Here is a 119,250-nt window from a genome sequence, read left to right on the forward strand (position 1 = left end):
GGGCTGAACCCTGCTCTCTAGGAAGAGTCGTGTCCACTGGATCGAGGGGGCAGGGTGACCCAACAAGGGGATCTGGGGAGAGGAGACTCCCCCCCTCCCAACTGAGCCCAGCTCCCCAGGGCACTGAAGGGAGTTAGGTGCAAATGGGGCTTTTGGCAAATGTCACCTGCTCTCTGGGCTCGGATCTCGGAAGCAGCCCCTCGCCTACAGGTGGACAGGAGACCCTCGAGCCCTGGGACCAGATCTGCTCTCGCCCATCGTCCCCTGGTGAGTAATGCAGAGCCCTTGGCCCCAGGGGGACGCCCGCCCAGCTGGGCAGAGACAGACAGACGGGCTAGGGCCGAGTCTGGACTACGGCGTTTAATGGAAACCTATTTGCCAAGGCAGCACGAGCACACACGGCACGACGGCTCCGCGCACACACGCCAGGGGGAAGGGGGTCCACCTGGCTCAGGGGGCCAGGGAGGTAGTGGTGGGGGGGAGCTGGCTCAGGCGAGATGACACCAGGGGTAGACACCGAAGGGCAGTTACATGAACCTACCCTCTCTACATGTTATTGTGCTCAGAGCATGTCCCTCCCAGGGCAGGACTGTCCAGGACGGGACATGTTACAAACCTCCCTCCCACAGTGGCAGCATCCCGGAGTAGGGGAGACCAAGGTGGGGGCGGAGGGGAAAGGCAATCTCCCGGACAAACAGCTCCGAAGCAGAAGCTCCCAGATGTGGCTAGAAGGGATGACTCCAGGCTAACCCCTTCGCTGTGTGGGACCTTCCAGGACAAAGGCCACCCCCCCAGAGCAAGACGCAGGGGTTGGAGGGCATTGGACGCAGCATTGCAGCCAGAGCGACTTGCCATTGCTGCTTCGAAGCAGGAGTCCCCTGTGCTGAAACGGCCGGGCATTCACCCCTAGGGGCTGGACTGGGGCCGGCCCAGCCCTTCCTCGTGGTCAGCAAGCACCCAGTGCCCCCCCCCCGCGTCAGAGGGTCTGCACGGCGACGGGGTATAGCAGCGAGAGTTGCTCGGCGCCTTTGACGGGCAGCTCCTGAGCCGTGTAGTAGTGGATGACCTCGGGGATGCTCTCGAAGGGGGCGCTGTTCTGGCCCAGCACATACTTGCTCTCCCTGGTCCTGGTGAACTTCATGTGCATGAAACCCTGACTGCTCCTGGAGATGGAAGCACAGGGCAAAGCGCATTAGCAGCGGGCATCCCCTCACATAGGAGCCAGAGGAGGAACCCCATTGGCCCTGAGCTCTTGTCTTTGCTGCGGCCAGCCACTAGAGGGAGATATGGACATGCTAAGCAGAGCTGCTCAGCTGTGTGTCATAGGGCCTATACTGTTAGCTGTTGCTGGGGATTCTCCCTTATCTGAAGCAGCAACAAGTAGTGGTTTTTGCAGCAGGAGGCTCTGAGTTCTAGTAGCCACGGTACTCAGCACGGCGACAGCCGTGCAGTCACTGGTGGCCATGTGCTCTGCCACGCTAGCCTCCTCCTCATTGCTCAGTGGTGGAATCTGAGGCCCCAGAGAAGGGGAAACCACTTGCTCCCCATCCCAGCAAACCAGCCCCAGCAAAGAACCCGGGAATGACGACCGGCCACTCTGTCTGGGCATCGGAGCAGGGCACTGCAATGTCACCAGGCCAGCAGATCCCAGCGCAGGAATGTTGCTGGCTGTGGAATCCCTGAGCACCCCGGCAGGTTGCGTGATCCAAGCCAGCCAGGAGAGCGGCTGCTCTGCTATCTGGAGCCAGGCTGGGGACAGAGACAGAGCCCACCCCATCCCCATCCCTGTGCAGGGATAAATATTTCAAAGCGCGCGGTGGGGGGAGCGGGGCCCTGGGCTCCTGCCGGGGATCAGAGCATGCTGCTGCGATTAACCTGATGAAATATTCATGCCGGCCGCTCCCCAGGCCGCACGGCTCACTCTGTGCACAGACAGCCAACAATGCGCCTGCCAGCCTGGCCCTTTGATGTGCATGTCGGCCGCTAATAAGAAGCAGATGTTCCGGGCAGAGAGTTCACGGGGAGCTACTTGTCGGGGGGATTGCGCCCATGTGCCGGGGAAGGACCTGGGGAGAGGAGACCGGGCCTCTTGCCCCTCTCCCATCCAAGGCTCTCCAAGCCCTTTACCAGCAGGAATGACTTAAAAACTTACCTGCCTCAGGAGGGAAGCTTAAGGATCTAAGCTTACAAGATGCTGATCCCCAGTCCCTTGCTCTGACCACTGGACCCCGCTGCCCTCCTGGAGCTGAGAACAGGAGCCTTTTCCCAGGACAAGTGGGGACTCTGGAGTCCAGCCCTCCCCTATGCTAACCCAGCAGACCACCCAGAGCTGGGAACAAGAGTCTGGACTCTGGTCCTCCTGCACAAACCCACTCGCCCATCCTTAAGCAGTCCTGGGGTAAGAGGGAAGCTCCTCTCCTGGAGCAGTAACTGGTTTAAAGGCAGGAAACAAAGGGTCAGTTTTCAGAATGGAAAGCGATAAATTGTGGTGTCCCCCAAGGGTGTGTACTGGGCCCAGCACTGTTCAACTTATCCATTAGTGACCTGGAAAAAGGGATGAACAGTGACGTGGCAAAATTTGCAGATGATACAGAATTACTCAAGGTAGTTAAGGCCAAAGCAGACTGCAAAGAGCTACAAAGGGATCTCACAAAACTGGGTGACTGAGCATCATAATCCTGCAGTATAAACTAATGGTACAGCCACTCGAATACTGCGTGCAGACATGGTCGCTCCATCTCAAAAAGGCGATACTGGAATTGGAAAAGGTACAGAGGTGGGCAACAGGAACGATGAGCGGGATGGAACAGCTCCTGTATGAGGAGCGATGAAGGAGACTGGTGGTGCTCAGCCGGGAAGGAGACGACGAAGAGGGGATATGATAGAGCAGCGGTTCTCAATTGAGGTCCACGAGCCCTTTCCGCGGCTGAAATCTGGTGCCCCAAGCCCCAGCACTGAAGCCAGGAGCAGCATGGGGCTGAAGGTGGCGCCCGCCCTCAAGCCCTGGAAGCCAGGATCAGCATGGGGCTGAGGTCGGCAACTCCCTCCTGCAAGCCAGGAGCAGTAGGGGGCTGAAGCCGGGAGACCCAGTGCCCCCCCTGCTGAAGTTGGAAGCTGCACTGGGAGCCCCCTCTCCCGTACTCAGCCCCTAGCTACTCCCTGCCTGCACCCTGAGCTCCCCCACTACCTGCACACAGCCCCCAGCTACCCCCTGCCTGCATCCTGAGCTACCCCTGTCCACTCACAGCCCCTAGCTACCCCCTGCCTGCACCCTGAGCTCCCCCACTACCTGCACACAGCCCCCAGCTACCCCCTGCCTGCACCCTGAGCTACCCCTGTCCACTCACAGCCCCTAGATACACCTCTCCCTGCATCCTGAACTACTCCTCTGCCCACACACAGCCCCTAGCTACCCGCTGCCCACACCCTGAGCTACCCCCTTCCCACATACAGCCCCTAGCTACTCCCTGCCTGAACCCTGAGCTACGCCCTGGCCACACACCGCCCCTAGCTACCCCCTGCTTGAACCCTGAGCTACCCCCTGGCCACACACTGCCCCTAGCTACCCCCTGCCTACACCCAGCCCCTAGCTACTCCCTGCCTGCACCCTGAGCTACCCCCTGCCAACACACAGCCTCTAGCTACCCGTCCACACACAGCCCATAGCTACACCTCTCCCTGCACCCTGAACTACTACTCTGCCCCCACACAGCCCCTAGCTACCCACTGCCCACACCCTAAGCTACCCCCTTCCCACATACAGCCCCTAGCTACCCCCTGCCTGAACCCTGAGCTACCCCCTGCCAACACACAGCCCCTAGCTACCCCTGTCCACACACAGCCCCTAGCTACACCTTTCCCTGCACCCTGAACTACTCCTCTGCCCATACACAGCCCCTAGCTATCTGCTGCCCACACCTTGAGCTACCCCCTGCCCGCACACAGCCCCTAGCTACCCTCTGTCCAGTCAGGGGGTGGAGGTGATGCTCCCTCCCTGGGCCCCGCTGTGCGGAGCTGACTCAAGCCCTGCCAGCCGTTGCCCCCCCAAACAGAAGTAAAACTCTGCCCATGCCCAAGGGTCCCCCCTGGCCCAGAGCCCCGAGTTCGCCCCTCTGCCCGCTGGGCCCTGGCATTTTTGGAGCATGTTGAGGGGGGCCGCAGCAAGGAAAAGGTTGAGACCCCCAGTGATACAGGTCTGTAAGATCAGGAATGGTGTGGAGAAAATGATGAATAGGTGTGAATAAGTGTGAATATTTGCTGCTTCACATAACACAAGAACCCAGGGTCACCCAACGAAATCAAGAGGCAGCAAGTTTAAAGCAAACAGAAGCCTCCAGGAGAAGGTAGCGTCCATAGGGCACCACTAGGGCTGGCTCTATAGGGCCGGAGAGCAGAAATGTGCCACTCCTAGGTGGGCTCTGGCCCTCGGGGCAGTGACCGACGACACCATGTTTTCACCCCTCAATGCTCCCGTCCTTCACCCACATCAACCTCTTGGCTCCAGAAGTCGAGATGCCCCATGTGTCCCAGTGCCAGGGAATGGGGCAGGAATGTAGCGATCACAGCGCCCGCCCACCCACCCCCCACCAGCCCCCCGCGGCCTGCAATGCATCCAGCGCCTGGAGGAAGTGAAGTGCTCTCCTCTGAGGTCAGTTTCTGCAGCCCCCACCTCCATCTCCTCCAAGGCCTGCAGGGTAAGAGGCAACCAGCTTCTCCCCTCCCTACTCTCCACACTCCCCTCCCCACCACAACCCCAACAGGTCGCAGGCCATGGCACACCCGCTTCCTGCACTACACAGGGATTCGGTGAGAGGCTTTCTCTCCCACGCTCGTATCGTGGGCATAAGCTCTCTCTCCAACCTCCAGAGAGAGGTGTCATGGGAGCTCTGGGAACTGAGAGGGAGAGAAAGGGGGAGTCTAGTGGTTACAGCAGGGGCGTGGGAATCAGGACTCCTGGGTTCTATGCTTGGACCTTGTAGTGTGGTCTGGTTTATGGGAGTTAGCTACCGACTTGCACCTAACCCTCATGGGAGTCAGACCTCCTGGGTTCTCTACCCAACTCTGCCAATATCTCACCACTGGCGACCAGACCTTCCCCGCTCTGTGCCTCGGTTTCCCCATCTGTGCAACAGGGCTAACAGCTCCCTCTGGTGGGGGTGCCAGTTTAATTCATGACCGCCCACTTGGGAAGCTCCAGGTGGCTGGGTCATAGAGCTGCAGTGCGTCAGTACCCCTGCTGCGGACAATCCCCTGGCACAGCAGCTCTCCGTAGAGGCTGGGAGGTAGAGAGAGCGCGGGCGTCTCACCTGAGCGACAGGGAGTAGTCATGGTGGCTGGTTTCACTGTTCCGCACCAGGTAGCTGCCTTCTTTGCACAGAGTCAGCAGGGTCTCGGCGTCCGCTCTGCTGATGGAGCCGTGGTACCACCTGGGGTGGGGGGAAAGGGAGAGGGTCACACAGCAACAGACACAGAGCTGCCAACGCTCACCATCAGCCTCACGATACCTGCTGTTTTTAGGAACATAGAACACAGGGCTAGACAGGAGCTCCTGGGTCTTTGGGCCAGTCCCCTGTTATCCCAGACAACCCCATCATATCATCCCAGCCACAAACCTAGCAAGCTCCATCTTCAAACTAGCTAGGTTGGCTTCCCCTGCTCCTCCTATTGGGAGGCTGCTCCAGAACCTCCCTCCTCACAAACCTTGTTTTAATTGCCTGCCTTTTCTCAAATCCCCAGCTTCTGGAGTCATGTGAATACAGGAGACTCTCAGCTTTCCTTTAAAAAGTTAAGTGGGCTTCTAGCTCTCCTACTTGCAGAGAAAAGCCTGAAAACGCAACCCAAGAGCACCCTGAAAGCTCAGAACCAAGAAGGTAAATTGGAAGAACCTCCTCTCCGCAATGTTTTTAATCCCAGGATTGTTTAAGGCCATCTCATGGTTTTTGGGGGCCTGAATCAGGAACTTTGAATGCCTGGGGTTGGCCACACTGCAGGCAAGGTCCATGTTATCATGGCAAGCACACAACTCCCTGTCCCCCATCCCACCCATAAAGTTACTTCTCTATCCCCCTGGACCTCAAGATGTCTTTTACACCAGTGGAGAGTGGGAGCAACAAGCTACCACAACCTTTGCCCTGGTGTGACTGACCACCCAAGACATAGGGTGACTGACAGTGGAGCCTGTTGCTGTAACCAGCTGGGCTGCAGAACACGCAAGCCAGGCCTGTCCGCACGGGGCACTCTGGAATGACTTAAATACCTGCCCCCTGTGGGCCCTGACCCTGGCCCTGTGTTCAGGTGTGGTAGCAGCAGTGCTTTCTGGGCACGTATCCCAGAATGCCCAGCGGTGCTCCGATCTGCGGTGCATTGTAGGGTGATTGCAAACCATCCCCTGGGAGGAGAGAGGTCAAACTCCCAGAATTCCTCCGGGAATTCCTTCCTCCTGTGACAGTTTCCATGGCATGTGACGGTGCCAGCACTGTGTTCTGACTAATGACCCGTACACATGCCTTGCCCCAGTGCACCCTGGGACAAATGCATTAGGGGCTCAGTGCTTTGGCCACAGTTGCACCCAACATGGCTGGCTTGGGGGGTGGTACACCCTCAGCTCCCGCCCTGTGGGGCCTGCCATCAGGGCACCGGAGCAGGCAGGGAACTGTGGATCTAAAGGACGCTGGTGCCCATCCAGCTGCCCGGCTTGCCCGCCCCAGGGACTTACACCTGCTTCTCCAGTGGCAGCGAGGGGTCCACGCGCTCGGCCATGGGGGGGCTGCGCTCTGGGCTCTGCAATCGGCCGTGCTTGGGGCCTGCCGTCAGGTGCTTCGGCGGCCAATGGTGCTCTTTGCTCAGGGAGGAGGGGCGCTCCCAGTCGGGGTTCTCGAACTGCACTACTTGGGTGGGGGGAAAAATGCGTTACACAGGGAGGGAGAGATAGCAGGCTGCTCCTGGTCGGGCCGCGGTCTCCCGCCCAAGCTCAGCTGAGCTCTGAGTCCCCCTTGCTGGCTCCACCCTCCGCTCCCAGTGAGCCCAAGTCTCTTGGACCCCACTGACGTCAGTAGCTGGGCCCCACATCTGGTACCTGGAGGACACTGCTCCCATCTCTAGCCAGTACCATTGGTCCAGGGACAAAGGAGGGTGAACTCCTGCCCTACAAATGCCACCCCTGCCCCGTACCCAGCCTGGTAGGCAGAGCCTCACTCAGTCTGATTCCTCTTAGCTTCAGCCTGCGTCCCCCAGTGGCCGTCTGCCCACGCACCCATTGAGCTGGGGGACGCTGAGTGCCCAGAACCCTGCTCATTCAGAACCCAAGCAAACAATGTCAGAGCCAGAGCTTGGGATCCAAACTCTGCTCTCAGCCCCACTCTCTGTGCCTGATCCCAGCACCCCTCAGCCTCGTGGGAACCCTGCACCCCATCGCCCCGCTACATTACTTTGCTCCTTCGGCTCATTAGGCCGGACACAGAGACCACTGAAGCCAATGGGAAGACAGCAGAGGCCGCAGGCTCAGGCCTGTGGCTTCTTTGCAGCAGGGGTCTGTAACCCCATGGAGCCTGTCTGGGACTGGAATGGAGCCCCTGGCCTGATGGGCCCTTAAGGTGCCATTAGTAATGCCACATCCTTTCCCTTTGATGCCAACTCCTGCTGCTGTGCCGGGCAGGGCAGGAGGTCGGGGCACCTGGCCGGGATCAGGGGGTTGTAGAGAGTCCCCTTGGCACTCCCTCCCTTTTCTGGCACCATCATGCCTGGTCCTTGTTAAAAATGACATCCCAATGGCCTCTTTCACCCTAGAGGATCCCAAAGCACCATGGGCCTGCAACCCCAGTGACACGCAATCCACCCAGGGCATCAGCTGGACACACAGCCCCCTGGGGCTGATGGGGATTGTAGCCCTGATCCTACTGGAAAGTGCTCTGGGGTGTTTAACGCTCAGGGAGAGCAGGGAGGATTTCAGGGGTCGGGATCTTGCCGGAAAGGGCTCCCCACCGGAAAGGCCTGGAGCTGAAGCCACCTGCCTGGACAGAATGAACTTCCTGGGAATTTCACACCTGAGACTTAGGGCTTGTCTACATCAGAAAGTTGCAGCGCTGGTGAGGGAGTTACAGCGCTGCAACTTAGGAGGTGTACACATCTGCAGGGCACCACCAGCGCTGCAACTCCCTGTTTGCAGCGCTGGCCGTACTCCCGTTTTGTCTCGGGTGTAGAGGATCCAGCGCTGGTGATCCAGCGCTGGTAATCAAATATAGAGACTTACCAGCGCTTTTCTTGACCTCCGTGGAATAAGCAGGTATCCCAGCATACCTGAGGAAGCCTCTGGTAATCAAGCTGGTCTCCTTTCCCGGTTTGCTCTCTCGTTCCCCGAACCCCGAGCAAGCAGGTCTCCTTCCCTGAGGTTTGCTGGGTGGTTCCGGGAACGCGAGAGCAAACCGCGGCGAAGCTGGTCTCCTTTCCCGGTTTGCTCTCTCGTTCCCCGAACCCCCGAGCAAGCAGGTCTCCTTCCCTGAGGTTTGCAGGGTGGTTCGGGGAACGCGAGAGCAAACCGCGGCGAAGCTGGTCTCCTTTCCCGGTTTGCTCTCGCGTTCCCCGAACCCCGAGCAAGCAGGTCTCCTTCCCTGCGGTTTGCAGGGTGGTTCGGGGAACGCGAGAGCAAACCGCGGCGAAGCTGGTCTCCTTCCCCGGTTTGCTCTCTCGTTCCCCGAACCCTGAGCAAGCAGGTCTCCTTCCCTGAGGTTTGCTGGGTGGTTCCGGGAACGCGAGAGCAAACCGCGGCGAAGCTGGTCTCCTTTCCCGGTTTGCTCTCGCGTTCCCCGAACCCCCGAGCAAGCAGGTCTCCTTCCCTGAGGTTTGCAGGGTGGTTCGGGGAACGCGAGAGCAAACCGCGGCGAAGCTGGTCTCCTTTCCCGGTTTGCTCTCGCGTTCCCCGAACCCCGAGCAAGCAGGTCTCCTTCCCTGCGGTTTGCAGGGTGGTTCGGGGAACGCGAGAGCAAACCGCGGCGAAGCTGGTCTCCTTCCCCGGTTTGCTCTCTTGTTCCCCGAACCCCGAGCAAGCAGGTCTCCTTCCCTGAGGTTTGCTGGGTGGTTCCGGGAACGGGAGAGCAAACCGCGGCGAAGCTGGTCTCCTTTCCCGGTTTGCTCTCGCGTTCCCCGAACCCCCGAGCAAGCAGGTCTCCTTCCCTGCGGTTTGCAGGGTGGTTCGGGGAACGCAAGAGCAAACCGCGGCGAAGCAGGTCTCCTTTCCCGGTTTGCTCTCGCGTTCCCCGAACCCCCCTTGAAGCCGCCCAACAGCGCTGCAGTGTGGCCACATCTAACACCACTTGCAGCGCTGGTTGCTGTAAGTGTGGCCACTCTGTAGCGCTGGCCCTATACAGCTGTACTAATACAGCTGTAACAACCAGCGCTGCAAAATTTTAGATGTAGACATGGCCTTAGCCCCAGAGCCACCTCCCTCCCCGGACTCCAGCAGAGCCCCGTGTCCCTGCACTGCCCCTGCATTCCTCCCCAAAGAGACTGGCCCTTCCCTGGGGCATTGCCCGCTCAGCAGAATGGGGCAGGACCCACCTGCAAAGGCCCGGGAGATGTGGTCTTTCTTCCACTCCCAGGGCTGATCGTACTCGTCTGCCGGCCGCTCGTCATCTTGGGGCAGGCGGCTCTCGCGGGCTGGGCTGGCCGAGCCACCCTCTGGGTCTTGTTCCTGCTCCTCATAGGGGGTGTCGTAAAGCTGCAGCCCCTGCTGGCACTTCTGCCCCCTCCGGCCCTCCCAGTCGCCTTTGCCCTGGAGATCTGGGAGTCCAGCAAAAGGGGATTAGTTGGGCAGGGCCAAGGAGTCCATGTATAGACGTGTGCCAGGGCATCGGGGCAGACAGCAGGAGGCCACATGCAGACGAGGACGTGGGGAGCGGGGCAGTAGATGCTCATATACATGGTGGGATTGGGTGCCAGGCAGCAGGTGCACAGATGCATGGCAGGGTCCACTGGGTACCAGGTGCCCATGGACATGAGGGGAGATTGGATGCCAGGGGCCCATGTGCCTGGGGGGAGATTGGGCACCAGGTATCCATGGGAATGAGGGGATATTGGGTGCCAGGGGCCCATGTGCCTGGGGGGTACACTGGGTGCCCCCCACTCACCCAAGGGACTAGCTAGCCAGGCAGGGGAGTTGATAACAGCCTTGGGCACAGGTCCCTCAGTGAGAGAGAGAGGCAGCATCACCGAGCATTGCCCCAGCCTCCGGGTGCAGTCGCAGCTGGGAGCCACTCCGTGCCCAGCACCAAGCAGCATGGAGTCCCCCTGGAGACTGCTCCTGCCCTGGTGTCTCTCACCTGCCACCACCCGCTGGGCGTCGTTGGGCTCCATGTAGCCGTTGTTCTCTGGCACTGTCTCCTCGACGTCCCGGCTGGCATCGAAGGGGTCGCAGTACTCGCTGTCGCCATCGCCCTGCGGGCAGGAGGGCTACATTCAGCGCAGAAAGGGCGGGGCTGGGCTCAGCGGCACCCAAAAGGCCCAGCTGCAGGAGCGTCCCGGGGAACCAGCCCGGGGCACTGATCAGCACGAGTCCCTCTCCCCCAGCACATGGATCAGAGACAAAGGGACTTCACTGTGTCCACATGGATGAGGAAAGGTTAAAACGGAGCAAAGACGCCTGAGGGGGGATGCGAAGGGTTGTTATAAAGACTATGGTGACCAACTGTTCTCCATGTCCACTGAAGGCAGGACAAGAAGCAATGGGTTTAATCTGCAGCCAGGGAGAGTTAGGGTGGATATTAGAGAACTTTCTAACGGTCAGGGGAGTGAAGCTCTGGATCAGGCTGCCAAGGGAGGCTGTGGAATCCCCATCATTTGGGGTTTTAAAGAACAGGGTTATTTGGTCCTGCCTCAGTGCAGGGGGCTGGACTTGGTGACCTCATGATTTCTCTGTGGACATGGGAGTTAAACTAGGAATCTAGTGAGAGCTAGGTTGGAGCCCGAACCCAAGGCCACCAGCAAGCTCATCTCATCAGAGGCCAGGTGAAAAGTGTAGAGAGAAGGATAGGAGCTGTGAGCCTGGAATGCTCTGAGTCCGACTTCCTGCTTTGACACCAACTCTCTGCATGATCTCAGGCAAGCCCCTGCCTCAGTTTCCCCATCGGTGACACAGGGCTAGTGACACCTGCCTGCCTTTCACCTGCTTCCCGTGGGTTTGTTGGGGGATCTTTGCAGAGTGTGATGGAGAAGGAAGGTACTAAGACTCAGGGCCGCCCACTGGGAGTTAGGCTCCTAAATATCACTGAGGATCTGGCCTAAGCTTTGTCACAGCCGATCCCATATCTCTGAAGGCAGAGAGGCAGCAAGTGGGCTCGAGTGTGAGACGGGAAGGGCTACGCCCTGGTTGGAGAGGTGATGGAAAGCAAAGAAATCAGCGGGACTGCGTGGCCGTGCGGCTTTGGAGCTTTTCACCTCTGGGGTTCTGGTCTGCATCCAGGCTGGGGCAGGGAGGCTTGGGAGAAGCTGCCTTCTGGTGGCTGCTCAGTGCAGGGGGTTATTTGGGCTCAGGGAGATCACAGAACTGGCAGAATGCATTTAGCGCTGCCGTCGTTGCCAGCCTCAGCAGGAGGGAGCCCGTTGTCCTCGCTCCGTCAGGTCAGGGGGTATAGGCAGGCAGGCTGGACAGAGAGAGAGTGAGAGAGTGTGGGGGTGTGTGTGCGTATGTATGTGAGTGAGTGTGTGTGTGAGTGTGTGTGTGTGGGGGGGGGTGCGCATGTGTGAGTGTGCATGTGTGTGCGTGCGTGCATGTGAATGAGTGTGTGTGTGCGCGCATGCATGTGTGTGAGGGTGGGTGTGAGGGGGTGTGTGTGTTGTGTGGGTGTGGGTAGGTGTGCATGTGTGTGAATGTGTGTGAGACTGTGTGTCTGTGTGAGTCTGTGTGTGCGTGTGTGTGGGGAGGTGAGTGTGTGAGTGAATGTGTGTGTGTGGTGTGTGTGTGGTGAGTGTGTGTGTGTGAGAGAATGTGTGTGTGTGTGGTGTATGCGTGTGAGTATGTGTGTGTCTGTGTACCCCGGTGCGTGTCTTGTCCCATGCCAGCCCAGAACGCACCCGTTCTGTCGATAAAGAAAACATCAGCCCGCAGCGCTATCAATCCTCCTCCTTCCCCAGCGCTCAATTCACAGACACAAAAGGGGAGAATAGGGTCATTGCTTCGAGAGGCAATTTCCACGCGCCTGTCTCATTTGCCTGCAGCTCTCAAAACATTTCCTCCGCGGGCTGTTTGAGCATGTCTAACGCACTGTCGGGGGCAGCGAGCAGGGGGACACGGCCTGGCAGCCGGGAATCAGAGATGGGGGAGCTGCCCGATTGGCACGGGGACACCTGCCCCTTCGCAGAGTGCAGGCAGAAGCTGATACCGCTGCTCATCAGGGAGGACAGAGTAAATGCCAGCTGGGCTGGGAATTTGGGATGCAGGAGAGCTGGCACCTGCAGCTACTGTGGGAAAGCCCAAAGGATCACCGCACCTCCCGCTGATCTCCTCACACCAGCAGCACTGGGAGGGATCTGGGTGGGAAAACAGGTAGGGGGACCAGGAGAGGTGCAGGCACTTCCTACTGAGTCCATGGGGCACCGAGGAGGTGTGTTTCCGACAAGTTATCAAACCCAGTGTGCTGAGCACCCGCGCTCATTACAAACCCAGGGGCAAGGCATTAGCCCTTGTGTCCTGGTCAAATTCCAGATGGGGAAATGACTGGTTTCTTTTTCACCTCCTGTCCTGAACTATTGTGCAGTGTTGCTGTGTGCTCTTAGAGTTGCCATGTTCCAGCCCAGAGATGGCTGCATTTCAGTGCTGGGTGAGTCAGCCCTACACAGAGGCACTGTTAAACTGCTGTCGCTGTTCACCCTAGAGGCGGCTGCATTTCAGCAGTGGATGAGTGATCCCTGTGCAGTGTTGTCATGCGCTGCTAAAACAGCTGCCGTGTTCCACCCCAGAGGTGGCTGCATTTCAGTGCTGGGTGAGCGTTGCCTGGATCTGTAACGTGCTTTGGGATGAAAGGTGCTGCCTGAATGTCAAGTGTGTGTATGCAACCACGTCACTGATAGAGTTAAAGAAAAACAACTCCCCCGGTGAGAAGTATGGCCAGCAAAGGCCAGTATCCAGCAGGGACTGTCTCTGAACTCAAGGTGATCGGTAGCAGAGAGGCGTAAATCAGCTGTAATCAGAGTCACTCCTGGTGTAAAGGAGAGGAGGACATGGTCTAGTGATCAAAGCACAGGGAGTTATGACTCCTGGCTCCTCTTTCTAGCTCTGTTTGTAGGTCCACACTGCAAGCAGGGAGTGTGATCACAGCGGGCCTGGATGTGCCAGAGCTAGCTTGGCTCTAGCCAGGTCAGACACCAACAGCAAAGGAACCGTGGCAGCGCGAGCTTCAGTGCGGGCTGTACGTGCCCCCTAGCCAGGACTTGGGTACGGACCAGGGGGATGAGCCTGTGATGAAGTCCAGGCTGCTGCAGCTTCACCGCTATTAGTACCTGAACTAGCTAGATCAAAGCTAGCTCGGGTATGTCTACACATGGTGCAATCACACCTCCCCAGCTGCAGCACAGGCAGCGCCAGCATCTCCATCAGCAAAGTGGGGGGGCCATTACATGCCCGCTTTAAGGGATGTCAGGCTTACCGAGCCACGATCGTGTAAACATCATGTTATTCCAGTAGTGCCTTAGCGATCCCAACCGAAATCAGGGCCCCCTTGCCCTGGGCACTGCATGTTCATAAAGTGAGAGACGCCCCCTGCCCAGAAAAGCTTCTGATCTAAAGAGATAGGATGGCCGGGGCACCAGAGGGGAAGGGATTTGCCCGACGTCGTGTAACAGGGCAGTGGCAGAAGCAGGAATAAACCCCCCAGGTGCCCCAGCTCACTGCTCTCACCACTAGACCACGCTGCTGCTGAGCTTGGCAGTTCTAGTCTTACCTCTCTAAAACAAACGGGGGCTTTCTTCCTCCGTGGAACCCACTAAAGGAACAGTCCTAAGCCTCCCCTCCCCCTGCCAGCCTTCGCCTGCTTGTTACCCAGGATGGTTAGAATCTCAGGCAGTCAAGGTCAGATCTAGGTTATTTCTGCCTGTAAAGTTGCTCACCTTCCTAACAGCTCGTGCCATAACCTGCAGCTGCCCTCAAGCCCACGCCCTCTTGCGGAACAACCACGTTACAGAGTCACAGGGACGATTCGGCTGTGGGTTAGGTGAGCTGGCAATCTGCTGTTGACGGCCTGGAACCATAAGCCGGGTACAGGGTCCTCCCAGCTCCCCGCTCCACCTGATCTCACTCAGAAATCCTCTGGCACGGGGTGGCTGGAGTTTGGCACCCAAAGCACAATCGCTCCTGGTATTAAATGTCGCCCACTTATCGTGTCCTGTGAATTAACCATCAAAGGCAGAGGCTGAAGATGGGAATTTATGGCTGAGGCTTTAATTATGGCGAGTGGGCAGAGAGGAGGAGTGGGGAGACAGGGGTTCTAATCCCAGCTCTGCCGCTGTCACATTCCCTCTCCCTGGGCCTCACGTCCCCCTGGGGAGAGCAGCACTGACCTCTCCCACAGCGGGTTGCATTAGCCATCGCTGGGCATGCTGGGATGGGGTTAGGGAGTGGGAATGCAGAGGGTGCATGCGGAGAGAGGTGTGAAAAATCCCTCTGAGCCAGCCGCACCTCTGCCTGCCTCACATCGCTGCTAACAAGGCTGAGAGCAGGGGTGCTAAGGAGGGTGGGGGAACCTGCGAACCCAGCAGCAGTCGCATGCATCTGAGCCTGCCAACAGCCTTGCACTTTGGGCTGGATTTCACACGCTCCCCCATAAGCTCACTGATGTGCTGACGATCCTCTAGCCTGCTGCACTGGCCCTGTGTTACAGCCAGCTGGCCGAGGGCACTGCAGACCCATCTCCGCCGTCTGTGACCCGGACAGAGGGGTCAGCGCTGATCTCTCCTTTCGCAGCACTCCCAGCCTGTTGAGAACCCAGAGTCCTGCCTCCTCACTCCCCTGTGCCACCCGCTGGACTCCTCGCTCTGTACCGTATGTCTACCCAGCAATCACGAGACATATGCAAGCTGGTTTTGTCCACACTCACTCACTAAATATAGAATCCTGGGCAGAAGCTCACCCAGGTCCTTAGGAATCTGCTTGACCAGCTAACCTGGGCCTCTGCCAGTGCTGCCGCGGCTTCACTGCTCTGCTTGCTGGGGTACACTACACGTCCTGCCGTCGCACCTCCTGACTGTAGGGTAGACGTACCCACAGCGTCCCCCATCTCCTTCATGGAACATTAGAGCCCATAGTTCAATGGCTAGTGGAAAGGATGCGTCCAGAGTCTAGTGGATGGGGCAGAGGTGTCCCCGCATCAGTGCCCATGGGCACGACCTGCATGGGCAGGCACTGGCACAGCTACCCCTGCGCAGTGGCAGAATAATACGTCCATGGATCCACTGCTCCAAAGAGGACCACTGAATGCAGCAGGCTGCAACCCTGTTGATCCAGGCCCGTTACAGACTTAGCCCATCGCTGTTCCTGCCCCACTGACATACCCAGAATGGGCCACAGATGAGTGATTGCTGGACAACCCCAGGCATACCCTGAGCAACGCTCCAAAGCTTCCCCCCTCTCCCCCAGTGCAGCTCAGCATGCTGTCTGCATGGGCAGCTCTGGAGGACTAGTAGGGACGGAGCCGGGCTGGAGAGGTGAGGCTCAGCGACTGTCAGAGGAACGATACAGAAAATGCCACTCGGAAAGTGTTACACAGCATTAATAATGACCGGTATTCCAGGAGGACCGAGACGCCCCAGATAAGACCAGGCCTCACAGCACTAGGCATTGTACCTACACGCAGCGAGCCCTGAAAAGCTTACAGTCTAACCAGATGAGACAGACCCAGGGTGTGGCAAAGGAAGGCGTTTCGTTTTAGCCCCATGTTACAGATGGAAAACCGTGACCTGAAAGAGGGGAAGGGACTTGCACAAGGTCCCACTGGGCGTTGGTGGCAGAGCTCCAGGTCTCCTGGGCACCAGTCCAGGTCCCAGTCCTCCTCTCCAGAGCTATGAAACCAGCAAGTCGGCTCTTTCCCTGATGCTGTCAGGAAGGATCATTTATTGCACATTTCTTGCCAGAAGATGAAACAAACCAAAAAGCGTGGCCGCCGCTTGAAATCTTTCACTGCCCATGGAGCCCCATGATAGACACTCCCAGTCCTCTCCTCCCCTCCCTCCTTCCTTTCTCCAATTCATGGGTGTATCCCACAATGCTCAGCAAACTCTCCCCTTGGGAGTAATTTCACACACCGCCAAAATGCAGCCACCTCTGGGGCACAACCAGCAGCTGCTTCGTCATAATAGCTCCCTGCAAAGCGCTGTAGGACGGGAAGTGAACAGTGCTGAATCTAACTGCAACATCAGGGTCAATTCAGGGAAGCCAAGGGTCCTCACCAGAGTGGGCCTCTGGCCAGGCTGCTGGGCCGAACGTGCCAGCTCTTACAGAAAGCGTTCAGGATCAGCTGGACACCATCCGCTGCACAGTGCGCCCGACCGTGGCCAGAACAGCATTGACTCAGAGCAAAGAGCACCAGTGATTGAATCCCCCAACCCACTGCATGCAGCACCTCGGAAATCCCCATCCAAGCAGAAACCTGACCCATCCCTGCTTAACATGAGAGATCTGATGTGACCCCAGGCTGAGAGGGCCAGGCCTGAGTGTGATCAGACCCCTGGAGGACACCTGCTCAATAAATCCCCAGCACCTACCTGCTCTTGCCCGCTTTTGAGTTCCTCAGCAGCCGTCGCCAGCAGAGCTTTGCTTCTGTTCAGGTCTGTGGACTCCACTTTGATAAGCCTGTGTTTTGGGGAGGTGTATTTCCCTTCTGCACAGCCACTGGCAGCTGCTGTATTTGGGGAACCCGATCCCACAGGATCCGGCTCCAGTTTATTGTCGCTGTCTTCATAGGGATCCTCAAAATCCAGGCTCTTCTGTGCTCTGTAAGCCTTTAAAATCTCACTCTCCGTGTAGTCGGGCTTGGGGGGCTGTGGAGGAGACCTCCTGCTCCCAAAACTCAAGTAATCTTTCAGCCACTTGGCCATTTGTTCCAGCCTGACAACAAAACCCTGACCTCTCTGGGCAGAACAAGTGGGTCGGGAAGAATACTCAAGATGACATCAGATAAGCCTTAGTGGGTCCCCATGATTTATAATCCAAACTGGGCGTCGTTCATCTTCCTTTCAGGAGACCCTGGGCATCAAGGGGTCTCCAATGTTTATGTCTCAGACTGATGTCTTATCCCAGAGCGAGCTTCTCCAGGAGCTGGGAATGAAATGTCCTCTCTCCCTTTAAAAGAAGAGGGTTTCAAAGATGTTTAATGCAAAACGAAAAGCAACACACTCCTGTCTGGAGACCCTATAGACCCTATGAAATAAAATACTTACATCAAACCAGATCTCTGTGTGGGGGTTGGATCATGGAAGGGTTCCACAATCTATTACCAGTTCAAATGCAATGGAAAATTGAGGGGAGAAAAAGTCTTTTTTTTTTAAAATGTCATCAACCCTGCACTATGCTTCAAAAAATAGACACCTGCAGCCAAAAACCTGTCTCCAAAGAAAGCCCCAGAGTGTCTTTCTAAGAGATCGGTTTTAATCCCTAAAACGGATTTGCGATACTAAGCATTTACAAAGCATTAGTGCTTTTAAAGGGGAAAGAAAGAGAGAGAAAAGAAATGTACCAGTTCATTATGGAACGATCAGATCTAAGCAACAACAGAGCATCCCGCAAAGACAATTTCCTATGGTCTGGAAAGAAACGTATAAAAAAAAACAACCCCAAAACAACCCTAGACAATAAACATCTCACCCGTTCAAACACCAGCCAGGCACATTAATGTCCACTTAAAAACTGCCTTGACAAAGTTCCTCTTAAATACATAAATATATAACCAGTGGTTCTTTTAAGTCTTTGTTAGACTCCTCTAAGAGATCCAGGGAATGGAATCGCATTCTGGCTACATTTGCTTGTCAGATACGAAGCTGTGTATATATTTATTTCCCATCACCACCAGAAACTTCCTTGGTTTACAGTTAAGGTTGCTGAAGTGTCAAACCCTCATACACGCAATTCCTGGAAAAACAAGACAATCTCCAGTACACGCTGGCACACATCCATCATTCGGGTTTTATTTCTGGTGCGGGGGGGAAAGACAGTGATTTATTCCAAAGCCCAAACAGGGATCTTACAAAACAAAAATAATCATCAAACCTCCTCCCTCTTAAGAGACATTCACAAAAGCAGGACTGGAAAACTTTAGCAAAAGTCTAGCTTGGAAGAGTCCAGTTACAGCTTTCTTCTCCTTTGTTAGATTTGGAGAGGGCTGTTATGATGCTTTCCTCGAGAGCTCATCTCCTTTCCAGGATCCAGGAAAGCAGCTGCAAACACAACACAGCCCAAACAACCGCACCAGTGATCTCCAACCACCACCAGTAGCTTTTTGCAAGGCCACTGCACAAAGAAAAGGAGGCGGGAGTGGGAAGAGACTTTTCAGCCTTTTGCATCCATCAGTTCTTTCCTGTTTTCGGGGACCTGCGGGCTACTTTTGGGAGGAAGGAGGGAAGGAGCTGCAGCTTAAGGAAGCCGGTCATAGCTTTGATGCGGTTGTTGGGGATGATTTGGGGAAAGGCGGGGGATAAAGAAAAAAAAATCGGTAGCTGGAAGGTCTGGAAGCCTCTTTGCAATCGTTGCTCCTGATACGTCAAAGGGTTTTTCGCCTCCTCCTCCCGGCCCTAAGGTTTTTGCATGCACAGCTCCCTCTAGTTTGAAAAGGTTACAGAGACCTTCAGCAAGAAGCAAGGCAGCAGCTGGAGGGGCAGATACCTAGCACTCCCCAGGCCTGGCTCCCAGAGAAGTGTCATCCCCTGCAACAGGAAAAGGGAGGCAGGAGGGAAAATGCCCCTTCTCCAGATCCCTGCTTATGGAGCGTGGCCTGGGGAAGCATCAATAGATTCAATTCCCGCCAGAGGCCAGAGCCTAGTGAAACTGACCAGGGAAAAGGGAGGGATAAGCTGAAATTGAGCAGGCAAAAGAAAGTTGGGGGTATGCAGAGAGGGGAGGTTTAAATCTCTTCCTTTTTCAGCCTTCTCCATCCCATCTCCCCCAGCTGTCCCCAGCTAGGCACGCTGGCTGCTCCATGGCGCCCAGCCCAACCTGAGGTGTGAAATTGCAAACTGGCTCTGCTCACTAGAGAGAAGGTGGCCGTAAATAAAGAAGAGAGAGATCGGGGAGAGAGGGAAAGTGGAGGGAGGGGGGAATTAAAGGCGAGGGCAGCTGGAGGTGGAGAGAGAGAAATTGAGCCGATAGGAATTAAAGAAAAACAAACAACAGTGAGGCTGGCTAGATGGATGAGAACTGAGATGCGCTGGAGTCTGTTAAAGTGGCAGCTGGTTGCTCCCTGGTGGGTGGGGAGGGGATGAGCATCTGCAGCTCTGACTGGCCAGGACTATTTTGGGTGGGCAGATGAAATACTGTGCAAGCCAAATTTCACCTGGGGGGCCACCTGAAATGTTCTCACTAGATGAGTTTCAGCCCTAGTCACAGCAGCAGGGGGAAATCGAGGCTGGATGGCTGGAGCACTGGCCCCGCTGGGGAGCTAGGCATGCTGGGTTCTAATCCTGCCACTGACCTACTGTGTGCTCTTAGGCAAGTCATTTCCCCTTCTGCTACTTAGACTGTGAGGTCTCTTGGGCAGGGACTGTCTCTCACTACGTCTCTGTACAGCTCCAAGCACAATGAGGCCATGATCTCAGAGCAGGCCTACACTGCAATGGAAGGTGTGTCACACAGGCATACCCAAATTAGCTTTAATCTAGTTAACAAGGCTACGAATAGCAGTGAAGACACGGTAGGCCGGGCTATTTTCAGCCACATCAGCTAGATGAAAGCTAATGTGGGTTTGCCTACCCAAACTCAATCCTGTCCCCCAGTTGCAGTTCAGTTGGAGTGTAGAGATACCCTCAGCTGGGACTTCTAGGTGCTACTGTAATAAAAATACATTCATAAGAACTTACAGAGCTTTAAAAATATCCTTGGCGCTACATGGGTGTGTGTGTGTCTGTATGCTGCAAGCCCTGGGAAACCGGGCTCACAGGTGTAGTGTATGGAAAACTATTAACATGGGAGAGCTATCAATTTAAATGCTCAGGGGTTTTCTGGTTCTGCAGGCAGGAGCCTCTGTAGGGAAGCATGAACACAGCAGTCAGTTTGCATCCAGGAAGCCTAGAGTAACAAGGTGGGGTGAGCTGTACTTCTGGGAGCAGCCTGCTTTGTCTCTCTCTGCTTTTATCACCCTGAATTCTACAAAATAAAGCAGTGCTACGTTGCAACCTTCCAGTGAGACTATTTTATGTTTTCATCTCACTTCTCTGTTTGTATGTTATGAAACATAACAACAGGCTCTTACTTCAAGCTGGTTGGAAAACGTTGAAGAAAGCTAGATGAGTGGACATTTGAAACACCACCCCATTTCTCAATTAGCTCTGCTCCTAATTAAGGCTCAGGCCTGCCAGTTCTTCCATGCCAGACTGATACCAGTGGGTTTTGACGGACATAGATCTACTTGCAGGATTGTGGGGGGCTTACCTGGTGTCCTTTGGGATTAAGAGGGCAAGTGCACAAGTGCCCTCAAGAGTTAGCATTCAATGTACTGCGTGTCAGGTAGGCACGGTTCCTGCAGCCATGGTCCTGAAGTACCTTCCCAATGCAAAGCAGCTCTGTATGGAAATAAGGGTCCATCTACCCAGAGCAGGAGCAGGGCCCTACTGCTAGGTCCTCAAAATTATTTAGGTGCCTATCTATCAGTGGTCATTAGTGCTCTGTGGTTGCTTTGTTTCTTTATGATGTATAAAGACCTAACATTATACATTCAAATCTTGTCTACTGTTTTTCCTGGAAGACTTTATGGACAACTGGAAAACTGGGAGGATTACACCACCACATAGCAACCAAGGAAGTGAAACTTCAGCCATTGAGGGTTTTTTTAAGTCAGACTGTTCAAAGATCTGGGTTCATTTGGTTTTGTTCACATAGACCTTTGAGTTAAATCAGACAAACACTCAGGAGAAAAGCTGTCTTTAAAGATTCTTCCCCACTTCAGTTCTCTTGCCTTTCAAAGAGACATCCAGCAAAAAAACAGGGAAGACCAGATTTAATCTTTCTGCTTTTTCTAAGGTTAAAACCCCCCTCATTTTTTCTTTTTTTTGGAGAAGGAAACGAAATCTTTCAACTCTTCCTCATTCATCATCAAGCGGCCCAAAAGGGCACAGTCTCATTGTTTTTCCTTTAAAGCAGAGATGACGTCCTTTCAACCTGAGCCCTGAACTCTGCCGCCGCTTCCCTCTGAGTGTTCTGCCTTTGGTACATTGTAGTCCTGACTTCAATGTAGCTTTTTGTACTTAGTATTCATAAAAACGGTATCGTTCTTTGCCACCTCCTGGGACACTCATCTATTCCTCTGTTTCAGAACAAAGAATTCTCCCCCCCCCTTTCCCCCCCCTCCCCAATCAGCGATGGAGAAGTAGCCTAAATGTGTTTCTAGGGGGAATATGCGTAAGAGCCAGCTAATTGTTCTGTTTAATGTGCTCCGCTGAAAAACATTCTGTCTAGCAGAACAGTTGTTGACAGATCTCATCAAATATAAATACCAGAGCCCTATATAAATATCCAGCATCTGAAGTATTCATGTTTGAAGAGGCTGCTAATTATAATTCACGTGCCAGGAATGTTCATTGTTCTAGTGACAGAAGAATCAAGAGGAAAATCTGATTTAGCCTTTTGTCTTTTGTTTCCTTTAAATGCAGGGGGGTTAACATTTCTTCTGTCTCACTCCCCCAAGCGAGCGCACACGCCCAAAATAATCTGGGTGTGTTAAATCCATGCTGAAATAGGTCCCTGTTTGCTGTTTTTAAATGAGGGTTAATTAGTGAAATCCTGCTCATTAATTAGGGCTGGGAATACAGGGCCTGATCCCACCTCTGGGCAAGTCAGTAGACAGACAGACATTGAGTTCAGGGAACTTCAGATCAGGCCCATAGCCCAGCCAACCACTGCAAAACCCCCTACAGTGCAGGCAGGCAATGCTGCTATTGGTAGAGCCGGGGCTCACCCCTGCTTGGCACCAGGCTAGGCCAGAAGCTTCAGCACAGGCAAGCCCTGTAACGACTCAGGGTACCAGGGGAGCTGAAGTGCGTGCTGTCATGGCTTCACGGCTCCAGTACGTGAGCTAGCTTGGTATGTCCACACAAGTGGCAAACATACCCCATGACTGCAGTGCAGATGTCCTCGAAAGCAGCTGGGCTTTGAAACTTGGAATATGGCAAGAATAGGCTGAAAATCTAGGACCAGCAGCTGGAAATCCAGCTAGACACGCCACCTACGCTGGACCTTTTAAGCAGGGCCCAAGTGGTGAAAAATCAAGTGGTGTTTCACCCCACCTCTGCCTTGGTATCCTTCGCGAAGCAAAGTGAACTCCCTGAGGGATGAACTTATTGAGTCTGGCACATGCTGCCCCTCGGCCGGGGTACCGAGCAGGATCTGGAAAGAGGCTGGCCTAGAACTGACCTCACCACAATGGTGAATTCTCCCCCAGCCCTCATTATGTGAAACACCTCAATAGAACCCCATCACCGCCGTGCAGGTGGGTGAGGAAAATGTAGACGGCAGAATGGTCTCTCCAAGGATACAGTGGATGTCGCATCGACTGAGTCATTCTAAACTGGAAAAAGTGCTGGAGATAGCGCTTAAGGGAAGAACCCAGCTGCAGCGAGGGGACCAGACACAGCCCAAAAGGGATCTTTCATCTCTCTCCGATGGCTAAAATGCTGTGAAAATGCTCCCCCAAAGAGGAAGAATGGGAGAGTTCCCCAGTCCACCCCCCAAACAGACTCAACTGTCCCCCTGCAAACTGCCCCCCAAAGCATCATCGGTACTCGCAATTCCCATTTTCTTTCCCCAGGGCCGCTGGAGGACAGCAACAGCAGAGATCAATCACTGCTCTGGGTAATGAAAGGAGATGAAGAAGCAAACAGCTCTGACACCTCCAATTTATTACCCCAGGCTGAGCCATTTTTAACAGGGAGTAATGCAATTGTGCTGGCAAAATCAAAAGCCTCCGTATGGGTTTATTACACGGCGTGCTAAGCCAGCGGGAGCTGCTAACCTGGAGGCTGAGCAGGGCTGAGAAGGTAATAGGATGGAGCAAGGTTCCCCCAGGCACAGCAGTAATGAAGAGTGCCTCGGGGTAGGGGGTAAAGAGGGATGCCACCACGCTGTACACAGGATCAGCTCAGCCACAGACACTTCGTGAGCAGTGGAAATGCTGGTCCTGCTGCACGCCCGCCTCCCATGGCAATGAAGAGCAGCTCTGCAGGAGAAGCAGGCTGGGGGGGGGGGAGGGGGGAAGTTGTGACCTTGCTTTGCAGATCCAGGCAGTAATAACACTCTGCGTTGCTCACTTGCATGTCGTGCACGTGGACAGTAACCACTGGGGCCTGGTTTGTACCTGTCTAAAGTGATCCCTAGGCTGGGCAAATGCCACATTTCACTGCATAGATTTGAAGGCGAGAAGAGACCATCATGAGCATGTAGGGTGAGTCCCTGCCTAATATGCAGGCACCAACAGCTGTGGGCCAATGACCTTCAGGAACCCGGTTAAAGGGCAATCCTCCACATTACCAGCCAGAACCCTGAGACTACAGGAGCTGCACCGGCCCTGCACTGGCCAAGGGCTGAACGAAATCCTTTAAGCGCTCCTCGCCCTGCCGTTGTGTAAATCCAGTCTGCTCAGCACCGCCCTCCAATGACTGCGTGACGGGGAGGCACCGGGTGACCGACATAACTATTCGGCAGGATCAAGCAACTTTAAGGGCTAGTCCGTGCAGTGCCGCACAGCAGACTACGGGGGTGTGAACTGAGGGGCGCTCGAATGTATTGCAGAGGCTCTAAGAGCCCTGCGTAGACCCTGCTGGCACGAACTAAAAGGTACCTCGCTCGCATGGATGCCGTCCTGTTTCAAACAGCGCCATGTTAACGGGCAGTAGGTACCTATTAGTTCGCGCCAGCAGGGGCAGTTCGAGCACTCTACAGTTCATACCCCTGTAGCCTGCACTGCGGCACGGTGCAGAAAAGCCCCAAGGTCCAGATCCTCAAAGATATTTAAGGCTCCTACCTTCCATTGGTTTCAGTCCATTTGAGGATGGCCATAAATAACTTGCACTGGGTCTCCCATTCGTTACAATGAACACTTGTTACGGTCACCTAATGCTGTTTCTTAATAACACTAAGTAACTCTTTTAATAACACTTTGACTTTCCCTAGCACCTTCCATCCAATGTTCTCAACTCGCTCTACGAACGCACATTAGCCAAGTGTCACAAACACTCTGCCTGGCAGGTCAGAGGGGCCTTTAGCAGACAGGGAAACTGAGGCACAAGGAGGGCAAGCGGCTTGCCTATGGCCAGTGGCAGAGCCAGGGATAAAAACTCCCTGCTCCCAGGCCCATACCTTACAACAAGCCATACTCCCTGCCATCTTTGCCACTGTCTCCCTCTTGTCAGACGCCTGGGAGACTCTCCCAACAGTGCTACGCAGCTGGGAGACCCAGGGAAACGCAAGCCTGACGGAAGCCAGCTCCGATAAGGTTTGACAAGCGCTGCCTGAAGAGGATGATAACGATCGAGGAGGACGGAGGGTGAAGAATGGAACAATTGGGGAGGCAATGAGGCAGAGATGGATCGTACCCCGCACCTTGGGTGACCAGACCGCAAATGTGAAAAATCAGGAAACAGGTAGGGGGTAATAGGAGCCTACATAAGAAAAAGACCCCAAAATCAGGACTGTCCCTATAAAATCAGGACATCTGTTCACCCTACCCGCACCAGGCAGTGGAATGGAAAGCCCCTAGGATCATGTGATCAGATGGGGACGGGGGTGTAAGTGGCCATGGCAGAACGGATAATCCCGCGGATCAAGGAGCAGTGAAGGCATGTGGGAAAGATTCGCTGGTAGCAGGCAGGCAGGCTCATTGGAGGGGAGGGCTCCGAGGTGGCCCATTGAAAACGGGGCTGGCAGGCTCTTCTGTTTACCTGGAATGAACTGAAGTCTCTCAACTCCAGGCAGGCACATGGAGCACCCAGGTTACACTAGAAGCTGAGGAAATAAGGACCTGTCTCTAGTGCATGGCAGCAAGATGGATGGGCTTGCGGAGCAGGCATCACTACGGGACTTTGGAGTACTGGCTTCAAGCCCCACTTTTGCAGCACACTGCCTGGGTGACCTCGGGAAGAAAGCTGAGAGAGCCCTGGGCTACCCACCCCCCTGCTGTGAATGAGGCCACAGCAGCCTTCTCCCCCACTCTTTGGGGCAGGGACAGCCCTGCTGTAGGGGTACATACAGCACCAGGCACAATGGGACCCTGATCTTGCTTGGGACCTCTGGGCGCTGTTGTGATACAAATCAAGGTGAGTCACGGGGGCTAGCAGTGGGATGTGGGGCAGAAGGGGGAGGAACCTGGTACATGGGAAACAATCTTTTCCAAGTGTCACCCAGCAGCTGTTGCCACATGCGCACAATGCGACAGCCCGGTTCTAACTGGCTGCCGAGAGGGAGTCTGATCACAGAAACGCTGGTAACATTCTGACGAAAGCAAGTCGTCCCTGCCACGGTGCTCCTCCAGCAGCGGCAATGCGGTACGTGTCTCCTGCCAGGGAGAGCACGGAGTCCTCCCCGTTGTCATCACAAAGGAAAAGCGACCGAGGCCCAAGAGAAATGGGATTCCATGAGACAGAGTAATTCCATTGATCGCTGTGGGTAAACCAGAGCTGCAGGGCTGCTACGCTCATGGAGCCAGCAGGTCTGGCGGAGGCAGACTGGCACTGCTTTGCCAGCAAGGCTGGCTGCACCTTCCTCAGCTCCCCCAGGGGCATTCGCTCACCCTTTTTAGATTAATCTAATTACGAGAGTTCGGAAGCCCATTAATGTCTCTCAGCAGAGTGAGCATCTCCTGGCTGCCGGCTCCTTTCCAGGGCCTGGCTGGGTGCACCCTCGAACGCACCATGCAGTTCACACACAGGCTCCACAGCAGGAGCAGCCCGGCCCTTGCCTTTCCAAAGGAGCGCTGTTTTTAAGGAGGCCAGCGCCCTTCCCCTGCCAGCCCCCACTCCCAAAAAGGAGGCAGGGGAGAGTGAGACCAAGCAGCAGCACTGGATGACAGCACAGTGCTTGATGCGTCTCCCTGCGGCTATTGGTTTAACCTTTGTAAGCCTGGCAGGAATTCAGAGCACTGCTCCAGTGCACAGTTCGCCCCTCCTTACGCCTGACAGTGATCAGACAAGGCCCTGCTGTGACTGCCCCCCTGAGCAGGGCTTCCAGCCTTCGCAAGGGCAGTCTCTGGCTCGGCACACCCCTAAATCAAAGCCTCTGGCAGACGCATCCTCCTGGTGCTCTTCGCAGGAGTCGTGGATTTCAGTAAAGCTACAGCTGGGCAGCTTCACCCTCCCTCCACAGTGACAGAGGGGGACACTCAAGGCTGCATTTGCCCCTTGTGGTCACTCTCCGCTGCCTGCTCCTGAGCGTTCGGGTAACGAGCTGCTGGAGCTGGGACTGCCTTTATGGGGGTGGGGGCCCAGGCCATAGTTAGGAATGACTTGAGACAAAGAGGTTATTGCATGAATCTCGGCCAGCTTTTGACCTTGTCTTGTCTGACTCACCCAGTTAGAAGGCCACAGGAAGACAGAATGGGGCAGGGAGAGAGGCCTAGAAACCCCCCATTAACTCTCAAAGCAAGAAGCACAGCATGTCATGGGAAACTGGAGAACCCAGGGAAAGTACATTACACAGAGCTAGGAAAGGACTTTGGGGGAACAGACTGCAGGGTGGTTTGGGTTTTTTTTCCTGACTCTGCTTGGAGACCTTAAGGGGCTTCAGGACTCTGGGAAGGTTTCACCTTTCTCTGCAGCATCGGGCATGGGTCACTTGCATGTTTAAACTACTATAAATGGCGGATTTTCTGTAACTTGAAGTCTTTACATTGTGATTTGAGGACTGCAGTAACTCAGCCAGGAGCAGGAAGGGGTGAGGTTCTGTGGCCAGCGATGGGCAGGAGACCAGACTAGATGACCAGGATGGTCCCTTACGATCTGAAAGTCTATGAGCTAAGGACACAATAGCATGAAGCAAGCACGCGGTTGCTGAACTCGTCTGAATCCTCTGCATATTCTGTGGGCACAGACTTGATCCAGGACTTTAAATCTTTTCCATTCCCACTCCAGCGAGTCAATTAATTAATCCACCCTCAACATATTCCTGTAGACCTCTCAGGCAGGTGATTTAGTGACTCCCTGTGTCTCAACTAAAAAGGTCACACACACAGCCAGCAAGAGAACCCAGGAGTCCTGTTTCCCAATCTCCTACCCTAACCACTAGGCAACACCATCTGAAGACCCCTTTACAAAGAATGACAGGGGAAGGGAGAAATGCTCTTCAGAACTCTTTATTACATCTGAAGTTAAACATCTGTGTTTAAAAATTGCATGATCCTCATGGGAAATGAGAGGCGCTAGCGCTGCCTCTAACTTTAGCACAGGCTAAATGTAGCAACGTTGAGGAGGACAGAAAAGAAGATAGCAGCCCCATGCCAAGAATTCAGACATGGGAAGAGTTAACAGAGGGGTCTGGAGACAGACTGGGTTTTACAGGAATTCCAGGAGACTGCTGCGTGGTGAGGGAGATGATGGTATATAGAACCACACACTTCATTACCCTCCACTTAGCTGCTTCTGACAAGGCTTTCGATAAACACAGCATGATGGATTCCAGCCACAGCGAGTGACCTGCTGCTCTCAGCCCCTTCCGACATGCTTTGGGGCTCTGCTCCCGCTATCAGGCCAGGCAGCCACTTTCTACTCCCCGATCTCCCCAAACACGTGGTGAGGAACCTTTCTCTGAAGATGCTGGAAACATGCCTGAAAAGAGGAAGCTTGTCTCATCTAATAGAGATTCTTCCCCTGGGCAGCTCTGGTTTGCTGGTGCCACCATCACTCACGACAGACTGACAGGAGCCCAGATTGATGGATGTTTAATGGGAAGAGATGGCTGGAGGCAATCTGCTTGCATTGGAAGCAGTCCCCCTGTATCCCAATTTGAAGGAATGCTGCAACATGACGATATATTAGGGGTTTCCAGGAAGGGAGGGCAGCTCTGATTACACACGACTGGCCATGTGTGCAGACGGCCTGGGAATCCCACGGGGAGCGTCTATGCATAAGGACGCCAGCTCTCTGGCAGGATTCGGTTGTTAGGACAGCAGCTGCCTGGTGGTGGGGTGGAGAGAGGAAACTCTGCCCTCACTGCATCCCATTGCCAACTCCTGGCTTCGCTCTACTCCAGCAGGGTAAGGAAGCGGAGCGAGAGCTCTCAGCAGAGACCCACAGACTCAGTCACTGGTACTGTCTTCGCTGTCGGAATACGCCCCCAGCAGGCTGAGGGAAGAGCCCTGGGCTGCTGATGGGGGCTGGGTCACAGAAGGTAGCGAGGAGCTCCAACTTCCAGCATCTAGAAGCCAAACAGAGCAGGTTCAATCATTCACACCCCACACCCACGGCTGGAGAACAGAGAGCTGCACCTTATGGACGCCCGAGGAAATCACTCCTGCTCTTGCCTGGATGGGCACTGCCATGTTTTGAGCACCCGCTGCAACACCAGGCATTAGGACCTGGCGTAAAACAGTTTCCTTGGCACCTTGTCTGAATCTCAATGAGGATTAAAAGGTTTGACGTTGAGATGGTCGCATTTCTATGGAGGCTCCCCTCCTGCCTCCTGATGGTGACATAAGAGAATGGAAACGTCTGAGATACTTAAGCATAGAAGGCTTCCACCTAACTAGAAGAGGGTGAGGTGAGTCAAACCTCAGTCTAACACAGATGCTGTCTGTGAGATGGCCTCCAGTGTGTGAAACTGTCTTTTGTGTACAAGCTCTCGAGCTGGAAAGGGGGGCGGAGGGACTGCTGTGTGGATCACATAGGGAAAACATCATTCAACTGGGCCATTCATGAAACACCAGGTTTGGATCAGCAGCCAATGTAATCTTACATAGCACCTGTCATTCAAAAAGATTAACAAACTACCCAGAGGGCTGGGATCATTTCTCCAGCGATCAAAATGCAGCCACCTCTACGATGGACCACAGCCGCTGTTCAACAGAACAAGGCAACCCCACGCAATGGTTTAGGACAGGAAGGAACGAATGCTGTGTGCAACTGGAAGTGATGGGAGTTTGGGGAAGGCAGAATCGCATTATCCGAATATCACAGCATACAACATAACCTCCCTCTACAGTAAAAGGAGATTTAACCAACTTAAAAGGAAGATGAAAGATGGCTTCTGATCAGCTGCGGGCTGTTCATGTTACTGTAGCAGACAGCTGTGCCAACTGCCCCAACTGCACTGTGGAAAGTACGTTTTGGAACGGCACAGTAAATTCAAACCCTGTGGCTGGTCTCGCATTACCGTCTGTATTACTGTAGCACCTAGGAGCCTGAGTTATGGGCCAGGACTCCTTTGGGTTAAGTGTTGTACAGACACAGAACAACCAGAGGAGCTGTTTTATGAGCAACAATATCAATATACACCTCTACCTCGATATAACGCTGTCCTCGGGAGCCAAAAAATCTTACTGCGTTATAGGTGAAACCGTGTTATATCGAACTTGCTTTGATCCACCAGAGTGTGCAGCCCTGCCCCCCCGAAGCGCTGCTTTACCGCGTTATATCCGAATTCGCGTTATATCGGGGTAGAGGTGTATTTATCATAGTACTTCTACAGACCGGCACCATCATTGTATCTGAGCACCAAAATGTTAATATACAAGTTGAGACACTGGCAATCAGCCCTCATGCATCAGAGCACAAGCTCTTTGCCAGAGCGGTCAGGAAGGAATTTTACTTCCCCATAACAATGCGCTATACAGGAGGCAGGAGAGAGGAGACGGCTTCCTCTCTGAAACACTGGGCATTAGCCCTACTGGAAATCCCAACACCAGACTTGATGCCATTCTGGCAAAGTTCTATTGGGTCATGAATTACTAAACTGTAACATATAACTGAAGACAATACAGACACATGAGATTAAACTGCTTGATGTCACCATGCTGTTAGACCCCACCTTGGTGGCCTGGAGTTAAGTTGCTAATCAGATCCCACATCGCCATGCAGGTGAGACTGAACCAAAGTTACCTGAGCTCTGCAGTGTAGCCTGCTTTCCCACTTTGTTAGCCGTGGTGGAGCCCGGGGTCTGTTTCTTCACAGTGACTAGGCCTGCCAGCTGGGACTTGCTGTTCAGTTTGCCCACACTCCTCTCCCAGCTTTCAATTTTTAGCTTCTTACTCTGGGGCTCGGTATCCTACAGAAGGTAGCACAGATATTAACATTCTCTGTCCTTGGAGCCGCTATAGGGGAAGAGACACTATGCAAAATGTTACATCATCGTCAAAATCAAGGGTGGTTCGGAGCTGCATACACAGAGGTAACATGTCGCAGAGCAGCAAGGAGAAAGCCCCTCTCTGGATAGCTAAAGGGTGTCAAGAAAGGGTTTGGCTAGGATGGGATAGTGCACTGTTAAGTGCAGAGGAACGAAATCAGCCCAGGAAGATTCAGGCTGAATACCAGGGAAAGCTTGCTGTCACAGAGATCAAGAAGGCTGTGGAAGAGCCTACCCAGGGCTGATGCCCCGTTGCTTGGGGTATCCACAGCAAGCCTGGAAGAGACATTGGCCAGCAGGCGTAGTTGTCCGTTGGCAGAGGGGTGATCCAGATGTGCGCAACAGGACTTTCCCGTATCCAGCTTCTGTGACCTCACATGTTGGCTGCTGGAACAACCACTGGGTTTAACACACTAGTGACTAGATGGCTCAGAAGGATTAGCACTGGGGCAGGGAACATTTCACAGCTCAACTCCAGCCTGGCTTGGGAGTCATTTGAAAGCTTTCAGAAGCCTGCATTGTTTGACGGTCTCAGTGGACAGGGATCGACATCAAAAAGCAACATCTGCAATTGGCACTAACTGGCCTGTTTGCTGGATCCTCTGTGGAGATTATACCAAGGATTGAGCTCTCTCCGCCTCAGAGCAAGCATCAGAACAATAGGCTGGGATCATGCAGGGGCGCTTGCCCTGATGTGTATAAACACAGGGCTTCGGTCTTCAGGGCTGTCCCGCTGGCATCTTCCATCACTGCTAATCTTGCATTGATGTGACTTCAGTTTGTACGATGATTAAACCAGGGAGCAAAGCCAGAAGCAACGTGCTGACCACTGAACCATCATCAGGCATGACAGTAAGGGTGGGGGCTCTTAGCAGCAGCTCACCCCCATGGAGATGAGCCCCTCTGCTAGCTGATACAGGCTGAAGTTTACTTCGACCAAAACCTCTCATTTCTTCCTTTCAGTCTAATACACAATGAGCCACATTTTCTAAACTAGGCATGAAAAGAGGCAATTGTGTCTTAAAGTCTCCAAACCAGGGGACTTCTCATGCAGTGCGGTATGCTGGGTTTTAGTTTGTCCCCTTGTGGAAAAATCTCCCATCTCGGAGAGCCACGCTGCTGGAAAAGCCCCTACCCCCAGGATTTACCTCCTGTAAGATGTCTGTGGGTTTCGCTTTTGGTACTGATCTTGAGGGCACTTGGGCAGCTTCCTCATCAGAGTCAGAGTCTTCCAGGAATCGCCTGCTCTGGGCTTGTTCCAGCATAGCTCTGCAAATCAAAGGGATCCCCCAGAGAGGTGTAACAGAGTGACTTGATTACAGTCTATATGTGCCCACATGGGCAACAAATATTTGGCAATAGGCTCTTCAATCTAGCACATGGAGGTAGAGCACAATCCAAGGGCTGGAACTTGAAACTAAAATTCAGACTGGAAGTAAGGTGTTACATTTTTAATTGAGAGAATAATTAACCATTGGAACTATTTACCAAGGGTCAGTGGTGGATTCTCCATCACTGGAAACTTTTAAATCAAAACTGGAAGATTTTTCTAAAAGATCTGCTCCCGGAACTATTCTAGGGCGGGGCGTGGGGGAAGCAGAGGACTCCAGGTACTTTTCTCACCTGCAGGCACCCCCCCTGCAGCCCCAATGGCCAGGAATGGGGAACTGCAGACAATAGGAGCTTCGAGGGAGGTACCCACAGGCGAGAGCAGCGAGGGCAGCAAACAGAGCTCTCTGCCTCCTCCCTTCCCCTCCCCCAGGGGCCGCAGGGACATGGTGCTGGCTGCCTCCGGGAGTGGCGCGGGGCCAGCGCAGGCAGGGAGCCTGCCTTAGCCCCGCTGTGCGCTGCTGCCACCCTGGAGCCATTCAAGGTAGGTGGCACTGGGCCAGAGTCTGCACCCCAAAACCCTACTACACCCCACACCCCAGCCCTGAGACCCCTGCCACACACTGCACCCCAACCCCTTACTCTGAGCCCCTTCCTGCACACCACACCCCCTCCACGCCCCGCACTCCCTCCCATACCCCAGCCCCCTGCCCCATTCCTACATTCCATGGCCCTGCATGATATTTCCCCACCCAGATGTGGCCCTTGGGCCAAAAAGTTTGCCCACCCCCAGACTAGGGGATGGTCTTCACTATGGGGAGATTGCTGCTGCAATCGATGCAGCAGGGGTTGATTTAGCAGGTCTAGTGAAGACCCACTAAAATCAACGGCAGAGCACTCTCCGGTGGACCCCAGTAATCCAGCTCTTTCAGAAACATAAGGGAAGTCCACTGGAGAGTGTTATTCACGTAGCTGGGAGTAGCATAATTTAGGTCAATTTACCTTGGCAGTGAAGATAAACCCTAGATTATCTTCGTGGACTTTTGGCCTTGGAGTCTATGACACAATAAAAACCATCCACCTTCATGAGACCTGCAGAGAGCAGTGCTGTCCTGCACACACTAAAGTTCTGATATGTTACAACTGAGCAGGGACAGGCACTCTGCCAGAATTCAACAGCTCCCACAGAGCTGCCAGACACCATCTTCCCTTCCTAGTGTTAGCTGTTACGGTTTGGCAGGCTTGGAATCCGTGCAGCACTCCAAGTCCCCTTTTTAGGTGCAGTTCAGTGCTGCTGACAGGTCTTTCATTTAGCCCCAGAATATTATCATGGACACTGCGGTAGGGTTTCTCCCTACACCCTGACACAAAGGTACTTTAGCCCTAAACCCTGGAAGAGGCCTTCTCTCAAGGAGAGTTCAGTCTCAGAGGCCAGCTCAGTTTCTGATCTCTTTGCCGAAAATGCCAACTGGGACCATGATTTTTGGCATGCAAATGCCTCCCCGTGGAGGAATAGGTCACTTATATTTCCCTTACCTCTTTCAGTATTAGGGCCACCACTTGTCATGTGTCTCCTTTACCTGTTATGTCTAGATAGGTGGGACATCAGCCATCCTACTAGATCTCCTCACATCCCAATCAACACAACCTCAGATTGCAAGTGTTACCCTCCCTTGGATCTCTGGCACTGTCCCTCCCATTAAAATAGTGTGGGGGGTGTTAACATCATTGCCCAGCCCACAGGGGGCAGCCTGGAAAGTGTCACATATCCAGGTGTGACCAGAACTCAAATATGAGCAACATTGCCAGTTGACTCACTTCATCTCCGTCTCATCCTCCTCTAGCTCCCTTCGTTTCCGCTCCTCCTCATAGTCCTTATACTGCTTCAGCATAGATTCAAAGTCCACATTTGCCTGACGCTGGTTCAGCTCCTTCAGCTCTTGCAGGTTCTCCAGAACCTCCATCTCCAGCTTGGAGTCCTTTGTCCGGTTCTCCAAAACCTAGCAGCGAAAGCCGAAAAGCCCTTGAAGTACTGGATAAGCCACACCGACAATTCAGGAACTGTATTATAGAACCATAGGATATCAGGGTTGGAAGGGACCTCAGGAGGTATCTAGTCCAACACCCTGCTCAAAGCAGGACCAACTCCAACTAAACCATCCCAGCCAGGGCTTTGTCAAGTCTGACCTTAAAAACCTCTAAGGAAGGCGATTCCACCACCTCCCTAGGTAGCCCATTCCAGTGCTTCACCACCCTCCTAGTGAAAAAGTTTTTCCTAATAGCCAACCTAAACCTTCCCCATGGCAACTTGAGACCATTACTCCTTGTTCTGTCATCTGGTACCACTGAGAACAGTCTAGATTCATTCTCTTTGGAACCCCCTTTCAGGTAGTTGAAAGCAGCTATCAAATCCCCCCTTATTCTTCTCTTCTGCAGACTAAACAATCCCATTAGCTTCCATTACTAGTATGGCAATTCAAAAGTGCCTGCAGCCACGGTACCCAAGCGACAGAGTTTAGCATGAGTACTAGACATGCAATAGCATGAGTATGGGGAGCCTATTTTCAGATCTTTAGAAGTTCAAGCAAAGATTGTGGTAAACTCCCTTCACTCATTCCAGGCTAAGACAGACCCTACTGCCAGCAGGGACCTCAGTTACCAGCTCTGCCTAGGCCAATTCCGAAGTTGCAGAACTGGGGCAGTAGCCTCTTTCAATGCACTGAAGCACAAGTGGCCTGAGGCCTGCAAATCTCAGTCTAATATTTAGGACTTAGGGGAGGGCATTCAAATACCTTCATGGGATTGTTCAGTTCTTCCTCCTCTCTCTCCTTCTGCACTCTCTTCTCCTCTTCCTCCAACAGCTTCTCAGCTTGGAAGTTCCGAGTGGCACCATGTTCCATGGTGTAGTCTGTGTTCTCAGGATCCGTCTGAGGAAGACAGGGGCAACGTAAGGGAATTATTATGAATGTGCCACAGGCTGCTACTACTCCAGTCACTGTCAATCCATTCAGTGCTGGTAATGAACAGCCAGAATGACTTTCAAAGCAACACATAAAACTACACAAAGCACTTCAACCTTGTTTTATTCACATCACCTTCCAAAAGAATTATTATTAATGCCCTAGAAACACCCACTGTACTCGGACACTTGAGCCGCAATAGTGCCCTACTCAGACTGTGGATGAGACACTTTACTATTTGTTAAAAAGGGAATAGAGATGACGTAGTTAGGATGCAAAATTTGACCTCTGGTTATCTTAAAATAGTAGCATTTGTTGGGAACCATCTAGGACTAGAATGGAGATCTCCTGACACTCACTGCCCTGATCTACACCAGGCTGCCTCCCCCAAAATCAAGAGCCCAGCCACAGAACTCTCAAAACCTTCACCTTGAACGTGATTTCTGCCAGGCAGCGGGTGCACTTGATGTAGAAGCGAAAGATGGGAAGTCCCAGGTACACTTCATTCTGAACCGTCTCTTTGCGAGCATTAAACTTCTTGCCTTTATAGATGTATTCACCGCAAGTCTTGCACCTACAGGAAGCAAAGAGAAAGTGAATTAGGTCTACAATGTAATACAAGACTAGAGAAAGACAGGAGTCTAACTGACAAACAAGGAGGCTGAGCCTAGTTTTAATGGGCATTGTAACTTGAGAATCACATTCCCATCTGAACATTTGGTGCCTATTGTTATCCATAACCTCTAAGATGACCAGAACAGAAAGACATTAGATACATTGCTATTTTTTCCATTTAATCTTTGATCAGTGTCACTTCTGTTGATTGATAGTTGCCTCCCTCTGACATACTGCTCCAGAGTGGGGCATTCACCTGCACATTCTGGACATTTAGGTACTTATATGGCCTTCATCACTGCAGTTTCTCAGGACCTCACCATCATTAATGGATATTATTATATAATTATTATGTGTGGCCAGATAGTTAAAAAACAAACACAGGGCATTTAGACACAGGGCTGATTGGGTAACTTGCCCAAGCTCACACCACAAGTCTGTAGCCAAGCCAGGAATTGAACCCAGGTCGCCAGAGTCACATCCACTAGACCATCCTTTCCACCTCCCTGGTTTCGGTGAGGTTTTTCAGCAACAGTAGAGGCTGAATCTAAATAGGCAGGTGTGTCCATCATAAAGAAAAGCCTGAGTGGACTTGAGTCTGGTCATGCTGCCCTCAGGCCTGCCTAAAAGCCCCTTATGAATACGGCAGGGGAACATTTGGTCAGCCCTGGCATTTAAGCATCAGGCTATATGTGCATACATAGTAGTTTGGGAGTGTGTAGATTAAGCCATTCTAGAGGAGATTCTGATATTTAGTTAATAGCTATACAAAATTGACCTGCCCCCAAAAAGGTTATGTCCATTGTAAATATTGTGGTGCACACAGTAACTCGCTCAAAAAAAATCAGCCAAAGCCTTACAAGCATTCCTTATTACCAAAATCCAGTTAGTATGGTCAGCAAATAGCTAGATTCACCCTCCATCCCAATATATGGTCAGCTCGATGGAAACACAGTAAAGAACCAAGGGGAGGACTATCCTATGAAACCCACCAAACTCTTCCCATAGGTTCTCCGGTACATGTATTGCCAGCACCACCTCCCTCACCTCATGTTGAACGGGGCCATCAACCGCACAACATATTGCCGGTCCTTTGGGAGCTTGAGCTTTGGGATTTTAGACGGATCGAAGTCCGGCGGGTAGTATTTCTACAAGAACAAAGCAGAACGGGATCAGCGGGGAGGCTGTGGGGTGAAGGTGTGAAATGGGGTGGGGGTGAGGGTATCACCCATTGCTCCAGCACTTTGGGATCCACTGAGGATCGGAGCAGGGCCTCCAAGTCAGGGTTCCCCCACACTCACTTCAGAACCTACCCACACGCAAAGCTTATAAGGCCTCTCAGCAGAACAGACACTGCCCCCAGCTCTCCTCTCCCCCGCTACGGGGCCCCCAGCTCTCCCCTTCCCTTCCCTCCCCCGCTACGGGCCCCCAGCTCTCTTCCTCCCCTCCCCCACTACGGGGCCCCCAGCTCTCCCCTTCCCTTCCCTCCCCCGCTACGGGCCCCCAGCTCTCTTCCTCCCCTCCCCCACTACGGGGCCCCCAGCTCTCCTCTCTCCTTCCCTCCCCCGCTACAGGGCCCCCCACTCTCCCCTTCCCTTCCCTCCCCCGCTACAGGCCCCCAGCTCTCTTCCTCCCTTCCCTCCCCCACTACGGGGACCCCAGCTCTCCCCTTCCTCCCCTCCCCCGCTACGGGGCCCCCAGCTCTCCCCTTCCCTTCCCTCCCCCGCTACGGGCCCCCCAGCTCTCCCCTTCCCTTCCCTCCCCCGCTACGGGCCCCCAGCTCTCTTCCTCCCCTCCCCCACTACGGGGCCCCCAGCTCTCCTCTCTCCTTCCCTCCCCCGCTACAGGGCCCCCCGCTCTCCCCTTCCCTTCCCTCCCCCGCTACGGGGACCCCAGCTCTCCCCTTCCTCTCCCCCCCCGCTACGGGGCCCCCAACTCTCCTCTACCCTTCCCTCCCCTCCCCCGCTACAGGGCCCCCAGTTCTACCCTCCCCTTCCCTTCCCTCCCCTTCCCCTCTACCGGGCCCCCAGCTCTCCCCTCCCCCCCGAAGCCCCCAGCTCTCCCCTTACTCCACTCCCCTCCCCTCCCCTCCCCCGCTACGGGGATCCGGTCCCGACCTCCCCCACTACCGGTCCCCTCCCCCACTACAGGGCCCCTCCCCCCGTTTCCGGGCCGCGCCGCAGGCTGCCCCCGACTCACATTCAAAACCTTCCTCTCCGACATGTCGCCCCCCGCTCATCCCCAGCCCGAGTCCGCCCCGCGCCAACTCTCCGCCCACCACAGCCCCACAGGCACTTCCTGGAGCCAGCCCCCCCCGCCCTTCCATTGGCCGGAACAAAGATACGCCGAGCATTGCTATTTTCTATTGGCTCATACTGCCGCCAATCACAGGGAAACCCCGCCCACTGACTCGGGTGCTGCAGCTAAAGAGCTCCGTCTACGCGTAAAGCCCGGCCGAGGAAAGTTCCGGGAGGCGCTGAGCCGTGGCTGCTGCAGGGCTGGGTCAGGTTTAGAGGCTCGGTGGGGTTCGGTGCATTGGCCGCGCCTAGGGGCTGCTCTCCCAGGACATTTCAAACCCTCCTATGCAGTGTACAGAGAAAGCAGGGGCAGCAAGTGGCCCACTCCTGAGTTGCCCATTGCACGGAGCCGTGCAAGGTTCATAGTGCAATGCCACGCTGGTCTCGCACTCAGCACCGCAGGGGCAAGAGGGCCCAGAAACAGGGGAGCTCTCACTTCCCCTGAAAAGAGCAGGCTCCAGCAATGCTCGAGTTTTATACACGTGCTCCTCCGCCATGGGCGGGAAGAGTTGCCAACTCTCCCGGTTTCACCAGGAGTCTCCCGAAACTGGGCTCTTTCTCCCGGAAGCTACTGAAGCCAAACCAGGAGAGTTTAGGCCACTAAATGTCTGGTGGTGCTGTGGGACTAAGCACCGCTCCCGAAAGCAGACAGCACAACCCTGTGGCCCCTAGGGGGGAAGTCAGGGAGTCTCTGGGTGCTGCCCCGAGCACCGAATCCGCAGCTCCCATTGGCCAGGAACTGGTGTGTGTGCCTGAGGGCATGGACAGGGTGGAACCCACCCCCCTAGGGGCCACAGGGATGAGTGGGCCACTTCTGGTAGAGGTGCAGGGCCAAGGCCGACGGAAGCCTGCCTTAGCCCCACTGTGCCACTGCCCAGGAGCCCCCCGAGATGAGCACCACCCGACCGGAGGCCACACCCCTTACCCCCTCCTCCACCCCAATCCTCTGCCCCAGGCCTGAGCCCCTTCCTGCACCCAAACTCTCTCCCAGAGCTTGCACCCCAGACCCCCTGCTCCAGGCTCCAGCCCCCTCCCATACTCCGAACCCCTCTGCCCCAGCCCAGAGCCTGCATCTCAACCCTCTGTGTGTGAGATCAAGCAACAGAGGGAGGGAGGGATGGAGTGAGTGGGGCGGGGCTTTGGAGAAGGGGCAGGGCAGGGGCCTCAGAAAAGGGGTGGGGCAAGAGTGCCAGGAACCACGGCCAATGAGAGCTGTCAGGGTGGCACTTGGGACAGGGGCAGCGTGCAGAGCCGCCTGGCCATGCCTCGTCCTGGGAGCCGGACATGCTGGCCGCTTCCGGGAGCTGCCTGAGGGGAGTGCCACCCGGAGCCTACACCCTTCACCCCCTTCTGCACCCTAACTCCCTACCCCCAGCCCTGAGCCCTGTCCCACACCCAAACTCCCTCCCAGAGCCCCCTCCCACACACTGAACTCCTCAGCCCCAGTCCCACACCAGAGCCCACATCCCCAGCCAGAGCCCCTCACCCCCCAGCCAGGAGCCCCCCTCTGCACTCTGAACCCCTCATTTTTGGCCCCACCCCAGAGCATGCACCCCAGTCCAAAGCCCTCACCTCCTCCCGCACCCCAACCCCCTGCCCAGCTTGCTGAAAATAAATGAGGGTGGAGAAAAGCGAGCAACAGAGGGAGGGGGGATGGAGTGAGCAGGGATGGGGCCTCGGAGAAGGGGCGGGGCAGAGGTGTTCGGTTTTCTGTAATCGGAAAGTTGGCAACCATAGTAAGGATATTTACTTTGTATATTTACACGTGATATTGACAATGTGTGTTCTCATGGTTATAAAGCTTTAACTTTTTGAATCTCAAAATCTGTTGTCGTTAAATAATTATTGTTTCCCATAACAGTGAAAATTTAAATAGATACAAACTGGAAAAAATGCTTCAAAATAAGCAGCAATATTTTCCATCCAAATCATAACAAAATAAATAACGAACGCTGCCAAACCTATGTATAACACAAGCCACAGGGCATCCCTGAATTAATTCCTGTTTGAACTGAAACATATCTGTTAGTGCAAACGTCCAATCTAGATTTAAAAAACAAATTTAATCTTACTAGGTGTGACAAAGTGGGATTGTTCTTAATGTTTCCTCTGAATACTGTGTGGGTACCTCAGTTTTTGGCCGACACTGTGTTTTCTGGCAAAATGGCCCGGGCCCTTCTCCCCTGTAAAGGGATGCTAAAGGTATGGGAGAACAAAGAGATCAGGTAACCTCCTGGCCCGGGAAAGAGACAAAGGCCAGAAAGGAGGGGTTGGAGGGGGGTTCAGTTTGAAGCTGGCTGGGGACGGGAAGTGAATGCAGACAGGGTTGTCTGGCTCGCTGGGCCCCAGAATGGACCCGGCTGAGGGATCCTGTTCTCTGTACCTACAAGCTCTGTTTTAGATCGTGTTCCTGTCATCTAATAAACCTCTGTTTTACTGGCTGGCTTAGAGTCACGTCTGACTGCGAATTGAGGGTGCAGGACCTTCTGCTTTCCCAGAGCCTCGCTGTGGGAAGTGCACGGAAGGGCATATGCTGAATGCTTCAAGGTCAGACCCAGGAAGGTGAAGCTGTGTGAGCTTCTTGCCTTGCCCTAAAGACAGTATGCTCTAAGGGAGAGGAGGCTCCCCAAAGTTCTGACTGGCTTTGTGGGGAGCAGTTCCAGAGCATTGCCCAGGGATTCCGTGACACTAGGACATAAGAAAGTCCTTATAAAATATACTAGAACAACAGGCAGGGGCGGCGCCAGGGTTTTTGGCGCCCTAGGCGCAGGGCCGGCTCGCCGGTCCTGCGGCTCCGGTGGACCTGCCGTAGACGTGCAGACCGCAGGAACTGCCGCAGGACCAGCAGACCGTCCGCAGGAACGCCTGTGGCAGGTTCCCCGGAGCCGCGGGACCAGCAGACCATCTGCAGAAATGCCTGCAGCAGGTCCACCGGACCAGTCTGCCACCCTCCCAAATCCTGGTGCCCTAGGCGACCGCCTAGGTTGCCTAAATGGAAGCGCCGGCCCTGACAACAGGCCAAAATGCTCCCCTCACACTAAGCTGTAGTTTCAAATGGATATGGTATTCTTACTTCTCCCTATCCTACACTCTTGTGTCAAACAACCACCAGGCTCCACCCCAGAGGTGACTGCATTCAGCAATCCTCAAGTAGAGTATTTTGAGGCCTGATCCTGCAGACATTCCCTGCCGGGCACAGCGCTTTCTAATGTGAGGAGTTTACTTCATAGGATCATTCATGATACTAAGCAATCCTGTGCTCAGCAGCAAAAGCATTGGCAGGATCAGGATGCTGCAGAGCACTTGTGTACTTACCTTTATACGCACAGGTAGCCCCACTGGTGGCTTACTAAGTAGGGGTGTAAGTCTTTGCAGGGTTAGGGGCTTAGATTGTAAAACACTTTAAGGACTGGACACTTTGCAATGAAAGATGCTATTTAAAGTAAGATGTTTTTTCTCTTCTTTGTTTGAATAGCCTCTGTCTCTTGGCAAAAATCTAATAAAATAGACGGTGAGTAGAAATATGATAAACCTAAATCCCCAAAGCTGAAAAGTACGTCAGCCAGACCATTGCTTAAGATAAATGCCATTTATTCCTTTTATCCGTTTGCTTTTTTATTTCTCTACCTTCTGAATGAAAGAGCATGTTCTCGGATAGAACGCCGAAGCATTCGGACTTCTTTGGCTAAAAAGTGAGTGAGTATTTGGTTATCCTAAATGTGTTTAACCTGATTACAATATGCCTTATCGATAGGAAAACCAGACATATAAGCTATGCCTGTGGACACGGAATATTCCTATCCCGGTGACATCAACACACATATCAGTCGGTTACAAGCTCAGCTGCTGCTCATTATAAATTCGCTGCAAAGCCAGAAAATACTTGCATTGTTCCAAGGCAGTGACAGATGGGAGATGAGACGCTAGTGGCACATGATTTGGTCCCACAGGGCCTCCCGTGCTGTCTCCTCTTTAGGAGTCGGATGGTGGGTCTGGCACAGAGGACAGGGATACAGGGAGAGGAGGGCATCCATCATGGGGGAGGATGACAGGAAGGGAACTGGCCAGAAAAAGGGCAGGAAACCAGAAGACCTGGGCGCTGAGAAGAAGGTCAGCCGGCCCGGGTGGGGACCCAGGCTCAGGAAGAGGATCTGACATCAACAAAAGGGGCGCTGGAAGTGAACTGGCCACAGGCCGCCTTGAGGCAACGGCCCGGGGAAGGAGTGACCTCCTGCTGCCAGCTTGGCTTTGAATGAGTAGCTGAACCATGCATTGTCCAAAGAGCGGGATTTGGGCTGGAATTTAGCCCCGTCTCTCTTGGGAACCAAGTTCTGAGTTAGCCCTGCTAGTAGGGGAGGGTTATCTGAAACACATAGCCACCCCGGGGACCTCCCGAGCCTGCTCTGGAGATGGGACTGTACTAGGTTCATGTCCTCGGTGAACTGGCCCAGAGGGGCCTTGTCCCACACACCTACCAGTGGGGCACGTACCTCTCTGCTCCAAGGAAACTCATCCCCAGTGTCTGAGGCCCACAGCAGGAGCCCGTAGTGGGTGACACAGGGCAGCAACAACAACAAAGCCCCAGCAGCCAGGGTGGCAAGAAGTGGGGGCTGTTACCCGTGAAGGGCTGGGGGCGAGGAGAAGGACAGAGAGGTTTTGAGAGCTCAGCAGCAGAAAGGAGTATCACAGCACAGGGACCCTCTCCCATCCCAACCCAGGTCCTGTGTTTTCTGTCAGGTGAATTACAGCCACCTGAGGGGAAGGCGAAGGCGAAGGCGAAAGCAAGTCGAATCTTGACCCCGCTGGGAGGCAGGTCCGAGAGATTCTGGCTGCACCAGACAACCCTGCTCACGGCTGCGTCCAGGGGGTGCCAGATACCAGCGGGCTCCAGGTGCTGTAGTTGCCATAGTCCGTGAAGTCCTTGGCTGCCACTTGCACGTGGTGGACGGCTCTGGGGCGGATCCCAGTCAGGATGAAGGAGGTCTGCTCGTACGGCCCGATCTGGGGGGCAACACGCACGGTGGAGGTGGGGTTAGGCCGGGAACCTGCCTGCAGGGCCACTCACAAGCGGAGGTTGCCTAGCAGACTGGGAGGCAAGAAACAGAGCTCCTATACCTGGCTCTGCCTTGGGCTCGCCCCTGGATCTTGGGAAAAGCTAAGGTACGTAAGAGGAGGCACCGTGCTCAGCGCTGGACAAGACGCTGTGCAGAAACACGGAGGAGGAGGAGGAGCGGCTGTTGGATGCTTAGTGCACCAGAGGAAATGCCTGAGTGGATCAGATCCGGGGCCCACCTAGCCCAGCCTCCCACCTCAGACAGTGGCCAGTGCTCGCTGCTTCAGAAGAAGGTGTAAGAATCTGCCCCCAGGAGGAACAGAGCCAAGGGACAGAGAATTGGGGTGGATGGGGATCCCCTCACCTCCCCATTAATCAGCTCTCCAGCTCTTCAGCACACTCAGAAAAGCAAAGCGGCGACTCTCTGCCCTCGCCCAGACACTACAGTCCCGGTTTGGGCAGTGGGCAAGACGTGACTGGAGCCATTTCTATGCCAAAGCAGATAACGGCCTTGACCCAGACGGGTCCTGCCCGGCCCTGGGAGGGCAAACGAGGCCTTTTCCAGGGGGTTGAGTGCACCGGCTGCCCTCAATGCCATCCGCGAACCAACAGCAACCCACAAACTGCTGGAGCCGAGAGCGCTGGGGCTTCGCGGGCACTCACCGTTCGGTTGCTGTTGGCTCCTTCCCTCGCGTAGCGGATGAGGTACTTCAGTGGGAAGTACTGCGGGAAAGGCCAGGAACTGGGCGGCTGCCACTCCAGGAGCAGCTTCTTGCTCTCCCCAGGGATGGGGGAGACCCTCAGGTCTTCCGGGGGATCCGGCCGGACTAACAAAACACACAGAACACTCACGCCCCGGAGCGCCTGGCGAGGCCGGCAGCCCGAGTCCTTCCCTCCAGCGGCAGGTGCAGCCTCCTTGCTTTGCCCAGCAGTGCCCGCTGGGGAGCCCAGCATGGTCAGTGTCCCAGGGCTGTGCTCTTTGATATCCACCAGGGGCCCTGCTGGGGCCCATGAGACCCCAAAGTCCTCATGGTAAGGTCCAGCCACTGGAGACTGAAGCCCTCTGTCGTGGCACCGTATGGCGGGGGCAGGGGAGGATTCCCAGGCACAGCTCCCCACTACAGAGTCTCACCCCAGAGCTAGAAGGAGCACTTCTAAGCATAGGCCTGTGGTGATGAGCTTTGGGGAGTGGTGCCTGCCCATCACGCAACGGGCTGAGACCCACCAGCTCGTTGCACAAAGGCCTCCAAGCAGCCAGCAGACCCGGGGGACTTTCCATCCCAGGTGAGCTGCGTGACCCAGCAAGGACCCGGTCCGTTTTGGCTGGGATTCGCCATGGAGCCCAAGGGGGGATGGGTCTGTCCTGCGGGTCTCCTTTGAGATTCCCAGTCTCCCTCCCCAATCCAACCAGTCCCGCTGGTATCCGAAACGTGACGGTCAGATTCACTGAAATATCTTCTCCGGGGCCCCAAGCTCCACTAGGTGGACCCTCCTCCCCAGCCCCATTACCTGGGTCACCAAGTGCAGGGATAGCACAACCGTGGAGGTGGCATAGAACCCAGGAGTTCTGACTCCCACTCCTGCTGCTCTAACCAAGACAGGTTAAGTGATGTGCTCAAGGTCAGCTCTGAGAATAGAACCCAGGAGTCCTGACCCCCCCCGTGTCCTGCTCTAAGTATGGTACCATGCACCCTTATGCCCTGGAGCCCTGCCCCCCAGCCCCCAGAGATCCCTGCCCTCCCCTCCCCATGGCGGCCTATCCCGAGAGGCTGTGAACTCTTACTGATTTGCTCCACGATGAAGGGGAAGAGGTTCATCGTCGCACCCAGCGGGTTCACGGCCGTCACGTTCAGCACGTAGGGGGTGATGGAAAACATCTGGATGTCGCTGATGGAGCAGCTGCTGGCCCCAGCCCATGGCTGGACACACTCGTTCTCCTTGGCCCCCATGCCATGCCTGCAGCAGGGGAGGACGCAGCTCTCTGTCCAATAGGCTCCTGGTGCTCACAGAGGATCACATACCCCGTGGGCTTTGTGCTACCATGGCTCACCAGGGTGAACTGGGAGTCTGAGCTCACCTCTCGCCCCAGCATTTGAGTGATGCCCCAAGAGTTGGCTGATTGCACCTGGGGACTGAACTCAGAGACCACCTAGAGGTCAGGTCCTCTCTTCCTCCCTCATCCCCTTGTCCTCAGCTGGCCCCTGAAGGATTTTACCTGTACGTGGTGATGAAATACGTCTCCAGGCGCGGTTCAGGCGCCGGCTTCCAAGTACAGTTGACGGTCTGGGGGTAACTGACAGCCCAACACTCAACGGCAGGCTTCTCGGGGGGCGCTGCAGGAGGGGGAGGGATGGACAGTCACACAGACATTGCAGGGGAAGCCGGACTATATCCAGAGCAGCGCAATTCTGGAGCAGCACATGTCACCCACCCCACTCAGCCTGGTGCTCTGTCCCTGGGGGGGCTCCACTGATCAGCCTGCCCCAGCCTTCGCCAACAGAAGCAGCTGTTTTAGCTCAGGCAGCAGCAGAGGCATCTGCATTGAGAGCCTGAGGTCCCGGGTTCAATTCCCCACTCCTGACAGCCTGTGACACAGCAGCTGTGGGTGCTGGGGCAGAATGAGAGAACCCCCCCCCCCCGACACACAGAAAGGAACAGCACACTCACAGCCCACCCGCAGCCGAATCCTGCGCAGGGTCCTCCCAGTGCCGGGGTGGTGGCAGCTGTATTCCCCCTCCTGGGCCAGGCTGGCGTTCCGCAGCAAGAGCTGGTCCTTGTCTCCTCCTGCCGCGGCCTCGGACGCAGCCACCTTGGTGCCATTCACTCTCCATTCCACCCTCCCGCCAGGAGTGTCGCAGCGTAGAAGCAGGTCGCTGCCAAGCGCGCCGTGCTGGACATGGCAGAGGCCTGCAACGCAAGGGGGGAGCTGTCACGAGGTGCCCGGCATGGTGCTTGGGCAGGCAGTGGGTGCTGCTTTGGGGCAGGGGTTAAAAGCCCCCAGAGGAATGAAGTGCTCAAATCCCATCATCATTTAGGGGAATTCAGAAGGGAGCAGGAGATCATCTGGTCTGATCTGCTGGGTATCACAGGCGGGAGAATTTAACGCATTGTGAGCCCAGTACTTGTTTGGACAAAGCGTCTCTTCCAGACAGGCCGCCAGAGTTGATCTGAAGGCACCTAGAGATGCAGAATCCACCACTTCCCTCCGGAGTGCGTCCTGCTGGTTAATCCCCCTCCCTGTTTCCGCTGGGGTCCTGGTTCTCATTAGAACGTGGCTGGCTTCAGCTCCCAGCCGCCGGGTCTTGTCCTGCTTTTCGCCGCTAGCTTAACTGGCCTAACTCCCTCCGCAGCTTTTTAAAACCTCCCCCCAGGATTGTGACCCAGGGGCCAGGACACCAAACTGGAGAGCCAGGACTCCTGGGTTCTCTTCTTGACTCTGCCACTGACCTCATAGGAAATGACTGGCCCAGGAGTGGGCCATTCCCAGCACGGGGAAGTTCCCAAGGCAAGTGGTTCTGCCCAGCGTGATCCTGGCTAAATGGGGCTTGCAAAGCAATGTGACCTCCCCAAAGGAGGCAGCCTTCCCTCCTCCCTGCCCTTCTCGTTGTTAACCTAACGTGCCCAGCGTCAGTTCCACGCGTGATGTTATCCCCTCGCTACGATTAATCTGCAGGGGCTGCCCACCGGCCAGCATCAGGCACAAGCCGATCACCAGCTGGGGTCAGGAGAAATTCCTCTCTCCCCCAACCCCATGATCTAGTACCACCAGGGTGACCTGACGTTCTGATTTTATAGGGACAGTCGCAATTTTTGGGTCTTTTTCTTATATGGGCTCCTATTACCCTTCATCCCGTCCCGATTTTTCACACTTGCTGTCTGGTCTCCCCAAGTACCACCCTCTGCTGCATGCGTCATTGCCTGGGTCGGAGTCAGGCTACTGGGCGAGATGGCGCATCGGAGTGCAAGGGACCATCGGCTTGGCGTATCCTGGCGCCACGGAACAAACCCCACAGCCACACAAAGCCTTGCTAGGGGCCACTGGGAAATGACCCTTCCCCCTCATACCCTCCTCTCCATCGCTCCCAGCCATGCTGCTGCAGGGGGCGGACCAGGCCGGCAGGACCAAGGTGACGATCACCATCCACTTCATTTCCCAGCAGGTGCCGGTCAGCAGCACGGGCGCCTGGAGAAAAAGGCATCAGGAGTGGAGCAAGATCAGGGTCTGAAAGTGGGTGTGGCTGGGAACAGATAACACCTTCTTGAGAGGTGCTCGACCCTGGGGGGTTGGGGCAAGAGATTGACGTCATTTATGGATGGGGTTTGGGCTGCATGAAGGCAGCATCATCCAGTGGTTAGAAGAAAGGGCCTGGGACCTGGGTTCTATGCCCAGCAACTGGGCAAGTCCCTTCACCCTTCTGTGCCTCAGTTTCCCCTCCCCCCTTTGTCTAGTTAGGCTGTGAACTCTTCGGGGCAGGGCCCCTCTCTGTCACTGGGTGTCTGTGCAGGGCCCTGCTCTGGGTTGAGCCTTCTGCTTGCTACTGGCGGACAGCTAAACAACAATCCTGCGGTAAGGAAAAGCATCCTGCCAGCCAAGTGCAGAAGATCTGATGCTGGGCCGGAGGCCCCATCTCGAATCCTGCGCCACATCCAGCCAGGCTGGTGCCTGGAAGAGCAAATGGCATGTGCTGGTGGTTGTGCTCCAGGGGAGGGAATCCATCCCTAGGATGGGGCAGGCCACTCCACTCAGATTCCTTAAGAACAGCCATACTGGATCAGATCAAAGGTCCATCCAGCCCAGTATCCTGTCAACTGACAGTGAGCAGTGTCCCAGAGGGAGTGAACCTAACAGGTAATGATCAAGTGATCTCTCTCCTGCCATCCTGGCTAATAGCCATTAATGGACTTAACCTCCGTGAATTTATCTAGTTCTCTTTTTACCCTGTTATAGTCCTGGCCTTCACAACCTCCCCAGGCAAGGAGTTCCACAGGTTGACTGTGCGCTGTGTGAAGAAGAACTTCCTTTTATTTGTTTTAAACCTGCTGCACATTAAATTCATTTGGTGGCCCCTAGTTCTTATATTATGGGAACAAGTAAATAACGTTTCCTTATTTACTTTCTCCACATCACTCATGATTTTATAGACCTCTATCATATCCCCCCTTAGTCTCCTCTTTTCCAAGCTGAAAAGTCCTCGCCTCTTTAATCTCGCCTCATATGGGACCTGTTCCAAACCCCTAATCATTTCTCTGAATCTTTTCCAGTGCCAGTATATCTTTTTTGAGGTGAGGAGACCACATCTGTACACAGTATTCGAGATGTGGCGGTACCATGGATTTAGATCAGGGAATAAGATATTCTCCATCTTATCTCTATCGCTTTTTAAATTATTCCTAACATTCTGTTCGCTTCTTGATTGCTACTGCACACTGTGTGGACATCTTCAGAGAACTATCCATGATGACTCCAAGATCTCTTTCCTGATTAGTTGTAGCTAAATTAGCCCCCATCATATTGTATGTATAGTTGGGGTTATTTTTTCCAATGTGCATGACTTTACATTTATCCACATTGAATTTCATTTGCCATTTTGTTGCCCAATCACTTAGTTTTGTGAGATCTTTTTGAAGTTCTTCACAGTCTGCTTTGGTCTTAACTATCTTGAGAGGTTTAGTATTGTCTGCAAACTTTGCCACCTCACTGTTTACCCCTTTCTCCAGATCATTTATGAATAAGTTGAATAGGATTGGTCCTAGGACTGACCCTTGGGGAACACCACGAGTTACCCCTCTCCATTCTGCAAATTTACCATTTATTCCTACCCTTTGTTCCCTGTCTTTTAACCAGTTCTCAATCCATGAAAGGATATTTCTCCTTATCCCATACAACTTAATTTATGTAAGAGCCTTTGGTGAGGGACCTTGTCAAAGGCTTTCTGGAAATCTAAGTTCATTACGTCCACTGGATCCTCTTGTTCACGTTTGTTGATCCCTTCAAAGAACTCTAATAGATTAGTAAGACACAATTTCCCTTTAGAGGAACCATGTTGACTTTTGCCCAACAATTTATGTTTTTCTATGTCTGACAATTTTATTCTTTACTATTATTTCAACTAATTTGCCCAGTACTGACGTTAGACTTATCTGTCTGTAATTGCCAGGATCACCTCTAGAGCCCTTTTTAAATATTGGCGTTACATTAGCTAACTTCCAGTCATTGGGTACAGAAGCGGATTTAAAGGACAGGTGACAGATCATAGCTAATAGTCCTGCAATTTCACATTTGAGTTCTTTCAGAACTCTTGGGTGAATGCCATCTGGTCCCGGTGACTTGTTACTGTTGAGTTTATCAATTAATTCCCAAACCTCCTCTAATGACACTTCAATTTGTGACAATTTCACAGATTTGTCACCTACAAAGGACGGCTCAGGTTTGGGAATCTCCCTAACATCCTCAGCCATGAAGACCGAAGGAAGGAATTTATTTGGTTTCTCTGCAATGACTTTGTCGTCTTTAAGCGCTCCTTTTGTATCTTGGTCATCCAGGGCCCACTGATTGTTTAGCAGGCTTCCTGCTTCTGATGTACTTAAAAAACATTCAAGTATCGGAGGGGTAGCCGTGTTAGTCTGGATCTGTAAAAGCAGCAAAGAATCCTGTGGCACCTTATAGACTAACAGACGTTTTGGAGCATGAGCTTTCGTGGGTGAATACCCACTTCGTCGGTTGCATTTCAATGCATGCAATAACAAAAAAACATTTTGTTATTACTCTTGGAGTTTTGGAGTAACTGGTCTTCAAACTCCTTTTTGGCTTTTCTTATTGCATTTTCACACTTAATTTGGCAGTGTTTATGTTCCTTTCTATTTACTTCACTAGGATTTGACTTCCACTTTTTAAAAGATGTCTTATCTCTCACAGCTTCTTTGACATGGTTCTTAAGCCACGATGGCTCTTTTTTAGTTCTTCTCCTGTGTTTCTTAATTTGGGGTATACATTGAAGTTGGGCCTCTATTATGGTGTCTTTAAAAAGTGTCCATGCAGCTTGCAGGGATTTCACTCTAGTCACTGTACCTTTTAATTTCTGTTTAACTAACCTCCTCATTTTTGCATAGTTCCCCTTTCTGAAATTAAATGCCACAGCGTTGGGCTGTTGAGGTGTCTTCCCACGGCAGGAATGTTAAATGTTGTTATATTATGGTCTCTATTTCCAAGCGGTCCTGTTATAGTTACCTCTTGGACCAGATCCTGCACTCCACTCTCCCATGCCTCTCCCCTTGTGGGTTCCTGTACCAGCTGCTCCAAGAAGCAGTCATTTAAAGTGTCGAGAAACTTTGTGTCTGCATTTCGTCCTGAGGTGACATGTTCCTAGTCAATATGGGGATAACTGAAATCCTCCACTATTACTTAGTTCTTTATTTTGATAGCCTCGCTAATCTCCCTGAGCATTTCACTGGCTCTATCACTGTCCTGGTCAGGTGGTCGATAGTAGGCTGGGTGAGTGGTTGTGGCCCTGTGGCTGAGAGGTGCCCCTGTGGTGAATGCTGCTGTTGGGCAGACATAGGAAAACCCTGCTGCTCTCTGCTCAGGATGCACCAGGGCAGCACATGGGCTCCATCAGCCGTGGTGAGGTCAGATTGTTTTACTGGCAGCCCAGCAAAGCAGGGACAGAAAAGGGGATTTTTTTAGCTGACAACATCTTCTCTTGCGAAACCGTGCTCGGAGGCAGCCTGACCTACTGGTTAGAGCACTGCCCCAGGGAGACCTGGGTTCTATTCCTAGCTCTGACCCTGGCCTGCAGGGTGACCTTGGGCAAGTCACATCCCTACTCCGTGCCTCAGTTTCCCCATCTGCACATTAGGGGTGATGACAGTGACCACCAAGCTTTGAGATCTACTGCTGGGAAGTGCTAGAGAAGAGCTAGGGCTTAGCATTAATGTTCCTCCACGGCCCCAGAGCTCTGCCTTTTAGCGGGGTGAATTCAGAGCTAGGGGCTCTGGTGGACAATCCTATGTCTCCGCTAGGCAGGTCTCGTGTGGCAGCAGCTCCTGGGCCAGCTGGTCTATTCTCTTGTTCAGCCTCCACAGCCCCTTCGCTCCTGGACAGCCCTGCTGCCACAGCCCAGGCTCTGCCAAGGCCCTTACCCACGCGGTGAACCCACATATCTGAGAGCCTCCCCCTCTGTCAGGGATTTGAGCAGGTAGGGTTACAGACCGGGGGGCCGAACACTGAGTGAGTGAAGGGACACAGAAAGGGTCTGTAGTAGAGCTAGGAATTAGACTCAGATCTTCCCAAGACCCAGCCCCATGCCCTGGCCCCTCCGCCATGCTTCATACTCCGGTTAGGAGGGCAAATGGCCAGGAGAATTTTGTCCTGCCTGGCACTGAGCTGAGGAGCCAGCCCACAGCCGTGGTTTTTGGTCAGTGCCAGATCCAAACAGCTGATGACCTAGATTCTCACCTGGACATTTTGGGAGGGGGAATGGGGGGGGATCTCTCACTCATCGCCCCGAAGCAACTCCACCAGTGCGCTCAACGGTTGATAGCAGCTCAGATGCCAGGAGGGTGAGTTACCCACCCCTCTCCTGGGTGCAGAGGAGGGCATGAAAGACGACAAATATCATGGCTTGGCCCCACGATGCTTCACGCCAACCACACGAGCAACAACCAGCCCCATCTGCCATCAAAGCCCAGAGGAAACCGGAGACTCACCCAACGCGCACAGCCCGGTGTCCTGATGCCGCTCCAAACCAGAGCCGACTGCAGGAGCCTTGGCTCGGGAAGCAAAATCCCCGTCTGACCTCAGCACTGCGGCTGCTCACTTCCTCGCACACAAAGCGCTCAGGAAATTCACGAGCTTTCCCACCAAGGTTCCCAGAGACAATTTGGCACAAACCACCCAGCCCACACGTCCCTGCCCCGGGCAAGGCGGGGGCCCTGGAATGGGGTCTGGAGGGACAGCAAAGCACAGAGGGAATTGGTGTTGTGGGGGGGGAGTGTTTAGTCGGTCTGGGCCGAGCTGCAGCAGGGCAAAGCGCTTTTGAAACAAGAGTTTAAGAAAAAGGCAGGGGCTGGATTATTCAGAGGCCTGATGCTTGGGCAGGGTTTGATCCTGCCCCTCAGAAGCCAGTGGGAATTACTGCTCTCACACAAACGCGAGCGGGGTCAGCCTCCTAGTATGCACCGTAACGTGGAGTTCGGGAGTCCAGCCCCCCGGCAAGTGCAAAGCTGTACTCAGGGCAGACACAGACCGGGCCCCAGGGGCCTGGATGAATCTCAGGACAACGCAGCCGCTTTCGGCCAATAGCATTCTTGCTAAACTTTCCTTTTTTTAAACTAAGGTTTTGACTCCCAGGTGTGTCTGGGGGAACCCCCTTCCCAGGTGACACCCCCACTCCCAAATGGCTAGTCCTGGTGGAAACCATGAGCAACAAAAATCCCAAGCTCTCCCCCAACCAGCTGTCTTACATCATTGCCTGTCCCCAGAGTCCCCCCCTGCTGATAGCACTAGGCTCCCCCACCTCCACTGGGTCAGTCCCCGGCTGAAAAGGGGGCTGGGAGTGTACCCCCCGGGATGACATCACCGAGATCAAGCCAAACGTTTCCCAAATGTTGCCATTTCGTGGGGTGCTGTTAACAACGTTTCCCAACTGGCCGAGTGGAAAAGGAGCATTTTGCCTCTGGACCGCTGGGCTATGGAGCTGGCCTCGGCCACAAACGCAATGAGTTTGGCAGGGTCTCAGCCTAGGCCCCGTGAAACGAGCCAGCAAGTGATGGTTAACAGTCCAGCAGCACCGGCTGAGTCTGCTTGGTGGGGGTTCAGAGAGTGGCACAGGAGGGTTGCGGCTGTGGGTTGGGACTGAGGGGCACTGACAGAGTTGGAGTGATGGGGGGGGGTCTGCAGGGCCGATGTGCGTTGGTAGTTAGTGAGGTGGGAAGGCTACGCAGGCCAGGACTGGAATAACAGGTGGGGTGGGAGCTGCTGTCCTGGGGTAAGAGACCTGGACTGGAACAGCCACCAACTGCAGCCCCCCTGCTATTCCAACCCTAGGCTCCCCCTACATCCAGCTCTGCCAGCGCCCCTCACTCCTGACCCAGAGCCTCCCCCCCCGCTTTTCCAATGCTCAGCTGCAGCTATAACACCGTCAGTGCACCCCCGCCCCCGTGGAGGTCCAGACAGGCCCCCATGTCAGGAAAGGCTCCAGCCTGGAATGGCAGGGGTGGCAAGGCAGGAGGAGGGCAGCAGTGGGGACATTCAGCCCAACATCTGCCCCCGTCACCCTGGCACCAGCTCCCGCATGTACGACCCGCCCCTTGCACATGTCCCTTCCCCACGCAGGAAAGCCAGCGAGCCTCTGCTGAGTGAGTATAAACAGTTTATTGCTGTGGATGCTCTGCTGAGAGCCGCAGGCAGAAGTTGGTGAGTTACCGCAGCCTCTTCCCTTCCCTGCTCACTTCTGCCCACGGAGTGAGGCTGGGCCCCTCGCCCAGCGGCATCGCCCGGTCAGGAGCCCGCCTCCCCCGTCCCTGCCGAGATGAAAGCACTGACGTAAAGGGCACCTTCCAGCCACTCGCCCACGGACACCTCCCAGCACAGGCTGCCCAGGAACAGGGAGCAAAAGTGCAGCCCCAGTGGTCACTCAACACACGTGTGCCTTGATTTTTGGTGAGGAAGCATGTGCACTGGGCCTTGCCACGCCGCTGGAGTCCAGTCGGTTCTGTATGCGAGTCTGCTCCGCTCCCCTGTGGGGAAGACTCCCCTGCTCGGAACCAGGAACCGGGTTCCCTCGCCCCAGGGCGCTCATCTGCCTTGCTCCTGCAGCTGCTGCATCATCAGGATCTGGTACAAGAGTCTCTGCACATCTTCGTCCATGTGGCCCTGCAAAGGAGATGCAGGCGGGGAAATCACACCGGTTTCCCTGACAGCGGGTCAGCAGCTGCCCTGACTCGCCGTCCGCCAGCCCCACTGGCTAAGGCAGGGCAGGACTGTGCCGACTCCACAGGCAGCCATCTCAGCAGGCACCTGGCAGCAAAGACGCTCTGGAGCTGAGCAGAGCCCAGACCCCTGCATCTACGCCAAGGAGGCTGCTGTGCTCCCACCCACACCCTAGGCAGGAACACATGGCCACCGCCGGATGCTCAGTGAGATCATTCCTTCGTTCTGCTGGATACGGGCTCAGGATGCAAAGTTCAGCTCCAGATCCCAGCTGCCCCAGAGGCCAGGGGAGCCCAGAGCTGGGGGCTGGCTCTGACCCAGCGCTACATTTCAGGAGCTCAGATGGAGGAGAAAAAGACCGTTCCAGTGTTGGTTTCCCCACTTTTCACAACCACTGTCACAGACACACACGCCTTGGACCTGCTGCACGTCCCGGGCATGGAGACGCAGACCTGGCCATGTGTGCACCGCACACCTTGGACCCGCTGTACATCCCAGGCACGGAGACACAGACATCACCACATGTGCACCGCACGCCTTGGAGCCGCCGTATATCCCAGGCACGGAGACACAGACATCGCCACGTGTGCACCACACGCCTCGGACACGCTGCACATCCCGGGCATGGAGATGGAGACACAGACGGGGCCACGTGTGCACCGCACGCCTTAGACCTGCTGCATGTCCCGTGCACAGAGACGCAGACGTCGCCACGTGTGCACCGCACGCCTTGGACCCGCTGCACATCCCGGGCATGGAGACACAGACGTCGCCACGTGTGCACCACACGCCATGAACGTGCTGCACATCCCGGGCATGGAGACACGCTGTGGCAAGGAGCGTGCACTCGACATGCACACACACACAGGCATACACGTCTCACAGGCTCCTGCCTTCTGCACAAGTGTCCTTCCACCCAGCATGACCCACCAGCTCCTGTCCAATGTGTCCTGAGACCCTCCACCCTTCCTCCAAACTCCTGCTCGACTCCGAGGGACAAGGCCAGGATTCCCTACTCCCAAGGAGCATGGCACTTCTAAGGTCATATCCTTCAAGTGCTGGGAATCTTGGGGGCAGGGACAGAAATCAGGGGGTTTTGTAGGTCCAAACAGGCCTAGTAACCAGTGTCTGAAATGCTTGGAATTCAGACAATCACCCACTACACACCCATTTATACTGACACACCCATGTGCAAACACCCCCCACCTCCACGGACACACATACGTGTACAAACACGCACCCATGTATACTGACACACACGTGTGCAACTCCCCCCCCCCACCCGCTGATTCAGACACACAAACAGACACACGGCTGGATACACACAGAATAGCAAACGCACATGCTCAGTCATCATGAGACACGGCGCTCCCAGCCCAGCCCTGCCCCCCGCGCACTGACCTGAATTGCGCAGAGCAGGTGGCTCCGGTAGAGCGAGACGACCTTGCGGTGGTGCGTCTCCATCTCCTGGAACCAAGGCGAGAGGTGGAGGGGTCACACTACAGTCCAGTGGGACCAGGCCACTCTCCACTCACAACCCCTCTGACCAGCGCCCCCCTGCCAGACACGGCACAGAGCTGGGGGAATCGGATCCCGCTCTGGCTCTCACACCGGATCCAGCCGAAGGGAACCAGTGTCACTCCCCTTCTGGTACGCAGCTAAAGCAACTCCCTCAGTGCTGTATAAAGATGCAACTGTTTTAGTGCAGGGGGACGGAAGGGCAGAAGGCATCAGGCCAAGACACACTGGCCCAGATCCTTAATGGGAGTTAGGCGCCTATTATACCTTTGTGGGGCTGGGCCCCTGAATCAGCATGGTCCACGCAGACCTTGGAACCAGCGACTCTGCTGCTTCCACCTGCCCGGACAGTGCCCCCAGGTCCTGAGCTGCGTGGCAGTTTCCAGACGCAGCCGAGGTCAGCACTTAGCCCTGCCGTCCCCGAGCCCAACAGGGGACGAACACCGCAACGCTCAGGGACCCACTTGATGGCGGGCTCTGCTCCTCCCCTCTCCCAGGTCCAGCTGGTCCCGGATACCCACGGCCAGCTGCTGTTCCAAGGCCTTTATCGTGCCCTGCAGCTTCGCCACCTCCTGCGGGTTCTGCTGCTTCCCCGGGCCGGAGAGCTCAGACAGGCTGTTCAAGGCCTCCTTCAGGTTGAAGACTTCCTTGGACAGCTCGGTGATCTGCAAAGGCGAAGGGATCGGCCGGTCACGAAGGGCTGGCTGAGTTCGCCGGGGCGGGTTTGAGTCTAGGGCAAAGTCTCGCATGATTATAGGACCCGCAGCACAAGGGATTCCAAAGCCCAGTTTCCCAGCGCCACCCTCCCGGCAAGCCCGCTGCAGAGCCAGAGCTGCTCGTTAACCCTTTGGTTGCTGCTGCTTCCCCCTGTGAGAGCACCCGCATTTCACTGGGGCATCGGCCCTTTGGGCAGCATAAGGGCGTGATCTGCTCTGGGTGGCGGATAAACAGCTAAAGAGCCAGCGGCGCAAACATCTGTTGCTGGCCAGCCAGCTCCTGTCCCTACTGGGGGGAGGTGGGTTGGTCTCTTTTGCCACAAATGGTGACAAACAATTTGGGTTTTTTTGGAGGTTTTTCGCTCCGTGACCAAAGATTGCAAAGAAAAATTCTGTTTCGTTTCCCTGGGGGAACCTCCCCCTCTCACTTTCTCACCCTTGTGCCTAGCAGTGCCAGGCAGCGGCGTTCCCCCCTTTGAAACAAACATGCATTCGGAGAACGCTGCATGGCCCGAGACCCACCTCACCCCCATCACGTGGCTCTATCACGGGCAGGGAGCTGGGATCCCCAGACCCAAATTTCACCCCTCTCATGGTGGCTCTATCTCGGGCTGGGCTCTGGGGTTGCCAGCCCAAATTTCACCCCATCCCATGGCTCTCTCGTGGGCAGGGCTATGGGGTCCCCAGTCCCACATTGAACCTGGCTCTAGCACGGGCAGGGTGATGGGGAAGCCCAGACCCACCTTCCTGTCCTTCTCCTTGACCAGCTTGGCCGAGTCCTCGATGCGGCCATGCAGCTCTTGGATCCGGCCCGACTCGGCCCGCAGGCTCTGCAGCTGCTTCTCTGCGGCGGCCAGCTGGGCCTCGGCCGCGTGCTTCTCGCTCTTCATGAAGAGGGCCTCGCGCTGCACCTGGAACACCTCCGTGCAGGTCCTCTCGTGCTTGCGCTCCAGGTCGCTTAGCTTCAGGCTCAGCGCGCTCACCTCTGCCTGCAGGTTGCACCGCAGCTGCTCGTGCTCCTCCCTGGGGACCGTACCCTCCCGCATGCTTGCCAGCTCGCCCTGCAGCCGCGAGGCCTCCTGGGCTTTGGCGGCCAGCTCTTGCTCCAGCTGCTCGGCTCTGGCCTTCAGCTCCTGGACGCTGCTCTCCAGGGCCTCCTTAGCTCGGGTGTGCTCCGCCGGCGGGACCCACTCCCTCCTGTACCGCTCCGTCGCCTGCTGCAGCTCCCTCGCCTCCCGCTGGGCAGCACTGTGCCTCTCCTCCAGCTCCAGCAGCTTCTTGTTGGACTCGGCCAACAACCCGCCCAGCGCCCCTGCCATCTCCTCCTGCTCCTGCCTGGAGATGCTCTCGGAAGCCAGCTGCTCCTTCAGAGCGCTCAGCTCCTCCTCCTTCTTGTCCTGATCCTCTCGGAGCTGGGCCTGCACCTCCTTGTACTGCCCCCTCAGCTCCTCCAGCTGCTCACGGAGCTGCCGGTTTTCCTCCTCCAGCCTCTGGCTCTCCGAGAGGCAGCCCATCACTCGCTGCAGCTCCCCGGCTCCCTCCTCCACGCTCCTCCTCAGCTGCTCCGCTTCTGCCTCCGCTTGGCAGCACCTCTCCAGCAGCTTGGCCTTCTCCGCGGCGGCTTCGCCCAAGGACACGCTGAGGGCCACCCTCGTCTCCTCGGCGGAGCAGCCTCGACTGGCTGCTTCTTCCTGGGCATCCAGGCGCCCCTCCAGGTCCTTCACCCTCTGGTCTCTCTCCAGCAGGGCCTCCTGGACTTTCTGCAGAGCTGCCCTCACCGTCTCCAGCTCACTCCCGGAGCTCTCAGCCACCTCCTGCTCCTCCACGGACAGGATGCCCAGCTGGATCTGCTCCCGCAGGAGCTGCACCTCGGCCACAGCCGCCTCGTGCTTCTCCTGCGTATCAGCCAGCATTTTGGTCAGCTCTTCCACAGATACATCTCCAGCCCCTCCTTCCCTGCTGCTTGTTTTTGCCGGCACCCTGGCCTGGCCTGGCTCCCGGCCTTTCCCCTCGGGCTCAGCTGGGGCATTGCTCCTCTGCAGCGCCTCCTCTAAGGTCTGGATCTGCGCCTCATATTCAGCCTTCATCTGCTTGTAAGCCTCCACTGGGACTAGCTCGCAGGAGGGATCGTGGGGCCCACTGCCTTCCAGAGCCTGCAGGGCAGCCTGGGCCTCGGCATACTGCTCCCTGAGCTGGTTGAACTCCGACTTGAGGGAGTCGTAGAGGGCAATGGGGACGAAGTCTTCGGCCGGGCCCACGTCACTCTCGTCTTTCTCGTAATTCTCCAGGATCTGTGGAAGGTGGGGAGGATAAAACCATGAGACTTGCTCACTGGGATCCTGAGCCCCGACTATGCAGGGGTATTACAGCAGCACAACACAATGGTGCCTGCCATACACAGCAGCTCGGCTCCCCTGGCCCAGAGCTCCTGCACCCTGAGATGCTTCCTAGGGCTTGATCTCTTCTTCCATCAATTACACCAGTCCAGTTACCCCGATTTACACCAGCGTGGGAGGAGAATCAGGCCCTGCAGTTTAACTGCACAGAGGGCTATGATACAGCGACAAGGTTAGATAGCAGGGCCTTGGAGTACAAGGCAAAGGAGCAAAGATTAGGCTTCTAACGGTAGGAGCTGGCAAAGGGAAGCCACCCAGAAAGCCTGCTCCAGAGGCCAGGAGTTGCGTGGGAGAAGACTCTTGCACAGTGACATTACAAAGGTCAGGGGCAGATGGGAGAGCAGAGAAGAGGCTGGAACACGACTTCAGAAGGCGTCCCCAGCAAATCCAAGCCGGGCCCTACAGCGAAGCAGGGAGCCTGCAGGGCCATTTGAAGGGGGTAGCAGGGGCGGCTGCCTAGTTTGATGTCTCTGCACACACAGTAAGACAGGTGGCGGCGTCCTGCACCTGCTGAGTCTGCAGAGCCCATGGAGAAGGGAAGCGCCATCATGTCATCAGGGAACCAGAGGGATGCAGCAGGTACCTGTATCTTCTCCAGCAGCTCCTGGTTTTGCATAGTGAGCGACTGCACCTGGCCCTGCAGCGTGGCCAGCAGCTCCTCCGTGGACAGGCTCAGGGTCTTCTTGGACAGCAGCAGCTCCGCCCCTGAAAGAGCAGCAGAACCCCCGGCCCCCACCAAGACCCATCACTAACTAACCCTGGTCCTTGACCTGAACAGCTCCACCCCCACCCTGAGAGCTGCCCCCTGCCACCACCTGCTTCCTGCAAAACCTTCCCAGGCATTTTCCAGCACAAGCCCAATCCTGCAAGGTGCCAGGGGCCCTCCTCTCCCATGGGAGCCGCTCACGGACCGCACCCCGGCCCAGGGCGGTGCTCCATCCCCCAGCGAGGGCTGGGCTGGTGCGCTGGTGGAAGGGCCTGCCACGTGCTTGGCGAATATAGCCCTGTCTTTCAGCCCGGGCAGCAGGAGCTCGTGCTTAAAGGTTCGCAGAGCCCAGGGTCAGTCCCAGTGTGACTAAGTGGGGTGGTTTCTTGGTCTTTCTGTGTTTTCCAGTGGGATGCATGCAGGGAGGGGTGGGACTCAGAGTCCCTGGGTGTTACTGGTTTAACGAGGGGAGGGGAGAGGGAGTTTGTTGGTACAGAGGACTGGAGAGGGAACTTGGGACCCCAGTCGATGGGCTGGAGGATGGAGACCCCAGCGACTGGTGACCTGGTGACCCGGAGACCCAGCTCAGGAGTCACAGCTGGTTCTGGCCAGTGGGAGGACAATGGGGTGCGAAGAGAGAACCCCAGTGACCCGACCAGCCGGTTCCAACCAGAGGAGGGCTGAGAGGAGATAAGGCCCAGGCTGTCCTGTTTACGACCCTGTTTACCTGGAGAGAAGACAATGGACAGAGGCGGGGTAGGGCCAGGATATTGGAGGCCCAGCTGGGAAGCAGGGGGGCTCTGGGCTGGAGAGGGGGAGCAGGCAGAGCCCACCTGGCTGCAGGGGGACTGGGATATGCTGTGCTGAGGGAGGCCAGGCCTGAGGCCCTGAGAGGTTCCTGTGCTGTGTTCAATCCTCAATAAACCCTCCTGTTTTATGCTGGCTGAGAGTCGCTCTGGTCTAGAGAACAGGGGGCATATCAACCCCTTTGGGGGGTCCAGAGCGAGGGGACTCCCTGAGGGGGCCCACGGCAGAGACAGACGTGCTAAGGCTCAGAGAGGTGTGGCTCCAGGAGGTGGAGGGGCCTGACCCCGAGAGAGAGGGGACCCCCACAAAGGGCTGCTGCACTGGAAGGGACACCCCCCATGGACCGCACAGGGCCACGAGTGGGCATGATCTGTGAGTCCGTGACACCCCGCTCTGCAGGGCACGCTCAGCCCCTCGCAAGGCCGTGCCCTCGGTGCAGAGCTGCACCAGCACCTGACGGGCCCAGGGCGCGACGACCAACCTGGGAATTCCAGCAGGTCCCCCTCTTCGTCCTGCAGCGTGTCAATGTCGTAGCTGGTGTTCTCCTTCTCGTTCTGGGGCACAGACAGGCAGGGAGTCAGGGACCCCCCAAAGATCACAGCTCCCCCATTCCCTGCGCTCTCCCACGGTGCCAGTCACTGAGCCAGGCAGCAGCTGATGCTAACCAGGACAGCACCAAGGCAAGGCTGCCCTGTCCCTGCAGCAGCTGAGCCAGCCTCAGGGAAAGTCCCACAATTCACTGGGCTCCTGCAGGACTCAGTAAGACCCAGCACTCCGTGTCCCCTGCTCTCCTACCTCCAGCAAGGACAGGCGGCTCCGGAGCACTTCAACCTCCTTCCCCAAATGCTCCTTTTCCCCCTGACTGTCCGCCAGTTGCTGCTGGAGCTCTTTTATCTGGATCCGAGAATTAGACACATCATTAGATCCGGACACTCGCACCGATTCCCGTCCGTATCTTCCGAATTAGATGGGGTGGATCTTTAACAAGGCCTTAGAGCCAGACCAGAGCCCAGCAAGGATCTATTTAGTCTAGTATCCTGTTCCAGTGCTGGCAGATCCCAGATGCTTTGGAGGACAGATATCCCTAACCTGGCACTGGCATCCCAACATTTCCTCCTGACCCCCTGCTGATGACCAGTTTATGCCCTGAAGCATCTGCATGAAGCCATTTTCCCTTCCCATCTCAGAGACCATTTGGAGCGCTCGAGTCCAGTCTCCGGAGACATAACACCTGGCCTACCTCCTTCTCCATGGAGCGTAGGGAGTCCTCCTCCAACTCCAGCCGCTAGTGGGAACACAAAGAGAGTCCAAGATGGTTAACTCGCTGTGCAGCCTGGCCCTCCCCATGGTCATGCATCAGCAGGTCTGATCGTGGACTCAGAACCGCAGAATGGGCATTTGACAAAGTGGGTATTCACCCACAAAAGCTCATGGTCCAATACATCTGTTAGTCTATAAGGTACTACAGGACTCTTTGCTGCTTTTACAGAATGGGCAGCCAGGCTCTTCCAGACACGAGACGTCCCCTCTCAATTACCTCCCCACCCACCTTGCCGGTGCAAGACGCTCTGGCACTAGTCAAGGTGATGCCACAAGCAGGTCCCTTCCTTCCTATCCTCCTTCCACCAACCCACCCAGAAACCTGGCTCCCCCCAGCTTGCAGGGTGGGGGTATCATATCAGTACCTCCTGCTTCTGCTTCTCCTGCTGCTGCTCCAAACCCTTGATCTTCTGCAGGAACCGAGCCCGTTCCTGCCTCAGCCGGACGATCTCCTCATAGGCCTCCCTGTCCTCCTGTGGGGAATCCCAGAGGTGGGGCAGTCAGGGAAGAGTGGTGGGTACCCATCCCGCCCCATCCCGGTATCCCTGCCAGGGGATCCTCACCGTGTCAGCTGGGGCAGGGCGAGCCCTGGCAGGCTTGGTGGTGACTATCCGGCTGCTCCGCTCTGTGGAAGGGGAGCTGTGCTCCGGAGAGCGTGGGGTGTGCTTGAAAACAGTAACAGTCGTCACACAGAGAGAATGAGGAGCCACCAGAACGGTGGCTGACTTAGCCAGTAAGCTCCCAGCTCTGTTCCCACAGAAGTCCCGTTATGCCTTCCACCAGAATGGCTTCACACAACACGTGCAGGGATCGTTTCACCCGATACCCCGATGCAGCCACCTCTAGGGGGCAGCTGTTTCAAACTGCATGTTGGTTATGGAGACAAAAGCAGGGTCTCGGACCCAACTGCAACCACGAGGGGGATTTCAGGGAGCAGGCTGGCCCTGTCAGCTGGAGTTTGGCCAGGACACTGGGACTGCCTCGTAACCAGAGCGCTGTGGTGGGACTCAGGAGCCCTGTGTTCTGCGCCGATCTGCTGGGTGACTTTGGGCAAACTGTGCCTCAGTTTCCCCCTGTAAAATGGGACGATGATACTGCTGACCTCCTGTGGAGATCTACACCCAAGTTTTGACAGACGGCACTTCCAGCAGCATGGGGCCTCCTAATGAGGCACAGACTCAGAGAAGAGCAGCTCCTGCTGCCTCACCATCTCCCAGCCAGCCACTGACCAGGCCTGCCCCTGCTTAGCTTAAGTGACATGGCAGGGTCACAATGCTCAGTGGCCGGGCAGCGGGAGCCAAAGAGGGGCTAAGACAGGGCTGGGAAATCCAGAGGAGGGGCGGGGGCTGGAATTCTTGTTCTCCATCAGAACCCTGTCATGGACAACACACTGAGTGGTGGATCCAGCCCTTGCCTGCCGACACCACCCCCACCACCCAGTGAACAGCATTCGGGGAAACCCTCTTTGCAGACAAGCGACCGGACCAGGTCAAGAGAAATTAACTAGAACCCACCCCCCCACATGCCCAGCTGAGATCTACCCCTGGCCTGCCAGTGCCAATCTGCTGCTGGACCATGACCATTTGTCAGAGCCAGGGGCACCCGCCTCACAGGCTGCCAGTCTCTCTCAACTGCCGAGGGACACAAGTCGATCGCGCCTAGGAAAGACCTGGGGAAGAGCTTGCTGATGCATTAGCAAGGTCCCACGGGGCAGGTAAATGCCTTAGGGCTGCACAAGGGAAGGATGGCACAACGATTAGGACATTCGTCTAAAGCTTGGACGGCCCGGCTTCAATTCCCTTCTCTGCCACAGACTTCCTGGGGGACCCTGGGGAAGTGACCCAGGTCCAGATCCTCAAAGGTATGTTGGCGACTAATTCCCACGGAAATCAACGATTTGACCTTGAGGAACCTGGGCTTCAGTCTCCCCATCTGTAAAATGGGGCCCATGGCCCGGGGGCGTCGTAGAATCATATCATAAAATCTCAGGGTTGGAAGGGACCTCAGGAGATATCTAGTCCAACCCCCTGCTCAAAGCAGGACCAATCCCCAACTAAATCATCCCAGCCAGGGCTTTGTCAAGACGGGCCTTAAAAACCTCTAAGGAAGGAGATTCCACCACCTCCCTAGGGAACCCATTCCAGTGCTTCACCACCTTCCTAGTGAAATAGTGTTTCCTAATATCCAACCTAAACCTCCCCCACTGCAACTTGAGACCATTGCTCCTTGTTCTGTCATCGGGTACCACTGAGAACAGTCTAGATCTATCCTCTTTGGAACCCCCTTTCAGGTAGTTGAAAACAGCTATCAAATCCCCCCTCATCCTTCTCTTCTGCAGACTAAACAATCCCAGTTCCCTCAGCCTCTCTTCATAAGTCATGCTCTCCAGCCCCGTAATAATTTTTGTTGCCCTCTGCTGGACTCTTTCCAATTTTTCCACATCCTTCTTGTAGTGTGGGGCCCAAAACTGGACACAGTACTCCAGCTGAGGCCTCACCACTGTCGAATAGAGGGGAACGATCACTTCCCTCAATCTGCTGGCAATGTCCCTACTTATACAGCCCAAAATGCCGTTAGCCTTCTTGGCAATACGGGCACACTGTCGACTCATATCCAGTTTCTCCTCCAGTGTAACCCCTAGGTCCTTTTCTGCAGAACTGCTTCCTAGCCATTCGGTCCCTAGTCTGTAACAGTGAATGGGATTCTTCCGTCCTAAGTGCAGGACTCTGCACTTGTCCTTGTTGTACCTCATCAGGTTTCTTTTGGCCCAGTCCTCTAATTTGTCTAGGTCCCTCTGTATCCCATTCCTACCCTCCAGCGTATCTACCACTCCTCCAAGCTTAGTGTCATCTGCAAACTTGCTGAGAGTGCAGTGAGGATAAACGCGTTAAGGATTGTGAGGCGCCACATGCAGCTGTGGGGAGGGGAGAGGGAGGCAGAGCCGGTGGCCCCCTCACCTGGCTGGAGGTGCCGGGGGGCGGCGGCGGGGCTTTCCTCTTTCTCGGGGTGCCGTTCCTCTCGCTGGGCAGAGGCTGGCTTGGCGACGTCGTCTGTGGAGACACCGACGGGAGAGGGCTCCAGGCTCTCTCAGCAAAACCCGACTGGGGGGGCGGGAGGGGGGGACAGCAAGGACAGGAGCAAGTTCAAAGGAGCATCCCAGGGGCTCCTAATCCCTCCCCGGCCCTGGAAAAGCCTCATGTTCCAGGAAGGCTTTCGCAGGGCCTCTGTTCTCCCGTGAGCCTGGAGAGCCCTTCCCCTGCCCAGGACAGCCCAGTTCTGTGAAAGCCCCTGAGCGGCTGGACCGTGGGGCTCTCTGCTGGGCCAGGCCCCCTGCGTCTTTACCTGTGACGTTCGCTCAGCCGACTCCTCTTCTGCAGGAGGCAGAGGGGAGGAAACAGAAACCAGCAGGAGGTTAGAGGGGCTGGGGGCACAAGCCACCCACGGCCTGGCCCCCTCAGCTCGAGGGGGAGCAGACAGACAGACACCGCCCTGGGGCTCCGGGCTCCATGCTACCATGTGGCGGATGCAAACCTGGGACCCAGCTCCCATCCCTCAGCAGACACACACTCAGCTGCCCGTCACTCTCCAGCACCCCCCTCTGGCCAGGCCAGGGAGAGGCACTTCCCATCCAGAGTTTGAGCAGCTGGGCCAGTAAAAGAAGGGGGTGCCCCAGAGCCCCCCACACTGGGAAAACACACATGCTCCCTGCCCCCAACCAGCAGAGTCAGGCCAGTCACCCCACCTGCAAAGCAGGGACATTATCGCCTCCCCCGGGCAGGGGTGAGATGCTGCTGCACGGTGCTCTGAGACCTCAGGAAGGACAGGGTTTGGCCGGGGGCAACTTACCGCTGGCCCAGGAGTGGCGCTGGGAGGCGTCCTGCAGGTAGTGCTGGATCAAGGCGTTCCCCGTGGCCAGGCCGTAGCGCGCTGCGTCCTGGCCCCTGGCGTCCACCATGCCGACCCGCGCCCCGGCATGGATGAGAACTTCCACCGTCTCCATGCTGCCGTTCTCGCAGGCCAGCATCAGGGCTGTTCTACAGCAGGGGTGGGGGGAGAGAGATGGCCCCACTCACCCTCCAGAGCCAGCGGCATGAGGTGGGTGAATTGGATCTCTGCTGGGGCCAACTCTCCTAGCCCTTCTCTCCCACTGCTCCTGGCCCCTCTCCCCTCTCCGCTCCGAGGACAGGACTGCCCAGGTTTGCAGTCAGACTTAGGGAGGGCAGGATATTCCCCCAGCAACAGGCCGGGAGCGAGAACCCTGGCCAGAGTCCAGCAGACACTGCACAGGGAAACCCCTTCTCATGGCGGGGAGCTCACCTGCACCATCAGCCCGCCCGTGCAGGGCAAAGGCGGGATCTGCACAGGCCGTTTAGGTTATAGCTTTGTAAGACGCTTCCTCGCAGATCCGCAGCCAGTGCCTGCCTGACTCATCCTGCCTGCCTCGAGTCAAGACGGAGCCAGGCCCTGAGGTTGCCAGCTGGAGACCTCTGGCCCTTGGTCAGATCCAGGCTCGCAGTCCTGCCCAATGGTAGGACTCGTTTCTCCACCATGAGTCTTCCCACTCCCGCACTTTAACCCTCTCTTCTCCAGCCCCATTTCCTTCCAGGGCCCTTCAACGCTCACCTGCCCTGCTGGTCTCTGCTGTTCACAGCAGCTCCACGATGCAGCAGGTACCGGCAAAGCTCCGAGTGGCTCATCTTAGCTGCCAGGATCAGAGGGGTGCAGCCATCCTAAAGCAGGGGCATGGCAAAGGAAGGTCAGTGGGGGGAAGGTGGAAAATGAGCAGCAGCGGGTAGCCAGGCTCGGATACAGCCCCTTCGCTGTGTGGTACCTGCCTCCTGGGAGCGTCCTCCCATCTGTCCAGAGCTAGACCCCACTGCAGATGGACAACGAGCCCATGGAGCACACACTGTCCCATTACCAGGCAGGCAGTCAGGGATAGACACCAACCCTTCTCTTAATCATAATGACACCTGGCTCTTCTCTAGCGCTTTCCAGCAGGGGATCTCAAAGCATTTCACAATCTTTAACCACCCACCGTGAGGCAGGGCAAGGCTATTATCCCACTGTCCAGAGGGAGAGGCACAGGAAGGCTAAATGATTTGCCCAAGGTCACACGGGAGGTCTGTGGCAGAGCAGGGAACTGAGCCCAGGTTGCCCAACTCCTAGGTGAGTGCCCTAACCACTGAGCTGTCCTTCCTGAGACAGGACGAGATATTATTTCTCAAGGTGGACACCATGTGCAAAGAAAAAAAACTACATAGAAATGTAAAACCCCGATGCAGCTAGTGAAAACCCAGCTCCACGAGCAGCATAAGCCACAACTGCGGGAGAAGTTCTCCCATCAACATAGTACTGTGCACATGAACACTTATGGCAGGAGAACTTATGTCACTCGAGGGGTGGAATATTCACATGAGTGACATAAATTTTGCTGAGGCCGTAGTGTAGATATAGCCTTAGGTGCAAGATTCTTCTTCGCTTCATGTCCTTTAACACCGGGCATTATTCTGTCCATCTCAGGTACTTACACAGCAACATCCATTAGGAGTTGAAGGTAAAATTGGTATATCTGTTATTGCTATGTTCTGTTTAGCTGCTGCCGCGTTCTACCCAAGAAGTGGCTGCATTTCAGTGGTGGGTGAGGTGATCTCTGCACATCTGGGTCTCCACTACATTACACCACCTTTCCAATGGAGAGTAAGGGGCATCTAGGCTTGTGGTGACTTTCTGTGCAGCAGAAATCAAACAAAGCACAAACCTGATGGAAAGAACCACCTCACCTTGTTCTTGGTATTCAAGGACGCCTTGAAATCGCAGAGAATCTCTGAGCATGAGATGCAGCCGCTGACAGCTAGAGAGGAAGAGAGGGACCATGAACCCCTGCTCACTGCCCCTGCCCCTACCCCCATGCCAGGATCTGGCCCAGGCTGGCAAATCCCAAGGTGCTACACTGGAGAGAGCATATTGGATCCACGTGGCCCATCACCATGGAATCTGGACACATTCCTGGCCCTCGCTCCTCTGTGCATTCACCCTTCTGCACAGCCACCTGCCTTTGAAATCCTCACTATTGGTCAAGTTACTGGCAGGCGGTTTACCCAGCTGATTTGACACCCACGTTTAAGATGGGGGAGTGGGAGAGGGGAGGATGCAAGTGGGACGGAGGGTCCTCTGCTGACCTGCATGGTGCAGCGCTGTCCGACCGTTGCTGTCAGCGCCATCAACCGGGCAAGATGCCTAATGGGCAGAGAAGATGGTGAGTGAAGAACAGGGGACAACCACCTTCCCAGTGGTGTGGGAGTTAAAAAAAAAGAAGAAGAAGAAGAAGAAGAAGAGGGTAATTTGTCAGAGAGACCCACGGCTAGGTACTACTCTGTGTCAGCAATTCTTGTCAGGCCTGACGTATTCACTACACCTAACACACCACTGTCATGATATATACCCAAAAGATTGCCCGTAATAAGAACATATGAATGGCCATACAGCCATTTAGCCCAGTATCCTGTCTTCCAACAGTGGCTAATGCCCGATGCTTTGAGGGAGCGAACAGAACAGGGAATCATCAAGTGATCCATCCCCTGTCGCCCATTCCCAGATTCTGGCAAACAATACATCAATGGAAAACTAGTAACTCGCCGATCGTTAATATTCTTGTGTGATGTATGTACGGGGTGTATATAAAGAGTTATATGTACTAGAATATTGTGCTTAAAATGTGTTGGGCAAGCAATCCATCAGGCCAGTCTGCCTTAGATAAAGGAACATGTATTTGCTTGTCTGACCAACCTGGTTGCCAGGCAGAGACAATGAAGGTACGTTTCCATAACAGATAAACCAAGCCATCAACCTAGCAAATGAAGGAGACAGCTTCCAGGACAAAGACAAGCAGTCTGAACCTCAAATGATAAGCAGTTGACTCAGCGGTTTACATTAGTGTATTATAAAAGTGTCGCAGGTACGGTCTTTTATGAAAGCCTGTGACAGGAGAGAGAACCTTGGTTTGGGCTTAGTTGTCAAAGAATACATTGCAAAGGTTTCCTGGATTATAAAAAGAAAGGGGAGAGAACCCCGTAGAGGACCATCACTTGGGGGATTCGAGGGGGCAGAACTCTTGAAATCACAGAAGGTTGAGTCCTTCAGCCAAGAGGGCTGAAGTTTCTGGGAACTAAATTTAGGTGAGAAACTTACTTGGGCCAAGACTGTAACTTTCTCAAATCAAGTTTTCGTCTTAGAGGCATCTTTTTACTTCTACTTTGTTTGTAAGCCTTCTATCTTTATTCCTTACATTTGGGATCCCTCAAGCCTCTGACTTTTTGTTTAATAACCTTCTTCTACTTTTTCTATAAACCAATGCAGTGCTGTGATTGAAATCAGCGTGTTTGTCAAACCCCAATTAAATTAATGAGCTGCTGTATATTGACTCTTCAGGGGGGCAACGAAGTTAATAATGTCTGTGTGTTCCAGGAGAGGGCTGGATGCTGTAGAGGCAGGCGGGTTTTGGGGAAATTCAAGACTAGAGTCACTCTGCAAACAGTACTGGGAAGATGGAAGCCGGGGTGTGACCCGCATGCTTGTCTGCTGGCTGTGAGCCACAACAGCACAAGATTCCAGGCACCCAGCGTTGCAGGGCACCCAAAACGTCACAGGTAAACTAACCTGAACTAAAAACCACATTCCCCACATGAGAAGTGCTGCTCTGTGGTGACATCTTCAGCAAATCCCTGGCTGCCTCAGCAAGGCACCGTCTGAAGTCACCCACAAAAGGAAGGGTAACTGGCCAGGATCAAGGCCCCCTTTTCCATGCAGGTGCCAACCCTGTAATGCTAAGCAGCAGAGTTCTGCGTGTCCAGTCACTCATTGCTGGGTGCAGTAGGGAAGGCAGAAGAGACAGGCTGAGGGGTGGGATGTATTGACCTAAACTCTATCTTGCTGACCAATTCATGTAATAGCCTCTGGAGAAGACCAAACAGCTCAGGGGGTCATTCATGGACTGGACAAAGCTGATCAGAAAATGGGATTTTCCCCAGGGAAAATTTTGATTTTTTTTTCACCAAAACTTGCACACTGAAAGATTTTGGCTGAAAATTTTAAATGTCTCAAATGCTGCCACTGTGCCTCGTGGGAGTTGTAGTTTGGGTGCCCCATGCTCACGTTCTCTTCTATAGGCAAGGCTGCCTGGTCGGACTACAACTCTCATGATGCACCACGGTCTACCTTCTTGGCAGGGGAAACAGGTCCATCATGGGAGTCCCTGGCCATAGTGCATCAAGGGAGACATAGTCTGGCCAAGGAGCTCAGCCTACAGAGGAAAACAGGGATGTGGCAACTGAACTACAACTCCCATGAGGCACTCTGGCAGCATATCCCAGTCAAAATATTTTGGTTTTTGAGGGATTCTGGTTTTTTACACACATAAAAAAACAAACAAAGTTTTTCCCTGGAAAGCAGACACTTTTCACAAAACACTTGGTCAACATCCCAATTTTCCATTGAAAAACAGTTTAGATGGCAAATGTTTGACCAGCCCCAGTATGGAGATTTCACACCTAGATGGCAATTCTAACCCTGCCTAGGTTGTTCCCTAGACTGAAAGGTCGCACGGACAATTTCTCTGCATGGCCAGGAGCTTCTGCAGCAGGTGAACCCTATGAGGGCTGCTATATTCCCCACAAACTCCCTGTACCCTGATCTCCAGCCCTCAGTGCTTCAGCATCAACAATGGACACATCCCTCCCTGTCGAACTCCAGGTTCCCACTGCTCCTGCTTGGCTGACGTACCTGCAGCAGTTTGCTCACGCACTCTGGGTGGCCGTGTTTTGCAGCCAGGTGGAGCGCATTGTACCCTGGAAAGAGAGAGACTGGCAGGGTCAAGAGGTAATCATAATGATGGCGATACTTTATACGTGCACCCAGGGAGATCATAACAAATCATCAGCATCAAACAATTTCTTCTCAACCCCTGGGCCCCACCCCGAGGCAGGTAATCGACATCCATGGATCATGTCATCCACCACCAAATTGCAACCATTTCTGGGGCAGGACACAACAGCTGGTTAATAGTTCACAGCAGCGCTACGGGGTGGCTTAAGAAATGGGGACTCCTCTGGCCAATAAGAACCGCACAAGAAGAGCAGGGAGACAATACAATTTGCCAAGCTGGAATCTGACTAGGAATCCAGGGTTAACTCTCCTAGCGTGAGGGAAAGCACCATCAAATCAGATCTGGAATCATTGTAAGTAATCAGGAGCCAAACAGTAGGCAATCCAGCAGCAGAGTGCCCCCTAGCACCCTGCTGGGGCACTACTTTATTATCAGCTTGGGAGAAAAAGACCACAGCTCACTGAATCACCAACACCCCTCCCTCCAAAGAGCAAACTGACCAGACCTTGCTTAGCTTGTGAGATGCAGCAAAAGCCCAGCACAAGGCAGGCTGCAGGATCTCACTGAAGTGCTTCCTATGGTGTAAATTTTAAAATATTGGGACCATTTCTATTCGGAGTCTAAAGCACGCAGAGGAGACACCCAGACCCCTCCTAAGAGCACAGGACAGTGGTTCTCAAACTTTTTTTTCCACAGACCACTTAAAAATTGCTGAGGGTCTCAGCGGATCCCTTAATAATCTTTCCAAAAGTTGTTTGTACTGTTAGCTAACTAGTGTAAACGGCTTTGGATAAAAAAAAATGTAATAATAATTAACGTTTTTTTGTTCTACAAATAAAAGCACACAACTCTTGTTTTAATATCAGTAGGCTTACCTTTCTAATGCGATGGATGTGCCCTCTCTCCCCTGCCGCTGCAGCCCCTGAGCTGGGGCTGGAATGGAGGGGAGTCTCTCCCTCTCTCCCCTGCCACAGCAGCCACAGAGCTGAGCCTGGGAAGGAGGGGGGGTGTCTCTCCCCCATCACAGCAGCCCCCGAACTGGGGCTAGGAAGGACGGCCATCTCTCCCTGGCAGCCACAGCCCTGGAGCTGGGGAAGTCGCCTCTTTCTCTAGCTGCCGCAGCCATGCCTATCCCAAATTCCCCCCAACCTCTCTTCTCACCTCACTGCCCCCTCTCACCTACCCCTATTCCCCCCAAGGACACCACCTCACCTTACATGTGCATCTTCTCCAGGGTCCAGGCACCTAATTAGTGGAGCCACGCCTGCGCGGCTCCACTAATTAGGTGGGTGGCCCTTCATTCACTTGTGTGCGGCTGCCCAGGCGTGCACCTTAGAGGGAACTATCCGCGGCCCACCTGAATGGAGCTCGCGGACCACTGGTGGTCTGGGGACCACAGTTTGAGACCCTCTGCTCTAGTATGTGGAAGCAGTTGGTGCCAGATATGCCTTTGACACACACTACCAGCAATCGGCAAGCGCATGATGATTCTTATCGGCCTGGGACATAGCCCGCTGCCCTAACCATCCCGGTTAGAACTGCGATGAAATGCAGGGTCCCCACATGTAGCCAGGCTCTGACAGACACAAGATTTCTCATTGCCCCTTTTGCCTGTGCTCAGCTCAAGCCTGCAGGGGCGTTTTTAAAGCAAGAACGCTGAGCGGCTTTGACGCCTTCTTTCCAGGGATCACCAAGCTGACTCAGCAGCGGTGCCAGAGATTACAGGGATTTGGGGAGATCCGTCCCTTTTATCCCAGGGGAGGGCTGGTGAACGAACAAGAGAACAATGAAGATTGGACTAAAGAATCCCAGAGGAGCCTGCCACTCCTCAGAAAGGGAAAGCTCGGCAGCTCCACAGGAACGGGCTTGATTCTGTAGCTGGGAAACACAGAAATTAGACAGGGCAGAGATCCATAAGGTCCCATTTAACTCCTACCCCCCTTGGACAGTACTGGAGCGGTCCCAGCAGCATGTTTTCCACTGCTTTGTCCAGTTTGAAATGGCCCAAGTCAACGTCCTCACTGTCATGTCACGTCAGGGCGGAGTCAGACCGCTCTGCCTACCCGAGCTGTCCGTGGTCATGGCGTCCGCTCCATGAGCGAGCATCACTTCCAGGCAGTCCACGTTCCCTCTCGTTGCAGCCAGGTGGAAGCTGTGGCACAACCAAGGAGCTCCCATCACCATCCACACTTCAGAGACCCCTCCCGCCACCCCATCTGCTTAAAAGGCCAGAGTCCGAGAAGTTTCCCTATATACAAAAAATCCTTAAAAAACCCCAACACATGACTAATGTGTTCCCTTTCCCATCTCTTCCCCTCTGGTTTGTTTTTGTAGGGTTGCTGATCAACTCTTGGCCACAACCACTGGTTTGTTACCATAGGGCTGCTTGTGAATGGGAGGAGTGGCTGTGAGAAGCAAAGACTCTGAGAGAGTAGCCTTGGGGTTGCTGTCACATACGCCACAGCCCAGGCAGGCCCCAAGCTATGGGGAGTACAATGGTGCCTTAAAGCTATCACCTCAAACCCAGAGATGGGGGGAACCGAGACTCTGGCCCAGTCTCTTTAGCAGGGAAAGTGACTCACGCGGATTTGCCCTCTGAGTCCAGTTTGGTGGGGACCAGGCCCTTGCGGAGAAGTAGAGACGTCACCTTCTCGGGGTCGTTGTAGTTCACGGCCTGTAGGAGCTTCTCATCATTCTTACCCCAGTCATGGCTCTGAAACCCAAACGGGCAAAATCAGGGACTTCGGAGCCCTACCACAGCTCGCTAGAAGGGGAGGGGGAAAAGGATACATCCAACAAGTTGGGATGCTAGGAGCTCCGGATTCAATTCCCTGCTCTGCCACAGATTCCTTGTGTGACCTTGGGCAAGTCACTTAGGTCTGTTGATGACGGCTTTTGAAAAATGGCTTTCCTTCTTCGACGCGGTGCTCACAAGCCAGTTCCTCCAGCCTCTCTGTGGGTTTTGCTACTCTTCTCTGAACTCCCTGTGGTTTGGCTGGCAACGAGGTTCCGGGGAATCCCAGCTGACATCCCGCTTTGATCTCCGTGCCTGCCAGAGACATTTTCTTCTCGTCTTGTAACCCAGCTTTGTGTTTGACTTTTCTGTAAAACGCTGAGAATCCACCAGTCTGCGTTGCAAGCTGCCACTAACACACAGGAACCAAGTGAGCCGAACTCCACTCAGAAAACTCATGGGAGAATTCGTGGGAATCTGTGGGAACACATCACTTTCCACCTCCCTCCCATGCCACCGGATTAAAGAATACCTCTCATGGGGTTCATCCCTCGCTTGTCTCCCTGCAGCCAAGATGCAGCCACAGTTCCCCATTCAGGTCATGATCCAGCAAAGACTTACGTACGTGCTTAGATTTGCACGCCACGGTGCACGTGGCTAAGCATGGGCACCATCATCCCATTGGGGCAGCGGGGTTCCACATTTGCTCTCCCCGGATACTGAAGTGCTGGGGTGCAGGTTTAATTCAATGGCACCGAGCACTGGTGGAGGGAAAACACTGACGCTCCTAATTAAATCGAGAGAGTGGCTGCTATAAAGGAGAATTCAGCTGCGGTAAAAATGGGAGTCACCTTTAGAGAGCGGATAATGTCATCGATTCCTGCAGGCTGGTTCCTAAACCGCTCCTAATCCCAAGGCCAATACAACCGCTAGTCACCTTTGACGGTCCAGCCCTCAGCACCCTGGGCCACACTGACAACACCAGGTGGGATGGGTGCTGAGCCAGCCCTGCAATTCATCCTGAAATCAACAGAAGCTGCAGGCACCCAGCTCCTCCCTGGAGCACATCCCACTAGGAACAGCTGCCTTGTTCTTAAAGAGCTTATTGACGGGAGCTCACGCTGGTGCCAGGAGCCTAGAGTAACCCCTGGACAGGTAGCTAAGTGGGGGGCCTGGCATGGGGGTGAGGAGATTGACGGGTAGACTGGGGTCGGGGGCAGGGGGTGCATGGAAAAGCCAGGAGGGGGTGGGTGGGGTGTGTGCAGGGTCAGCCCAGGAAAGGGATTGGGTGAGAGGTGAACATGGTGCAGCACAGGAAGAGGGAGGGGAGGGGAAACCACCTGGAGGCGGGGGGGGAGGGCTGGAGGGACATGCACAGCTTAGGCAGCTAAGGGTGCAAGTGCCAGGGAGGGCAAGTGCACCCCAGAGTTGGGGGGACAGGGGCATACCTTACAGAGGTAGGGGGTGGGGTCAAGGGGTACATGTGCAGGCCATGGAGCTGGGGGGTGAGGGGTCCATGTGCAGCCTGGGGAGCTAGAGAACAGGGGGTGCATGGTGGCCTGGGGAACTGGAGGGCAGGGGGTGCATGGGCAGCCTGGGGGGGGAAGCTGGGGGGTAAGAGGTGCATGGGCGGCCTAGGGGGGCAGGGGGTGCATGGGGAGCCTGGGGAGGAATCGGGGGGTGAGAGGTGCATGGAGGGCAGGGAGTGCATGGGTGGTCTGCGAAGCTGGGGGCAGGGGGTGCATGGGTGGCCTGGGGATGCAGCAGCGCAGGGGATGCATGGGCAGCCCAGGGAGCTGGGGAGCAAGGGGCACATGGGCAGCCTGGGGAGGGGGAGCTATGGATCAGGGGAGCATGGGGTGCAGGGGGTACATGGGCAGCCCGGGGGGGGGCTGGGGGTGCATGGAGAGTCGGGGGGGAGCTGGGGGGGAGCTGGGGGGCAGGGTGTGCATGGAGAGCCGAAACGGGGAGCTGGGGGTGCATGGGAAGCTCGGCTGCGGCGCTGGGGGGCAGGGGGTGCATGGAGAGCCTGGGAGGGAGCTCGGGGGCAGGGGGTGCATGGACAGCCTGGAGGGGAGCAGGAGGAGAGGGGGTGCATGGAGAGCCCGAGGGGGAGCTCAGGGGCAAGGGGTGCATGGACAGCCGGGCTGGGGAGCAGGGGGTGCATGGACAGCCCGGGGGGGAGCAAGGGGCAGGGGGTGCATGGACAGCCCGGGAGGGAGCTGGGGGGCAGGAGTTGCATGGACAGCCGGGCCGGGGAGCTGGGGGGCCGGGGGGTGAGCTGGAGGGCAGGGGGTGCATGGACAGCCCGGGGAGGAGCTGGGGGACAGGGGGTACATGATAGTCCGGGGGTGGAGGGGAGCTGGGGGACCGGGGGAGGAGCTGGGGGACAGGGGGTACATGATAGTCCAGGGGTGGAGGGGAGCTGTGTCGGCCCCCGCGGGAGCAGGCGGCGGTCGGGGAAGGTCGGGCGGGACGTACCGCGAAGGAGGCGGCCGCGCAGAGGCAGATCTGCTTCATGGTGCCCAGCAGCGGGCGGGCCGCCATCCACCCGCCCGGCCGCGGTGCCAGACGAGCCGGGCGCCCGCCGGGGACCCTCCGCCGCTGCCGGCTCCCGGCGCCGCCGCCCCTCTGAGCCGGGCGCCAGCGGCAGCTTCAGTCACAGCGGAGGATCCGCCTCCCTCCCTCGGCCGGCGGCTGGGGAGCCCGGCGGCGCCTGCCCCCTGCCTGCGGAGAGAGCCGGGCAGAGCCCCCCCGACCGAGCCCCCCCCCCGGGGCCAGGGAACGGAGACCCCACCCACCCCTATCCGGGGAGCAGAGACTCTTCCAGCCTCTTCCCACCCCCACGTGGGGACCCCAGGCATCGGGGGCCTCCTGCAAGGCCAGGGAAGCAGAGACACCCCCCAAGCCAGGGGATCAGGGACCCCAGGCAGGAAGGCACCCCCACCAAAGCCAGGGGAGCAGAGGCCCCCTCCCCCAAAGATTCCCACCCCAAATCAAGAGGACAGTGACCAGGAGCGGCTCCAGGCCCCAGCACGCTGGTCCCGGCTTCGGTGGACCTCCCACAGGCAAACTGCCGGAGGCAGCCTGCCTGCCCTGCTTGGGGGGGCAAAATCCCTAGAGCCGCCCCTGACAGTGACCCCAGGCCATAGGGATGCCCATCCCCAAATATTAGTTTACTAACATCGGCCTGTCACCCTGGTGGGGACACTGGGGGTCCCTGTTTCCATGTGGCTCTGAATGAGGCTGACGCAGTTTGGATCCTACTTTGGCGTGATCAGAGTCATGGGGCCAGGAATCACAGGCTGAAGCTGGAAAAATCCCCCTAAATCACGTTGGGACAGGATGCGCTGGGACTTCCAGGACCCCGGTGAGCAAAGGGTCGGGCTCGGCTCGGCTTGGCCTTGCCCAGATGCCCAGGGGAAGGACCGTCCAGGAGTTGCTAGGAAGGAGTTGGGGGGAGAATGTCTGTGGGAAGGGAAGACGGTCCAGAGGCACAGGGCGCTCTGAGTGTTACCCTTTGAGGAGAGGACCTGGCTGGCTACCTCTTGTTTCCTGCTGAGCCATCCCACCAGTTAATAGGTTTATAGGGCAATGTGCTAAATTAACGTGATGTGATCACCGCGCCTAGCGCTTTGTACGCTTGGGATCCATAGAGCTACATAGGAGGTAAGTATTTTTATTCCCCTTACATAGACTGGGGAAACTGAGGCACAGAATTGCCAAGTGACTTTTCCAGAGGCAGACAGGGAGTCAAGGAGAGGGCTGAGACTAACATCCCAGGCACGTGCCTACTGCTTCTCCCATGCTAGTCTGCTTGGAAACTTTAAAAAAAAAATGGTACCAACGCAAACCTATTTATGTGGAATGTGGACACAGTATCCAGTTCCTCACATGATAGCTCTGTGTCTGCTAGGTATGAAATCTGCAGCCCTGGCACCCAGACGGCAAGGTTAGAGCACTCTCTCTGCCTTCTAATTTGAGGTTGGGTTTTTGTTCCGAGCTCCATTTCTCTGCACGTGTGGGTGATCCACCGACTGTCTCCTCCGGAGCTTCCAGTCGGCTCAGCCGCTGCCTTCATCTTACAGCTGGGAGCGGAAACGCCGTTTTACCCACACTGCGGGCACGAAGCTGGAGCTCTGGAGTCCTCCTCTTTGTTGCTAAATAATTGAAGAGTGTTGATTTTCTGTCTCCTAGGCTTAATTCCGCCCCAGTGGAAACCTGACGCGCTTGGCTCTGCAGAGCTGGAAACCTGAGTGAGAAACCGCTTCTATACCATTGCACCGGCGGCGACCCTGTTCTGTTGGACTGATCCGCCCCGCAGCAGCTGGAGAGCTCTCCGTGCCAGGTGGAGAGCAGACATAACTGCATGTCTGGCTGATGAGCGAGTGTGCGTTGGTATCCCCAGGCACAAGGATCTGTCCATGCAGAGTCGGCTGTAGAATTGGGCCTAAAATTCCACCTCGGCTCCCCACTCCCTCTCCTTTACTCTGCCTCATTTTTCTTTTCTCTGCCCTTTACTTCTGTCCCTTCCTTTCATTGGAACGATTCTGTTTCCACTTGGAATTTGATCCATTGCAAAGAAGCAGCTGCTTCTGACAGCTGAATCACTGACTCGGCGATTGCACCCTGTCGCACTGCGATATTACAGAGAATGGCCCTGTGTCAGGGAAAGCCAGTCTATATGCTGCACTCCACAGAGAATGGGAAGAAATAGCTTCCTCAGGCCACTGGCCTGAAGCCCAGTGAACCAAATCCTGCTCACCCTACTCCCAGGAGTGATGAGAATACTTCACACTTAGAGCATTTTGCATCCATTGATCTCAAAACACTTGGCAAAGGTGACGGAGCAATGGTATCCCCATTTTACAGATGGGGAAGCTGAGGCATAGAGGGGCAGTGACTTGCCCAAGGTCAAACAGTGAGTCAGGGAGCTAATTGGGAACAGAGCTAGGTTCCCCTAACTCCCAGCCTGGTGTCCTGTCTGCTGTATCTTAGTGACTTCAATGGAAGCACGATTGGGCTGACTGACTTCAATGGGGTTACTAGCTGTCCCAGGCTGGCAGCTTTTGCCTGAAGTGTCCCACCCTCTTTGCAGCTGTTAATTTTTCCCAGCAGGATAAAGGGGATTCTACTGGCTCATTGAGTCAAGGAGGTGGGAGTGGATCTTTCAAGAGAGGACCTAGAGAGTGGGCTGAGCACTCTGGAGGGAGGAACGCTAGGACCAGCCAAGCCTGGGCAAAAGGCACAATCTGAGCTTTGTGGTGCTGTTGTTAGTGTTTTGCTAATAAAGCTAAATCTCAGGGAGCAGGTTGGTACCTTTGCAGTTCAGATTGGGAAAGAAACTTGCTCAGATGACATATGCAAAGGCCACAAACAAGCCTTGTTAGTTGTCTTCCTTGCTCTGTTTCCCGTCACTCTCCGGTCACTGGAGTATCGACACTGAAGCGGTGCAGCAGTGCTGCTGCAGCATTTCAAGTGAAGACCAGGAGACTCACCACTGTCCAGAGACGTCCAGCTACCCCTGGGCAACACCACTGCACTCAGCGGAGTGCAGAGATGTAAAGGAGGGCAGGGTGAGGCAGTGCATTTGCAATTCAGCGACCAGTTCTGTGGCCGCGTGAGACAGCACCGACGCTGGCTGTCCCCCAGAAGATGGATGGCCAGAATTAGGGTAATGCACTGAGTAACACATACGGGTGAAAAGGGGGAACAACAGTGGACTAATGACAGCACAAGAGGAGGGGAGGAGGCCATCATTCTACCCTGGCCAGGACACTCTGAACCAGGAGGGAGCCAATGCCGGGGGATGTTCAGATTTCGTTCTGGTGAACCCTTGGCTGGAAAGATAACGACTTCAGCATCTTCTTCATACAGAATGGGGCCCAGAGCTCTTCCCAGGCTGACTGTATGAAACACACTCTTTGCGACTGCTAGGTGATGGACCAAGAGTGGATAATGCTGCATCCTGTTGAAACTGCCGGGGGGAAACTTAGGTTGCTAGAATGTAAATGACCCAAGCTGTCATTTGGCCCCGGGTGGCAATACCCTCACTCTTGCAAAAATGTCTTTAATGTGACAAGCAGTCAAAGTTTCCGTTCATTTCTCATCTCCAGCAGCACAGTATCCACTAGCATCATGCTGGGGCATCAGTGCCACAAAGGAGAGCACCCCCTACTGAATCACCAACCCCCCTTCAGCAATACTCACTTCGGTCTTTTTAAACTTGGCCTTCAGGCTTTTCATTCTGGCTTGAGTTCTCACGCTCTGCCTCTGAAGTCTCTGAACAAGGAACATAATGATGTTTTAAGGTACCAGTGAAGCCTGGTCTCTCTATCAGAAGCTAAACGCCGGGTGTAAATTCAAACATTCCCACCTCTCCCCACATCCCAGTGAGGCAATCAAAAATTCTTTCAGTGTTTAAAGATGGAGCTGCCTCCCGTCATGATACATGACACCAGACCAAGTCACTCAACAGACTGCTGTGTACGAGCAATGGGAAGACATGGTGTAGCCTTCATGAAGGCTCGAGTCTCTGCATAGCGCAGAACGGTGCTCGGCTCTAGCCAAACATTCAGACTCATGCAACCTTCCGTTACTGACTTGTCACCAAAATGAGCCCAACCGTAGGGCAGTGGTTCTCCATCTATTTGCCATTGTGGGGCACCGATGCAGCTCTCTGTCTTAGGCGGACCACATCCACACAACACATATACTACCTGTACGGCCCTGAGGATGTCACATGGGCTGCACAGGCCGTGGGTTGAGAACCACTGGCTTAGGGGGTGCCAGATGCTGATTTCAAAGGCACATGTCCCTTCTCTTCCATTTGTTTGCTCCTATCAGCATCAACTGCCTCGGAACACTTGATGTTTGATTTCTCGCCTGTACTTGGCCGGGATAGGGACCTGCCAGCCTGTCGCTCTGTGCTCTGCCACTGAGCTGCATCAAGTCATGTGATCTTTCCATCAAGGTACCATTAGCCTGCACACTGTGTTAGAAATGGGGTGTCTTGTCCTCTGGGCATACCACGGCAGGATGCATGCCACGCTGTGTCCTGTTACTCTGGCCTCTGCCTAGTTCACTGCACACTATATTACATGTACGTCTAGTGTGCCTTTCACCTGAGGCTCTCAGAGCATTTTAGAGCCAATAAATGGAGCCTCAGAACACTCGTTAGAGTCAGACATTCTTACTTCCATTTCACAAGTGGGGAAACTGAGAGACGAAGCTAAGAGTTGCCCAAGAGTGACTGGCAAATTGGTGGTTCAGCTGGGAACAGAAACCCTGAGCTCTGATTCTGAGTCCTCTGCTCTAATCACTAGATAGCACTCTCTCCCGCTCCTCACCCCACACCGGATTGTTAAATTTGCCTGGGTCATGCCTTCTACTGTGCCGAGGCAACCTGCCAGGAGACGAGCTGACTCGATGCAGCATGGCATCTTGATATTGCCTTGGAAACATCGAGATCGCTCTCTTTCACAGGGGAACGTGCCTCCTTGCTAATTTCGCTATTCTCAGCAGCTTTGTAGGGTCCTCTTCAGGACATGTCCACTGCCATGGAAACATACCTCTCTGCAGAGTGATTTAGATGGCTTCATATATTTGACCCAACACTGACTGAGCTCCAGCAGCAGAGATTTCCGAAACCTGCATTGGAAGGGCTCAGCAGAATGGGGTGGCTATTGACTCAGCCCTGGGGCCTTTCCATCACCCCTCCCAACCCCCTTCCCTACCTTGCTGATAATGCTGAGCGCAGCAGGGTGGGCTCCTTCTCCCTTACACTCTGTTCTGTGCCCAGGGCAGAAGAAACTGAGAAGTGTCTCCTTACTTCAGTCTCATTGACACGCTACCAGAGGTGGCACAGACGGAGCTAGCTGGTGGCACCACCAATGAGGACAGGCAAGGGGGTGGGACTTAGCTGCAGTGGGAATTAAGTTACTCACCTGCTACAGGTACAGTTACCTCTCCAAAGCAGGATGCTGCTCAGTACTGGGTGGTGGCGACAGCACTTGACTGAACACCTTTCTGTGCATAGGGGCTGCCTAGCCCAGTTACGGGTGCTCGGCAGCTCTCGGTTTGTGACCAGGCCTTATATATCTGCCTGGCTGCTGCTTTTCACTTTGCTAGCTCCCAAAAACCAGGCTACATAGTCTCTGCACCATTAAGGACCTGGAAGGCAGCAGCAAAAGGAAATGATTCACCTGCACCAGGATCTTGTTCATTTAGGCCCAACTCAAAAGTTAGGAGCCTACATACCTTTGAGGACCTGGGCCTTATTTCTTTAGACCGTGATGCTGCAACCTGCTTCCTGGGGGTGAAGCCCAGCACTTACATGAAGCCCCACTGAAATCCATCAGCCAGGTTCTGTGCGGTCGCAGACGCCCACCCACATGGAGCAGCTTGGTGGATCACAGCCTTAGTTTGTTGCGTGAAATGTTCCCTTTTGGCATGAGTTCCAAACGGGCAGTTCCAGGCACCAGCACATGCCTGGGGCGGCAAGCTGCAGGGGGGCAGCCTGCCGGTTGCCGTGAGGGTGGCAGTCAGGCTGCCTTCAGCGGCGCGCCTGAGGGAGGTCCACCAGTTCCATGGGTTTGGCAGTGGGTACGCCAAAGGTGTGGGACTGGCGGACCTCCCGCAGGCATGCTGCCGAATCCGCGTTACCAGCGGACCTCCCACAGGCGCGCTGCCGAAAGCCGCCCAACTGCCGTGCTTGGGTTGGCAAAATACATAGAGCTGCCCCTGGTTCCAAAGGCTTGGGTCCACAAAGGTATTTAGGGTCGTAACTTCGATTGCTTTCAATGGATATTAGAAACCTAAATACCTTTGTGACTCTGGGCCAAAATGTTTAACCCTTTTATTAAACGATGTGTTTCCTTTCTCATAGCGCCTTTCAACTCAGGCTCTCCAAGGGCTGAGTCTGCCTCACACAACCCCACTGTGAGGTGGATATTATTTCCCCAAATTTACAGATGGAGAAACTGAGGCATGGAGCAGTGATGTGACTTACCCAGGATCACCTGTATGAAACAGTAGCAGAGTCAGGAGTAAAAACTAAGTATCCTGACCCCCTCCCCCGCCACCCAGTCCCATAATCATTAGGCTCTAATCACTAGACAACGCTATGGCCCTGCTTCTGTACTGATCACTGTGCAGATGGAACCCCTACGCCTAACACAGAGTTTCTTGCAGGATCGGGGCCTGTGTTTTCTAATCATTTCTTTATTTTCCTATAACAACCATAGCATGGTGGGCATGTTGTAGATGGACAAGGAGGTATGTTCCCTGCCAAAAAAAGGTATAGTAAAGTGCAAAGCAAAATCATCCAAAATCTATTATTTAAAAACCCTCAAAACCACAATTTTTCAGCCAATCTCAGCATTTGTGAGGCCTGACTTGTGATTTTTCAACCCTCAGGGATGACGGTGGTGCTCAGGGCAGGGTCTGTTCCCTAGGACCTGTCCTTTCCCAATAGCCCCCCTGGATATGATGACCAGACAGCAAGTTTGAAAAATTGGGAGGGGGGTAATAGGAGCCCATATATAAAAAAGCCCCAAATATCAGGTGCATCCCTATAAAATTGGGACATCTGGTCACCCCACCCCCGGAGCCAGGGGCACAGGGCCAGCAGGCACAGCCCACCCCTCGGGCTCTATGCCTGAGCTGTGCCCAGCTACTGGGGGTGACAGTTCTTGCCAGGAGCTAACATGGCGCCGGGTGGCTCTGTCCTTAGACCTCTGCGCATGCGGCTTGACAGGAGGTGGCTTCAGTCTGCCCTGCCGCTTCCGCCCTTCCCCTGCGCTAGAGGAATTGACAACAAGGAAAACTTTATTGGTAGCGGCCCCGGGGCCGGCGGCGCGATGTCGGTGAACTACGCGGCCGGGCTCTCCCCCTACTCGGACAAGGGCAAGTGCGGCCTCCCCGAGGTGAGCGTGAAGGAGCAGCCCCCCCCGGTCCCCCACTGCCCCCGGGGATCCCCTCGCCCAGCATCGGGGGCCTCCCCGGAACGGGGCCCTGCGCTCCGCTCCCCCCCCCGGGGGCTCTTCCCCTCCCCCCCAACGGGGCCCTGCGCTTTCCCCCCCCCGGGGCGCTTCCCCTCCCCCCTCCGCTTCCCCCCCTCGGGGCGCTTCCCCTCCCCCCCAACGGGGCCCGGCGCTTCCCCACCCCGGGGCGCTTCCCCTCCCCCCCAACGGGGCCCTGCGCTCCCCCCCCCCGGGGCGCTTCCCCTCCCCCCCAACGGGGCCCTGCGCTCCCCCCCCCCGGGGCGCTTCCCCTCCCCCCCAACGGGGCCCTGCGCTCCCCCCCCCGGGGCGCTTCCCCTCCCCCCCAAAGGGGCCCTGCGCTCCCCCCCCCGGGGGCGCTTCCCCTCCCCCCCAACGGGGCCCTGCGCTCCCCCCCCCCCGGGGCGCTTCCCTCCCCCCCAACGGGGCCCTGCGCTCCCCCCCCCCCCGGGGCGCTTCCCCTCCCCCCCAACGGGGCCCTGCGCTCCCCCCCCCCCCGGGGCGCTTCCCCTCCCCCCCAACGGGGCCCTGCGCTCCCCCCCCCGGGGCGCTTCCCCTCCCCCCCAACGGGGCCCTGCGCTCCGCTCCCCCCCCCCCGGGGCGCTTCCTTCCCCCCCCCCGAACGGGGCCCTGCGCTCCGCTCTCCCTCCGGAGCGTTTCCCCCCCCCCCCAAGGGGCCCTTCGCTCTCCTCCGCTCCCCCCCCGGGGGCACTTCCCCTCCCCTCCAACGGGGCCCTGCGCTTCCCCCCACCCCCCCCGGCGCTTTCTTTCCTCTCCCCCCCGGGGCGCTTTCTTCCCCCCCCAACGGGACCCTGCGCTCCCTCCCCCCCCCCGGGGCACTTCCTCTCCCCCTCCCAACGGGGCCCTCCCCAGGGGCGCTTTCCCTCCCCCTCCACGGGGCCCTGCGCTCCCCCCCCCTCCACGGGGCCCTGCGCTCCCCCCCGGGCACTTCCGCTCCCTACCACCCCTAGGGTTACCAGATGTCCTATTTTTATAGGAACAATCCTGATATTTGGGACTTTTTCTTATATAGGCTCCTATTACCCCCCACCCCTTGTCCTGATTTTTCACATTTGCTGTCTGGTCACCCTACCCCCCAGTGGGGTGCTGGGCTCCCCTTCCTCCCCCCCGGGGGTGCTTTCTTCCCCTCCCCCCCCCCCCCCGGGGTGTTTCCTCTCACCGGGGGTGCTTTCCCTCACTGCACTGACTCCTCACCTCAGGGAAGCAGATTTGAGGTTTAAATCTGAACATCCTGAGGTCACTTAGCTGACGTCTCCCCATGCCAGGCCATGAAGTTTGGCAGCCAGCGCTGGTTTATTTCCATGCGGTGCTATGCATTTCTTTCCCTCTTCAGTCAACTTGTAATCTAGTATTTGGCATGCCATGCAGTTTAGCGGGGTGACCTGGGTGCAGGGGCTTATCCACCTTCCTGTGTGCTGGCATGGCGGGGACGTGTCTCTCGGGCTCTCCTTTTCCATTTTCCTTTCCCCTCAGATTTTTGACCCACCAGAGGAGCTGGAGAGGAAAGTATGTGCGTTAGCAGACCTGATAAGGGGTTCTTCCAATATAGTGTTTCACACAGGAGCCGGGATCAGTACGGCTTCTGGAATCCCTGACTTCAGGTAAGGGCACTACCTGAAGAAATCTGTAATTGTTGAACCAGTGTGGGCTAGTGGTCAGAGCGACGTGCTGACTTAGAACTTGGGGGCTCTATTCCTGGCTCGGCCACTGACTCACCATAGGCAAGTCACTTTGCCTTTCAGTGCCTCAGTTTCCCCCATGTGTGAAAATGTGTCTGGGTCACAGGAGTCTGGCAAAAGGTTAATGTTTATAAAGTGCTTGGAGATCCTTGGAGGACAGATGCTGTTGGCGTGCAAGTGTTATTTTACTGGGTTAGTGATGGTATTTGTGGTATTTATAGAGAAACTAATCAATGAGAAATGAATAGTTGTCTTATGGCTCCATCCCTGATACTTGGCCAGTTAGCCTGTGTGTTAAGTGTGGTAGGGAAAATAGGCCATTTCTTTAGTGCCTTATAACTGTTACTCTGGGAAAACTTCCTATCTTCTGACCCTCTGATAAATGGAGGTGAGAGGTTTCCTCTCCTTTCTGTCCACAGTCTCTGCTCTAGTTTGTTCCCAAAGTCAAAAACTTGCTATTCAGTAGCCAAAGTGGGCTCTGATGAGGCACTGAAGTCAGTGAGATGATTCTCTGAGGCTAGCATCGTAGAATAGAATCTCAGGGTTGGAAGGGACCTCAGGAGATCATCTAGTCCAACCCCCTGCTCAAAGCAGGGCAAATTCCCAGACAGCTTTTTAATTTTTTTTAAACCCCAGTTCCCTAAATGGCCCCCTCAAGGATTGAACTCAAAACCCTGGGTTTAGTGGGCCAATGCTCAAACCTCTGAGCTATTGCTCCCCCCTGTAACTTTCATCAACCCAAGCAGTGACAGTACTGGGTATCTGGTATCCTCTTTATATAGCTTATTTGTGCGTGCTGGTTAATAGCGTAACAACAATACAGAACAGTGGTCTCCAACCTTTTTGTGGCCAGTAGCACGTTCATGTTTTCAGAAGAGTGTGGCAGGCGCCAACAATTACTCACATACAGGGCCGGCTCCAGGCAGCAGCGGTGGAGCAAGCCCGTGCCTGGGGCAGCACATGCTATGGGGCGGCATTCCCTCCATTCTGCAGAGCTGGAGCTTTTTTTTGTTTTTGATGCCAGTGCTGGGCAGTGCAGAGAGAAGCCGGAAGGACAGAGAACACAGGCACCTGCAGCCCCGGAGTACTCTATCCCTGGCAGGCACGGGGTTCCGGCTTTTCTCACCTGCTGGGCACTAGGTGGGCCCCGCGCCTGCTGGGGACAGAGAACACCGGCACTTGCAGCCCATAGCCCCAGAGTTCTCTGTCCCCGACAGGCGCGAGGCCGCGGCTTCTCTCCAGCTTAAGCCACAGCCCTGTGCTTGCCAGGGACCAAGAACATCGGCGCCCGCAGCCTGCAGCCCTGGAGTTCTCTGTCCTCGGCAGGTGTGGGGCCACGGCTTCTCTCCCCTGCTGGGCACTAGGTGGGCGCACATAAATGCCCCGGCGGGTGCCATGGTGCCTGCGGGCACCACGTTGAGGACCACTGATATAGAATAAGCCCAGTAATACTTAACTTCAGAAAGGGGAAAAAATGGAGGAAGCTAGCTGAATGGAAATGAAAAGGTGAAATGCCTTCAAACTGCATGGAGACTATTTAAAAACACCATAATAGAGGCTCAAATTAATGTATAACCCAAATGAAAACAAAACACTGAGGACTACAAAAATGTCGCCGTGGCTAAACAGCAGCATAAAAGAGGCAGTTATAATGCAAACAGGTGTCCTTTAAAAATCGGAAGTCAGACCCTACTGAGGAAAACAGAAAGGAGCATAAACTCTGGCAAGTCAAGTGTAAATGTATAATTAGCCAGGCCAAGAAAGAATTTGAAGAGCAACCAGCGAAAGGCACAAAAACTAACAGCAGGTTTTTTTTAAAATACATCAGAAGCAGGAAGACTGGGGTCATTGGGCAATGGAGGTGCTAAAGGAGCACTCAAGGAAGACGAGGTTGCTACGGAGAAGCTAAACAAAGTTTTTTGCATCAGTTTTCACTGCAGAGGATGAGGGGGAGATCCTCACACCCAAACTCTTCTTTTTTGGCAACCTATCTGAGGAACTGTCCCAGATTGACGTGTCAGTAGAGGAGGTTTTGGAACAAATTGATAAATTAAACAGTAATAAATTACCAGGACTAGGTGGGATTCACCCAAGAGTTCTGAAGGAACTCAGATATGAAATTGCAGAACTGCTAACTGTGGTAAGTAACCTAGCACTTAAATCAGCCTCTGTGTGACATGACCGGAGGGTAGTAAATGTAATGCTAATTTTTAAAACAGGCTCCAGAAGTGATCCACGCAATTACGGGCTGGTAAGCCTAACTTCAGTCCTAGCTAAATTGGGTGACATTATTATAAAGAGCAGAATTATCGGATACCTAGATGAACACGATATGTTGGGGAAGAATCAACGTTGCTTTTATAAAGGGAAATCATGCCTCACAAGGCTTTTAGAATTCTTTGTGGGTGTCAACCACGTGGACAAGGGTGATCCATATAGTGTCCTTGGACTTTCAGAAAACCTTTGACATGGTCCCTCCCCAAAGGCTCTTAAGCAAAATAGGCATTCATGAGATAAAAGGGAAGGGCCTCTCTTGGATCAGTAACTGATTAAAAGATAGGATACAAAAGGTAGGAATAAATTGTCTGTTTTCACAGGAGAGAGAGCTAAATAGTGCCCCCCCGCTCCCGGGGGTCTGTACTGGGACCTGTGCTGTTCAACATATTCATGAATGATCTAGAAAAAAAGGGTAAACAACAAGGTGGCAAAATTTGCGGTTGATGTCAAATTTCTCAAGATAGTTAAGTCCAAAGCTGACTGCAGAGAGTTAAAAAAGGATCTCACAGAACTGGCTGTCTGGGTGACAAAACGGCCAGTGAAATTCAATGGTGATAAGTGCAAAGTAATGCACGTTGGAAAACATAATACCAGATATATAGACACATAATGATGAGGTCTAAATTAGCTGTTACCACTCAAAAATGAGATCTTAGCGTCACCGTGGATAGTTCCCTCAAAACATCTGCTCAGTGTGTCGTGGCAGTCAAAACGGTAACAGAACCATTAGGAAAGGGATAGATAATAAGACAGAACATATCATAATGCCACTATATAAATCCATGGTACATCCACACCTAGAATTCTGGTTCTGGTTGGCCCATCTCCAAAAAAAAAAAAAAGGAGATTTGGGAAAGGACAGAGGCAACAAAAGTGATTAGGGGTGTGGAACAGCTTCCATATGAGGAGAGATTAAAAAGACTGGGACGTTCGGTTTAGAAAAAGGATGACTAAGGGAGAATATGATAGAGGTCTATAAAATCATGAATGCTGTGGAGAGAGCGAATAGGGAAGTGTTAGTTACCCCTTCACATAACACGGGAACCAGGGGTCACCCAATGCAGGTTTAAAACAAACACCGCACACAGTCAACCTGTGGAACTCCTTGCTGGGGGATGTTGTGAAGATCACAAGGATAACTGGGTTCAGAACAGAACTAGATAAGGTCATAGAGGGTAGGTCAGTCAATGGCCATTAGCCAAAGGTGGTCAGAGATGCAGTCCCATGCTCCAGGAATCTCTAAACGTTCAACTGCCAGAAGGTGGGAGTGGACGACATAGGATGGATCACTTGAAATTGCCTTGTTGTGTGGGTACCCTCAGACACACCTAAGGCTGATCCCTGTCAGACACCATATACTGGACTAGATGGACCAGGGCTTTGAGTCAGTTACATTTAGAACGCTTGATTCATTCTGTTTTCCAGGCCCAACTGTTCCTCGTAAACAGCAGGTGGTGCTGTTTCTCTCCAGACCTGTCTGAGCCGCCCCAGAAGCAGGGCATGCACGTTGGCTCTGGGCAATGCAATTTCTGTTAGGCTTTTGGCTGCAAACTTTGTTTTCTGGCACAGTAAAATGCCCCACCGTGCTTGTTCCTGGCTGATAACTTTCACTTTCAGTAGTTGTGGCATCCGTCAGCCTGTCTTGCTAGTGAGGAGATTCCGAGTCTAAACTGAATGGGGTTCCTCTGGAACATCCTACTAAGTGGTAATGTAGTGGTGCCCAGAATCTCCTTGGTGGCACCACTGGACTGCAGACTTGTGCTCTTACTAGGAGGTAGGAGAGCATTACTATCCATGTTCAAATATGGGGAAACTGAGGCACAGAAGTGCATTGACCTGCCCAAGGTCACACGGTAGGTAGCACAGTCTAGAACACACATTGGCCTGTGTTCCATTTGAAGGGTATAAAGGTTAAAGTGGGGTGCGTGAGGGGGGAGAGTGTTTGTTTTAAGGGGATGTCTCCAGGAGTAATGGGATACAAGCGGGCTCAGCATCAGAAAGCATTTGATAATGGAAAGATCTCAGACTGAAGACTCTTCTGTCAGGGGAAGTAGCGGAAGTGCCATTGCTCAGTTCATTTAAGATTGGGCAAAGCACTGGAGATTATTCCCTACAGTATAGTCCTGTCCCAGAGCTGGCCTAATAGGTCTCTTCAGTCTCATGATTTCTGATTTGTGTCCAGCTAACCACACGGTGCCCCCAGCCCCCGACACACACACGTTCCCCAATCACTGAATCTGAGATACTCTTGAGGTTGAATCTAGAGGCCACTTAAAGGATAAGTGTATGTGACACAGTAGTAAATGAGGGGCAATTTCTACGCGAGCAGAGTCCTAGCAGGAAAACGAGCAAGTGGAGGGAAGATGAAGTGCATGGGATGGAGCTACTGTCTTACAGCCTCTTGTTGGCTGAACCTCTGGCTACAATCGACAGTCCTCCTCAGCATGCAAGTTACACGTGAACTCCATGTGGGGTGCCTCGTGCCACCACTGAGCAAGGCTCTGGATTTGGCCAAAATGAGACGGCTGTGGACTCTGCCCCTGGCTTCCCTTCCCATCTAGGCATTCCTCCTTCCTCATTTGCAGAGATTGTGCCCTTACTGATATGTCAGGCAGTGATTCCTCCCTCGGCTGCTCCTATTTAAGCCCAATTCCATTTCACCTCTGTCATGCCCCATGGTCTGCAGGCAGCTTTGAGCACTCCACTGCAGGTTTTAGTCCACTGAGCCTTGCCCTCCATTGGATGCTCTCCTTCCAGTCCTGCCCACTCTTCATGCCTGTACTTCCAGTATCGAATTTGATTTGGGTCAGTGCAGAAGTTCTCATTCTCATCTTGCTAGTTACTTCTTCATGTTAAAATGTTGCCCACGGTAGCACTGAATTAAGCACCGAGGTTACAGCTGTAGGGCCCAGGCATGTTCTCGTTACATCAAGGACAGGAATGCCATGGTAGCCGGTCACCTTCGTTTAGCAACTCACTTTGCTCTCTCCCCCTTAATTAGGGCTAGTGTGGTGTCTGATGACTGCTGCCTGCAGTTATAACTTGACTTCTTTCCCTTCCCCCCCTCTCCAACAGGGGGCCCAATGGCGTATGGACTATGGAGGAGCGGGGATTGGCCCCCAAGTTTGACACTACCTTTGAGAACGCGAGGCCTTCCAAGACCCACATGGCGCTGCTAGAGCTGCAGAGAGTCGGCATCCTGAAGTTCCTGGTCAGCCAAAACGTGGATGGCCTGCATGTGCGTTCTGGATTCCCACGGTACTGCACCTCCCTTATCCATCTACCCAGCAGGGCCCTGTAACAGGCATCAAAGCCTGCCGTGTTGTTGCTTTTTATCGAGGGCAGCTTTGCAGGATTTTGTGTGTGTGTGGATGCTGCACAAATCTCTGCTAATGCTTGTAACAAAATAGGTATTAACGCTTCAGTGCTCTCCTGAGATGAAAGCAATGCCTGGGCCCGAACCCTTTCAGCTTTAGAAGCAACATGGCTTCTTAATCACATTTGTACTAAAACAGCTGTTAGCCCCACTGTTGTAGTGAGTGTGTGGTTGGGGGAAACTACAGGATGCATTTGGAGGGAATAAGATGAATTGGATCTAAAGACTGTGGGACTAGGACAGAGGCAGATATAACAGCATCAGCACTATGTAATGCTCTTGTGGTAGTACTATGGACCAAGCTAAACCCAAGTCTTCCTGTATTGCTATTTCTAAAGGGGGGAGAAGGGGGGCTTAGTTTGTTTAAGGGCAATGACCCTTATAGTCCCAGGACTACTTCCCAAAGCTGTGCTGGAACTCAATACAAATGGATTTGAATGCCCTCCAAGATCTAGCACCACCTCTGTTAAAGGGCAGACATTGGCTTATATAAAGCAGCCGGTATTGATTGCCATGGCAAGCGTCATGATTGACTGTGTCTGTAAGGAGTGAATTTGTGGACAGGTTACATCAATCCACTCTGCCATTGCCTTTCTTTTGTGGGCTTATGGGGGCTGTTATCTTAGCCTGCTAGTTCTACTCTGTGTGTGTCAGTAGGACCCTTTCATGTGAAAATGGGAAAACTTCCATTTGGTCACAAGCTGATCTAAATTGTATTAATATTTACAGAGTGCTGTTAGTGTGCAAGGGGCTGTACGGAATTACATTGTGTCTGTCGGGAGGTGTCTTGGGGTAGAGAGGGAACGAAAGTCTGATCAACTGATGGCTCCATGGCCTGCGTTACAAGAACCGAATTTGTGTGCACATGGGAACAAAGTGCAACCACCCCATAGAGGCAGGTGCGGGCCTCAAGGCTACAGATCCCAGCATGCGTTGGGCTGGATGGAACACTGCATGCTGGGATTTGTAGTTTCTGTGGACTGCATCTCTGTTCAAAAGGAGGATAACTAAGGGCTGCGTCGTAACATTCCTTAGACCGCATATTGGCTACCACACCTCTTAGGTTGCCATGTCTGTGCTTCTGATTAGACCAAGGTCAGCTTCCCTTCACTAGTACGGTGCTGACACAGATAACATAATGCTTGTGACAAGTGCTGGATTGTTCGTCTTAGGGACTGAAGTGCCCTCTTGCAGATCAGATCCAGCAACCTTCTCCCAGGCCATCCTGTCCATGCACCTCAGTGCTAATCTAGAGGGAATTTGGTCTCTGTAACCTACTCAGGCCTTGGCTTCTTTATGAAAACTGCCAACGAGGATGCAGTTCGTGGCGTTTTGTTCACACCTGTCCCCTGGAACTGGACTAAGGACATCAAGCTCGTTTCAAAAAGGTTAACTTGGCTGTCTTAACCCATTCACTGCTCTGTGCAAGTACAGTGTGGTTCATCTCCAAGTAGTGCATTTTGCAGGCGTTTTTGTTCTAGATAAAATGGGTTTTGTCAGATAAGGTTAATAAACTCCATCCCTACCCCATCTCTTCAGTGAGAAGACCTTTACTGGCGCCTGACTGGGTCTGAAGTGCCTTTAAATTATGCTTTGCCGCATAGATCTGTAACACTTTTGAAAGGGCACAAGGGGGAGATGGTCCTGGGTTTCAGGTTAATCTTCGTTTTAGCAGCGCTGTGGTTTACTTGATTTGTTTGCTTCTCTTCCTGCATCCTCTTTATAATAAAGTCCAAAACGGCATGGCATTGTGCCCCCAGCTACGAGCTGTGCACTTGATTGACATGTGGATGCAGGCTCTCCAATCCCCACGTATCTGGCGGTAGAGACCGAACTGCTCGTACAGGTAAAGACAGCTTCAAAGACATCCTCAAAGGAACCTGCCTTTCCATTAGCTCAGTCTGGAAAAGGCAGCTTCTTCCTTTGACAGAAACTTTAATCTACAATAAAAATACCCCAGACAGAACATTTCTGACACTTCAAACAAATGAGTTATTTGCCTTGTGTGCCGGAGTGCTTGAATCAGGCTGGCAGATGAGAATGCAATTTTAATTCAAGAAAGAAAATATAAAGAAGAGGCGAGGAGGGTGTGTGAATGGGAACTTGCTTCCTTGGAGAAGATGCATCTTAGAAACAGCATGACATGATGTTAGCTAAGGAGCAAATCTAGCAGCTGTCTGGCTTGAGGAGATATTTGTTTGTGTTCTCGGCCCATGAGATAGCTCAGAGCTTAATTTGTTTTCTTAGCAATACAAATGGCCCTTTGACAAAGTCAGACGGGAGTGATTAGAAAAAACACGGTTCTCTACAAATCTGATTCATTTTCTTTTGAATGTGGGGGAGTCAGCTTCACACCTCAAGAACGTTCTAATGAGAGCTGTGACCATGGGCTATCCCAGGGGTTCTCAAACTTCATTGCACCACAACCCCCTTCTGAGAACAAAAATTACTACACGACTCCTGCCCCAGGCAGAGGGGGACAAAGCCAAAGCCCAAGCCCGATCTCCACTGCCTCAGGCAGAGAGGGCCAAAGCCCAAGGACTTCAGCCCCAGGCAGGCAGCCTGTAACCTGAGCCGCACCACCCAGGGCTGAAGCCCTCGGGCTTCAACTTCGGCAGTGGGACTCGGGCTTCAGCAAGTCTAACACCGGCTCTGGTGACCCCACTAAAATGGGGTTGTGACCCACAGTTTGAGAACCACTGGGCTGTCCCGTTTGGTCTCTCTGGTCACTCTCTTTTTAATTTTATTTTTTATTTCTGTGACTTGGTGTGTACACACACTTGCAGCAGTTAAATTGAAGGGATGGGGGTTTTTTTGTAACTGGCTTCGTTTAACTGACGCAGTTTCTGTGGGTGGGCAAGGCCTGCGGGTCACTCTTAAGTACTGATATGAAAACATGGTTGAAAGAAGTTTTTTTGTATGAGAAATACTAGACTCTCATTTCAATCTATGAACGAAAAGTTTAACAGTTGTAAAATGGTAAAAAGGAAGTGATTGAAACAATAGGAAAGCAACTGAACTGCCTAAAAAAGCCCAGAGCAGAAGGGGAAAACATTAAACCGCTGGTTATTGAGGGGTGGGTGATGGTAACTGTTAAGGAACTGTGTGAACCTGTGAACTGTTAGGACTTGGTTTGCTAGAATCTAGATTACATGGACACAACCAGCGATGTGGTCCTGTATAAAGCTAGTTGGCTCAACCTATTTTTAGGCTTCAGTACTGAATTTGGAAGATGGCAGTTTTCCCTCCTAGCTAAAGTAAATGTCAAAGCTACTGATCAATATGGCAAATGCTCACTAATTGCCAAATATCAATGTGTGAATTTCTGAGAAAAAATGGGTAGATTGAATGAAGTGGTAGAAAACAAGTGTCTGGAGTAGTGAAAATCCATGATTCTGTCTAACTGACAATATTCACACTGCCTAGTGTTGATAAGCAGAAAGCATCCATGCTCATCTTGGAGTGCGGGAAATCTGTTTTTTTTTCCTTCAAGATCAAAGGTTATTGAATGAAATTTTGCTCTTTGAAGCAGAAAAGCAAAATGTTGAGTTTGAGCCTGCACGTGAGATGGTTTTCTTATCCCAGTGCTGGGCTTTCCATCAGTTTCATTCAGGAGCAATCTCTGTTCATCAACACCAGAAATGGCAAGGATCAAACAGTAGCTATGCCGTGAAAACAACTGAAAGGCAAAGACTTGACTTGACAAGGGTTGCAGCCTTCTCTTAGTCTAATTTCACCATGTAGCAAAAACTGAGCAATTTGAAGAAAGTATTGAAGCAGTGTGCCCTGGATATTCTTTTCCAGACAGACTTAAATGCCCAGGCCCATAGTTAGATATTGTAAGCGAAGAAACAAGAAAAATTACAGGAAGAAGCACAAGAATTAACGTTGCCATTTAATTCAAGATGGTTTAATATGAGAAATGACCTAAACGTAGCTAGATGCATCCATATATTCTACTTAATATTCCTGCCTTTCATATGGGAACCACTCCTCCTCAGAAGAAGAATATTGTTTCCAAGTTGCTGAAGATCCTATCCAAGAATACAGAGAAAAGTATGACAGAGGCTTTTGCCTTTGACCAGACAATGATAATTAAGTGGGAGAAAAGGTGATATCTCTGGAGCACTCATCCTAAACTACTTCTATATGGGGATCGAACTTTGTAACAGCTTGACTATACCCCCTCAGGGTAGTAGAAACTAGGAGTCAGTCAACCCCTGTTTTCTGGGATCTCTCAGTGGAAGGAAAGTAGACCCTTAAAGAAACAGTAGCCTGGGTTTTCCCCAAGTATTAACTATTCCTCTGGGACCATCCTCCTCTCTCCCATCTCCTGCACTTCGTCCGCTCTAAAAATCCCAGGAACCTTAAAGGGACACATCACAAAACAGTTAGTGTTGACTAACCTCCTTGTCCCTGCTACCCTTAAGGGGATTGTCCCCCTGTTACAAGCTCGTGTAAATCTCACTAAGACCCTGATTCAGCAAAGCACTTAAGCCCATTGAAGTCAATGTGACTTAAGCATACACATAAGTGCTTTGTTGAACCGGAGCCTAACTGCATACGTTGTGCTTGCAGAAGAATTATTGAAATTCTACAGTCAGCCTTGTGGTTGCTGTCCCCAGCTTCCGGTGGCTGACTGCCGAACTCAGGGAGGCTCTGTCTTCACATCTGCATTTGGGGAGCAGCTGTTGAAAGTTGTACTGAGCACAAGGGGAGCTTTGATCAAAACAAATCATGCACTTTCCACAACAAAGGACTTCACAAAGAGGCACTGATCTTACAGAAGCACTTGAAGGTGGTTTCCGATGTACTTGACAGATCAGGTTGGCGCTACGCAGTCTTGGTGCAAATCTCTTGATGTCATTAACACCAAAGAAGTGGAATGCCGCAAGGACAAAATAATAATAATTTAAAAAAATCCCGTCTCCCCTCTGGAGCCTCATGCATGTCACAAAACTGCTGATCAGGAGGTGCGGGGAGGGAGAGGGAGGTGCCGATCGTGGGCAGGAGGCACTAGGAGCAGGGTGGGGGAACTGATGGGGGGGCATGCTGACATTGGTAAATTCTGGCTCCTTCTCTGGCTCAGGTTGGCCCCCCCTTGTGTATACAATCTGAAACTCCTCCTTCCTTCTCCCCTAGGATTTCACAGTGAAAATTGTACCTCTGGAGTAGGGTGTGATGCTGTGCCACAGGTTGGTACATTGAAGTAGTGGCAGTGTAGTCATGGAAAACAGTACAGTTCAATTCCAGACATTGTCTTTTATTTTATTTTTTTGAGGCCTGCTTTTAGCATTAATCAAGTATGTCTTGGTGCATTTGGCTTGGTTTGGGTGAAACGTCATCCTGGGCTAGGTGCCGAAAGAGCAAGCAGGTGGGTAAACGTACATCCTCTGTATTGGAGGCCACGTACCAAAGGGCAGGAGGCCTAACTTGTTAGATGCGGGATGGTCTTGTGCAGTGGCTCCCTGACGTCATTGGTTCATGTGCCACCTTCTCAAAACCCTGTGAAGTGAATGGCTGGAATCCCGAGCCCGGGTAATACGAGTGGTACGTGTACCACTGCTTGGGAGCCCCCAGGTGGATAGGACGCTGCACGGGAAGGCAGGAAACCAGGGTTGTATTACTGGCTCTGCTAGTTGCCTACTGGGATCTTGGGGAAGTCACGTCCCCTCTCATCGCCCGTTTCCCCCTCTCATCCTTTGTCTTGTCTGTTTGGATGGTAAATGTTTGGGGCAGGGGCTCTCTCACTAGATGCATGCACAGAGCACCCTGATTTTGGTTGGGGCTGCTATTAGTTGTATTACGGTAGCTGCTAGCGTGGGAACTCTGTTGTTGCGTTTAACTTACAGAATTGTTGGCTTTTCCTCTGAACCTACTTAGATTGTGAGCTCCCCAGGGCCAGGACAGTCTCTCTCTGTTCCCTTTGTACATCACCTTGCACAGTGGGGGCCTGATCTAGGACGCTACCACAATGCAAAAACATACATAAAAAGACACATTATTCTTTCTTAGGCATCAATACACTAACAGAGGGAATCCCATCAGCTGCGTTGGATTAGGCTTGTGGGTTTTGGGGAGCTGTGGGAAACTGGCAGCAATGCTGAGGGTGCCAGCAGGAGATGGCTCACCTTTAGGATGACTCAGCCTATGGCGATGCCATCAGAGAAACCTTTGGGTCATGTGGCCCGATCCCTGCCAGCATCCAGTGTTTCATCCAGAACAACCCCTTTCATCTGAGTTAGACATTGTCAAAACCTTAACTAGAGTCCGTGTGGGCCTGATGCAGCCACAACAGCTGTAAATAAGTCTCTTGAGCAGCCTGAGTCACCAAGGGGCAGCGTTGCCTCTGGGTTTCTGTTAATCTTTGCTGTTTCTTCTGCAGGGACAAGCTGGCTGAGCTGCACGGGAACATGTTTGTGGAGGAATGTGTGAAATGCGGCAAGTATGTCATCCCTGAAGGTCAAGACACACTCATTTGTAAAAAGGCAGCGTGAGTGAATTTCTCCACTGCTGTGCTGCTGAGAGGCACTGTGCCCCTTGGATGTGTCTTTGGGGTACAGATGGCCACTGCAGTTCTGGATTCTGTTATGTAACTGTTTGTTCTAACGTGAGTCAAGTTTGATCACCACATGAACCTCTGGCAGATAAGCCCATGGTGCAGAGAGCTTAGAACATGCGATATGAGCAAATCTGTTCTATACAAATCCTGAATAAACACTTAAATTGTGCCATTAAGTGTGAGAACATTAACTTCTGCCCCCACAGAAGATCCTCACAGCTCCTGTAATCTGTTCATCATATTGGTCATGCCCAGTTTAAATATCAGTGGTCTCTCCACGTAGCAAGGTCTTGTACATGTTTGCCACATAAGAATAAGAGGTCACAGCAGTCTGGATTTTGTCTTTTGATTCTGGGAAGTATAAATCCTAAATTCTGAAGTTATTGCTCTGAACTCCTTGAGAGGGAGATTGCCACGGGTAGAACTATGGTGTAGGGACAAATTGATCCCTGATGTAACTGTTCACTTCACTAGTTACACTGGGGATGGATTTGGCCAATGATGTTCATCTCCAGCTTCTCTTAGCACCAAAGGGGCATGATTCTCAGTATATTTATACTGCCCCAAAATATACAGGCATATTTATGCCTGTATCTGTAATTTTCACTCCATGCATCTGAAGAAGTGGTGTGTTTTACCTACTAAAGCTTATGCCCAAATAAATCTGTTAGTCTTTAAGGTGCCACCGGACTCCTCGTTGTTTTTATGATTCTCAGTGTGTTCTCTGCCTTTATATCTTCCTTCCCATTACTCAGTCGCATGGTCTAGAACAGGGATCGGCAACCTTTGGCACACGGCCCATATGGGAAATCCGTGGGTGGGCCAGGACCGTTTGTTTACCTGCAGCATCCGCAGGAGGCGGCAGCCAGCACATCCCTCGGCTCATGCCGCTTCCCGGAGCCCCCACTGGCCTGGAATGGCGAACCTCAGCCAGTGGGAGCTGCGATTGTCTGAACCTGTGGATGCTGCAGGTAAACAAACCATCCCGGCCCTCCAGTGGATTTCCCTGACGGGACGCATGCCAAAGGTTGCCAATCCCTGGTCTAGAACCTGGCTGGTGCATTCTAGCATCTTTCTTATCTACGCACTTGCATGCTAATTGCTGTGAACAGACTCGTTTTTTTGTCTTGCGCTCTGAATCGCCTCCTTTCTCATTGCATATGAAGGCAGTACGTGCGGGACGCCATCGTGGGCAGCATGGGCCTCAAGCCGACAGGCAGACTGTGCGATGCCTCCAAAGCAAGAGGGCTTCGTGCCTGCCGGTATGTATCGTAACGACAGCCTTGGGGGAAGGGAAGGGCGTCCTGCAGAAACGTACCAATTATGAAACTCCTGGACTCTGCCATTTCCTGGCTGTGTGTGGCTTTGGTTTTTACCACGTGGCGCAGTCCAAGCGTACCTGGAGGGCTCCTCTAAGTACTCAAGGAAGGGCCAATGGCTCATGTGTGTCTCTGTGTTAGGAGTGGGTGAGTTCCTACACTCCAACCCCCTTGGGTCCGGTTCAGTCTGTTAAACTCTCTCCTGTGAAAAGCAGAGACTGTGCAGGAGATCTTCGAAAGTACAAATGGGAGCTTGGCACCCAATTCACATCATCTGTCAATGGGAGTTGGGTTCCTAGGTGCCCTCTGAAAATCTCCCCCTTCTGTTGCTTCCTGAATACTGGCCACACGCGGGTCAATTGTGGCTGGAGTGCGCTGCCCTGTATGGTTTCTGTGTTGAGAGGGGCATTCTCTCTCCTGTAGCAGTGTATTTGATTCCACTCTGTCTAGTTGCTGCTTGCATTAGTTATATTTAACAAGGAGCTTTGTTTTCAATTGTTCAGCTTTAAGGGGGAGATTCTTTGCAATGGGATTTTCATCGTAACCTGGGCTCATGGCTGGAAAGGCGGCTCTGTGAAATTGGCATCTGCAATCTGCTCTGTGTGCATTTCACATGCCCTTGCTATCTTCAGTGACGCACTTCTTTCTGCTGCTCATTCCTGTTAGCTGAACGTAGGTCTGGGCAAGAGAGAAAGGGCCTGATTCTCCACGGCTCTGCATCCCCTAAGGTCATTGACACCAGTGCAAACTGGGTGTAGGATACCACCGTTTTGACTTAGCTCTTTGCACCAGTATGGACTGATTTAAGTGACTGCACATTGTCCAGAGCAACAGAAAGTCAGTCTCACGGACTCCATTCCAGCTCGCCCATCGTCACAGAATTGTTAGCAAAGCTCCAGTTGCAGAGCCGCATTCTGACCTGTGGGCTTCACAGGTGTAACTGAGGGCAGAATCTCCCCCACAGAATCTTGGTTGCTGAACTCAACCTGACTCTCAGATCCCCTGCTGAACTTATGCAGGCAGGAGTTAGAAAATCCATCTTTCACGTGGAGCTAATTGGATATGGAAATCAAGAGCCAGTAAATATGAAATGGCCCAGGGTTGTTTGATCAGTCTCTCCTCACCAGCTCTGCAGTTGGGTCCCTGATTTTTCCCTTGTCTGAGAGCAAAGCTAACTCTGTTTCCTGTTGGATTTTTTTTTATTTTCCAGAGGAAAGTTAATAGACACCATTTTAGACTGGGAAGATTCTCTGCCTGATCGGGACCTCAGTCTAGCAGACGACGCCTGCAGGTATTGCTTTCCACAGCACTGTGGTTTGGCCCCGTTTGTCTAACACCTGGTACTTCAGTAAAACCACCCGATAACTTGCTCTGAGACCTCTCCAAGCTTCTTGCCGTCTGCTGGGATGCATTAGGCTGTTCAGATACTTGGAAGCTGATCTGCCATTCCCAGTTCACTGCCCTTTTGTTCCAGGATTTTAACCCTGTCTAATCCTTAAGAATGATCGTAGCTGGCCACAGTTAGAAATTGCAGTGGAAGCGTGTTACTATTGGAATCCAGGGTCAAAGAAGAATAAAGTATATTGAGCGCATCCCCTAAGCAGATCCTCTTTTCCTCTGGAGACAGAAATTGCACCTGGCCTATCATCAAAAGGCTTTGCAGATAGCAGGGTAAATGCAGCATTCAGAGACCAACAGCTTTTGTGAGTAAGGTGGTGGCTGGATGATCCCAGGTGCTGGTGGTATTCCCTAAGAGGGAAGGATATTTCCTGGGTCTCGTTCCGTATTATTGATCAAGCATCTTAAGAGGACGTAGCAATGTACATTAAGTGACTAGTGCCAGGTAAATAAGTCCCTGCCTCTCAGATCTTACAGTACAAAGGTACAGTTCGCATGAGGAAATGAAAGGACGTCTAATTGTTGCTGCGGGGGCTGGGTGGACAAGACTTTCCAAGGCCTGGTTTGTTGTTATTTATACTGGCGTAGTGACCAGGATCCCCTTGTGCTACACCAGGGGTTCTCAAACTTTTGTACTGGTGACCCCTTTCCCACAGAGAGCCTCTGAGTGCGACCCTCCTTATAAATTAAAAACACTTTTTTATGTGTTTAACACCATTATAAATGCTGGAGGCAAAGCGGGGTTTGGGGTGGAGGCTGACATGGTCGCGACCCCCCATGTAATAACCTCACGACCCCCAGATTGAGAACCCCTGTGCCTAATGCTTTACAAACACAGATGCGAGAGAGTCCCTGCCCACAAGAGCTCCCAGTCTGAGGTAGAGTCTTTGCACATCATTTCAAATGGGGTTTTGTTCCCTGATTTCACTGGTTCCAATTCTGAACCTAAGTTGAGCTGCAGTTTCTTATGACACTTGTGCCATATGGCTTGTCAGAGGGGCAATAAGACCTGGCGGGAGCCTGGCCTTCTGTCTTCTTAGAGAAGGGGGCTTCAGTCATTGAGACTGGCTCTGTTCCCTTTCAAGAGTTCTCGCTGGGGTTTTTTTCCCGCCTGCAGGAAAGCTGACCTGTCAGTCACTCTGGGGACCTCTCTTCAGATCAAACCCAGTGGCAATCTCCCCCTGCTCACTAAAAGGAAAGGAGGGAAGCTGGTCATAGTAAATCTGCAAGCAACGAAGCACGTGAGTTAAAATGCTTTGACTGGCGCCTTGAGCTCAGAGCTGCCCAGCTACAGTCTGACAGGCCTTGGTTTTATTCCAGCCGTAGCACCCAGCACTTGTGGGTGCTTGATTGACTCCTGTGAAAGTGGGTCAGTCCAGAAGCCAAGCCGCCCGCTTACAGTGCCAGCTAGAAGAAATCAACCTAGTTTAGTAAGTAAACGTGCTGGGTCCCCATCGCTAAAGACCTTAGATCTTTGATTAAAAATAAACCTTCCGGTGGAATCAAAACCCCTCACATATCCCCAGGTGAATTGGAATCCTGAGTGTTAATTAACCCCCCGGTTAGTCCTTGCTGCGAGACTATAGACTTTGACCAGTTTTATGTATGTTCTGACCTCCCTCAAATATCCGAATCGTTAGAATCCTGTTACATAACCAGGGCAGTTTGTTTCTAAGACCCTCAAAGTTGTATCAAGGTAAGAGGTTGGGGAAAAAACCATTCGGGTCATCTAGTCCCTGTCCCAGACAATGCAGGAATCTTCCCTACAGAACTCTTTCTGTAGTGATTCAAATGGTCTATTCCACGTTTCACACCTCAGAGCCCCATGTCCCCTCCATGCCCCCCCCCAAAATAGAGAGGCCCGTAGTGCGTTCACTTCCCTCCTGACCAGAGACATGAGGATGTTTGTGACAGTGGCCTGCCTGAAGACCACCATGTGTTAATGGGGTTACCTTGTGTTGTTGGGCCTCCCCCAGGTTGTGTCGCTTCTGGACCTTGTCACATCCTGGCTGAAAGGCTCTACATTTCTAGCTGTCTTGAGGGTGATTCTCACTGAGCACTTCCCAGGGGTGTATTTCTGAAATCCACACAGATACCTAGCTCTTAAACTCCAGGAGGAATAATCCCACCTCCTTATACCGCCAGCTCAACCCTTATTTCTGCATCGTGATAATTGTAGGGACGGTTTTGAAATCTCTCCCAAATGTTGGCTGGCCAGTGTGGAGCTGAGAGTTAATCCATGGTGTGATGCAAATTGCTAGGAGTTGCAGGACCTTTCCCAATTCATGCGTGCACACAGAGCCCTTAAAAAACAGAGCAAAATCATTGGGGTCAGATCTCCCTTGAGAGAGTCCTCAAATTGCATGGTGTTTGGAATTCCCCTGAGGCTGGTCAGCTTTGTCCTCCACCTGCCATAATGGGGAGAGAGCAGCCGCATATTAGAGGCCTGTGGCCCCCAGACTGCAGTTGCGGCTTCTCTAATAGAAGGAGGTCAGCAGCTCCTGTCATCTGGGCAACCAGAAAGCTGTTGGATGGTGATCCAGAGCCAGGCTGGATTTTGGCCTGTGTTGTAGAGCTGACAGGCTCCTGCCCCCTGGATGCACATGTAAGTGCTAAGGCTGGAGAGACGTCAGCTTCCTGAGCCTGTTTCCTGTTTCTTGGCCATAGGACCGGCAAGCCGACCTGCGCATCCACGGCTACGTGGATGAAGTCATGACAAAGCTGATGAAGCAGCTTGGTCTGGAGATCCCTGAGTGGACGGGGCCAGCGGTGGTGGAGAGTTCTGAGCTTGTGAAGCCCGAACCAGCCCTAAAACTCGACCCAGACGCTCAGCGCCCAGCCAAGGAAGAGCCCTGCTCCCACCACAATGGCACGGCAGAGGGGGCTGATGGGATATGCCCGGGGCTTGGCTCCGCACGCGAGGAGCACTGTGACGGTCTGAAACAGGAATGTCCAGGCTCAGGCCACAGTCCCGTAGCAGCCAAGAGAGTAAGAGTGGAGTCGCTGCTCACCTGAGTTAGACGTCTTTGCTGTTGGTCGTTGGTCTTAGCAGCTAGCCGGGGCCACTTTTCCTACTGTCCTTTTTATACCTTGAAATATCACCCCCCCCCTTTTGTAAGTATTAAATATACTTCAATGATGAGTGTCTGTGCAGCTGCATCGGCAGTCGTGGGAGGGCTGGTTTCCAGCTACCCAGCAGTGCTGCTGGAGTAGGGGTAAGTTGCTGCTGCTTCGTCCATCGTGACGGTAGCTGACTGCTGACCCATCCCCTGCCGTCTGGTCTGTGTTGCTTGGGAAAGTAATGCAGAATTCCCTCGGTTTCTCTGGCAGATCTGCCCCAAGGGCTACAAGGTCTGGCTTGTCATGGGAGGGGCAGCAGGAGCTAATGGAGTCATCCTCGAGCAGCGCTTAGCCAGGCGACAGCACCAGTGAGCTGACCCCCAAATCCTGCGCTGCTCACGGATGAGAACTGCAGCCTTGCTGTAATCGGGAAGCGGGTACATGTCTGTTGCGCGTCCTGTGGGCCATTTCCCCGAAGATCTCGTGTTTATGCGTGCACACATCTTGCGGGCAGGGTGACACTTATTTCCCATTTTACAGGTGGGCAAACACAGATGCAGAGAAGTGCGGGTAACAGTTTTGAAGTCCCGTTGAAAGCCAGCGGGTCTCGGGTGCCACTTTAGAAAACGGGACACAAGCTTTTAAGTCAAGAGGCACTTTTTGAAAATGTTACCCCCTGAGACTTGCCATGGGCTCATCCATGCCAATTCCAGAGCCTGGTTTATTTCCCTGTTGTCCTTTCCCTACTAACCCTCCCTCCCTGCTGCATGGCATTAAATCCAATCATTGATGTGAGCAGGTCAGGTCAGGTCAATGGAAGAGCCTGACTTGCCTCCGTTTGTTTTGCTAAGTCTGCGTTCTCGAGGGCTGGCCCTCGCAGGCCTGCTCTGGGCCCCTGGGAACACTTGCAGTCTAGTTACGTGTTACTCTTCAGGCTTTGCAGACTTACTGGCTGAGGTTCCTCGCAGCGAAAGGGCAGCTACTGTCCAGCAGCAAGAGGGATTCAGCCGGACTCCATTTGGCATGGCTCTGTGTGGTCGTTAATATGCGCCACAAGCAGGGACATCTCTTCTTTGAGTACGGCCCGGTAGCGGGATTCAGTCACCAGAGCGCAATAGGGGCAGACACTTTTGTTGACATAATGAGATGCAGCGATTGTCCTTTTAATGCAGCCTGGCCTCTGCTAAGGTAAACAGATGGTAATTGCAACTGGCTGATAAGTGACATGGCAGAGATTTGCTTTGTGGTCATTGGCTTCGTCCTCCTTACATATGGTGTGATCGTTTTTCTGATTGAGGGCAGGCTGTAGGGAACGCAAGCTGTGTGGTCCCAGCTGACTCCATTCCCCTACTGAAGCCTGCCGCTGGGGACTGGCTCTCTCCATGGTAGCTGAGTTTATACTTGCAACCATCTGTGGCTTAGTGGTAAAGAGAAATAGAAAAGGTTGGGGGTGCAGGTGACTGGCTGAGGGTAAATTCTCAGTATTTATATTCCTGCCAGTTTTCCAGCGCAGGCTGTTCTGAGCCACTTGGCAGAGTCTGGGTTAGGATGCAGAAACTAGGAGCCAGTTTCCAGTCTCCGACTCCTGGTCAGAATTCGAAATGTCCGAGAACATGCTGTATCCACAACCTCCAATACATCCCAATGGCTAAACCACAGCAGGGGGGACAATACGAGTTGCTGTCTAAAAATACAACTTGACAAAGACTGTATGTGTTGGACCAGACTTACACTTCAGGCCCTGGCTATTGTCACTTAATGATCTCATGGTACTTGGTATAAGAGTTGGCGTTAACTCCAGTGACCTGACGCTCCTGTCTGGTAGTTATTCTGCCTACCCCATTTCTCTCCTGCGGTTTCTACTGGGTGTTCTATTCTTCACTTCCTATCCTAAACTGCCGGGGGCGTTACTGTGCTCTGTTAAACCGCTGCTGGGCTCCACCCCAGAGGTGGCTGCAGTTCAGTAATCCCTACACTTGCACAGCCCTTTCCTTCCTACCAGGGATGACATGAACCTACAGGCAGGGACGGCTTTAGAAAGTGCGAGGCCCAATTCGAACATTTTCGGCGGGGCCGTGGCAGGGATGACTTTAAAAAAAAAATGTCAAAAAAAGCCTTTCATTTCTTAGCAACCGGTGTCCTATAAAAAGTTCTGATTTAAGGGATGTACCACATTATGTATTTTTTGTACCAATAGGGTTACCCTACGTCCGTATTTTAAATTTTAAAAATTCCTCCCAGAGAGCAATTTAAGAACCAAAAAGCCTGACATGTCCGGGAAAATACGGATGTATGTTAACCCTACCTAAAGTTTTTTTTTTTTTTAAAAAGATGGGCCTGAACTAGAAATGAGCTCCGTTTCGCATGTGTGGGTCCCCCCCACTCCCTGGGGGTGTGCTAGGGTGACCAGATGTCCCAATTTTATAGGGATAGTCCCGATTTTTGGGTCTTTTTCTTATATAGGATCCCCCGACCCGCTGTCCCAGTTTTTCACACTTACTATCTGGTCACCCTTGTGGTGTGCACATGTGTAGGTCCCAGCTGCTCCCTGCCCCCCTGATTGAAGCAGGTGTGCAAGGTTACTGCCCTGGGAACTGCAGGGCACCAGTGGACATGGGGCTGGCTGGAGGCAGGGCAGGGGCTGACTGGAGGTAGGATCTGGCTGCAGGCAGGGCAAGGGGTGCATGGCTGGTTGGAGATGGGTGTGGGGTGGGCTGGCTTCAGGCAGGGCCACAGGGGAGTGTGACGGGTTAGCAGGGTTGGAGGCAGAGGAGTGCGGGACTGGCTGGCTTCAGGCAGGGGTGTGTGGCAGGGGTTGGCTGGAGACAGGGCAGGGGGTGCGAGGCTGGTGTGGGTAGGGCAGGGGGTGTGGGGCTGGCTGCAGGCAGGGAAGGCGGTGCGGGGCTGGTGTGGACGGGGTGCAGCAGGGGCTGGCTGTGAGCAGGGGCTGGTGCAGGCAGGGCAGGGGGTGCAGCAGGGGCTGGCTGTGGGCAGGGGCTGGTGCAGGCAGGGCAGGGGATGCGGGGCTGGTGTGGGCAGGGGGTGCAGCAGGGGCTGGCTGTGGGCAGGGGCTGGTACAGGCAGGGCAGGGGGTGCAGCAGGGGCTGGCTGTGAGCAGGGAGTGCGGGTACAGGGGATATAGCCCACCCTGTATGGTGAGTGCCCCCTTCTCCGCCGGGGTAGCAGCAGTAGCCTGGGGCTCAGGTGCTATATGAAGGGCCCGGGGCTGCTTTGCTTCCATCATCCTGGCCCTGTAAATAGCCGTGGGAGCCCTGGGGAAGTGGTGGGGCTCCAGCAGCTATTTAAAGGGCCGGGGCAGTAGAAGCAATGGGAGCCCCAGCCTTTTTAAATAGCCCCGCAGCCCTATCCCAGGGCTCCAGCAGTAGGGCTCTGGCGGCAATTTAAAGGGCCTGGGGCTCCAGCCGTCTGCATTTGGAGATCCTCTGAGATGCAAATTGTTAGCTACAGCAAGGAAGCCGGCCATACGCCCACAGCTGGACAGGGATGACTGGGGGCCAGGATTCCTCAAAGTCTGCTGTGCAGTCTACACGTGGTCCCACAGTGTATTGAAACACGGCTCGTGGTCACCCCTTTGCCTTGCAGCAGCAGGCGAGGCTGTAGCAGAACAGCTGTCGCTGGTGCCCTCTGTAACTGCTGTTAACTGAGTTACAATGAATGTTGGGTGCATTTATTTTAATATTCTGTAAATATACATGCAAATGGGGTGCAGTTCTTGGGACCCTGGCAAGTTACCGGTGAGGGCCGGGAGTGGAGCTGCACCTGGCTGTGACCCCGGTGCCCACCGCAGCCCAGCTGCAGCTCCGCTCCCACCACCACCCCGGCCTCTCCCCTGGCCGTGGCTCTGGCCTCGCTCCCAGCCCAAGACCACCCCCCAGCAGCAGCCCTCTTAATCCTGTCCACACCTTCCCCATTCTCCCTCCCACGAGCAGCATCCCTGCTCCCAGCCCCAGCTCTGGGGTGTAGGGGGGCACGGAAGGGTAAGGAGGGGCATGACCCTCAAAAGTTTGGTGACCACTGACCTAGCTCTTTCTTCTGCTCACCAGATGAGTCTGGGGCTTCACGCCCTCCTCCCACAAAGGCTCCCCCCAAATTCTTTGGTCCTTTTCCTGCACAGAAAGAGATGTCTCGAAGATACACCCTGCCATTTTCATTGGCAGGTGGCCTGTGTATGAAACCTTCTCTGGCATGGGTCCCTCAACCTGCCCCTTGAGGTCTTGCCAGGTTCCGGGAAATCCAGTTAAATTCCACAGATCTCTGATTTCGGCTGCTCTTTGTGCTGTCTGAGGTTGGGCTGTGGATTCCATCCTTCCTGGAGGTGATCTCGGGGGGGGCCTCGTGCGTTATTAATCTTTCCCAGCATGACATCTGAGAGCACTTATCTGAAGAGGGATGGTAAAATTTAACAAGGTGTCGAAAGGCAAATGGACCTTGTGCCCATGCCGTCTCCTTGGTGTGGAGATTTCGTTGCTGACAGCGCTGGGGGATTATCCCGAGGGTGCAGAATTCTCTTGAAATGAGCGTCACGGTGACATGTGGAATATTGATGTATTCCACGGGGGCTCCTGCTTGTCTTACTGTGTCAGCATCTTGTTCCTTGGCTGTTAAGTAGAGCCGATGGAGGACGGCCCTGCTCCCAGAGCTTGCATATCATCATTTGGAATCTCATTTATGATTTATCTCCGTGGGAGTGATCCAGAGGGTGGAATAGAGACATGAGCTGTTTAAGCAACAAACTGCGAATTCGAGCCCAGCTTACTGCTATTATTATTTACTTATTTGGATGACAGGAGCATCTGGGAGGCCTGGCCAGGGTTGGAATGCCACTGTGCTAGGGGCTGTACAAACAGAGTGAGACAGTCCCTGCCCCCAAAGAGCTTACAGTCTAAATGGACACGGTGGGAGGGGAAACTGAGTGACAGGGAAAGTGAATTACCCAAGGCCACCCACCAGGTCAGTGGCAGCGCTGGAAGTGGAAGGCAAGTCTCCTACATCGCAGTCCAGTGCCCTGCCTATTAGGCGTGGGGCTCTCAATTTTTTCAGACTATGGTCCCCTTTTCAGGAGTCTGATCGCATACCCCAGGTTTCACGTCACTTCAAAATCACTAGCTCACAAAATCAGACATGACAATACACAAGTGTCACAGCACACTGTTACTGACAAATTGCTGGCTTTCTCATTGTTACCATACAATAAAATAAATCAATTGGAATATCAATATTGTACTTACGTTTCAGTGGATAGTATATAGAGCAGTATAAAGTCATTGTCGTAGGAACTTTTAGTCTGTCCTGACTTCGCTAGTGCTTTTTATGTAGCCTGTTGTAAAACTAGGCAAATACCTAGATGAGTTGATGGACCCCCTGACGAGTGCTGAGTACCCCGAGGGTTGAGAATCACTCTACTAAACTACACTGCAGGCAGCGTGTCCATTTTCATCAAGCATTCCCGTTCTTCAGGCCGCCAGTTTAATAGATTTGACAGGCGTCGCTGATCAATAGCTTAAAAATATCTCCTGAAATCTTGATTTTATTAGAGAAACAGGGGAAGAAACAAGGTAGTTGGAGCAATGCCAGAGTGGCACATAAGGTATTAATCCGGGGAAAGTGATCGCAGCTCTGCTGGCTCTTTGGGTTTCTGTTTCTATGGACGGCTCTTGCTGGCTCCGATTGCAAGGTTCCTCCCTCAGGACGCTGGGCTTTGGTGCGGATTTCAGTCCTGCTGCGGTTTAGGCTGCCTGTCCAGGCAGGCCAAGGAAGCAGCCATGGACTCTACTTTCCTGTTCCTGGAGTGGAAGTATGGTCCAGTGGTTAGGGCATTGCCTTGAGACTTGTGTTCGGGAGACTTCCTCTGTGACCTTGGGCGAGTCATTTTATTTTTCCTTGCCTCAGTTCCCCCCCCCCACCAGTCCATTGTGGATAATAGCCCTGCCCTACCCTGCAGGTGGAAGGGGAAACTGAGGCACGGAGGGGGGAGTGACTCACCCATAGGGGTGTTAGGATGGATAAATACAGTACGGATCATGAAGTGCTCACACTATGGAAACGGGGACCAAATAAGTACCTAAAACGCCTAGAATGGAACAAACACCTCCATTGCTGGGAATTGTAGCTACTCCTCTGGATTGTCTAGGGGCAGGGGCTGTGTCTGGAATTCGCTCCCAAGAGTCTAACCAGTGCTCTTGGGCTTGCATCAGATCCACTGGTCTGAGCAAGACTTGGCCAGATCCCTAAGGTGCATCAAACACCCAATGGTGCAGCCCAAGTACCATAAATCCATTTTCTTCTCCTATCAGTCTGGGACAGTCGGAGCAGGTTGGTGTCCCTGGAACAGCTGAGAAAGAGTTGAGCCAGCTTAGACCACTGCCGTTGCTTAGGGGCTGAGGAAGGAGTGAAGGAAGCCTTCTGCTCCATGGAGGAGCTGTGTGAAGAACAGGAGAGGGCTACGTGGGTAGAAGCCTCGTTTCAGATGCATCCCCATCCGCTGCTACTGATTTTGGTGGGGAGGTCAGGCAGGTAGGGGAGAAGTGGCTCCATGCAGCCTGAAAATGGATTGAGCTCTGCATGTCGGGTAGCAAACGGCGTGAAGATCAATGTCTGGGCACTCGCTGTGTGTCTGCCCTTGGCAGAGCATAGTGTTGTCCTGCGAGGCAAAAACTCGAAGAAGAAGATGCAGCTAAACCAGAACCTGGTGCAACTGGAGGAAACCACGTGGTTGCGTGGTTTCCAGGTGGAATTACTTGTGAAAGGTTGGATCTACGCTCCTCTAGCCATCTAGCATGGACTGTGTCATTGCAAGCTTCCCATCCGCACTCAGCCGATGGATCCTTCCCCTAGAACGGGAGGGGTCACCTCTATGAATGAGCCAAGCCTAGTCCTCGTGGGCCACTCATGATTTAGTCTCCCTGCCAGTGGGGGAGGCTCTACCTGTGCCATGGGCACCTGTCCTACTGCAAGTACGTGCCCTCTTCCAAAGGCAGCAGCTGGTGAAGGCCTGACCGGTGTTGGCCTGCCTGGACTGTGATCTGTTGAGTCAGATGCTGAAGGTTCCATGTCCCCTCCTCGACCCCCCATCATCCAGCCCCACCCTTGTTCTAAACAGCTACATAGTTTAGAGGGAGAGACAGCATGTCCCAGGGGGTTCTGCTTCGGACCCACTGAGTGACATCAGGCCCCCTGTCTGTGTCTTCCTCCGCCGCCCCATAGCTGTCTGGTCCATTTAGACTGTGAACTGTCTGGGGTAGGGGCTGTCTCTCACTGCCCGTTCAAGGCCTGGCACATGAGGGCCCTAATCTCATGGGGTCTTCAGGAGATGGAGGGCTTCCAGATCCTGGCCATTCCCAGGCGCGGCCCAGCGCTTTGTTACATAAGAGCTTGGCAGCGACGATGTTGCTAGGGCCATTACACGTCTCCCTTTCTTTCTGCACCTCGGGTGGTATCACCCCGCTCTGTAATTGTCTCGGATTGCAGTGAAGAGTGGAATTAGCTTTTGATGGCTCCTGACTGAACAGAGAGCAGAGCCGCCAGCCGAACAATCCCACCGACAATGGATGAGAGGGAGCAGGCAGGTGTCTCACAAAGTGGAGCCGTTACCACCTGCAGCCCACACAGGTCAGGGCAGGGCAGGCTGGTCGCCTAAGAGGGGGGCATTTCACAGGACTGATTTCCCCGAGGGCCGTTTTCTCATTTATACTGAGGGCATTTATACGTCTGTCCCCGTGAAGGGGGAAGTGACATAAGAACGGCCAGACTGGGTCAGCCCAAAGGCCCATCCAGCCCAGTGTCCTGTCTTCTGACTGTGGCCAGTGCCAGGTGCCCCAGAGGGACTGAACAGAACCGAGAATCACCCAGTGATCCATTCCCTCTCGCCCGTTCCTGGCTTCTGGCAAACATGCTGCTTGCGCAGTGTCTGTAGTGGAAATGAGAATCCGAGCCTGACATTTTTGTCAACATTTGCAACCTTCCTGCCGCACTGACAGGGCTTCTGCATTTCTTGCATACGATGGTGTTTATCCCCCTGCTCATCTCTGCTTGCTTCCTCCGGCGGCTCAGCCACAAACATCTAACGCAACGGAGGGGACTCCTAACCCCTGAACGGTGCGAAATCCCAGGTTCCTGACTGTGGCTCTGAGCCATTTCCGCACCTCAGGCCTGGTTTGAGCCATCCTCCTGGCACGGCCTCCCTTCGGAGACTTCACTGGCTTCATTTTGCAGGGCTCCCTGCTGTAGTTTCCAATACAGCGACCTCGGCTTGAGTGTGAACGATTTGTTCAAATTGCATGCTGAGTGGGGGGGGGGCTGCTGCTGCCTCCCTGAGATGTGTGTATGCAGCTTTAAGCCCAAGGGACCTTCCAGCCCCCCAATCTGACGGGCTGCTGGAAGAGTACAGCTGCAGCTCTCTGCCTCGAAGGTGGGGAGAGGCAGAACGCAGGGGCCTGCTAGGCTGGCGTTTGTGGTGGTGGGGGGTTCAGACCTTAGCACAGAGGTGGGTGCAGGCTCAGGACACGGTAACTGAGTTTATTCCAATTAGTGAAGGTACACCGAGAAAGCAGGGTACTATGGAGCACATACAAGCTGATTGGCCTTTGGAGCCGACCTTCCCCATCAACCCAACTCTGGGATCTGGTCACTCGCAGGACATGCTACACTCCCCCACCCTTTGCCACGGCGTTTCCACCAGCCTGGCAAACTATACAGACCTCTCTGTTCCCCTGGCGGAGATGCTTCTCCGGAGGAGGAGGCGCGAACAGAAGCCTTCCCTGGAGTCCTCTAGTGCAACCACCCTGTGGATCTCCTTCACCTGGGAGAGGAAATTCAATAGTGCAGTGCTGGACGCTATGGGAAGCCCTGAGCCGGGGAGCTGTTTGTTCCCCCACGTTTCCACTGAAGTGGGACATGCCAGCCCCGGCCCAGAGAGAAAACATTTGCCCCCTGCATGGCAGGTGAAGAGTAACAAGGCTTTTGGGGGGGGTTCACGCTGCTTTCCCCGCCCTTCATCTGCTTTCTGAGCATTACACGGGACTCGTTACGGTTCGTTGTCCAAAGCAATCTTAGCGCAGGGTTGTGTCAGGGGCTTGCTGGCTGGGCCTGTCTCTTAAGCCAACGTTTTTCTAAGTGGCCAGCGATCTGGGGTCTCTAGGATTAAGTGGCGGACTCGGGGAAAAGCAATTAGAGCCGCTCTGCGAGAGAGCAGCTGCCATGGGGCCAGGCACTTGGGAGAAAGCGAGGAGCCCTCTCCCATTGATCACCTTCCTCCCCGCGGCTCCTTCGCCTGGGCACCATCCACCAAACACTGGATCTGAGGGGGAGGGATGGTTTGATTAATGCTGAGCACTAAGTAAACAGGGGACATCCCCCTAGCAAAGGCAGAGCAGTGTTTGTCACTGATAGCGTCCATCAAACTGAAATCGCAGGCAACTTCCCCTGAGACTGTGTCATCTTCTGGAGGGATTAGCTCTGTTATTTCCCTGCGGGCTCTTTCTTCACCCCCCGACCCCCATTGGTGCGTGCATCAAGCCAGCAGCCAGAGAGCTGGCCGCCCCACAGTGATGCTGTTACCCCTTTTGACCCAAGCGATTGGCCAAAGTTATGGGCCTTGCAGGTTGTTTTTGCTGGTGATGGATTCAGGTAAATGTCTTGTTTCCCTGAGCACACATGGAACCAAGTAGCAGGAGGGAGTTTCTTTGCTTGCAGCTCCAAGCCTCTTTCAGCCAGCCCTCTGCCCAAAAAGCACTCTCTAGGCTTTTCTCAAGGGTCGTGCCTTCCTTGCTGCTGCCTTCACTGGGGCTGTTTCTCTCCCAGGCATCCCCCCTTCAGCAAACACACCCCACGAGGCCCTTGTGCCCATGTGGTTCTAATTCCTGAGCCTGTGTTGTGGTTTGAGGCCCCCATTGTTGCCTAGTTTTGGCCCAAATGAAGGGGGGTGGCTACACTCCCTTGTTCCAATGAGGTTTAGCCCAACCTATCCCAATATTTGACCCCCTTTTCCAATGGATTTGAGCAGGAGGCAGGGGTGCTGTATAAGGCCCATGCTGCAGCACCTGGGACAGAGTGCACGCTGTGGGCTGAGTTTGCTAGTTCTCTAGTTTTGAAAGAGGCTGAGGTTCACCACCACTAGAGGCAGCAACACACGTGTCTCCTCCAGGAAGGGACTTCGACCAGGAGTCCACTATTAACTAACCCCATAGGAAGAGACAAGAGCAGAGTCTTCCAGATCCTTGGCATTCCCAGGGGAGGCCCAGACCTTTGCTGGGTATTACCGTTCTTGCTGGGGCCATTATATATTGCTGTTGCTGGGGTCTATTCAACAGCTGCTGTGGCCCACCTCAGAGGAGGCTGCATTGCAGTGGTGAACAGTGACCTCACCCCCATGGTTTGCAAAGCCCTGTGGGGATCCTTTGGAAACCCCACTGCCTGAGCCTTTCCCCGCTGCCTTCCCCTTCCCAGAGCCTTTCACGACTGTGCGTGGTGTGATAGACCCAGGCTGGTTGGGAACAGCAGAGTAGTAGACGGGAGATATATTGGCCACTGGATAAGCAGTTTTCTGTTCCTCGAGTGACCAGAGCAGGGGCTGCTCCAGGCTAATGAGAACACCTGGCTCCAATTAACGTGCTAGGAGTCAGGTGAGGCTGTTCAGCACCTGACTCTAATGAAGGTCCCTCCAAAGCTGTAAAAGGGCTCACTCCAGGCAGGGGGCGGGATTGGGAGCAAGAGGCATGTAAGAAGCTGAGTGCAGAGGCAAACTGCTGGAGGACTGAGGAGTACAAGCATTCTCAGACACCAGGAGGAAGGTCCAGTGGTGAGGACACAGAGGGTGTTGGGAGGAGGCCATGGGGAAGTAGCCCAGGGAGTTGTAGCTGTCGCGCAGCTGTTCTAGGAGGCACTATAGACAGCTGCAATCCACAGGGCCCTAGGCTGGAACCTGGAGCAGAGGGCCAGCCCAGGTTCCCCCCAGACCTCCCAACTCCTGATCAGACACAGGAGGAATTGACCTGGACTGTGGCTTCTATCAGAGGGGAAGGTCTCTGGGCTGTTTCCTGACCCACAGGGTGAATCTTCGAGGTGAGCAAATCTGCCAATAAGCACAGGACCCACCAAGGTAGAGGAGGGACATTGTCACAGTAGGTACACACCAGAGTATGGCTGCAGCCTGCCCTTCACTGCAAGGTAGCTACACCTACCCTGCCGGCTGCAGCCAGTGTAGATAAGGCCTCGTCGTAGGGTTGTTCTCTCTCTCTCTCTCTCTCTCTCTCTCTCTCTCTCTCTCTCTCTCACTCTGTCTCATGCAACATCAAAGCAGCCCTGTTTGGTTGGCGTGTTTTCTGCCGTGGTCTCCTGGCGCTGCCTCTTCCCTTTCATCTCTGCTCCCTTTGCAGAGCTGAATGGAGAAGATGGTGATTTGAAAATAACTCTCCGGGCTGCGCATTGCTGCCTACGCCAGACAAGGCCTCTGGGCTTGTCTGTTTGTTTATGCAGCTGGAATAGCTTTACAAGGTCCCTCTCTGACCTGCATGCAGGTTCCAGGGAGGGCAACTGTAGGATCCCACACCAGTGCAGGTCACTGCAGCGCACCCAGCCTACTCAGCCAGTTCTGCCCATACCATGTATGTGCCCTGAGGAGGCAGTGTGGTCCAGTTGCTAGGGCACGGGCCTGGCAGTCAAGGGTTCTGTTCCTGGTTAGACCTGCTTTGGGAACTTGAGTGAATTGTTTGCCCATCTGCAAAATGGGGATAATGAGTCTGACCTGCTTCATAGATGGGGTCGTAAAGGCTTAATCAACGAATGTCAGTAAAGTGCTTTGAGATCCTCAGATGCAAGGTGCAAATTATTACAGGTATGGGTGGGCTAAGCTGGAGGTGATGGGTGAGGGGCAACTGGAGGTAAAGACACTCGAGTCTTGACTGTCTGGGGGGCTGATTCCTCCCTGCCATGCACCTATGCGTGCCCATTAATGACAACTCAAGGTGTGTGGCAGTGGGGAATCAGGAGTGAGGTGAGCCTCATGGCCTCACTCCTTACTGAGTCACAGCAGCCTTATGTGCCAGTGGGATGCCACAGAACCGGAGTCACACCAGGACATCTCCGGTGTGAACCAAGCACACTGCTGAGGCGGGAAGTCAGTGTAAGTTACACAGCTCAGACTCCCTTAGATCTGCCTTTGAATTTGGCCCGATGATGGCTCTGTTCCTCGCTCGCAGTGGGGAATTCTGATCTCAGGGATCCCAGTATACCCAATTGATTGCCAGGAAGTGACTCCGGCTTGACGCTGAGATCAGAACCCTGGGCCAGTGGCTGATGCTTCCCCAGGGCCAGGAGACCGGCTGCTTTCTGCACAGTTGTGTTTTGGGTGTGTGGCTGGTTGGGAGTGGGGGCTGGTTCCCCGCCGCTTCCTACCTCTGTAAATCCGCTTTGCTTAAGACCATTGAGAAATCTATAGGGAAATGAATTGATTTTTAGTTCAGAAACATTGATAAAAATGGGGGTTTCTTAAGCAAGGAGCCAAAAAAAATCCCAATTGAATTTAAAAATCTATTGTCTGATTTAGGGCCCAATCCTGCAGCCATTGAGCACCTTGGCCCTGCCTAGGAAAAACTTCCTCTCTGTAAAAGCAGTCGGACAATGGACCAAGCTGCTGAGGGGGGTTGTGGAAGCTCTTTTGCTGGAGGTTTTCAAAAGGAGGCTGGAGCCATCTGTCTTGGACCCAGCAAGTCCTGCATCTTGGCAGGGGGTTGGCCTGGCTGGCCCTTGCGGTCCCTGCTGACCCTACGGTGCTATGACCCAGCATAGCACTTAAGCATGTGTTGAACTTCAAGCACATCTAAAGCCCTCCTAGTCAGTAGCACCAGGCACAGGCTGGAAGGGAAGCTCCTACTTCAGCCCTTCGCTAGACTGGGACCAGAGTGCTCAGCTCGTCTGCAGGATCGAGCATTTAGGGCTCGACCCCAGGCAGGGCTAGTCTGCACACACACCCCCCGCCAGCTGCACTCAACACCTGGCAGAATTAGGCTCTTAAACTTGCCAGTGACAGCAAAGCGAAGGGTCTGGTTCTCCTCTGACTGGGAACAAGTCCAGCGCTGCACCCGATTTACACCTCAGGGGCCCAGGCAAGAGCCAGGCTCTGAGAGTTTGAGGCTGCAGCTTGGTCCTTGACCTCTTCTTCATCCTTCCTTCCCCCCCAGCTCCCTCCTTCAGGCCCTTTTCCACCCCCCAGCCCACTCCTTCAGGCCCTCCTCTTATGGCAGCTACTGCCTGGGGTAGAGAGTTCTGACCCCTGGGGTGGAGAGTTCTGACCCCTGGAGCAAAGGAGACCGCAAATCAATCACTTTAATCTCCAGCTTAGAATTTCCCGGCTCCCGAGCTGCAGGGAAGTGTCACGTTCAAGGCGGTTTGGCTGTTCGCTGATGCTGTTTATTAGTCTCGCTTAAGCCACCCAGGGCTTCGATGGTGTTTTCCCAGCTGCCCCTCAGCAGCCCTTTGAACTGAGCAGAGCGAAGCTGCGTGTGTAGATACCCATCAGCTCCATTTGTGGCCACAGCAAAAGGGAGGCGAGGAAGCTGTTTCTACAGCTGTGCGTTCACATGGGGATCGCATCAAAGGGTGACACACAACGTTCACAGGTGGGATCAGAGACGAGCAATAAAATACTTAATTAGAAGCAGGGCTCTGACATTTGGGTTTTACATTTATCTAAAAGGTTGTGGCTCCCCTGATCCACGAGCAGCCAAGGGCTTCTGCTGTCAAAGCCACTTGTGATTTCCATTGTGTGGCTTCATTAATTCACAGACATCAGCCTCTCCTGGACACCTGCCGTCCCGCACAAGCACCTGTCGGCTTCCAGTTATTGATAAGGGAGCTGGACTGCATGGCAGAGCCCCCAGCGTCTCGGGCTTGCCGTGCTCGACACGGTATGTCTGACAAAAGATAAAAGGAGATGGAGTGGGGTCTGAGACCACCCTACAGGGCTTTGCAACAGCAATTAAGCCTTACCCACACACTGGGTCAGTCTCCTTATCCCCCTTTTATGGAGGGGAAACTGAAGCACAGAGAGGGACCAGGACTTGCCCCAGGCCACCCAGTGAGACCATGGTAGAGTCAGGAACAGAGTCAAACTCTCCTGACCACTTCTCCTGTGCGTTCACTGCTGAACCCTGCTGCTGTCACCGTTACCAACCCTGGGTCAGATTCTCAGCTGGTGCAAACCACTGGAGCTCATTGGCGCTCCGGTGAATTACACTGGCTAAAGATCCGTCCCCAGGCTTTTCTTGGGGGTTACGCCAAGGGCCTAAGAGAGGGATTTTCAAAACCTCATGGCTTCCACTTAGGCACCTAGATAAAATGGTTGGATTTCCAAATGCGGAAATGTTGACTCTCTCTAGGCTGCAATTTGACATAGCCGGGGGCCCGACGCCCAGCTTCGCCAGTGCAGCGCCCCTGACAGGAGCATTGGGACAATAGTCTCGCACCAGAGGCATGGGTCCTCCTCAGGCTGCTTGGTGTGCATAAGGCAGATTGGAGCAAGAGAGACTGAGACAGCTCCTTCACCCTCCGGGAAGCCGGGAGGAGGTAGAACATCCAGGCCCCTGGCAGGCCAGGGAGTAGAGATCTGAGTGAAGCTCCTGAAACTCCATTGAAACCCCCTGGCCTGGATTCAGCCCATTGTGCTGAATGGGGTCACAGAGAGCGATCAGTCGGGGTGAGAAAGGGTTCCCAGGGGCAGGTTATCCCACATCTGGGTTTTCTTGCCACTTCCTCTGAAGCATTTGGTGTTGGTCATGGCCCTCAGGTCAGATCACTCCAACCAGGCTGACGTTCTTGTGACCCGGCACGCAGCATTTACAACAGAGCGTCACCCCATGCTGCCGCTGGCTGGAGACGTGGCAGTGTCATGGCGTAAAACAGCGTGACGCAAGGACAGTGTGGCCGAGCCCAGAGCTTCAGAACGCCATGAGATTATTGAGCGATGGCTTTAGAATAATAAATGTTGGGTTCTTTTTATTTCCCTTCTGGCTTTTGAGCTGTTTGGGTACCCTGGCGTCACGTTGTCAAGCTTTTCTCTGCAACCACGAGGGCTTGAAACTTACTTTTCCTCGGGAAGCTGAGATTCTCCTGCAATCGCATCATTCCAGCAGCTGGGGCTTTAAGGAAAACACTAGCGAGCATGATAAAATCGCAAAGAGACTGTGCTGCAATGATTTTTGTGGCTCATAGGGGCTCCTCCCAAGGACCCCAGCTGCGCTTCTGACCCAATTCATCTCACTTCTAGGGTGTAAGAGACTCCTAGGAGTGTATAACATGGTGCGTAGAACGTGGGAAGTGTCCATATTAGTTTTTATAAAAGTTGTATACATTTCTCTGCGGGTTTGGTGGGTATTGCATTATCCTGTAGTAACCCAGGCCAGGGGCTGCAGAGAAGAGGAGCAGACCAATACTTCCAATAGCTAACCTAGGGGTAGGCAACCTAAGGCACGGGTGCCGAAGGCGGCACACGAGCTGATTTTCAGTGGCACTCACTCTGCCCAGGTCCTGGCCACCGGTCAGGGGGGGGGAGGGGCTCTGCATTTTAATTTAATTTTAAATAAAGCTTCTTAAACATTTAAAAAACCTTATTTACATACCACAATAGTTTAGTTCTATATTATAGACTTATAGAAAGAGACCTTCTAAAAACGTTAAAATGTATGACTGGCCCATGAAACCTTATATCAGAGTGAATAAATGAAGACTCGGCACCCCACTTCTGAAAGGTTGCCGACCCCTGAGCTAACCACTCACCAGTAATTAAAGGACAAAGCAGAGAGCCTGCTGCTTTGAAGTCAAACCTGACCCCCCCCATACATTTATCTGCGGGTTTCCCCCTTCCCCTTCCCCTGCTCCAGTTTGGAGCAGGTTCAGTGTCTTGGGAAGATTAAGAAACTTTGAATTGGATCGAGGACAGCCTGGGAACTCAGAGTCCCACACTGACTAAGAAAGAGGCTGGCTGAGCCTCAGGCTCAGGGTGGCTGGGCCAAGTGGAACCCACATAAGTAGGCAAGGAGAGTACAGGAATGAGGTGAGATCAGATGCATTTGGAGTCTTATTTTAGCCATTTTCTCGCAGAGTGGGATGTTCCTATGGCTGGAGAAGCCCAGCTCTGCTTGGAAGCTGTTCTCTGTCGCTGCGTTGAGCAGCTCTTTAGAGCAGGTAATACAGTTGGGAAGGAGCAGGGGGTGCTGTACCCTGGTGGGCCAGTCGGATGTGGCCTGTCCGGTGGGGGGGTTCACTCAGAGAGGAGGCCTGTCACCTGGGACGAAGTGCCCGTGGAGAGAGAGATCCCAGGGGCAGCTCACCCTGACCCATAACACACAGGAGCCTGCCTGCCTACTCATGGGCCTTTGGAAGAAGCAAAGACTTAGGACGTTCCCAAGGGGCTGGCACTGCCTGGCCTCCATTGCCTGCTTGTGCAGGAGTTTGAACCTCTTTTCGTTCATGCCAGTGAGGGGCCTTTTACACAACCGCCTTTCCTGCCTACCCGATTATAGGACCCCGGTCCCAGGCGTGCAAGCGTCCCTACAGCCCAAAGCCAGCCCCCCAGGACAGCCAGAAGAGGCATTTTGGTCTGTTGCCCTGGTCGTCTAATCCACACGCTTGCAATTACGCCTGTCTTGAAATGTGCAATCAAGGCTCCATCCTCCCCTGCCCCGCTGTGTTTGTGATCACGGAGCCAGGGCTTGAGACATCCCCCCACCGTTCAGAAGCCCCGCTAGCCCGCGGGGACTGATCAAAGAGCCAGG

At 53.9% G+C, this 119,250-nt stretch overlaps 5 protein-coding genes across 8 annotated transcripts; 1 reads left to right on the forward strand and 4 right to left on the reverse strand.

Annotated features, from left to right (window-relative positions):
* Positions 1–345: 345 nt before the first annotated feature.
* Positions 346–17,098, reverse strand: SHD (Src homology 2 domain containing transforming protein D). Of its 2 annotated transcripts, none has more exons than XM_030540311.1 (6): positions 16,744–17,098; positions 10,314–10,428; positions 9,553–9,774; positions 6,716–6,884; positions 5,307–5,426; positions 346–1,163 (listed from the first exon to the last, which is right to left on the reverse strand). In XM_030540311.1, the coding sequence occupies exons 1-6, from the start codon at positions 17,074–17,076 to the stop codon at positions 977–979; spliced, it is 1,146 nt and encodes a 381-aa protein (XP_030396171.1). In that variant the 5' UTR covers positions 17,077–17,098; the 3' UTR covers positions 346–976. The 2 variants fall into 2 exon arrangements, with proteins under 2 accessions (XP_030396171.1, XP_030396170.1); XM_030540310.1 differs by having other exon boundaries at positions 6,716–6,887.
* Positions 17,099–17,227: 129 nt separating this feature from the next.
* Positions 17,228–37,692, reverse strand: YJU2 (YJU2 splicing factor homolog). 2 transcript variants are annotated; one of them, XM_030540313.1, is made up of 8 exons: positions 37,609–37,692; positions 36,457–36,557; positions 35,224–35,368; positions 34,627–34,761; positions 33,653–33,834; positions 31,654–31,774; positions 30,262–30,427; positions 17,228–17,320 (listed from the first exon to the last, which is right to left on the reverse strand). In XM_030540313.1, exons 1-8 carry the CDS (start codon positions 37,630–37,632, stop codon positions 17,250–17,252), a joined length of 945 nt encoding a protein of 314 aa, XP_030396173.1. In that variant the 5' UTR covers positions 37,633–37,692; the 3' UTR covers positions 17,228–17,249. The 2 variants fall into 2 exon arrangements, with proteins under 2 accessions (XP_030396173.1, XP_030396172.1); XM_030540312.1 differs by lacking the exon at positions 17,228–17,320 and adding an exon at positions 27,506–28,582.
* A 3,404-nt stretch (positions 37,693–41,096) lies between these two features.
* EBI3 (Epstein-Barr virus induced 3) lies at positions 41,097–51,535 on the reverse strand. The gene is made up of 7 exons (XM_030540428.1): positions 51,466–51,535; positions 46,825–46,942; positions 45,427–45,666; positions 44,975–45,092; positions 44,543–44,715; positions 43,423–43,586; positions 41,097–42,707 (listed from the first exon to the last, which is right to left on the reverse strand). The coding sequence occupies exons 2-7, from the start codon at positions 46,907–46,909 to the stop codon at positions 42,555–42,557; spliced, it is 933 nt and encodes a 310-aa protein (XP_030396288.1). The 5' UTR covers positions 46,910–46,942; positions 51,466–51,535; the 3' UTR covers positions 41,097–42,554.
* Positions 51,536–53,146: 1,611 nt separating this feature from the next.
* On the reverse strand, positions 53,147–79,027 carry ANKRD24 (ankyrin repeat domain 24). The gene is made up of 20 exons (XM_030540762.1): positions 78,981–79,027; positions 72,619–72,749; positions 72,100–72,188; positions 69,934–69,998; positions 67,335–67,392; positions 66,936–67,006; positions 65,776–65,882; positions 64,999–65,186; positions 64,495–64,523; positions 64,110–64,202; positions 61,716–61,817; positions 61,518–61,625; positions 61,073–61,117; positions 60,628–60,726; positions 60,314–60,386; positions 58,903–59,024; positions 56,667–58,214; positions 55,729–55,872; positions 55,091–55,156; positions 53,147–53,632 (listed from the first exon to the last, which is right to left on the reverse strand). Exons 1-20 carry the CDS (start codon positions 79,014–79,016, stop codon positions 53,555–53,557), a joined length of 3,252 nt encoding a protein of 1,083 aa, XP_030396622.1. The 5' UTR covers positions 79,017–79,027; the 3' UTR covers positions 53,147–53,554.
* A 3,559-nt stretch (positions 79,028–82,586) lies between these two features.
* Positions 82,587–102,545, forward strand: SIRT6 (sirtuin 6). 2 transcript variants are annotated; one of them, XM_030540497.1, is made up of 8 exons: positions 82,587–82,696; positions 84,266–84,393; positions 89,824–90,006; positions 96,510–96,569; positions 97,853–97,948; positions 99,216–99,296; positions 100,521–100,644; positions 102,071–102,545. In XM_030540497.1, the coding sequence occupies exons 1-8, from the start codon at positions 82,631–82,633 to the stop codon at positions 102,416–102,418; spliced, it is 1,086 nt and encodes a 361-aa protein (XP_030396357.1). In that variant the 5' UTR covers positions 82,587–82,630; the 3' UTR covers positions 102,419–102,545. The 2 variants fall into 2 exon arrangements, with proteins under 2 accessions (XP_030396357.1, XP_030396355.1); XM_030540495.1 differs by lacking the exon at positions 82,587–82,696 and having other exon boundaries at positions 83,859–84,393.
* Positions 102,546–119,250: the final 16,705 nt, after the last annotated feature.

This window comes from Gopherus evgoodei, chromosome 22 (assembly GCF_007399415.2).
Source record: "Gopherus evgoodei ecotype Sinaloan lineage chromosome 22, rGopEvg1_v1.p, whole genome shotgun sequence".
Classification (NCBI taxonomy): Eukaryota; Metazoa; Chordata; order Testudines; family Testudinidae; genus Gopherus; species Gopherus evgoodei.

Bases quoted from the DNA above. Each gene is read 5' to 3' on its own strand.
- ANKRD24 (XM_030540762.1), bottom strand. From the start codon at position 79,016: ATGAAAAGCCTGAAGGCCAAGTTTAAAAAGACCGAA. The intron at 65,883-66,935 runs GTGAGGTGGTTC...CCCCTGCTTTAG, and splicing joins CCTTGAATACCAAGAACAAG to GATGGCTGCACCCCTCTGAT. The intron at 64,203-64,494 runs GTAAAGACGCAG...GTGTCTCCACAG, and splicing joins CGGCTGAGCGAACGTCACAG to ACGACGTCGCCAAGCCAGCC.
- YJU2 (XM_030540312.1), bottom strand. From the start codon at position 37,632: ATGTCGGAGAGGAAGGTTTTGAAT. The intron at 34,762-35,223 runs GTGAAGGTTTTG...TGTCTTCCTCAG, and splicing joins TGGCAGAAATCACGTTCAAG to ACGGATCCTGAGAACACAGA. The intron at 30,428-31,653 runs GTAAATCCTGGG...TACCTTCTGTAG, and splicing joins CCACAGACATCTTACAGGAG to GATACCGAGCCCCAGAGTAA.
- SIRT6 (XM_030540495.1), top strand. From the start codon at position 84,155: ATGCAGTTTAGCGGGGTGACCTGGGTGCAGGGGCTTATCCACCTTCCT. The intron at 97,949-99,215 runs GTATGTATCGTA...TTTATTTTCCAG, and splicing joins AGAGGGCTTCGTGCCTGCCG to AGGAAAGTTAATAGACACCA. The intron at 99,297-100,520 runs GTATTGCTTTCC...TCCCGCCTGCAG, and splicing joins CTAGCAGACGACGCCTGCAG to GAAAGCTGACCTGTCAGTCA.
- SHD (XM_030540310.1), bottom strand. From the start codon at position 17,076: ATGGCCAAGTGGCTGAAAGATTACTTGAGTTTTGGGAGCAGGAGGTCT. The intron at 9,775-10,313 runs GTGAGAGACACC...CTGGACTCCCAG, and splicing joins CGCCCAGCGGGTGGTGGCAG to ATCTCCAGGGCAAAGGCGAC. The intron at 5,427-6,715 runs GTAAGTCCCTGG...CCCCCACCCCAG, and splicing joins CTGCCACTGGAGAAGCAGGT to GTGGTACCACGGCTCCATCA.
- EBI3 (XM_030540428.1), bottom strand. From the start codon at position 46,909: ATGAAGTGGATGGTGATCGTCACCTTGGTCCTGCCGGCCTGGTCCGCC. The intron at 45,093-45,426 runs GTGAGTGTGCTG...CCCCTCCTGCAG, and splicing joins GATTCGGCTGCGGGTGGGCT to CGCCCCCCGAGAAGCCTGCC. The intron at 43,587-44,542 runs GTAAGAGTTCAC...GTGTTTTGTTAG, and splicing joins CTTCATCGTGGAGCAAATCA to TCCGGCCGGATCCCCCGGAA.